Source organism: Sphaeramia orbicularis, chromosome 8 (assembly GCF_902148855.1).
Source record: "Sphaeramia orbicularis chromosome 8, fSphaOr1.1, whole genome shotgun sequence".
NCBI lineage: Eukaryota > Metazoa > Chordata > Actinopteri > Kurtiformes > Apogonidae > Sphaeramia > Sphaeramia orbicularis.
Window position 1 is genome coordinate 31,988,006 of NC_043964.1, and position 124,892 is coordinate 32,112,897.

The window sequence follows — 124,892 nt, forward strand, 5'->3', positions numbered from 1 at the left end:
GGCTGAGTGGACATTTTTGTAACATCTTAAAAATAAAATAAATAAATAAATAAATAAATAAAAACTTGTTTGCATTGTTTTTTTCATGCCTATAGAGGAATAAAAACACTCAGGAAAAATATCTTGGCCAAGGTTCTCATAATTCATGCATGAAAGGGTTAAATTGTCTTTCCTTAGATTTATTCCTTTCTTTTAGTATGAAAAACTATAAATGTATTTGACCTGTGGCTATAACGATTACAAATCTTTCAACTCTGTCAAACACATCAATCAGCCATAACATTCTAACCACTGACAGTAGAAATCATTGGTTCTGTCATGACATTAGCACCTTTCATTTGGTTGGACATATGAGGCAGCAAGTGAACATTTAGTCCTCAAAGCTGATGTTTTGGAAGCAGCAAAATGATCAACATTACGAACTGAGTGACTTTGACCAGGTCCATATTGTAACGGTGATGACTGGGTCAGAACATCTCCACAGCTGCAAGTCTTGTTGTTTGTTCCTGGTCTGCAGTGGTTAGTACAGACCAAAAATGGACTAAGGAAGGACATATACCATGGTCCAGATACCACAGCAGACCTTCAGAGGTCTGGTGGAGTCTAGGCCTCGGGTGGAAAAAGGGGAACCTACACCGTATTAAACAGGTGGTAATGATGTTCTACTCCAGGGGTGTCAAACTCATCTTAGTTAAGGGGCCACTTTCACCCCAATATGATCTCAAGTGGGCCGGACCAGTAAAATAATAACAGTGAAAAAAGTAAAATTACATTATTATAATGTTTACATCTACAATGTTTCCTTAAAAATCTGAATAACATGAACAACTTGAAATGTCTAAAGAAAAACAAGAACAATTTTAACAATATTCTGCCTCAGTTTATCAGTTTATCATTTATACATGTGCGTTACAACTTACATTACAATTACAAATACATAAAACATATAGTACCAGGTATAATACTGGAAAAAATTGCAATTACTTCTCTTAAGACATTTCAGGTTATTCACATTTTTTTGTAAAAGGATAGTTTGTTAATGTAAATGTTTTCATGTAATTTTACTTTTTTTCACTAAAACAAAGATAAAATCTGCAGTTGTCGTTATTTATGAGTTATTATGATATTTTACTGATCTGATCCAATTGAGATCTGTGTGTGGAACCTGAATTAAAATGATTTTTACACCATTGATTGTTAATATCTTCAGTGTACTTTTTGCATTTCATTAAGTCATCCTAAGGGCTGGATTGGACCCTCTGGCGGGCCAAATTTGGCCCCCGGGTCGCATATTTGACACCTGTGTTCTACTCCGATGGATGCTGAGTGGTTGAGATCTGGTTGTTGTTCTTTAGATATTTTTGATAGGTTTTAACCTCTTTACACTGAATGAACAACCAGATCTGGAGATGCTATGACCCAGTGATCTGACTCCATCACAATTTCTCTCTCGTAGTTACTCAGATCCCTACTCTTGCCCATTTCGCTGTTTTTAACACGTCCATTTTGAGGGCTAAATGTTCATTTGCTGCCTAATATATCCACCCACTATCAGGTCCCATTGTGATAAGATAATATCAATTAATACCATTTTGCCTGTCGGTTTAGGTAACTCATAGATTGACTAGAGTTTGGGGATTTTTTAAGAATTATGCATTTGGAAAGGTGACTTACAAAAAGAATATTGAGAGAAAAATGTGAGTCAGAGGTACATTATTACAATACATTTAATTGCATGAAGTGTTCATTATTATAGAAAAATATACCAAAAGTCTACATCCAGTTAAACAATTACATATTTTCAATCTTTTAACTGTCTAGTTCATAATATTTGTGTGATATGCAACAAAAAACTCCAACTATACCCAATCACGTCACCATACTCACTGTGAATCACTTCACCATGTCTCAGCTGTCTGACCTTTATGTAAATGGAAGCATATTGTTGACTTGATAACTCTTTGTAAGCTTCTTACTGTAAGTCTGAGACGGTCTAGAAGGCAGATCATCACTGCAGGATGGATTATGTAAAGCTGATTGTACATATAGTAGACCTTCATCGATTCAGGGCTTTTGTTTCACGCACTGTGTAAATAATAGGGAATAAGAGCAGTGGACATGATGACACAAAGAATTTATATCAGAGAAGGAAAGTGCATATGATGATGTTTACTGGTACTTTTAGGTAAACTGTCATACTGCATGAGTAACTACAGCCATAGACTTTTATCTATCTATCTATCTATCTATCTATCTATCTATCTATCTATCTATCTATCTATCTATCTATCTATCTATCTATCTATCTATCTATCTATCTATCTATCTATCTATCTATCTATCTATCTATCTATCTATCTATCTATCTATCTATCTATCTATCTATCTATCTATCTATCTATCTATCTATCTATTTATTTAACCTTTATTTAACGAGGTAGGTCAATAGAGAACCAGTTCTCACTTATAATGGCGACCTAACCAATAGGCAGCATAAAGGCAGATGAAACAGTAAAAACAAAACAAAGAATTAAGTTACAAATAAACGGTGCCAGGCACAACAAACCCCACCCCTCACACATATTGTAGCTTATTTTGGCATCGATCCAGCTGATGTCATCATGTCTATGCGTGTGCTGATGTCAGCATATCAATTGCTTCTATATATGTGCAAAGCTTTGAAGTAAATTGAAATAAAATTGTTGTTTTAATAGACGTTTGAAATTTCACCCATTATAAGTAAATGGGAGAGAAAAAAAAGATTTTAAAAAATTCATAAAAAATTTAAACTTTGACCTATTTTTCCCAAAATGTTACCAAATCTATTCTGTGTCACTGGCAAGCTATGAAACCAATTTGGTATGAATTCAACCAATAGTTTTGCTGCTACACACATTTGAAATTTTGCCCAATTTAAGTAAATGGGGGGAAAAAAAAAGTAAATTCATAAAAAATTTGAACTTTGACTTACTTCTCCCAAAATGTAATCAGATCTATTCTGGGTCACTGGCAATCTATAAACCCAAGTAAGCAGTAAGAATATAAAAACAGATACAGTTTTACAACATGTCATACCAGTGCTTAAAAGAAATTACAGGTGCAGTATTTATGGTGACATGTATTAAAAAACAAAATGACTAAAACCAAGTGTAATGATCTGGTAGTAATGGTTGTATAGAGTTTTTGGATGAGTAGAGTGGAATGAATGAGCTCAGCTTTAAGGTCTGCTGCAGATGACTGGAATCAACTGAAAAGAGGAGTGGCCGAAGGAGGCGCAGGCTCTGGGTATGAGGAGATTGATGAAGCTACTAGAACACAGACTACGACTTGTATTGTGAATATTAACCCTTTCATGCATAATGGTCACTACAGTAGACAGCTATTCTATAGGTGTCCTTTTGTATATTCTTGGATTTTGTTGTTACCTCTGCCAAGGAGGTTATGTTTTTGCCAGGGTTTGTTTGTTTGTTTGTCTGTCTGTCTGTTTGTCTGTCCGTTTGTGTGCAACATAACTCAAAAAGTTATGGACAGATTTTGATGAAATTTTCAGGGTTTGTTGGAAATGGGATAAGGAAGAAATGATTAAATTTTGGTGGTGATCGGGGGTGGGGGGGCCCACGGGGGGGGTGGGGGGGGGTGGGGGGGGCGCAGACCAGAAAAGTTCATCAAAATCTATCCATAACTTTTTGAGTTATGTTGCACACTAACGGACAGACAAACAGACAGACAGACAGACAGACAGACAGACAGACAGACAAACAAACAAACAAACCCTGGCAAAAACATAACCTCCTTGGCGTGGGGGGGCCCACGGGGGGGGCCACTGATCAGCCTTGGCGGAGGTCTGCGCTCTCCGAGTGCTTCTAGTTTTACTTGTATATCAGCCAACACAGTGGACACTTATTGGTCAAAACACAGTTATGTTCCGTCAGAGAGCGAACAAAAATTAATTTAAAAGTAAAACTTTTGGTCATTTAGCAACACTAATCTGTCAAATTGTCTCTAAAATTTCCCGTCAGAGAGATTTCAAATACTGTGCTTTGACCCTTATGCATCATCTCATACACTGTAATTCATAGCATTACTGTAACTTTCCTGTTCTTGATAAACCTGATCTGCAGTAACATATTTGAGTGTAAATGGACTGCTAATTGTTATTAGACTTTAATTAACATGGGTTTTTTTTTGTTTTGTTTTGTTTTTTAACAAAAAGTAGTTTTTTTGGTTGCATATTATCTGAGTGAGTAATAACTAGTATTATAGTATGTTAAAAATGTGAGGAAACATCACATTAACAGCATTAAAAAATGTATTCCATAGTTTCAGTCAGTAAATGCATGTTTCTTTACTTCAAAAACATGGTGTCCAGCTGAGTGGATATTTTTGTAACTCCATGAAAAATAGATTCATAAAAAATGTTCAATCACATTGTTTTTTTTAATGCCTACAGAGGAATAAAAACACACAGGAAAAAAATCTTGAATAAGGTTCTCATAATTCATGCATAAAAGGGTTAAGCAGTGACTGGAGATGTGATGGGGTTTTCCCAATTAGAGTTTTGCAAATAAAAATGAACCTGTGAGATGGAGGAATCATGAGTATGAAATGGAGTTCCAGTCACACAGGAGGACAGCAGCATGAGAAAGTGGAGGAGGGGTTTTCTTGTAGACCTGTAGATGATGTCAACGGCATCTAAAAGACTGACAGTGAACTCAGAGTTCAGTAAAACTGCTTTTTACCCCTCGACCAACTTTAGGCTGAAGGGGTATTGTACCTGTTTTATCGTCTGTCCGTCTGTCCTTTCAATGACATAATCGCATTATCTGAAGAATGCATTTAGATATCTGCACCAAATTTGTACTGTGGATGCATCTTGGCATGGAGCAGAAGCCCATTGAAAATAGGTCACCTTGACCTACTTTTTCAAGGTCCAGTGGCCTTGTGCAGTTACAATATCTGAGTACCTTCAAATATAAATATTTATGTAATAAGTTATACACAAAGACAGTCTAATCCAAATTATAGGGCAGTAGCTTTCAACAGAATCTTACACTATATTTGGCCGAGGGGGATTAAAAGTGCGCAGTACATTATGTTTCTAATTGTGCACCATGAATGAATTTCAAACCATCATTTCACTTGAAACACTTCATTCTCTAAATACCTTCAACCAGTGTTTTTCAACCTTGGGGTCGGGACCCCACATGGGGTCACCTGGAATTCAAATTGGGTCGCCTGAAATTTCTAGAAATTGATAAAAAAAAAAAAAAAAAAAAAAAAACTACAAAAACCCCCCCCCCAAAACTTATTAATGAAAAAACGTATGGTGAGTTGACAGAGCCAATCTCAATCCATAAAAGACATGACAAACTGTGAGTCTGAATTAGCACTGTGGTATTGTTTATCTTTCAAATGTTCATTGTGGACGGTTTCAGATGCTGCAGCTCTTCCATTATTCATAGTTTGAGTTCTTGTTTGTTCAGTATTAATTGTCAGCCTTGTAAATCACAGCTGGACTGACTGTACATATCCTGACCAAGGAAAATCCAATTCTCCCTTTGTGCAGTAATCTACACCTGGCTTTTCTGCCTCCGTCTACAATAATATACATTATATAGACTAAATGTCATCTAAAATTAATGTCTATTTGCAACACAGTATAGAAAACTAACACATGATATGATCAAAAACAAATTAATTTTTGTAAAAATAAAAATTCTCTGTTTTGACTGTCTGGGGTCACTAGAAATTTGTGATGTTAAAATAGGGTCACAAGCCAAAAAAGGTTGGAAACCACTGCCTTTAACCCTTTATAAGGCGCTCATAGAAATACTCTGAAATTCAAAATTTCAACCTTAGTGTATCGGAGGACATAACAAGACTTAATTACTTTTGTGAAATTTTTAAACATTTTTTAGAATGTAGAAAATCAAGGTCAATGAAGTGACAATATTTGGTTCCTTACTTTAGTGGCAAAAAATAAAATAAAAAATACAAGAAGTAAATATAAAAAAATTCAAGAAAAACAAGGTAAAAGGAACAAGTATTTTAGAGAATTAAAACATCACTTTTAGAACATTACAACCTAAGTGCTGATCCACACACCTGTCCACATTCACATTATCCCTTTGAACATCATTCCTTACATTAGTACCATTACTTCATGGTACCTAATAAAGCAGGTACACACACTGTTCATGCAGATGTGGACCTCACAGACCCTGTAGACCACATTGGACCTGAGATTGGTGCCTTACTGTCGTCATTGTAATTGTTGCTGTCACTGACTTGTAATATATGCAGAAATGACCAAAAATAGATACTTGCCCAATAAAGGGTTAAATGTATTTTATTGTTATGAAAAAAACTCTTGCTGCTTTCCATAAATCTCTGTATAGAAGTGTCAGCCATGGATATTAATGGTATGGTCTGTAAGACTTGTCTTTGGTTCTTCTATTACAAGTTTCCTTAAGTTAGTTTTTATATATTCAGTGTATTTTACATGTAACATCGTTTTCTGTGTGAAAATGTTACTGCTGTTTTGACTAGGACTTTGTGGAAGAAAAGACCTTGAATCTCAAAGGAACTTTCTGGATAAATAAAGAATAAATTAAAAGTAAAGACGTTCTCACACCACGTCAACCTTGTTCTTAACCATAATATTTTTGCGATACATTGTTTAATATGTCTGCATACCAGCCGCAAGTATGTCAAAGGCAAACAAAGACCCACGTTAAACTTTATGATAGTTGAGGTGGTTTTTGTTTTGTCTCCTGGGCTACACCGTGTCCTCCTCCAACTGCTCGTGAAGAGTGCCACAGCGGCGTGTTTCAGCCCTCATCTGACTGCCGTGAAAGGCATGCGGAGGTCACTCAAGAGCAGGAAAAGAACTTCCTGCCTTGGAGAAATGCCAGGATGTTAGAGTGGAGTCAATGAAGGCTTGTTTTCGGTTAGTGCCGTACCCACAGGGAAAGTCCAGGGCTTTTATTATACCTTAAGACAGAGTCGGCCTGGATTCCTTTTGCTTTACTGACTCTATCTCTGCTGTGAATTTAACCTACATATGATCATACAGAAGGTAAACAAAAGTGTAATTAACTCTTAAAAACTAAAACTTCAGCTTTATTTGGATGTTCAGAGACTCTTTAGTGATCATCATCTTATCTTCTTTAACACTGATTCACCAGTAAAACCCATGTAGTTTGAAAAATGACAGTGGTGGTAGACAGTTTTTGTGTTTAATTAATGATATTTTGCTGGAAAATCTACTTCAGTTTCTCTGTTCTGATATTATAACCTTTTGTTTTAACCAAACCATTTATAAACACCTAATGATCAGTAAAATATATACAGGAAAATACCTGATTTACTCTGAAAATACAAATTTCAGAGAATAATATTATAATTAACAGTAATAAATCATTTAGGAATGATTAGGAAAAATACAGTCGCAGAAAAATTATTAGACCATCAAAAGTCATCAGAAACAATGGTTATGCGATCAAGTACTAACTCCTGTGTGTATCATGTGACTAAAAAAACAGAAAAGAAAACATGGAATGCCTAAAAGCACTGTGTTTGTTAGTACAATGCCATAGATATTGATGTAAGAACTGAAGTGATTTTGGTTATTATCAAGAAAACATGGAAAATGGATAGATATCAACTCTGAAATGAAACTCTTATGAGCTATTTTTGTCATTATTATTATATTTGTCCAAACAATTGTACCTATAGTTGTACCGGGCATTAAAATGAACAAGAAATTGTAGAAAACAAGGGTGATCTAATCATTTTTCCCATGACTGTATTTTTCCTAATCATTCCTAAGTGATTTGTTACTGTTAATTATAATATTATTCTCTGAAAACTTTCAGTGTAAATCAGATATTTTCCTGTATATATTTTACTGATCATTAGATGTTCATAAATGGTTTGATTAAAATAAAAGGTTATAATATCAGAACAGAGAAACTGAAGTGGATTTTCCAGCAAAATATATCATTAATTAAACATACAAACTGTCTACCACCACTGTCATTTTTCAGACCACATGGGTTTTACTGGTGAATCAGTGTTAAAGAAGATAAGATGATGATCACTAAAGAGTCTCTGAATATCCAAATAAAGCTGAGAAACTGCATTTGACCAGAATTATGTCAGTGTATTCATAGGATTAATGCTTCAAAAGTTGTTAATTATTTCAGATCAGCAGATACTTTTGGTGTCTGGTTCTTTTTCGGTGTATGAGGAATGACAGGACTATACTTTGCTATTTGTGACGACCAAGAGCTAAATAGTAAAACTGCATCAGTCACAGACTTTCTTGTCGATCCCCCTGATCATCCTTCTAATCTTTTTACAAAGGCCAGAGATTACCATTTTCCTCCCCCCACAGCCATATGCCAAGTTATTTAACTCACATTTCTAATGAAGCAACCTGGCTTTTTGGCAACTTCAGTGTATTGACCCCGACATTAAACCATGTGTGCTCCAGATGAGGCCGTGTGGGTCCCGGGAGACCTCCGAAGAGGAAGAGGATATGTGAGCTTGAGAACGAATTAAGGAAATGAGATGAGTCATCCCCGAGTGACATAGCAAACAATCAGTTAATCAATATGCCTCTTCAGTCATTCTGCTCTGAGTCAGCAACAACTATAGGCATCCTAAAGGAGGAAAGTCCAAGGCAATAAGTCAGTAAATGAGCAGTACATGTGCTTTGAGTGTAAATCCCAAATAAATTCTGTCTCTGTTAAGGAAGAATAATGATATAAATCACCCTCCATTGTTCTATTATTGTCATCCTGTCCTCTCTGTGACCAGAGAGAAAATCTGTTGTATCAAAAACTGGATGGCTCTCCACTCACCAGCAGCCCTGAACAGGAAGCATTTATTGGCAAATGGACAGGGTTGTTTCCGTAGCGACAAAGGGAGCATAAAAGCCTTCCTTGCAGTCAGTGCCTGCTCCGGATCACATCGTACCTCCTTAACTGGATGAGACAGAGGGAAGGGATGATGGAGGGAAGGGTGATGGGATGGACGGGCACATGTTCAGCCGGTCCCACAGGGACACTGACGGAGAGAGCAGGGGGTGGGTGGATTTTTCTGAGATGACCTGTAAAGGTCTTTTTACTGATGCTATTGATGTGGTGACAGCATAATGGATTTGTTGAGGCCTTGTAATTAACATGTCTTTGTTATGAGCAACTGGCAGCTTTGTGGGTGTGGGTGAGTTATTTTAACAAAACTACTCAGATCATCGTCATATATTATAATTATCACATTGGAAAGCATCATCACCCACACATACATGACATTTTAGTTGGAGGCCAGTTTAATTTTGTGCTGATAATCTACACCTAGATACTTTTAGATGCTTGGTTGTTAGTCTAAAGCACAGGTGTCAAACATGTGGCCCAGGGGCCAAAACCGGCCCGCCATAGGTTCCATTCTGGCCCGCAGGATGAAAGTGCAAAAATTAACCTGAACAGTCCAGGTTGTCCAAATCATTTTGGTTCAGGTTCCACATACAGACCAATGTGATCTCCAGTAAAAGTAACAACACAATAACCCATAAATAATGACAACTACAAATTTTCTTTGTGAAAAATTATGTGGAAAAAATTTATGTGAAAAAAATAGCATTACACTGTGAAAATATTTACATTTACAAAACTATTCTTTCATAATAAAATGCAAATAAACACATAAATAAAAAGAAAGATGAACAACCTGAAATGTGCAATTTTAATAATTTTCTGCCTGTTACTAAATGTTTTGTGCATTTGTGGATCCACTGTGATCTGTAGTTGTGTTAATAATAAGAGATGTAATATTGTAGAAATTGTTCAAATTTTAGTTTCAAACTCCAAAATTTTAATAATATTCTACCTGTTACCAAATGTTTATGTATCATTGTGTGTAATGTACATGTACAAATTGTAAGTCAAGGCATAATATTGTTAAAATTGCACTAATTTTTCAAATGAAATTTCAGTTTTTTCAGGTTATTCCCATCTTTTTTGTACAATGTAAATATTTTCATAATTTAAATGGGGTTTTTTTGTACTAAAACATAAAGAAAAACTTGGATTTGTCATTAGTTATAGGTTATTAAGTCATTATTTTACTGGTCTGGTCCGCTCGAGATCAAATTGGGCTGAATATGGCCCTGAACCAAAATGAGTTTGACACCCCTGGTCTAAAGCAAGGGTGTCAAACTCGTTTTAGTTTAGTGGGCCGCATACAGCCCAATATGATCTCAAGTGGGAAAAACCAGCAAAATAATACCATAATAACCTATAAATAATGTCAACTGCAAACTTTTCTCAATGTTTTGCGTGAAAAAAAAATTAAATTACATGATAAAAATGTTTACATCAACAAACTGTACTTGAAAAATGTGAATAACATGAACAAACATGAACAACTTAAAAAAAAAAAAAGTGCAAATTTAACAATATTATGTCTAATTTTATCATTTACGTATGTGCATTAAAACTTTACAAATGCAGTGGATCTACAAATACACAAACATTTAGTAACAGGCAGAATATTGTTAAAATTGCACTTCTCTTAAGATGTTTCAGGTTGTTCATGTGTGTTCAGGTTGTTCACATTTTTGTGCAAGGATAGTTTGTAAATGTAAACATTTTCTTGTAGTTAAACCTTGTAGGATTTAAACAAACAGAAAAAATTTGGAGATGTCATAATTGATAGGTTATTATGATAGTATTTTACTGGTCTGGCTCACTTGAGATCAAATTAGGCTGTATGTGGCCTGTGAACTTAAATGATTTTGACATCCTTGACTGTTAATATCTTTAGCGTAATTTTTGCATTTCACAGATTCACCCAACAGGCTGGATCGAATCCTTTGGTACATATCTAAATATGTATCAATAAATAATAGCAGAAATAATTGGATGTACCTACAACGTACTTAACAACTGAATCTAACTGAGTTAATGAGGTCAAATAATTAGGACTGCTTTAACATTATGTCAAACACTCTTGCTCTTCAACTCTTGGTTCTATTCAGGTTCTTTTAATTTGTGTAGTTTGACATTCAGCCAAAGAGTGAATCCCTGGAAAAAACTCCTCAGGGTTAAATTTTTGCTTCATGCAAAGAATTGTGGATTATCCTCCCACATAAACCCAGCACAGGCCTGCAGGAATAGGTCCATGTATCCTGTCATGTCTGAGTGATGCTCCATATGTATCCGACTCTGTTTTTGTCTGTTTTTGTCTGTTTTTGTGTTCATTCTCCGGCCACTAGAGAGCGTTGTTCTTCTGTCTCCCAGCTTTTGCAAACAGTAAACTTTTGACCTACTTTCAATGTGGATAATACATTAACACACTGTTAACAATAGATCACAGGTGCAGAGATGTAACTTCTGAAAAACACACGTGCTAATGCCTTATCTAATGCATAAGGAAGAATGAATGTCGTTGTTGTTTTAAATCATTTGATAATTTTTCATCTATTTTTTGTTATGTTGATTGTATTTTTTAATGTTCTCAATCACATTTTAGAGCGGAAATGTATGTCAGACTCACAATCAGCTGTTTTCACATGCATGATTGTCACGTTTTGTTTGCTTTTTGGTATAGACTGCTGACCACTGTTTCGCAAAAGCCCACTTCCTGTAAGAAATGGGAAATATAGACTGCAACATATATTATTTTCAGTATCACCATGTCTGCTCTCTGGACACAGATATTTCTCAGTTTTCTCTTCTGTTCAGCCATTTGTGGCTTAGGTGAGTCAAAGTACTTGCATAATGCTTATTATTATTCTTCATGTTCTTCTTGTTAATGAATTCATTAAGCTGAGTAGAAATGTGGAAACTTCATGTCTTTAAATATGTTTATATAACTAAATAGTGTTATACAGAGAATGTATGATCTCTAGCAGAAGCTGATTACTAGTAAAGGATGTAATTTATTACATTTTCCCATTTGTTATATTTACAGTTTTTGGAATTGCTACATTAACTTATGCTCACATATAACTACGTCATTGTTTTTTTTTTTGTTTTTTTTGTTTTTTTTCATTATACTTGATTGCTGTTTGTTTCTTCATTATCTTCTTCTTCTACTTCTTCTTTTCCTTGTTCTTCTTCTTCTTTTTAGTTCAGTACTACTACTTTTTTTCTCTATTACACATTTTTGAGCTTTAGTCACTTTCAGATTACCGTTATCTATCCCCATACTGTCCTGAAAAAATATGTTGATTTTAATGTTTGTGATAAATTAGTAAACACATAAAAAACACTTTTCTTTTTAAAAAGTGCAAAGTGCTTTACAAAAATTCAAGTAATATGGAATTAATAAAAACAACATACAAAAAAATGAAACGCAAAACATATATACCCTAGTCTAATCAAAAACTTAACTATAGTTAAAATAAATAAATAAAAATAACTCTTAACAGGGTGCTTGCGCAGGTCTTGAAAGTCTTAAAAAGTATGGAGTTTTGAAACACTCTTTAACAGACCTTGAAAAATCTTGAATTTTCTGTGAAAGTCTTAATAAAGTATGGAATAAAAAACAAAACAAAACAAAAAAACCTTGTCTATAGAATAGAAATTGAAGGTTAAAAATTTTATTTGTTCCCAAGTAAGTAGAAACTCTTTAATTTTAGCATGATATCAAAAATCCATTTTCACAAAGCTACAAAACAAGAAAGTGCTGGTTCTCATAGTGCAGTACTGGTACTTTCATTTCAGAATGGGGATGTGAATACTTCTCTCTCACACGAATTTGGTCTTTTTGGCTTTTTCACATCCTCACTGTCCAGTCATTTTCACTGTACTTATTCTTCTGCCACTTGAAGGCGCTGTTGTTGTAAAACAGTGATATTGTTCCCTCTGCTGACGCTTCACTTTTGTACAGTCTGGATATGCACTAGTGCAAGTTGTTGTAACATATCAAGCAATGATAACATAATTTTTTCTGGCATGTAATAATTAACAACAGCATAACAATTTCCAGAATTAGTGGTTCAACCTCAAGAAATTACTTGTATTATTTGGTATGTATCACATTACAGTGTATCTGAGCTGTCTGCTGGCTCATTATGCTGTCACGTCTCAGCCACATCAAACACTTTAACCATGTCACGTGTTGCTGTTCGTAATCATACTGGATGATGTGGGTGAAAACACATGCACGCTTCAACTCTAGAGTTAGGTAGAACTCAGGTGAACATTGTCTAAGAGTCACTGAGCATGTCTGCAGTTTGGTTCCATCTCATAACCACCTTCTGTCTGTACAGCACAGGTCTGTGTCAATCAGGTAAGACTGACCACACACAGCCAAAGAATGGAAAAAAGTGGACTGAAATAATTTTTTAGTAGAATCAGGTTGTGTGAATGAGACGCATTTTGTGTTTGTCTTTGCAGAAAGCAGTGGAGTACAATGGAAAAATGTCGGAGAATCCATCACCATCCAGTGCAGGTCTTCAGAAGCAGACATGGATGCTGCAGGTTTAACAAAGGGTCTCAACAAGGACACCGAAATAGCCTTCAAATATAAAAACTCTCCCAAAATTACCATTGCTCCACCATTTAGGAACAGACTTCAGCTTGGTTCAGAGTTCCCCAACATGGACTTTCTCCTCTCAAACTTGACTTCTGCTGACACTGGGCCGTACTGGTGTGAGTACCAGAAGATTGACTCAAAGTCTCCCACTGGGCTCAAAAACGTGGCGGGGACGGGGTCTGTGCTCCTGGTGGTCACAGGTAAAGTCAACTGTTTATGCATGTTACCAGAGGAACCCTTAAGGCTCATATTTTTATTTTATAATTATTTCAGCATCATTTCAACAACAGTATACAATGGAAGAGACAAAGATGGCTTGTAAAATCATTAAAAGATTTAGATATTTATATTGTTTTTCTTTGTTACTGTATAACATTTTCTTACTTTATTAAATATTATATCAGTGCTTTCCAATTAAAACACTATTTTTCATCTCTCCTGCGTGACAAAACAGTTGATTGCTCAGTAAATGTACATGCTTCTGCTTCTGTGTATATTTTATTTTTTCTATATTTTTTATTTTTGCCCATAAAGTTGGAATATTTTCACTTTCAGACTCATTCTTCTTTTTATTTTTATTTATAGACATCATTAACCACCTTTGACCTGGTGCGATGATGTCCCAGTTACACTTTATCTAGCAAGAATAAATCGTATTATCACGATCATTTGACGAGAAGAATCAAAATATTTTATTGCGACTTTATGACCAACAGTGTGTTTTTTAAAGATAAATGAAATAAATGTGTTCTTCTGTTTGCAGACAATACGGTTCAAACGGGTAAAAGCGTCACACCTGGAGACTGTGAGCAACCCAATAACAGCCTGGTTGTGACGTCTGTTGTGATCTCTGCCGCCGTGCTGCTCGGTCTCATTTTGGTCATCGTAGCGTTTATCAAGGTAGATGTGCATATGACATAAAGTGTGTGTTTGTGGGTGTCTGTTTGCTGTTCTCAGCACTTATGTTTTGCTGTGACTCACAAGCGTTGGTGGAACCTCAGGGGCTGTTTTCATGTTCCTGTTATGATGGATATGAGTACTCATCCACATACAGAAGAAAAATGTGTTCCACTCTTACACTCAGTTGTCCTTTCCTTATCAAAAAATACATATGAGACATATTGGAAAGATTATAGAATTGTAAAAGACCCATCCCATGTCACTCTGAGTATGAGTAAGCAAATACAAGATGACAAATGCTCTTCTTTCCCACCTTTTGCAGCACTTCTAAATAAGACACCAGCTTAGTTTAACAGTGCTTCAGCCCCATTGTTATGGCACGTTTTATACAGTGATTTTTTTTTTTTTTTTTATGTATGTTTACATGCTGCTTTCATTACCTGTGTTTTTATTCTTAATGTATTTATTGATTGCATTTCTTCTCATTTTCATTCTCATTGCTTCTATCAGGGATTGATTAATGACACTTCTGATTTTATAACAATTTTTGTGCTTTTATTTGCTTTACTGCAACAACATACTGTGTGACTGTGTTTTTTCCTTGTATTGTCAACATGTAGCACCTTTGTCTATTCTATTCTATTCTATTCTATTCTATTCTATTCTATTCTATTCTATTCTATTCTATTCTATTCTATTCTATTCTGTCCTGTCCTGTCCTATTCTATTCTATTCTGTTTATTTATAGAGCACTTTTCACAGACAGAGTCACAAAGTGCTTTATCAATTCAAATCAGAATCAAATTAAGTTTACAGAGACCCAACAGAATCCTTAGATTCTATTCTATTCTATTCTATTCTATTCTATTCTATTCTATTCTATTCTATTCTATTCTGATGACAGTGTCTGTTGTTGGTAGACCAAGGCCCTGTGCTCCACGTCCAAACCAACTCCTGTCCCCCATAATGATGTTTATGAGGATATGCGTGGAACCATCAGACGCTGAAGAACACCACAGACTCTCAGCAGCACTGAACGACAAGTGATGCATGTGGATCACTGACCTACATCTACATCAACATCTACATCTTAGGTAGGCTCTGCATCAAGAGTGTTTGTCAGCAGGAAGTATTTTAAGACAGTAAGATGGATGAATCACAAAGTGGAGGACGGGAACAAATCCAGCACCATCATTTGTTTAAAAACTGTTGCATTCTCTGACCATTTAATATGGCTGCATTTGACAGAGTTGGAGAGAATGAACCCAGATCTGCAGTATTTGGTGCAATGTTTTTTTTTTTAATGTAAATATTAATTTCAGATTTTTGTAATGATTTATTGTGTTAATAAGTCAAGTGTAAATGGCAAGTACATCCACATGTACAGGGGAATGACGCTATATCTCTCAGGAGACATTAAATTAGTGTTTTAACCCATAAAGACCCAAACATCCACTGTGGACTAAAAGTATCTACTGGTGTAAAATGTTTAATACCTGTTGATCCACTAATCCTATCAATACATGTAAATAATAGGTGTTGAAAGCAGTTCGTCATCTTTTCATGGTCATCAGATATTCGGACGTTCAGAGGCTTCGTAGTGAACGTGGAAACACTGATTCACCAGTAAAAACTTGTAGTTTGATAAATGACAGTGGATGTAGACACTTGGTTTATGTTGAGTTAATGACAGATTTGCTTAAAAAGTCACTTTTTCTTCAGTTTTCTCTGTTTCTGATATAATAACCCTCAACTTTAACCCTTTCATGCATGAATTATGAGAACCTTAGTTGAGGTTTTTTTTTTCCTGAGTGTTTTTATCCCTCTTTAGGCAAGAAAAAAAACAATGCGATTGAAATTTTTTATGAACCTATTTTTCACGGAGTTACAAAAATGTCCACTCAGCTAGACACCAGTTTTTGAAGCAAGAAAACATGTATTCAAAACCCATCATCAGAAAGTGATAAACTGCATGAAAACTATGAAATAAAAACATTTTTCATGCAGCTAATCTGATGTTTTCTCACATTTTAACATACTCTAATACTAGTTATTACAAACTTCATGCAGACAATATGCAAAAAAAAAACCAAACCTTTTTGATTAAGAAAACTGTTGATTACAGTCTAATAACAATTAGCAACTGATTTAACACATATTACTGCAGATCAAGTTCATCAACCTGATCTGCAAAGTTACAGTAATGGTATGAATTACAATGTATTATAGGATGCTGCATAAGCGTCCACTGTGTCGGCTGATATGGAACTAAAACAACAAAACCCATGAATATATAAGAGAAGAGCTGGAGAATAACTGTCCACTGTAGTGACCAGTATGCATGAAAGGGTTAATCTGAGCTTTTATGAACATCTACATGATCAGTGAATTAAATATAGGAAAATACCTGATTTTCACTGAAAAAATGCAAAATAAAGAAGATAATATTATAATAATTGGTGATAAGACACTTAAAGGTTAAATATCAAGGAAACTGCCACAAAGGTAGCACTGGGTCTTTATGGGTTAATACTGTATACAATTCATTGTAACAGTAATCATTGTCCACATTCTATTCTATTCTATTCTATTCTATTCTATTCTATTCTATTCTATTCTATTCTATTCTATTCTATGTGGTCTGCGTATTGTATATTACAGTCATTCATCTCCAATAAATCTGTTTAATTTGTAGCCATGTGTAAATATTTCATTCATAGTGGTGAAATGTTGTGCGTTCCCTGATGAAGCACGGTGGCCAGTTGTGATCCCAGAGCTACAACTAAAAACAAAAAACAAATGTCTAAAAGCCTGTGCTCTTGCTTTCTACAGATGTAAAGCTACAGTGTGCCCTCTGTGCTCCTCACTGAGTATGAGGTGTTATGGTTTTACAAAATGAAACTTCCTCCCTCTGTGGATAGAAATGCCATGTTTATAAATAGACATCACAAGGCAGATTTTCTCATTTGGAAAAAATCCTACTTTTAACTCAGTCAACCACAGATTTTGACAATAGGCTTATGTGACGAACAGTAAACATGTACTGAACACATATGACCTCTTGTAAAGAGAGAAAACACAGCAACACAAATAAAACCACTGTTCTCAAAGTCTCACATATCATCAGCCAAATAAAGACTTCCCGATGTGGTTTTTGCTTCACAGCTGATTCAATGCTACATAGATTTAAAAATGTTCTTAACTCTTTTCCCACCAGAGTTTTACAGTGAGTTGCTAGCCAGCACCTGCCTTTTTGGTCATATTCACTAATCTTTAAAGGCCCACTGAAAGTAAAAACATACTACCTGGGTAGATGAACATTGGGGTTTTCTTTTTATTTTATTTTGGATTTTTTTGACACAGAGCTCTGAGATCATTTTTTATTTTATACATTTTTTTTGACAACTTTGATTTGATAACAAAGAGGACATTACAAACCAGAAAAAAAAGGGTTTATGCTGAATTTAATGTGGTGTTAAATAGATACCAACTGTTGAAGTGAAAGTTAAAGAATTGTTACTCTCATTTATCTACTCCTCCTTGAAAAGTTCCTTGAAAATAAGGGTGTTTTGTTACTTTAACATAACATACTGAGCGTCCTTCTTACACTACTTACATTTTTGACTCTGTCTTATTTACAAAAAGCAACACTATTCAAAATCACAAAATAAAATGATAACAATAACAAGTGGTGCCAGGCACAACAAACCCCGCCCCTTGCATGTGTTGTAGCTTATTTTGGCATCAGTCCAGCTGATGTCATCATGTCTATGCGTGTGCTGATGTCAGCATATGAATTGCCTCTATATATGTGCCAAGTTTGAAGTAAATTGAAATAAAATTGATGTTTTTATAGATGTGTGAAACCTAAATGGGATGGAAAAAAAGATGTAAAAAATTCATAAAAAATTTTAACTTTGACCTACATTTCCCAAAATGCAATCACATCTATTCTGGGTCACTGGCAATCTATAAAACCAATTTGGTATGAATTCAATCAGTAGTTTTGCTGCTACAGACGTTTGGAATATTGTCCATTGTAAGTAAATGAGGGGGGAAAAAAGATGATAAAAATTCATTAAAAATTCAAACATTGACCTATTTTTCCCAAAATGTGATGAAATTCATTCTGGTTCACTGGAAATCTATAAACCAAATTTGGCATGAATTCAACCAGTAGTTTTGCTGCTACAGGCATTTGAAATTCCACCCATTATGAGTAAATGGGGGGAAAAAAAACAATTTGAAAAATGTATTTAAAAAAAAATTAACTTTGACCTCCTGTTCCCAAAATGTAATGAGAGCTATTCGGGGTCAGTGGCAATATATGAACCAAATTTGGTATGAATTCAACCAATAGTTTTGCTGCTGCTGTGCAATCAAAGAAACAGAGAAACAAAAAATACCCCTTGCCTCTCCTTCAGGGGGCGGGGCCATGATAAACAGTTCTAAGATATCCCAACGTTCTCCAAAATGTTAGGGGACACCAAAGACTACACACCAAACTTTACACGAAACATCTCCTAAAGCACCAGATTTCCTGTAAACTTTACATATTTTAAGACATCAATTATTTGTCATTCACAAATCAGTTTAGTCTATTTTTGAAAACTGAGCACCGACACCAACAAACCTTTTTATCTGTTAAGAAATGTCACTCAGTCTTCAGTCAATCCTGCACCGTCCAAGAAGAAAAAGGAGTACAGTGATTTATTAGCAGCGCCAAAGTCGAGCCGGTGCATGTCTTCACTAATGCAAATACTACCTCTTTAGGCTGTGTAAATCAAGAGAAAACTCAAACAATAAGTCAAAACTTGTAACCTCAGAGCTGAAAGACACTGGATGAGTCAACATTTAAAATGTCAGAGTGCAGTTCCTTGTAGCACGATGCAAAACAGGCCGATGTTTATTTCTGTGGTGTGTGTGTGGTCATAACCTGCTACCTTATTTCCCTCAACAGGCAGCAAAAAGCTCAAGTGTGAAATGTATGTTTACGTGTGTATGTGGGTTAAGTGTCTCAGTAAAGCGAGGTGTGAAGACGACGTATATGCAGAGGAAACACTTAGAACAACTTATGACAGTCCAGCAAACAATCAAACCTGCGCTTTGTGGTCAGAAACGGAAACTGAGACCCCCAGCTTACTAGAAAAACATCTCTTGCAGATTTACAGCAAGAGGGGAGAAGCATTTACACCACAATACCTCAGCTATTGCTTCCTTTTTTTTTTTTTTTTTTTTTTTGTTGCTCTGATCAATTCAAAGTTTTGCACCAGGAAAGAAAACTTGTGCAACTGCTGCACTTGTCACAGCTTGATACGGAAATACCAACTGATAAGATGCACCACAGGTACAAAAATACAATGACATAGAAAGATATAAATCTGTTGCAGTTTTACAGAGGAGCTAATGTGACAGGTAGGAATGAAAACATATCATAAAGACCTCAATTCTAAGTAAAAAAAAACCCCAAAAAACTACACATGCAGGTGCTGTTAGCTGTATGTTTTTTAGCTGTTTTAGTGGAAACTGTGACATTCTCTACTGTTTTTTTTTTTTTTGAAGACTGAGTAGGTAGAAGATGAAAGAAAAGTGCTGAGGAAAGGAGTTTTAGACTTTTCCGACAGGTGTTTTCCACTGAATGTGCATGAAGCTAATGTTTAATTATTGATTATATACTATTTTCTCATTTTAATCCTCAAAGACGTAAACAGCCACTGGTGACTTAAAGTATCTACTGATCTAAAATGTTTAATAACTGTTGAACCACTAATTGTTTCAATACATGTAAATAATTCCGGTAAAATGCTGTTTCTCACCTTTTCAGAGGCATCAGATAAGACTCATTTGGATGTTCAAAAGCTCTGTGGTAAACATGGAAACATCCTCATCTTCCAGTTAAACCTATGTTTGACAACTGACAATACTCGTAGACATGTTAAGTTAATATATTTTAATGATATAAAAAGTCACTTTTTCTTCACTTTTCGCTGTTCTGATGTTATAACCTTCGAATTTACTCTGAGCTTTTATCAACTTCTACATGATCAGTGAATTAAATTCTGGAAAATACTTTATTTTCACAAAAATATGCATAATAAATGGCAATGAATCACTTAGGAAAGGTTGGCTGTAGAGAATCAGACTTGGATGTCACCACAAATGTAGTTCTAGATCTTTAAGGGTTAAATTGTAAAATGGTATAACTGTAAAATCTCATTCACATAATGTTTGTAAAGTTTTGATACAAGGTGGAAGAGAATCAAAGCATTTATTGAACATAAACTAAAAAATGTGGAGTTCAACAGAAAGGATGTGAGGGAACAGCAAAATATGGAAGATGAGGTATGAGGGTGCAAACTGGTAAGGAGGCAACAGGTGAGTATGGGATGAGAGATGAGAGGAAGACGATGGAAATTAAAGACGGATGACACAAAGACACAAGACAAGACACGCAAAGACAGGAAGTGAACACACACCAACACACAAGAAGGCAAGTTACAAAATAAAACAGCAACTAAACCACAGACCATGAGTTACTTCTGTGAATACTGTTGCATTGGCTTTTTGTCACATTCTCACCATAAAAAAATAAAATAAAAATAAAAAAAACGTACTCACCTCCTCCCTTTCTTGTGCTTAAATACATGACATGCTGTGTGCCATTCTTACGAACGTAAATTCATAATAATTCAAAGAATATCAAGATGGGACCATTTCTGTAGATGTTTGTGACTTAGTAAGACACATTTACAAATACACTGCATTGAAACACAAATATAAACCTTAAAGCAACTTACAAAGACATACTTTGACTTATTTTATTTTATTTTATTTTATTCTTGAGTCCCTGGACATATTAGAAAAAAAAAAATCAATCCTAAAATCTTCATTGTAACTATTAACATTTTAAAATCACAGAAAAGAAGTGAACAATGCAAAACATCAAGTGCATTGTTTTGTTCTTAACATCTGAACTAACTCACATATATATGGACTAACCCACATATTTAAAGATTAACCCACATACGTAAGGACTAAACCACATATATTTAAAAATTAACCCACATATTTAAAGACTAACCCACATATATAAGGACTAAACCACATATTATATTTAAAAACTAACCCACATATATAAGGACTAACCCACATAAATAAGGACTAAACCACATATATAAAGATTAACCCACATGTATAAGGACTAAACCACATATATAAGGACTAAACCACATATTATATTTAAAAACTAACCCACATTTATAAGGACTAACCCATATTTTTAAGGACTAACCCACATTTATAAGGACTAACCCATATGAATAAGGACTAAACCACATAGATAAAGATTAACCCACATGTATAAGGACTAAACCACATGTATAAGGACTAAACCACATATTTAAGGACTAAACCACATATTATATTTAAAAACTAACCCACATATATAAGGACTAACCCACATTTATAAGGACTAACCCACATTTATACGGACTAATACCTTTATTTAATTCACTATAGGAGTTGAAACCCCTCAGTGGAACACATGGCTTCTGATTAGTTTAGTGCCAGTTTTTTTTAGATCATGTCCCTTCATTTATTTGGTAATGACTTGACAAATGAGTTTAACAAGTTTGCACAACTAAAAGTGGTGATTATGGAAAAAGCATCTTCATAATTGCACAACACACACATATCTTATGTTCTGTGAATTGTAATGACTCACTTGGGGTTTTTGTGCCACTGAAAAACTTCACTTTCATGAGCTCTAAAGAAGTGTTTATCTCCTTTAATCGAATGACGGTAAAGTCTTTTCTATTTGCATCCCATCTGATCATACTGCAGCCTCATATCTTATTACTGCTATGTGATTCAATTTCCTGTTTACATGTTTTTCTGTGTCACCCAGTTTGCAGGTTCTCTCACAGATGTCAGCTGCTGAGGAAGTGTTTCTCTCGAATCTGTCACCATCTTCTAGGCCAATGGCAAAATAAAACTCATCATCATGTCTATTTTATGAAGCTACAGTAACACCAACCACTAGAGATGGGGGACTTGAGTCACATAACTTGACTTAAATTGGGCTTAAGTCACTTTTTTTTTTTAGCAGGATTTGAGGCTTAGTGGACTCACACCAATGAGCAAACTCAGTTTCAACTTGTGGAAAATGATTTGGCAGGAAATCGTGGTTAAAAACATGGTTGATTATTGAAAAATAATTGGGTGATTTCTAATGCAATATGTGTCAAATAGTGTCTGAATGACATAAGAAACAGCCAAGTATTAAAACACCACTTCCTATTCATTTGGGAGACTTGTAACTGATGGTCAAACCCTTTACCTGACAGATCATCTTAAGTTCATAGGACTAGTTGACCTGATATTTGACTTGATTTGCTTGGTTTTAACCCTTTCATGCATAGTGGGGGTACTGTCCTTGGGTCCCTTTGGCCCGGCTGGCTGGGGGTCCTCCCTTCGATGTGGGGGTCCACCTGTCTGTCGGAGTCGGGGGGCCTGGGTGCTGGTCCCCCCGATGGCACGGCCTGCGGCTCCTCCCAGTGTGGACGGCCCCAAAGGTGGCGTTTCCTTGATCCTCAGTGCCATGCCATGTCTCCCTGTTGTGTGCGTGTGTGTGCGTGTGTAAGTGTGTGGGCGTGTGTGTGTGTGTGTGTGTGTGTGTGTGTGTGTGTGTGCGTGTCTAGTATGGAGGGTGGGAGGGAGGGGTTTTCTTTGTAATTGTTTTTCTGTTTTTATTGTGTAATTGTTTTAATTCTGTAAAGCACTTTGTGTTGCATCTGTGCATGAAAAGCGTTCTATAAATAAAGGTTGATTGATTGATTGATTGATTGATTGATTGATTGATTGATTGATAGTGGTCACTACAGTGGACAGTTACTCTACAGCTGTTCTCTTGTATATTCATGGGTTTAGTTGTTTTAGTCTCATATCAGCCAACACAGTGGACACTTATGCATCATCCCATCCACTGCAATTCATACTTTTACTGTAATTTTGCTGTTCTTGATAAACCTGATCTGCAGTAGCATGCTTTAAATCAATTGCTAATTGTTATTAGACAGTAATTAACAGTTTTCTTAATCAATTTTTTATTTTTTTTGCATATTATCTCCATAAAGTTAGTAATAACTAGTATTAGACTATATTAAAATGTGAGAAAACATCAGATTAGTTGCATGAAAAACATTTTTGTTTCATAGTTTTTCTTTTTCCCACTCCAAATTTTTCTTCCTCCCACTTCTTTTCGAGTGTAGATGAATGATTTTGGAATTTTGAATTTGCATGTTTTCTGTAAATGCTCAAAATAAACAAAAAATGAATGAATGAATAGTTTTCACACCGTATATAGCTTTCTTATGATGGGCTTTAAATGCATGTTTCTTTGCTTTAAAAATTAAATGCATGGTGTCCAGCTGAGTGGACATTTTTGTAACTCCATGAAAAACCAGTTCATTAAAAAAAAAAAAAAAAAAAAATCCATTTGCTTTGTTTTTTTTATGCCTAAACAAGAATAAAAACACTCAGGAAACAAATCTCAACAAAGGTTCTCATAATTCATGCATGAAAGGGTTAAACAGACACTTTGGACTGGCTTCAGATGTAAAGGTTAAGACTCGAGACTTGCATGTTGTTTACTCGTGTGACTGACTCCGACCTCTGCCAAGCACAGAAAATTAAGTTTATTCTGATGTTGAATGTCACTTTTTGACTTTTTTTTAAGTTTACACTTTGAAGATGTAATGATGTTCCACCATTACAAAGCCTATTTCACATAATATTTCCTATAATTAGAAAGCACTTTATCCACAGAGAACAGTAACATTTATTTTATTTTATTTTATTTTATTTTATTTTAGCTTATCACCAAATACATAGTATGGGGCACAAACATTATGTCATAACAGAGATAATAATATACATTCAATAATAACAAAATTCATTGAAAAAGAGGTAAAACCCATTTCAAAAAGGCGCCTAATTTATGGATTGTTTTTGATTGTCTGGATTTAAGAAGCATTACAAGCTCATAAATTGATGGATGCTGTGAATAGTATTTTAGCAAAGACTTTTGCCTAAATTCAACAATCTGTTCATTAGTATATTCAAATAAAAGATGGAATTCGTCTATGGAATAGGAAGTAAAAATGCACAGTGTTTTACAATGTTTATTTAAGTTTAATTTGTTGGTTTTGATTTGTTTTTTCATTTTGTTTTACCTCAAACACATGGTTCACTGAGGGGACATGACATAGATTAGTGTCTCCTGGAAAAGAAACAGAAATCCATTGATCTTCATGTCATTTGCAGTTTGTCTATATCAGTTAACATAAAACTAAAGTGACAAAGTCATTGTGTCTTTGTTAAACTTACCACTTCTGCTTCCTGCTGCCAGGGGGTTCAAGCAAAATGGTTCCATGGAGGCTCCGACTCCTTTATATAGTTTTCAAGAGGGAAGGTCCAAGTAGAAAACGGGTCGAGGATATGTATTCTATTATGTAATGTATTTGTTGTAATTATTTATAGGGGTTTATTTATGACATATTTTAGGTGTGGATACATGTATTAAACTATTTTTACATTTTGGTTTTATGTGTAGCTCTATAATTATTGTACATTGTCATCGCGTGTTAAAGATCTGCTTATTAGGCAAAACATTCACCTACGGGTATAAAAGTCATTCTATGTTTGAAGTGTGTGGATAGTGGTTTAGGAACAAGGTAAATTTTATGGTGAAAATGATGCCAAAGTAAAAAAAAAAAAAAAAAAAAGAAAAAAGATGAGCAACAAGATCTTCATGTTTCTGTGTCTGTCATATGTTTTTACAGAAAATATTCACATTTCTTCTACTTTTTTTCCAGTGAAACAACTGACAGACTGATTGATACACATTAGCAATAAATAAAAATGCTAGTAAAATAACAACAGTGGGTATTTGTACAGAAACTAGCACAGTGGTTCCCAAACGTTTTTGGCTTGTGACCCCATTTTAATACCACAAATTTCTGGTGACCCCAGACATTCAAAACAGAGACAGGTTTTTTTGTTTTTTGTTTTTTTTTACTAAAATTAATTTGTTTTTGATCATGTAATAGTTTGCTATACTATGTTGTAAATAAATGTTAATTTTAGACACATTTAATCTATATAATGTATATTATTATGGACGAAGGCAGAAAAGCCAGGTGTAGATTACTGCACAAAGTGAGAATTTTATTTTCCTTGGTCAGTATATGTACAGTCAGTCCAGCTTGGATTTACAAGGCTGACAATTAATACTGAAAAAAACAATAACTCAAACTATGAATTATGAAAGCGCTGCAGCATCTGAAACTGACCACAATGAACATTTGAAAGATAAACAGTACCACAGTGCTTCAGTTTCAGCTTTTATGTATTGTGATTGTCTCTGTCAACTCACCATATAATTTTTATTAGTAATCTTTTTTTTTTTTTAAATCAATTATTAGAAATTTCAGGCAACCCCATTTGAATTCCAGGCGACCCCATGTGGGGTCCCAACCCCAAGTTTGAAAAACAGTGCACTCACAGAATAGAGATGAATGCCTGGCTCCTCCTGAGGTGTCACATATTATCACGCTTTCAGATATATTAGATCATTTTTGTCATTTATGGCAGAAATCACTCTGCATAAATACATTTTTGGGGGGTTAATACCTGCATACATGTGCAGACAAGTAGGATTTACTTTGTCAAAGATGTTGAGCTGAAGGAAATGAAACCTGACATCAGCCACAAGAGGGCTCTGCTGCTCAGAACCGCCGCTCTCTGTGGCAGGATGTGAGGCTGAACCAGAGCAGGTTGCCACAGTTTGACACACGGAATTTGAAAAGGTCAAAGGTCGTGGGCACAGCTGAATATGTCAATAGATGTGGGCTTACTCCATACTTACACAACACAGCTCCACGCAACCGAAACGTTTATATTCCAAACAAATTGTCCACACAAGCGCGCGCACACACGCAACTATACACACTATGTTGCCCATACAAACACGTGGTGGTGTGTGGTTGATCACAAAAATGAAGGATTTTGTGCTGGTGTTCTGTCTGATGATCTGTTGGATGTCAGTGCGGTTATCTCCCAGTGCGCGCATGCCCTCTTTACCTATTGCGCAACAGATTGAGCACTGTTGAATTTCAGGATTTTTTTTTTTTTTTTGGTGTGTGTGTGTGTGTGTTTTATTTTCTTAAAGTGGATTTCAAACCACAGGCACACAGCAAATATTATTCAATGATAGCTGCCCCCATTCAAAAGCCTTTCCTAAACTTTTTTTCTGATATGTGGAAAGTAAAGGCTCCAGTTCCAGTTAAACCACTCCCGCTCCTGGACTGGGCGTGCGTCAGGAGCGCAGGTGTGATTGTACCCATTGTCAGCAGACTGTCTTCCCAAGTGGTTCGCAGAGAAAAGACGGGAACATAGGAAATCCTACAAAGAAGTGGATTTAGGATAAGAAATCGTCCAGGAGTGGGAGTGAAGACAGAAAAGGAGAGATTAGAGCACACCAAAGGAACAACCTGGGAAAGTTACAGATGCAAACCACCCTCTGATACCCCACTGAGAAACCGGAGTCATAAGCCATTCAGGTTTTCATACTGAAATACAGCGACAAGCAGAGGGAACTTCTGGAATCATGAAGAAATCATACCCAGGTGAGCATATATAATGTTCATGTATGAGTATAAGTGGAATAGTTGCAGCATATTTAACCCTTTCATGCATAGTGGTCACTACAGTGGACCATTATTCTACAGCTGATCTCTTGTATATCAGTCATGGATTTTGTTTTAGTTTCATATCTGCCAACACATGCATCATCTCATACACTACAACTGATAACATTACTGTAACTTTGCTGTTCTTTATAAACTTGATCTAACATGTTTGAGTGTAAATCAATTGCTTGTTACCATTATTAGATTGTAATTAGCAACAAAAAGATGTGGGTTTTTTTTGCATATTATCTCCATGAAGTGAGTAATGACTCATGTTAGAGTTTGTTAAAATGTGAGAAAACATCAGATTAACAGCAATAAAATGTTTTTATTTCACAATTTTCGCACAGTATATCAGTAAATACTTGTTTCGTTGCTTCTCTGGTGTCCAGCTTAGTGGACATTTTTGCAACTCCATGAAAAACAGCTTCATGAAAAACTTTCACTGTTTTTTTAATCCCTAAAGAGCAATAAAAACACTGAGGAAAAAAATATTGATTAAGGTTCTCATAATTCATGCATGAAAGGGTTAAATAAAAATGCAAAAGTCTGGCAGTAAAATCTATATGATCGTAAATCATGAATAATTTACTTTTCAGTGCCCCTTAATATATGCATAGAATTATTCTTCTTATATGTCTTCTATTGAGTTTTCGCTTTGCAATAGTGCCCACGCATTGATCAGTGGGTGTGGTTATAAAACAGTTGGTGCAGGTTTGAACAGTGGCACAGACAGATGAGCTCAGTCTAAGTCCAGATGTTTTCTGTGTTGTGAAGATACGAGGTTTGTGCAGGATCTGTACACTTGGATAATGGGATATACACAGCCATATTGGTTTTATTGACTGACAGCTCCTCCCCCCCTGTAGAAGTATGAAGATTTCTGCATCTACGTCCATTCCAATCATACAAAATTTATAACAAAACAGCACTGATTTCACACCAAGCCTCACATGGATTGGCCTCACTATACCTAACAGCTCCTGAACCTTTCTTCTAGCTGATGTTCTCTCTGATCATCTGATAAAGGATGTGAATGTGGTTTTGCAGTCGTGGCTCCTTTTAGTCTGATCAGCTGGATGAGTTTTGTGTCTTCGACTGCTGCTAAACTCTTCACCTTTTTCTAACCTCTGATCACATGGCGCTTTTTTTTGTGTATATCTGGTTTCCTGCTTAAGTTTGTGTGTTCTTGGTTGTGTTTGTTTTTAAGACTGAAAGAACAAATGTGCAGAGATAATGTACTGTCCCTTTGGGGACACGCTGTAGAAATAAAAATATCATTATTATTGCGTCTTTACAGTTTAGGTTTAGTGTTTTCTGACAATGGTTGGATGTGAGTGTTGTTAATTCAACTTTTAGCAAAAAAAAAAAAAGACCTCTGAATGACTGGATTATGCCCACGAATGTAAACTGCTCAAAGACACCTTAATGCCTCCTTTTATTTTTTGCTCCTGTTGTTGAAGTCAAAAGAGACACCAACTTTTAAATCCTGGATAACAACAATGATGGATACCTTTCACTTAGAGAGGATTAGATAAAAATATCATTATTATTGCATCTGTACAGTTTAGGTTTAGTGTTTTCTGACAATGGTTGAATATGTGTGTTGTCAATGCAACTTTTAGCACATAAAAGACCTCTAAATGACTGGATTATGCCCACGAATGTAAACTGCTCAGAGACACCTTAATGCCTCCTTTTATTTTTTATGAATAGTTAACTACTGTTGTGGAAGTCAAAAGAGACACCAACTTTTAAAGCCTGGATAACAACAATGATGGATAACCTTTGCTTAGAGAGGATTAGATAAACACTTAACGACAAACTGGGAGAATTTGAAAAAAATTGGAAACCAGTGATGTCATAAATGGAAGGGTCAGACAGTTAAGATCCACTATATAAGCAGTAGTGGCTCTGGGGATGGGGAGGGGGGTTCGTGGGTTGGGTGAGATGTTAAATTGTGCGTGTGTATTTTTTTTTTTTAATCTATCAATGCTGTTTTCTTTTCTTTTTATTTCTGAATGTGCGTTTATGTTGATATCAAAAATGAAGCATAAAGTACCAGTCAGGGGATCTCAAATCTGTACTATGATCAGGCTTCCCTATAAAAATATCTGAAACACACAAACACACACTAATAGTTAAGACCACTTTGTCACCCTTTAATACTGTTTGCATCATGTCTTCTTTTCCTCAAACACTGCTTTCTATCACCTCCATGTTCTTCAGAGCCTCCTTGACCCCCATCCTCCCCTCCTCCAGTCCCTAAGCTCTGGCTCAGTCCAGTGTACACAACCCTATCCCGTGGAATGCCGGCTTTCCTGGCTCGTCTTTCCAGAGCCTTTGTGCGATGGAGCGTCCGACGGTTTTCCATCAGAGCAAAAGCGCATGTTGGGTCATGCCGCCTCACCTCCTCCTGTGCATGTCGGTGTGTGGTTGTGTGTGTTCTCCCTCTGCTGTGTGACATGTGTGGAGCTGTCACATTCTTTGTTGGAAGCTGCACACAGGGAATAGGTTAATAACACTGTTTATGCATTGTGTGAAATGTGTGTGTGTGTATGTGTGGTGTGTGTATATTGTCAAACACCCTCCCCACTAAGGCGGAGGGGTGTTTAGACAAGCACTAGAGATGTGGAGGGGGGTGACTTTCAGAGAGGAAGGTCGACTTACGTGTCAACATGCGTGAGTATGTTGTGTACACAAATACCCACACATGCAAATATGAGGACACACATGAAGTTGGAGTGTCGGGCCTTATAGCGTGCATATGTGTGGTTTTGGGGTGGTGGCATATGTGCATATACGTGCATCTATGTGTGTGCGCCTGTGTTCACTCATGCAACGGTTTGCAGCTGAAACTGAACCGGAGCTGATCCCTGCCTTGCACACCACTCCCTCAAAGTCGTGTGGATCAATGAGTAACCTGTATGGGCCCACTCCAACGCACACACACACACACACACACACACACACACACACACACACACACACATACACAGAGTCATTATTTTCCAAGTACACTCCTCCTGGTATGTGCTTTTATGTCTTACTCAAAACACACAAATACACACCTAATTCCATGACTTGTACCGGTGTGACAAATGCCTCACTCGCGCTGCATTATGGCTTTTAGCTTGTTTATACTGGAGAGGCTTTGATTCAGGGCCTAAAGCTATTGTTAGATGGCAACGTAAAGTCAAGCTATAAACTGTGTTGAGACATATTTGCCCTGTCATCTAGAAGAGCATGCCGAGGACAGTCAAACCCTCAATTTGGCTTCTAAGAAGACTGTGAATAATAGACTAATAAGGTATTAGAGGACGTGGACATGCACATACAGCACCCTGGTGATCTAAAACAGTAGCGTCATAAGCTACAGGTTTGAGTTTGGGACATTAAAACACCTGACATCTGACTGAAGTAGATGGGTTATAAATCATAAAGCTAACTGGTTCTCTGCAATGCTTTCATGCACTTACTTATCTACAACATCATGCAGGACAATACTCTTTAATGTTTATATCACATGACACACTGTACACTGTGGAAATCCCCTAAGTGCAGCAGACCTACAGAGTATTTTCTTGTCTCTGCTGTATTTGGTCCTCCCCTCTCAGCCTCGTGGAGCCTGCTCTGAAGTGTCCACTCTGCTCTGTGTTTATTATCTACAGCCAAGAATGTAGTTCTGTGATGCTCACTGCTGCTTCTGCTGCTGCTGCTGCTGGGGGTGTCAATTGATACAACAGACTGTCTGTACTGTAGGCCCGAGGCCAGGAGGGAGCCTGTAAAAAAGATAATGGCAGGCTCAGAGAGATTCTGAACATGGATATTAGCAGACACCAGCACACACCAGTCACATTAATGTCTAATATCTGTATTAATTACGCACAGTGATTTAAGAGAAAAGTCCTATATGGGCATTATATGTAATATTGAGAATTGAGGGGGAAGTCACAAACCAGGACACCACCATCAAGGTTCAAACTCATAGAGCTGGTCAGAGTAGCACTGTAGATTGTAATCTTCACATGCTGAGTCAGCTGACAGTTTATATTATAGCTTTTTTAGTGTAAGGCTCAGAAGTTATAATAATTTATGTTGAAGGAATGTAAAGTTTAACAATGGAATAAATTACAGGGAATAAGTTAATTCAGGTATTTGTTAACAAATATATTGACATTGTTTACTCAAATAACTATTTACATTTATGTTGTAGAATAATTATTTACACATGTACACATTTAATTATTTTTCATTTGTTGTATATAAGCAGCTAAAATAACCTGCTGAATGTGCCTTTTCTAAATCACTTACGTTTACCGATCTAGGTACTGTTAATTCCTGATTGGCTGGTTCAGTCATGTGAGATGATGTTTTTAGGAAGTGTTGCGGTAGCTGTTACGGAACATGAAAAGTAAAGCACTGTTGTAAGAAGAAATCCGTCTCCATCCTGCAGTCTCATTTTATAAAGAATGAACTATTAACCACCAACGAACCCTCACGTTACATTAGTTTAGCTCTTTTTAGATGGAAAACAACCAAAGAAATACCACAAATCACCTCCGTTGTCCGTAAGGTTTGTGTTCATACTACTACTACTACTACTAATAATAATAATAATAATGATAATAATAATAAATTTATTTATATAGAAGTTTTTGCAGAAAAGTTTCACCAAGTAGTTTACAATAAAATCCGAAGTAAAATACATAGACAGCAGAACACACAGATACATACATAGGTATAAAAAACATATAGCTACACAGACACAAGAATAAAAACATTAAAGCTAATGGTGATAACCCCCCCCCCCCCCCCCAACTAAAAGCCTGTCTAAAAAAAGAAGGTTTTCAGTTGCTTTTTAAAAGACTCAATCGAGTTGAAAGTGCATAGTGCCAGTGGCAGGGGATTCCAAAGTCAGTGTTGCCAATTTCCGCTCTTAAAATCTGTTTGGAATCGACCAAATAAGGTCAGAACTAATAAACAATAAATGTAGCAAAGAGGGTAACATCCTATAATAACTTCATACCTTCAAAAGCTTCATTGTCACCCTCACCCATGAAGAAGAAAAGCTACCACATCAGCATCCAACTCCATTTAGATTCATTCACTTAGAGCTGTGTCCAGTAGTGAAAACAGCAGGAGTGGTTCTAGCTTTTCTCACTTTGACTCTAAAAGTTGTTTCTTAATGGTGCTCACCTCATCCGGTCACTATTTGACGATTTGGCTGAAGGCCCTGTGGCTTTAATTTTTCTCACCAGGACTGGCAGAGTGACTCACTACTCCCTCTAGTGGTCACATAAATTGCTTAGACTGTTGGCGTAAATAGATTTAGTTCATATCTTTACATTCTAATACATTGGCATCTTGGCATAATTTCAGAACTATTCATTCTAAACACTGGTAACTTTACATCCTGTTGTTAAAAGAAATACAAATACTACATATAACTCCTTTTGAAGACATTTCAGTAAAGTTTCAATTAATTTTCTTGCTGTTTTCTGCAGGATGTAGGATCAGTGCCTGTATGAAATGTTAGCAGATCCACTGTTGCTGGGAACAGCCATGTCCTGTTGTGACATGAATAAACATTTTATTGCAGCAAACAATCATTTTAAGTGTCGGTGACTCATATGTGTTCATAAATCTCACTAAAGTGCGGGTAGCTCTCTTACATTACCAAGATAATGATCGTTAGTTGCATGTGTGCTTATGCCAGCAAACACATCCCCTAGTCACTTATAACATAGATACATCTGTAATCCCTGTACTTTTATAAATACCTGAGAGGTTAAAGGTTCACTTTCTGTAAATGCAGAATGTAGTCTTCAGTCAGTCAGTTTCAATTTGATTCCGTTTTTTTTTTTTATAAATGACACTTCACATACAGTTGCAAAAGTGATTCAGTATGAGCAATAAACATGTCGTTTAGATAATGATGCCATGCAGTATTTTATTACATTTAACACAGAGCTTTCATGTGCAGATGCATCTATAAAGCATGCTAACACTACTACGCTAAATGCATCAGCGTGGTTCTTCACTTTTTTTTCCTCTTTATTTTGACAGTCAAAACAAAGCATCTCCCACAGCTTTTGCAACAAAAGTGTGAAAAATAATCCAATTTATACATAATACATTTGCACAGGGAAAATATCTCTACTTCTGTTTCTCATACTTCTTATTAACTCACTCAGTTGTACACCTGTAACATACAGTAACTACATATTTCCCAGGGGAGGTTTCAGCCTATAAAGCTCTATGGACTATTAAACTGTCTCACAAGTAGGAAAACTGATCCTTATCTACCACACTGGTATTGTTTTATAGAATGCCTTGTAATCCTGTGTACCTCTGGCTTCTAACACTTTTATATTCTATGATTTGGCTTCATGTTGACTTTGTGACAGGTACAGAACGGACTGTGTTTGGCAAAGCGGTGCTGGATTTCAATGAGTGACGGCCTGATTTGCGTTGAAAGGCCAGAGGTAGGAAAAGGTGTTGCCAGTTTATTCCTTTGGCTCCAGAACGACGGCTATTCATCTGGGAGGAGTGCAGTTCAGGGTCACGGCCAATGTCTCTGCTTGACTACATGTGTGACCACATGTAAGCCCGTCGATGAGTGTGAGTGGGTTCTTTCTCATTAAGAATGCATCCAGGTAAAGACCTTATCTGGGTTGTAAAAACAAGCTTGAAGAATGGCTGTCTGGCCAGTCAATTTGTCTCGCTTTCTTTTTTGTTTTTCCTCCACTCATCCTCTTTCTCTCCGCCCATCCATCCGTCCTCAGCTCTTTCACAGGCAGAGTTGTGAAACGCTGTGTTTGCAGCATACCCTTAACATGTGTAATGAGGGCCATAAAAACACAGGGGAACAGATGGGCGAGCAGAGGCACAGAGCAGGAAGGGAATCAAGGTGATGACAATCATGTCCCTAAAAATACATCAAAAGTACATCATTTATAATTTATATAAGCATCTTTTTGCACAATGTGACTTACTCATATGCTCATTGTACTTAGTTGTGGATCAAAAATATTTTAATACTTATGAAAATGTTTTGATATAAACCAGTCTTTATAAGGCTCCAAACCTTTATTTAATTTAATTTAATTCAATTTAATTTAATTTAATTTTATTTTATTTTATTTTATTTTATTTTATTTTTTACATTTTTTGACAACTATTTCTTTTGTGCTACATTGACTGTCTTAGATAAATGGTATTTCAATACCTAAAATAGGGTCAAAACACAGTAATGTCCTATTAGAGAGTGAACTTTAATTGACTGCCATTCCAACATTTATTTCAATATAAAGTAGCTCCTTGTTTTGGGTAATCCCTTGTGGTCCAACTAAAGCAAAAATGAATTTAAAAGTGAAAATGTGGGTCATTTAGCAACACTAATCTGTCAAATTGTTTCTAAAATGTCCCGTCAGAGAGATTTCAAATACAGTATTTTGACCCATAGTGTTTTTCTTGTTTGTTTTTTTTTTTATTTCTAGAAAAATTAATGAAATGACCCAAAATTATTTCAGTTAATATCATCCAGTTTCACATAAAGATATGCAGAAGACACAGAGACTTAATCTAAATATTTGTTGAGAGAACTTAAAATCATTGAAATCATAAATCCACCTAATCATATTAAATGTCACTTTGTTGTGATAATTTTAGATGTTGCTATTACTATAGATTCACAGTATTTCAAACATCATACACAGAGCCCAGTCAAAGAAACAAAAAACAAAAAAAACCAACATTTCATTGGACTTCCTTAAGCTCATACACTGTAATAATAAGTAATAATAAAGAATCATAAATGCCACACACTTCTCTATCACATCCCAAATATTCTCAGTGGGGTCCAGGTCTGGACTCTGTGGTTTTAAAATGATGTCTCATGCTCCCTTAACCACTCTTTAACAATTTGACCCTGATGAATCATGATGATGTCATCATGGAATACGTTTGTGTCGTCAGTGAAGACAAAAACCCACTGATGTCCAAACCTGGTCATTCAGTATTTTCAGGGACGCACTGACCTCATAACATTCACATCACATTCCAGGAGCTACTGTAGACGTGACTAACTGAATCAACCCCAGATCATAACACTGCCCCCACAGGCCTGTACTGTAGGCACTAGGCATGATGGGTAATTACTTCTCACCCTGATGCGTTCATCACTTTAGAACTTGGTCAATCTGGACTCATCAGGCCACATGACCTTTTACCATTCCATCATCACTGCATCAGAGCTGAATAAGATTCTTACCTATTTATTTTATTTACATATTTAATTTTTTTTTTTTTTTTTTGCATAAAACACATGAACCATTAACCTTACTGTAGTGGACATGGATTGATACTAAAAGTGTGCTATATCGGTACATTATAGGTTTGACATGGTTTAAATCACATGGCCTTCAGGTTTTCACAGGTGGACGTGAAGGCTGGTGTCATTGCTTGCAGTATATTAAGTATATTGACCTAGATGAAGCATATGTTGAAAAATAAACATCATATCTTTAGCCGTTTTTTTTCCAAATGCCCTTTTTCCTCAAACTTTTTCAGTCTTTATATGAGTCTTTCTGTTGAAAGTACAGTTGTCTAAACTTGACAACTTGTTTTTGGAAAGTTATATGAAGGATAAATGTCATAACACTTCCCCCTCCCAACTATAAAGAAATAAAAAGAAAAGAACAGCTGGAAAAAGGAATTAAACAAAGAAGGAAGCTGAACATCCTGCACCTCCTTTGCCCTCCTGCTCAAATACGGAGATGGCCTCCTTTTGCAAACACAATCATGTCAGGTAGTTGTGCATTTCATGCAGTCTGAGTGTTCACCATTGTGTATGTTTTCTAAATCACTGTTTGCATGTCTCCCTTCGTGTGTGTGTGTGTGTGTGTGTGTGTGTGTGTGTGTGTGTGTGATTGCTCTTGTGTTTCAAGTATGTTAAAGTGCTGCACCCTCTCCCTCTGTTGATCTTCTTCAGTCATCTGAGACCAATAACTAATCACTTGACATGTTTGTCCAGGCACAGCCATGCACTTGACCTGTCATGTCATACACACATACACACACACAAACACACACACACACACACACACGCACATGCACTTGCACACACAAACACACATCTTCACAAAGCGCTGCAAATGGCATCAATCAGTCAAGGCCCATAGCTAATACATAGGAAACCATGCATTTCCTCCAGCCTATAATATGACCCGCAGCAATTCTTAAAGTAGTTTTTGTTCCATTAGTTAAAACACTGGTTTCATTCTTTCCTTGTATCATGAGTGTAACGACCTCTTTTGTACATAACAGTGTCATAAGGCAAATATGACCTCAGAGGAGTGCAAATCCCCTCGAAGGGAAAAAGGATCATAGACTTGAGAGAGTTTTTTTGAATCCTGTTCTAACAGTGATAGGTGCTGTGTGTGTGTGTGTGTGTGTGTGTGTGTGTGTGTGTGTGTGTGTGTGTGTGTGTGTGTGTGTGGGTTTTTTTGGCCTCGAACAAGACTGAGCAGGTGAGTACAGCAACAGACTCTGCACACTCATACACTAACACACACGCTACACAATACAGTCTAATTTTGCAGGTGTCACTCTCCCCTTCAGTTGGTTTCTGAACTCACTACGACTGGCTAATGCATATTTGCTTTAAGTCTGCCAGTTCTCTGCTCTTAAGTTAAACTGTGCAACTACAACCAGTGCTGAATTATAGCGCTTTAGTGCGAAATATCATCTTATCGGCACAGCTTTGTGGTGTTATGGCTTCTGTGTGTTACTGCTAAAGTTTGCACGGTGAGTTTGAAGCAGTCATGGGCTGTTAGGGTGTGGATCATGAATGTGTATACAGTCGCAGAAAAAATTATTAGACCATCAAAAGTCATCAAAACAGCGGTTATGCAATCAAATACTAACTTCTGTGTGTATCATGTGACTAAAACAGACAGAAAAGAAAACATGGAATGCCTAAAAGCACTATTTTTGTCAGTACAATGCCATAGATATTGATGTATGAAGTGAAGTGATTTTGGTTATTATCAAGAAAACATGGAAAATGGTTAGATATCAGCTCTGAAATTAAACTGTTATGAGCTGTTTTTGTTGTTATCATTATATTTGTCCAAACAAATGTACCTGTAGTTGTACCAGGCATTAAAATGAACAAGAAATTGAAGAAAACAAGGGGTGGTCTAATAATTTTTTCCGCCACTGTATGTGAACAGTATATGTGTGTGTATCCACCTCCCTTTCTTTTAGACTGATCTTCCCGCAGGAAGGCTAAATAGGTACAGACATGTTTTCTGGCTGCAAGGCTTGATTGACTTAGCTGTTTGTTATGACATTTTTCCATGGACCTAAAGATCTGAATCACACTCACATAAAAGGCTGGTGGTGTTATCTTATGACTCGTGGCAGATTTGATGCACTTAAATCAAGAAAATGGGCTCTGTGACACATTTGAAGTTTCAAGACTCGTTGATTTAAAGGCTCTGCAAAATAAGTCAAGATGTCCCTTTGGAATAAAATGGGGAAGCTCAATTTAGGCGTTTATATCAAGTTGAATTAATATTTAACAGTAGAACTGTTTCTGATGCTGATAGTAATTTTTGGATACAAGATATGGGAGACATTTGGAAGGGGTTACACAACTCAGTACTTTTTCTAAAAAGTCAGAGCTTATATTTAATAGTTTTCAAAAGGGAAACGTAGAGATGAACAGTCCGACACACGCCTTTTCTGTCAGATCTGTTATTTGCTGCACAACTGGTTGTAAACTGAGCTTAAGCCTTTTTATAGTTCAGAAACACACACACTTAAATACACGTTACAGAGGCTTTACTCATGTCTTCCAGTCATACAGTGGCACATTCACTCCCTTTCTCTCAAACCAGCTGGCTTTGTGTTGAACCCAGTGACAACACCAGCAGAAAAAACACCACGGACGTTGGCATTATAGGCACAACATGAATGTTATGTATCACACAGATTTGTGGTAGGAAGCATTTCTAAGAACTTAAGAACAGGACGGGGTAACTGACTCACTAGCCACCGGATGAACTTACTTCATCTGAACAGCACTGGGTGAGTCGATTCAATGCAGGAGACAGATGGGGGAAGTGGAAAAAAGAGCAAATTTTGTGGTTTATCTGAGAGAGTTTTGTCGGTGTTTTGTTATTGCACCATCACCTGTTTCAGGAACAGTTGCGTCATCAAGTCACTAAGCACGAAACGCTATCACTGATAAAGGAGATAATTACATGTCGAGGTTTGAGAAGACCTATATTCCAGCTTTGAAATATTACAGTTAACCAGACCATAACCACTGTTCATTTGGTGGGGGTGTTGTTTTGTAACTGAATTTTCTATCCATACAGAGGAGGCCTACTTTAAATATATTAAAACTCTAGGGAAGGGGTGTCAAACTCATTTTAGTTCAGGGGCCATATTCAGCTAAATTTAATCTGAAGTGGGGCGGACCAGAAAAATAATAACATAATAACCTATAAATAATGACAACTCCAAATTTTTATCTTTTTGTTAGTATAAAAAAACCATTAAATTATGAGAATACTTACTTTTATAAACTATCCAAAAAAACAAACAAACTGAAATTTAACTTAAAAAACGTAAGAAAATTTAGTGCAATTTTGACAATATTATTCCTCAACTTATCATTTCTACATGTGCATTATGGATCAGATGTACAAAGACACTAAACACTGAGGAAGAGGCAGAAAAATAGTTCAAATTGTGCTTAATTTTCTTTAGACATTTCAGGTTCTTCATATTTGTTCAGGTTATTTACATTTTATTGTTACAGGATAGTTTGTAAATGTAAATATTTTCATAATTTAATGTTATTTTTTGCACTAAAACAAAGAAAAAAAATTAAGTTGTTGAGTAGATTTTTTTTGGCTTAATTCAAGATTTTTTTTTACTTAACTGAAGATTTTTTTTGGCTTAATTCAAGATTTTTTTTTACTTAATTGAAGAATTTTTTTTGGCTTAATTCAAGATTTTTTTTTACTTAATTGAAGAATTTTTTTTTGGCTTAATTCAAGATTTTTTTTTACTTAATTGAAGATTTTTTTTGGCTTAATTGAAGATTTTTTTTTTACTTAATTGAAGTTTTTTTTTGTTTGATTTAAGATTTTTTCCTTAATCCAAGCTAAAAATTTTTTTGCTAAATTCAATTCAAGACTGTGGAATTTTTGCACTTTGCAAAAACATCCCAGGGGCTGAACTGGACCCTTTGGCAGACCGCATTTAGCCCCTGGGCCACATGTTTGACACCCCTGCTCAAGGGCATCTTTGAGTGAACCTCGAATATCATTTTAGTATCTCAAGGAGGAGTTCAGAATCCTCTTTTTGGAAATCAATGTATTGTCACCCTGATATAAGTGTAAGGAAACTGAGGTCAAACTTACTAAAAAATAGCAAATCTGTGTCCCTTTTATTCATGTTACCTCCAGTAGTCATTGTTTTATAACTGTAGATACCACTTGATCATGCCTGATGTGTTTTTTCAGCCTTTTTTGTCCCTCTTTCTTCTTTCGAAAATGTTGAATTACCTGAAATTTAATACATTAGATGCACATATACAGTGATGGACAAAATAATTAGAGAACACGCGACATATTTAAGAGGTTTCATCTGTGTTTTTTTTTTTCCACTGATCATTGAAATATCCATAAAATGAATGAAATATCTCCATTATGCTCTATAAACCATAGAATGGGGTCATCATAAGGAGATTTAGGTCATTTTCATTACAAAAAATAAGCTATTTCACTGTCAGTCCTTAACAGAAGAAGCCAAATTCCTTGTGTATTCATTGTCAGGTTAAAGTGATGGTGATGTAGAGTCTTAGGGCACAGCTGTGTGATTCTGTTAAATATACAAAGATTATCCACCTCATTACATCAATATGAACCCTTTCATGCATGGTGGTCACTACAGTGGACAGTTATTCTACAGCTGTTCTCTTGTATATTCACAGGTTTTGTTGTTTTAGTTCCATATCAGCCAACACAGTGGACGCTTATGCACCATCCCATACAGTGACATTCAGACCATTACTGTAACTTTCCTGTTCTTGATAAACCTGATCTGCACTATCATATTTGGGTGTAAATCAATTACTAATTGTTATTTGACTGTAATTAACACAGGTTTTTTTTTTTTTAAACAAAAAAGTTTTTTTCATATTATTTGAGTGAATAATAACTAGCATAAAATGTGAGAAAACATCGGATCAGCGGCATTAAAAATGTTTTTTATTTCATAGTTTTCACACAGTATATCAGTAAATACATGTTTCTTTGCTTCAAAAATTAAATTAATTAAATGGTGTCAAGCTAAGTAGACATTTTTGTAACTCCATGAAAAATAGGTTCATAAAAAAATTTCAATCACATTGTTTTGTTCATGCCTAAAGTTGACTAAAACACTCAGGGAAAAAAAAATCTTGATTAAGGTTCTCATAATTCATTACATGAAAGGGTTAAAGTTAAAAGTGGATAAAAACAGTAGAACTCACATCATCTGATATTTGTTGGGCTCATGCAGAGCAACCATCTGCATATTTTATGAACATCATGAAATTAAATTGTGTTTTTGAGGCAAAGAAAGGTCAATATATATTTTTTTAGATCTGTCAGGTTTTCTAATAATTTTGTCCACCCCTGTATCTTAACATAATGTACATATATCTACACAGATCTACGGTCTGGTACTGGAGAGAAAAGAATGTGGCTAATTTATGTGCAGATGATTCTGTTGGTTGCATCATGGTGTTTTCCAGTTTACAGGCAGGTGTGAAACAGGTGTGATGAGAATTAACACCTCAAAGGCTGGGGTTTTTAACTGGAATAGGGTGGAGTTCTCTAGGTTGGAGATGAGGTGCTGCCCCAAGTGGAGGACTTTGAGTATGTACATGAGCGAGGGAAGGATGGGAGATCAGCCTGATGTGGTGAAGAGGGAGCTGAGTCAAAAGGAGAAGCTCTCAATTTACCGAGTACAGTAGCAGAAATGGGTTTCCTGTACAGGTTGGCTGGGCTCTCCCTTACAGAGACAGTGAGGAGCTTGGTGATCTTCAACAGGAACCGGCTGATGTGGTTCAGGTATTTGGTGCCTGTTCATTCACAGGATGGTTCAGGTTCAGGCACTAAGAGTGAGGAGATTCTGGGCTAGATCCAGGAAACACTAGAGGAATTATTATAGTATAGAGGTCCAATCAAGTTGTAACACGTGGACAGATTTTGTGTTCAGCAGTCTCTGTCATGGAAGCAGAGTAACTTATATGTATGTATTATACATATTTGAGTAGATATTTATAAGCACTTTAACATTATGTATAACAAAATTTGCAGCCATGGCTCAGAAGGTGGAGCGGGTTGTCCAATAACAGAACGGCTGGTGGTTCTAATCCTGCTCTGTCCCAGTCATGTGCCGTTGTATCCATGGGCAAGACACTTCACCCACCTTACCTCCGGTGTCACTCACACTGGTGTATGAATGCGTATGAATGTTCGGTGGTGGTTGAAGGGGCCATGTGGCGTGAATTGGCAGCCATGCTCCCATCAGTCTGCCCCAGGGCAACTGTGGATACAAATGTAGTTTACCACCACCAGAGTGTGAATGTGTGAGTGAATGAATAACAGATCAATAATGTAAAGTGCTTGGAGTGCCTAGAAAAGTGCTATAGAAATCTAATCCATTATTATTATTTCTTATTTTTAGGTGAAAAATGTCAGATTACTGCTTCGTAACACGCGGACTTGAAATAGACGTCAATTTTTTAAGCTTCACGCAAACATTCAAAACATGCGATTCTTGACAGAAATTGATATCAAGTAGGACAAAACTTTTTAATGCTGAAGATAAATTTTGGAGTAAAATATTGAAAAGTCTCTGTTTTTTTGATATGAGAATGTGGTAACACGTGGACGACTCCTTACCATTGTATGCACCACCCAAAATGTTGTCTTATTTTTTAAAACAACAAGCCAGATATAAACACAATGCTTTATTTAATGTATTTAATACTAACACAGTGTTATTTATAACTTGTGGTGGTCCATACTGATGTAGGTAAATTACAAATAAAGACTAATTTCTCAGTAACAGTTCACAGATAATCTTTTTAAATTTGACCAGAATTCGCAAAAAAAGTAATAGATAGTTTTTTTCATGTCTTTTTGTTAATTTAATGCAGCTTAGCAGAAGGTTTGGAACTTCTCCTGTACTGTGTAAGTGGTATTTTAAAAAGGTTAACAGTTCCATAAAATAGAGATCTTCAGCTAAAAAATGAGCCCACTTGATAAATGATGTGAGCAAATGTACTTTTTCATGTTGATGTTGACTTTCACTTGAATGGACTCGTAGGTATGGCCATCTCAACCTAGGATTTGACCTCTGACCCTGATGAGACCTCAACCTGAAAATCTAACCAGAAAACACTATAAAGTATAATATAAAGAAGTACAGTTTTATGTCTGTGCTGCTTGTTCTTGACTGAATTTTACTTTCTCATCAGTGCTGAAAACTTCACACTGATACATACAACAACAATAATAATCCTGGGTCTGTTGATTTCAGAAAGATTTCTCCTAATTTCAGGTGATTTTACTCACTTGTCCTTACTTCATTGTCCCCATTTACAGTAAGATCATCCAGCGCTCGGGTGAGGAGGACAGAAAAAGAGGTATCTGGCATCACAAGCCCTAGTAAGTACAGTGCATCCTTCTTTTTTATCTGTTCTTACATCCATGCATGCACAACATTCATACTAGTATTATTAATATCTAGTTAAGGCTCTCCACTGACAGCTGGCTCCATGTCTCATACTGTCACCCATGTAGACAGAGACTGTTGATTGTTGAAGTCACACAGTACCTTTACCAGCTTTAATCCATAACATTCTTGTGTGGTATTACATAAGTCAGAGTCATTGACCTTCAGTAGAGGGATGTGTTAACGCTGAGGGTAGAGCAGGTACCATTCTCTGTCTAGATGACAGCAGATGGCAGGTAAACAGCAGAAACAGATGTAGTGATAAAGACAAAGAGATAGCTAAACGTCTCACGAGAGGATGTGTATCTGATGTTCGTGCTGATGTCTGATTGAGTTCGTCCATATCTGTGTATTGGGGTTTGTGGGTATGTCTGCACGAGCACAGCTGTGTGTTTGGATTTTTGCTTTACTTCCAAATACAGTTGACATTTTAACAAAGGTTGAAAAAGTCAGTTCAGTTTTATTTATAAAATCCATCAGAGCTTAGATTTATAATATGTACAACACACAACATTCCCCAAAAAACCTTCAACAAGGAAAAATAAAAGTAGAAACTTCAGGAGGAGCCACAGATGAGGGATATATCTTCTGGAATCGACAGACAAGTCAGAAAATGTACTTTTGTTCCCAGTTAATTAGAACATGGCTTCCCCCCTTCACACATTTACTTTGTTTGCCTTATTTGCCATTTATGTTGTAATAAATAGCTAGATATTTTCTATATCAACATTTCTTGGCTTTCTTATTTCAAGTGTTTTAAACATTTTTGCAGAAATGTTTAAATATGTAACCGTATAACAATATAATATAATGAAATATATGTAACAATATAACAGTGTTTTTCAACCTTGGGGTCGGTACCCCATGTGGGGTCACCTGGAATTCTAAAGGGGTCACCTGAAATTTCTAATAATTAATACAAATTAAAGTAAAAACTTATATAATAATATAATAAAATAAAAATATATAGTGAGTTGAGAGAGACAATCACAATACATAAAAGACATGACAAACTCTGAAGCTGAAACTGAAGCACTATGGTACTGTTTATCTTTTAAATGTTCATTGTGGTCAGTTTCAGATGCTGCAGCTCTTTCATAATTCATAGTTTGAGTTCTTGTTTGTTCAGTATTAATTGTCAGCCTTGTAAATCCAAGCTGGACTGACTGTACATATCCTGACCAAGGAAAATAAAATTTTCACTTTGTGCAGTAATCTACACCTGGCTTTTCTGCCTCCGTCCATAATAATATACGTTAAATAGACTAAATGTTGTCTAAAAGTAATGTTTATTTGCAACATAGTATAGCAAACTATTACATGATCAAAAACAAATTAATTTTAGCAAAAAAAAATTCTTCATTTTGAATGTCTGGGGTCACCAGAAATTTGTGATGTTAAAATGGGGTCACGAGCCAAGAAAGGTTGGGAACCACTGATGTAGAAAGGCATTCTTGTGGTATTTGTATATATGTGTGTCAAGTAAAGCTTGCCTATCTGTGCATTGATCTGAATACTAGAATGCATGCAGGCTGATTCCGTGGCTGAAGCTTAGCACTGAGGCATCTTCGTGCCTTTTGAAGCGCAATTGTCTTCTGCATCATCAGCACAAACACAGGAAATAGGATGGGACTGAAACAGACACTCAAACATATACAACCACCATCAACTTTGCACACAAATCATGGACTGTGTATGAAGGCACAAACAGGCTGTGTGTTTGTGTGTGTTCTGCAGGATGTGTGGTCAGTGAAGTTGACAAGCGCATGACGCTGTAGCAGTATGACTGAAGGTATATTTGGTTGTGTGCACCTTTTTGTGGAAGGTCATGAAAGCTAAAACATATCAGCAAGCACAAACAATGAACATGAGGCTATGAGTGTTTTAAGGTCATAAATGTTTTCAGGTTTCAGTGAATGCTAGTGCTGTCTTGGCTCAATATTTGTAAGTGAGAGAGAAACAAAGTCCTGTATGTTTGAAACACAAGTAGAACATCTTCCTGTCAGTCTTGTTAGTCTAGTCTAAAGAATCCTGTGAAATGCATTTGACCTTGACAGTTGAATTATAAGAACCTTTCTATTGGTGCTCAGAATCTGTCAAAACCCCCTTAGAGTTCCTAAACTCAGACACACACTGATCTGATTTAACTCTGTTGTCACTGGGCTTTCATATAACATTGTCTGCATTGACTGTGTGTAGTTCATGTAATTTTTTTCTGCCTGTCTTTTTCATGATGCACTCTTCAAGTGTTGCATGTTACTATCTGTGATCTTTGAGAGATAGAAACACACACACAATGGCATGCCGAGAGATAAAGACACACTTACAAGTGCAGATACATAAGTGCATACACACATGTTGAACTCTGGGAAGTGCTTAAGGCTGAGGATAAGGCTCTGCTTGTCAGCAGACCTCCCTGACGTTGATGCAGTCGCCACAGGGCATGAGTGTATGTGTGAGTCTGTGTGTGTGTAGGTGTGTGTATATGTGTGTGTGTGTGTGTGTGTGTGTGTGTGCGTGTATGTGTGTGTGTATGTGTGTGTATGTGTTGGCATTTAGAGGGAGATGCCCCATTCAAAACATCTGCCAACGGGGCAGATTTATGAGCCGGCAGTGGGTGTTTGGGAGGATGCTTTACAGTAACCTCAATTTGTACACACACACACACACACACACACACACACACACACACATATATATACATATACAACACAATACACATGGGTCTATCCAACACTGTCCCTATTGTTAATCTGAGCATGGCTAAATCCCATTCAGCAGTCAGCAGATCCTACTGTATTGGACACACACACACACATATTCCACATTAGTATAATATAATATATCTGAGTCCATCTATCCTATGTGGAATACAGTCGCAGAAAAAATTATTAGACCACCCTTGTTTTCTTCAGTGTCTTGTTCATTTTAATGCCTGGTACAACTAAAGGTACATTTGTTTGGACAAATATAATGATAACAACAAAAATAGCTTGTAACAGTTTAATTTCAGAGCTGATATCTATCCATTTTCCATGTTTTCTTGTTAATAACCAAAATCACTGCAGTTCTTACATCAATAGCTATGGCATTGTACTGCCAAAAACAGTGCTTTTAGGCATTCCATGTTTTCTTTTCTGTTTTAGTCACATGATACACACAGGAGTTAGTACTTGATTGCATAACCATTGTTTCTGATGACTTTTGATGGTCTAATAATTTTTTCCGCTACTGTATGTCTGCATGTCTACATCTACTAGGTGAGAAGAGACTTTACTTTTGAATTGTTTTTACGTCATTCCTTTGAATAATAATGACATTCAGTCGATGCTGCAACAAAGAATGACTTGGTAAACAGTCTTCATGCACAGTCCTCCGTCAACATGATTTCTAATTTAATCCTGTGTTTGATTCTTATTTGTATGTCGTTTAATTGTGTCTGTCAGCAACACATTCATTTTACTGAATCGTAAAAGGACCTGCCCACAGAAGGATGGCAGAATGATTGCTCCATACATTACAGCTCCCCACCTGACATGAAGCAGACCTCGTTTAGATTAGTCACTCTATAATGGCCTTGATTTTAAATGACTTAGTTTTTAGTTTTTAGTCAATATGTATATTTATTATAACTGATATATATTATGTTTTTTGTGCAGATCTGCCTGTCGGTCTGTATTGTTGTGACTTTGCTGTAGTATGTGTGTGGTCCTGCTGCAAACAAATTGCCCATTTGGGACAAAGAATAATGATTCTGATTCTGAATTACTCCTCCCTGACTAAATTTTTAATTTTAAGTTACTCATATGAGCCACTTGGAGCCACCAGCGTGTCATCTGTCTTTATTTTATCAGCTGATTAATAAAAAATTAACCCTTTCATGCGTAGTGGACACTACAGTGGACAGCTATTCTACAGCTGTTGTCTTGTTTATTCATGTGTTTTGTTGTCAGACAACATAGTGGAGCTTATGCATCATCCCAAACACTGCAGTTCATACAATTACTATAACTTTGCTGTTCATGATAAACCTGATCTGCAGTAACATGTTTTAGTGTAAATCAATTGCTAATTGTTATTAGACTGTAATTGACAGTTTTTTGGAACAAAAAGTTTTTTGTTTTTTTTTTTTGTTTTTTTTTTTTTGCATATCCACCATAAACCCAGCAATGCATTTTGTCCTCTGTAGGGGCAAAAGTTTGACAGTTTTACTTTAAAAATACTATGCATTGCAAAGGACATTCCATTAAAAAATCAATCAATAAATAAAAACAATTTTAAAAATCTATCTGAAAAAACTGTTGCATTATGCAGTTTCCAATCAAGACAATTTTTCAGTGTAAAACAGCTAAAACTATCAATTTCCTGGGTCTCAGGAGGATATTATCTCCATGAAATGAGTAATAACTAATATTAGAGTATGATAAAATGTGAGAAAGCACTAGCAATTTAGCAATTAGCGGCATTAAAAATGTTTTTATTTCATAGTTTTCACACAGTATATCACTTTCTGATGATGAGTTTTAAATACATGTTTTTTTGCTTCAAAAATTAAACACGTGGTGTCCAGCTGAGTGGACATTTTTGTAACTCCATGAAAAATAGGTTCATAAAAAAAAAAAAATAAAAAATTCAGTTGCATTGTTTTTTAATGTGTAAAGAGGAATAAAAACACTCAAGAAAAAAATATTGACTAAGGTTCTCATAATTCATGCATGAAAGGGTTAAAGATATATGATTAATGATATCATAGCAAACGGTGCATATACGGCAGCGAATAACACACACTCACACTAACATGAACACAAATAGCACACACAGGTCAACACAAAATTCATGAGGTGACTCAAGTTGTGTATGTTGCACAAAACCACACATCGACATGTCTGAGTGTGTTTGATCTCTCTATCAGAGCGCAGACGCTTGCCTTGTGACCCATGACCTCGTGCGCATTGTGAGCGACATGCCAAAGGTCAAAGGTCATCTGAGTTTCCTGAACATACCAAGCACATTTTAAAGCAAGGGCTGGGATTTCACTTATCTTCATAGCCCAAACACACACTGGTTGTCCTTCTCTGCTGTTGTCCAGTAACACATACATGTAAAAGCAGAGGTCGCCTTACATCTTTTGTCCCTTAAAACACATTTGGGAAGTGTGTTTTGATAAAGTTCCTCCCTTGCTTCCGTCCTGTATTGTTTTTGCACTTTAATATTTTTTCAACGGGGTGTAGGTCTTTCACACGTTCACAAAAGCAGAACAGTATCTGATTCATCATGAGGAAGTCTAGACATGGAAGGATTTCCAACCAGCTTGGTGAGATTTCTGTGTGTATGAAAATAAGCGCTCAGTACACTCGCATAAGGAACATCATAAGTGAGCTGACAGAAGGGTTTGCAAGTCCAGCAGGTTATTTTAGTCTGGAGGAGCCTGTCCGTGTCACATGGTGGAGCTAATGGTTTCTATTTTCAAGATACAATGCTTCTTCAGTCTTATGTTCTGATCGGAGGAAAGAGAAAGAGAGACCGAGTGGTGAATGTAACATATGATCAGCACATGGGGATGTCGTAATTCTGAATTCATTAACAAGACACACACTGAAGGAATCAAACTAGGGAGAGGGAGGGACAACACAGAGCCCTAAAGGAAAGAGAGAGTAGGGAGAAGAGGAAGAGGAGGGAGGGAAAGAGGGAGCAAGCGAGGAACGAGAGAAAGGGAAGTCCAAAAAAAAAAAAAAAAAAAGACAGTGAGAGAGAGAAAGTGGAGTCAAAGAGAGACTACATGTGGCTGTGGAGGGTGTGATCTGGTTATGGAGGGGGACAAATTCTCAGGTAAGACAAACTCCAGAAGCTCTCGCCCGCACCCAGATAAGTGCATGCTTGTCTTTTGATTGGAAAAAAAAGAAACTAGTTTAAGTCAGCTATTTTACTGTGATCGAGTGTCTTTTTTGTGAGAGCCTGCCTCTATTTTCTCCTCTATGGTATTTTCCACTCTCTCATTCTGTCCTGTTTGCTGACTGCATGTTTTCTTTGGGGTTTGGAGCTGGAGCTGGGAGCTCTGCGGGGTTTGTGTAGCAGCTTAGCAGACCTGTTTTGGTTTATCCATCTTTATCTGCTCTACTGTGCCTAGAATGTTTGCAAGCTTTTCTGTCTCTGCTTGTGCTATTTGTTGTTTGTTCGTCTTGAAATGTTTAATCTCAACAGGTTGATAATCCGGCACCCTCTTCTCTCTATTTCCATCTCTGTCTGCATGTGTTTTTTTTATTTTACGGTCAATGAATGGAAATTAAACACTCATTCAGAAGCTGTTTATGTGTTCATTGGACAAAGGAGAATCACTTTTTTGTAAAGGTTTCTCTCTTTTCCCCTCTGTTACTCCATGTGCAGTCTTTTATTCTTTTTTAGTGTGAAACAGGAAAGGGCTTTATTTGAACAGTACAACTGTTGTCCCTTGTGGCTCTGATCCCACTTCGGCCATCAGTCATTCACTCCTTTAGCTAACAGGACAGAGAATGCTCTGCTTTAGTCCACTACCCACAGAAAGTCGACTTTTTCCACTCTGTCCTTTTTGACTTCAGTTTCACTGTTGGATGCTGCTAAGGACATTCATTTATAGTGATGGAAATCTGGATTCATATGTGTGTTATACACCATGCTAAAGTCATCAAAGAGGCGATGCTGTCACCTTCATATTGCTGTTTTTATGAGTGTTTCAGAGTTGTTAAAAACCTCACTGGCATGAAAAAAAAACTGGAGCTGAAGCTGGAATTGAAATGGTTAAGTGGCTGCAGTAGCATGTGTATGTTAGTGTATATGTGTGTGACATAGCGTGGATTGTGACACTTTCACAGTGTGAGAAATGTGGATGAAGGTGAGATCATTGTCAAGTGCACATGTGTATTGGAAGTATTATACTCTCACTGTTTTTCTCAGTGGGTCTTCGGTCCAGGTGCTTCCTCTAGAGAGCTGTAACAGCTTCAGCAGGCCATGCTTTACATTTGTTTCTGTTTTGTGTAAATTTTTACTGGAGTATACATGTATTTATACCTTTTAGAGTGTAATGACTTCATGGTTTTGTGTACATCTGTGTCTTAAAGTTACTGTGACATTGCATCTGCAGGAGGTACAGCAAAAAGCGGAATCAACCTATTAATCACCATTGATTCATTGGATACTTATCACAACTAAAAATACTTTATATTGATAAGACTCTGCATAAGCCATTGCATTAATGGGACAGTTTACTTCTGAGCGGCCTTGGTCAAATCAATTCACTTCATTTCTCACTTAAGTTTTTCCACTCTGGACTTGATGCTCATTTCCAAAGCTGTCTTTGTTTCCTGTGTTTTCTTCCCACATGAATCAAGAGAGATGATGCTCACAGTGGAAAATTTCTTTGAACCGCAGGGATTGTGAATAGAGACTAAAGAGGCTGATGTGTCCTATTTATTCCAGTCACAGTGAGGTCAGCTGATGATGTTTAATGAACGACTGCATGACACAGCCCCAGTCAGCTTTGTTTGGAAGGTCACGACTGCCTCTTTTACTGACCAACATCAGTAAAAATGCAAGTCATATTTATGAAAGTCATGAATTGTTATAAACCTGGGCAGAGGGCTATGTACTTGATGTGTAATATATAGTTAAACCACTAGGTGGGGGTGCTGAGTTGAGCATTTCAGAATGCTGATTTGTTTTATTGCTCTGAGCTTTAAGGAAATGTCTCTCAGGTGTGAACACTTAGACAAGGCAGGACTGTTGTTTATATCTTTGCTGCTTTACTCTCTTTATAGGTTTTAATAATAAATTCATTTTTCTTCCTGGTGAGGGTGATAATGTTTTGGCAGGGTTGCCTTGACAACATACTGAGAGTCGGCATGTGCAGTTGTGTAGTGGGGGCAATGAGGATAGACTTAACAAAGCAAGCTTGTTGGCTTAGTAAACATTGTTATTACCCAGTGGAGAAACGAAGAGGAGGGCGGAGGTGGTTGGAAGACAGAGAAAAAGGGAAATCTATTAAGAGTCATCTCCTGAAAGAGGACAGCTGCTCTCTGTAGTTACCAGGCTATTCTATCCCTGTGTGAGGGAGCACACACACATAGGCACGAGCATATGTGCAGACAGACGATACACTTACTCATTCACACATACAGTACACAGGCGGCCCACTCTGCAAAGAAAACCACTGAGCAAACGCAATTCAGGGGGTCTGCCACTTTATGTATACGTGTGTGTGTGTGTGTGTGTGTGTGTACGGTGCAGTCCAGCCATGTTTCCAACAGGTGCTCTGTTTGATTAAAGTTAGCAGAGCCTGGCTGGTGCTGCTGTTTAACATTTGGTTTAAGGGCAGCTGCTGTCACTACAGCTGTGCATATAGTTCAGATGAAGCTACTCTACAATGTGGGCTCTGGGGCCACATGAGGGGGTTCACATGCTTGTGTGTGTCTGTAATACTGTGAAATAGGGCGACCCACTGCTCTAATTGTTTATCACGTCTAGAATTACATTAGGCTTGTGAGAGTAGTTATTTGTGTACACTGATCAGCTCAAGTGTGAATATATTTAACTATTTTGTACCCTAGTGCTTGTTAATCCTACATTTACCGAAAAGTGCTAATCAGTCACTACTGTTGTAGTATCACATTTTATTAAAACACGCACACACTTATTCATTATTAACCAGTTGCTCATTAACCTACATATCGTAACATCATGACCTTTAAAGTAGACAATATAAGGCACTTATTAACCCATAAAGACCCAAACAGCCACCGACAACCAAAACCATCTACTAATGTAAAATGTTTAATATCTGTTGATCCACTAGTCCTGTCAATCCATATAAATAATTGGTGTAAAATACAGATTTTCATCTTTTCATGGTCATCAGATATGACCCATTTGGATGTTCAGAGGCTCCATAGTGAACATGGAAACACCGTCATCTTCTACAACATTGATTCACCAGTAAAACCCATGGAGTTGGATCAGTGACAATAAATGGAGACACTTGTTTTATGTTCAGTTAGTGATATATTTTACAGAAAAAGTCACTTTTTCTTCAGTTTTCTCTGTTTTTGATAAAATAACCCTCAACTTTAATCTGAGCTTTTATGAACATCTACATGATCAGTCAATTAAATATAGAAAAATACATGATGTTCACTGGAAAAATGCAAAATACACAGGATAATGCCATAATAAATCGCTTAAGAAAAGTTAAACATAGAAAAAAAAAACATTTTGGAATGGCCATAAAAATAGCACTGGGCCTTTATGGGTTAAACCCTTATTCTCCAGGACTACATTCTACAACCATTAGAGCAATAAGTAATAATTTTATTGTTAACATATATTTCACTGCCTCTGAATTGCAGTAGTAATCAGTCCATCCATCCATCCATCCATCCAAAGTATGCCAAAGACATTATCATAGGAAATTTAGTTATGAATATTTAACAATGTGGAACATATTCTGAGACTTGGACATGATTGATGCTGACAGTTTTTTTTTGTTTTCTTACTTGAGAATACTTAAGTAATATTAATGACATGTAGCAACAAAAGTGCAGATCATAGTACACCCTTCACCTGACCTTACAGAAGTGCCAAAAACAAAAAAAGACCCTTGTTAGAGTCAGTATTTGGGGGATATTAGGACATAGTAATTCTTGCCCACATTTCAAATGTAGTAGATGGCAGTAATGTGCTTTTTCATGTAACTGGAGGCAACCTTCCCCCTAAAACAGACAAAAGGAGAAGTCAACCCAGAGCAACTGTAGAAATATGGTACTCCACATTTTCTGTTGACGCAGATCAATCTAAGCTAAAGACAACACATTTCATATTTACAGGTTATTATACAGCAATGAAAATATTTTTATGAATATTATACTCCATTGCTGCAATTTCTGCTACTAAAATCCTCTAAATCTTACACATGGGACTTTTTGCAGTGCATCAAAATCAGTATAAATTGTAATTCATATACAATTTCCTTTGGTAATAAGCAGTAAATATGAGGTTATTGATGGAAAACTGTGAATTGCCTAGAAATCACAGAATATGGCCATATACACTGTTGCCCATAAACTTGGAATAATATTGTTTTCAGACACATTCCTTTTTTAAATTCCTATTTGTACACATCAATAATCACATTTGACCAAGTATAATGATTACACACCTAGTCCCAGTTACACTTTATCTATCAAGAATAAATCACATTGTCACAATCATTTCATGAGAAGAGGTAAAAATATTTTATTCTAAGTTTATGAGCAATAGTTTATAATAAGTTGAATGGTTTAGAGTGACTAATAAAATGCCATTTTGCTGCTAATATGTACACCAGTAAACAAGTAGTTAATGGTGAAAATTCAACTTAACATGTTTTTTCCCCCCTCACATTCAGCATGGACTTATCTTCCTGTTCTTTAATTCACACTTAAACAAATGGGATCCATCTCACCTTATCCTCTCCTCCCCTTTTTCTCCATCTTTCACCCCCCCATAAAGGAATAGAGCTGATACACCTTTTCTCACCTTGCCCCTTCATTTATTCCCTGCCTTGTCCATCCATCTCTCCTCTTTCTCTCTCTCCTCTGTGCCAGGTAAAGCTACTTATTATGAGGGTTGCCATGTAAACAGAGCAGTGGTAACTAACTAGTCACATCCAGAATATACACACATATATAAATGAACACACGCGATCAATGCAAGCAATGCACGCACTCGCAATGCACAACTCACACCGTTTTTTACCACTTCCAGATGGCTTATTCGATATAGCCTGACTCATGTGTGAGTTGTCTGCATCTAGGCCAACAAAGCTTTTGTTGTTTTAGGATGAACTCAGCAGGAAGTTGGGGTTTCCTCTGTAGCTGGTGGTGTTAATGTTCAAAACCAACAATGACTGCTTAAGCCTACATGTCAAGTATATGTAATGTTTTGGACTATGTTTAAGTTCTTCACAAAAACAAATCTCAGCCTATGAGCAACCTGTGTCTTCTCATTATACTTTTAATTTAATCTATATATCTATGTATAAAATAGTTTCCATCCGTTAAGTAAACATTCATCAACACACAAAAAATGACCAGGATCTAGTGGTTAGTTTGAGTGTTGCATAATTATTTCAGTCCAGCTGCATCTGTATGAGGTTGTCGGTTACAAACCATTTGCAGTGAATGAAACCGTTTTGGTGTATTCTTACGTCTCACTGCCCACTGTGGGTTTGGTTACCACTGACACATTTCGTGAAGCTGCATCTCAGATTCCAGAATTTGTGAGATGTCTGTCCACTGGCATAGGCTGGGCCAAAGGGGAGGGGGCAGACTGGCGCCAAATTGTGTGTATGTATGTGTAGTATCACTTATTTTATAAAGACAAAATGTCCGGTCAGTTATGGGTGAAGACTTGTATAAAGGTCAGTGTAGGGTTAAGGGTAGGGTAAGAGTTATGTTTAGGCCTGTTATGGTTATGGTAAGGGTCTCCAGGAAATGACTGCAAGGCAATGCGATGTCCTTGAGCACACGGAAATATTAGATGTTAGTGTGTGTGTATGTGTGTGTGTAGAGACTGAGTGCTGACGTTCACAACCTGTTGTTGCTTTGGCATCGGCCTAACAACTGCCACACCAGCCTGGCATCTGTTTATCTGTTTATAGAAGTAATCTCTCCTCCCACTCTCCTCTCATTTTTCAACCCTCAGGGGGTAAGACCCGATAGTAGATTATAGTTCTCATCATGATTATTCATTACAGTTCAACAATAAAGGTTTTATGAGTATTAATGATTTTAAACCATAGAACTGAAACAGTGCCCATAATCCCTCATGATGTTTTTTAACTAATATGTCACTGTACCTTTAGCTGTGAGTAAGACAGCCATGATGTGGTAATTACCTGTAGGGGAATTCACACCATGAGAAGCTAAAGATATCCATACTGATATGGCATCCAGATTACCCCGTATAACCTTACACTGTCATACCCACACTCACGACATGACCCACTGTATCAGACATGTGCTTTACTAATTGCAGATTTAAACTGTTTTCCCAAAGCATCGCATTGCAGAGTGATTTATTAATATATCGTCAGTAGAATTCTTTTCTGATCAGAGCAAAAAACATTCTAGACTTCCTCCAGTGTGACAATTGTTACAGCAGATTGGATTAGCGCTGTCTGGGCTTGCTGGGGCTTGCAGGGATATGCAGTGGAAGGAAATTTGCTATTTGTATATGGGTGTGTGTGTGTTTCAGTGAAGAGGTTGGTATGATGGGCTGTTCCATTGCTAGCCCAAGTTTTCACACTTGTATATTTGCATGCATCCGTTGTACATATGGATATGTGTGTAGAGTGTGTGCACATTAAGATCAGTGTGTGTCTGTTGAGTAATCGAGTGTGTTCTGGGGGAGTGGAAGAATCTGGCACACTTGTGCTGGGCGGGCAGGACGCACTGTGTGGGTGGAGGGTGTGTCTAGTGCAAGATTCTCCCCATATCTCCATCTTTATCTATTTCTAGATCACATTTCTGTATGCTAGTGACACCTCTACTGCTGACAGGGTTACCCATAGCAACAGGTTTTATTTATAGGTGCAACACTGACACCTGCTGGAGACAGTACCATAATGTCAGATACTGTCATATATCATATATACTTTCATATGCTGTTATAATATAGTTTGTATATATCTTAAAGAGGCAATGGGGTGAGAAGGAATAGTGAGAATGATTTTAATGGGGTGGTGGATGTAAAGGATAAAAGCCATGTTCCCACAGCGAGTGACAAACTGCCATGCTTAAAATTACATTCACTATATCTGGCATCCCAGGGTGATTCTTGAAATGTTTTCTCCTGTCGTAGCATTTAAAAGTTCCTAGCACAGAGTAAATGTACTCACTGTTAGATTACATACTTCAGACCAATGACTGAGCCACATTAGAAAACAAGAAACCACTAATTGAACTAATGAAATTGAAACTCTGCTCACACAAGTGGTCTGGTACTTCTCCTTTCACTCTTATTGTGGCTTACACACTTTGCATTTCCTCAGGAAGTGTGGTGGTAATATTAATCTCAGATAGCAGGTTATGGGACGGTAAATCCTCATATTTGTTTTTAAATGGTGCGTTAGTGTGTGTTTATGCATCCGAGCACATCTGTGTTTATGAGCAGTAAACAGGCCTAAATCAACACAGAATACAAACTTAGATTCCAACATAAGCAACAAAATGGCGTTAAGCTTGCCAGACATGCAAGATTTCAGTTCCAAATGCTGTATTATAAATCACACATGGGAAAACAACTATTAGGGAGACTGTAGATTTTCAGTCACTGTATATCCTATGTAATGTATTACAGCTTTAATCCAAGTAACTTTCCATATCTCTCCAAGCATATATTTCATTCCATGTACAGTATATATCTCTGCAGTTTCCAATGTGCATACACTGAAACAGTTGAGCTGTTTCCAGATGATAAGAAATTGCTTGAAATTTGACAGTGCACGGCTGTTCTATATTCACTCATATTCTCTATCTGCCTTATCTGGTCTAAGGCCAAGCAGTAGTGTCAGTGTAATCTGGTCTTGAAAATATGGAACCAACAACAAATATGCACCATTATTTCTATGAAAAACTTGTAGAATTTATGCAGCTGCAGCAGATCCACCAGATTAGCTTTATGTTGTAAATCGTTAGCCTCATAGCATAATTGCTTTAGTCATATTTTTGACTAAATTGTGATATCTGTTTAAAATGACACAGCAGTGTGAGGTGAGTAAAGGTACACAGATATTACAATTTGGCCAAAAATATGACTTAGGCAATTATGCTATGAGACTAATGAAATGTAAAGATGCAAAGCTGACATCTATCACAGATGCCTTAAGTATGAGATCATTCAGGAATATTAAGTTGAGATGGTAGGTGTGTTTTTGTTGTTGTTGATTCTTTTGTTATAATGAGAATGCTTGATGATGTACACATTTAATTTAATGTAAGCAGTGTGTCAGGTGAAAAGGATAGGCAAAAAATAAGCTTTTGCTTCTAGCCTATTCCTTTTTTTGGTTTTTGTGTTTATTACCTCTGCCAGGAGGTATTGTGATCGCTTTGCTTTGTGTGCATGCGTGCGTGTGTGCGTGTTTGTTTGTTAGCAAGATAACTCAAAAAGTTATGGACGGATTTTCATTAAATTTTGAGGAAATGTTGATACTGGCACAAGGAAGAAATGATTACATTTTGGTGGTGATCGGGGGGGTGACACTGATCTGCCTTGGCGGAGGTCTGCGCTCTCCGAGTGCTTTCCTTGTTGTGGTTGTTGTGCTGTGTGCGGCGATTAATGTACAAAAACCAAAAATAAACCATTCATTCATTCATTCATAACCTCTCCCACCCCCTGCACCACACTGTAGAGGCCCTGAGCAGCTCCTTCAGCTCCAGACTTTTACATCCCCTGAGCAAGAAGGAGCGCTTCCGCAGATCATCCCTCCCCACAGCCATCAGACTTTATAACAGTTCCCAGTGACCCCACCCCCTATATCACACCATGTACATTTGCAGCCACGATGACAATGTAAATATGTAAATAATATTTAATTTCTAATTCAAATTCTTTATTTATATAAATATTTATATAAACACCAAATTTTAAAATTTTCTCTTTATATTTTTCATTTTCACTCATCTTATCTGATCTTGTCTTCTTTTCTCTTCTCTTCATTCATTCATTTTCGGAACCTGCTTTATCCTCACTAGGGTCACGGGGGTTGCTGGAGCCTATCCCAGCTACTTACACATCTATGGGCAATTTAGATTAACCATTTAATCTATCAGTGCATGTCTTTGGATGGTGGGAGGGAGCTGGAATACCCGGAGAGAAGCCACGCAGACACGGGGAGAACATGCAAACTCCACACAGAAAGGTCCCACCCCTTATCTTATCTTATCTTATCTTATCTTATCTTATCTTATCTTATCTTTTCTTGTCTTATTTTGTTAAATATCTCAGTCCACAGCTTTTTCTACAAGACACACAAAACTCACACAAAAACAGCTATCCTTGTTAATTCAATACTTCTGTTCTCCTTTTCTATATTTTAAAGGTGTCTTTTTGTGTCTTGCTGTACTCTGCACTTATAATTTACTCTATACTTTGTTTCTATGTTACTTTTTTTAGTTGTGCATCTTATAAACATCTTTCTAGGGACAGGTGTTAGAGATTTGCATTGCTATAAACACTATGATGCTTGCATTAGATGTAAGTTTTCACTTTATCCACGAATAAACAAATAATGCTATCACGCCACAACTGCAGCTCCTATCAGTACTGGCCTTAGGACAACTTTTCACTGTGGGAAGTCTGGTTTTCACAAACGGTGTGATCTGAAGATGACAGCAGTTTACTTTTTGGTCAAATTTGGTAGGGGAGCATGAACTGTTTGGGTATCATCAAGATTATCAGGACAATTTAGTACACAAGTTGTGGGTTGCACATTCTTCACATGCATTCATTGGACAACTACGCACAAACATCCCCCAAATACCACATCCTTCTTGCTTATTTTTCCCAAGAGCACGTACATAGACACATAGACACTGACCAACACCCCTTTCCACCCTTTCCCCTCCTCCGCCCCCACACACAGAGGCTCATTCACATGGTCATTAAGTCATTAGGCTACTTATTTATTGATGTCTGCCTCCAGTGGAACTGAACATGTTAGCCGCTCCACTAAGCTCCTTCAAGATCCTGTCCACACCATAATAGTCCATAATACAATTCTCTGGATTTATTTGTGTTTTTGTTCTGAGTTTTCATTCCAAGTGCTATTAAATAAGGCATGGGATTGAATGAAAGCAGTAAAATATGTGATTTTACTGTACAACTTCAGCTGTTAATGATACCACCACCACACAGAGCTTCTCTTAAAAGTTATAAAAAGTTGCCTAGAGTGTGCAGTCATGTGGTTTAGAGTACAGAAAGTGTGTTTTGAATGTTAACATGCAAATAATTTCACCATTCCGGTCCAAAATGAGAGCTTTCACAGAAAAGAAGCAGTCAGTGTGAGTAGGGCTGAGGAAGGGGAGGGAGGTATGGAGGGAAGGAGAAGGGGGGGAGGGAAGACAGTGAGGTAGAGAAAGAGAGAGAGGGAGGGTGGGGGGTTGTCATCGCTTTCTCATTCCAGGCTCTGGAAGTTGAGAAGGAGGAGAGGAGAAAAATAAGTTGCTGCTTTAAGAAAGAGAGGAAAGATAGAGAGAGCGAGAGAAGAGAGCTGTGGGTTTGGATCAGTGAGCTTCTCAACTCTTATGTTTTTTTTCCTTCCCCTCCTCTCTCTCTCTCTCTCTCTCTCTCTCTCTCTCTCTCTCTCCTGCACGGGCTCCTAATTTGGGATTTGTTTGAAAGCGGGACTGCGCCTCAGGAAGACTTTTCCTTGCTAGGGAAAGGGAACCCTGCTCCCTCTCTCTCGCATTATACACACACGCACACACTTGCTCCCCAAAATGTCTGATTCCACTGTCAACGCTCACTTGGAAGGGATCATATCAGACTTTGAAGGTTAGTTTTTTTCTCACTTGCAATCTGCTGCTCTGCTGGTTTTTCTTCTTCCTTCCTCGTCACTGTGTGGAGTGAGGCACTCTTTAACCCTGCCGTGAGGACACTATAGATAGTTTCCACATGTTTGATTGGAACCAAACGGACGTGGAAAAACGGAGAGTGTGAGGGGTTCGTTGACATCTGCAGTGAGCTGTGGCATTTTGAGGGGAAATCATGCTTACTGCTGTGTAACTTTTGTTGAGATGCATAAGTGTGTGTTTGTTGTGGATGTTCATGGGCGTATCCATGTTTTAGCTGTGGCTGCATGTGTCAAAGAAAGAAAAGTCTGCATTCACAAGCAACTACTTTAGTTCCTCTCCTGAATCGTAGAAAGTTATATTAGGGTGTGTACACATATTGAGCAATCACGAGATAGCAACTGACCACACGGCTGTGAGGGGAACACCTGGCACACCTCCCCCCTCTGCTTCTCCCTCTCTGGGGCTCTTTTTCTCCTTTTTCTTGTCATCTCTCTGCCCCTGGCCCACAGATTCCCTCTGTCATCCCTCTCCTCCCACCATACCTCCTCGTCTTCCTCTGGCTATGTTTCCCCTTTTCCTCTCTCAGCAGCTCGTCCATCCTCAGTCCTTCTTTTTCTGCCCTGACTGGTGGTGGATGCGAGGCTAGTGGGCGGGGCTTGGCCGTGACATGCCAACACCTCTCCCCCAACCTGTCTGTCTATCTGACTATCTGTCTCTCACAAACACATAGCCATTAGGAACACATCTGCACTTGTCCAGAGCTGCGCCTCTGTCAACACCAGTTTGCTTGTGGTATGTACGGTGAATCTCCAAGTCTTTCTCTCTTTCCTGTCTTGAGGCCTCTAAACTGCTGGCTTACACAGTGCAACAGAGCAGAAAGATAAGTGACATTCAGAAAAGACAAGCATCTGGGAGAACACTTGTGCTTTAACCATGTGGCTCTAGGTCATGCTTTTAGACATCCCTCACATATGTGTAACACTAACATAACCGGCTATTGTTTTGATTGTCAGTGGTGTGTATGTGTGTGGGATGTGGGTGTGGGTGTGGGTGTCACTCGTCGTGTGTGGTAGTATCTTTTTGTCACCACCATGCACCATGATGACAACCAAACAGCCATGAAGTAGCACAGTATGACACGGATACAGCACAGATGCCGTAGTGTTTGTTATCTTATTGTTTTACTGCTCACTGCTTCTTATGAGTAAAGGTTAATCCTGCTTCTGTTATAGTAATATTAAAGCACTGTTCAGTGTTAAACATATTCAGACCCTTTTTAACCAAGTTAAAATGAAGTCATTGCAACAGCATTTACTATTAATTATTATCTTATTGGAATCATGTTACTGCTGCAATAATGTATGTGTTGCATTTCCCTGCTGGAGATGTTTAAGGCTGAGCTCATTTGCACTACTTCATATACTGCTGACTAGTTTAATCTACACCACTGCATCATATTCTATTAGATCATAGTTTTGTAGCATTGCTGACCTGTGACAACCACAAATGATTTTTCATGAACTCATAAAAACACTTCTGTTTTTTAGCTCAGTTTTGTGACAGGGCAATTTCCAAGGACTAATCCAAGAGGTTTTTTAAAAGCGTTTACTTAAGAAGAAGAGAATTTTCTCAACCCATAAAAAAACGCTTAATCAGTTTATCACAAACATTCAAACTCAACAGTGTCATTCCTGTTGTTTTCATTGGACAGAAAGGGGATGAAAACTGTAGTCTGAAAAGTTAAGTTTCTAGACAAATACAATGGATAAAATGAATATTACAGCATATAACATGTTAATATATAACATACATCTGCTAAACCACATCCCAGAGGCAGTGTTTTCCTCTGAGATGAAAAAGTACCTCATCATTTATATATAAACACTGTAGCTGGGTAAAAAAAAGAAAGAAAGAAAGAAAGAAAGAAAGAAAGAAAGAAAGAAAAAGAAAGAAAGAAAGAAAGAAAGAAAGAAAGAAAGAAAGAAAGAAAGAAAGAAAGAAAGAAAGAAAGAAAGAAACACCACAGGCAACGTTAAGAGTGATAAATAATATGTATGCATTTATGGGAAAGGAATAGTTCATATATAAGACCAAAATCTATTGATTATGCAAAACAAAGCAAGATATCTGCATTTTCTTTGATGTCATTAATTAACATACAAGAAGATAGTGAAAGTATTTGCTTTGGAGTTAATGATTCATTATTAGAAATATACTTTCATTCATTTATTCTGCTTATGTCAAGTTCAAATTCAGTGACATGCCACTCTATTCTATATTTCATATTTGTGCATAGAAGTCAGATTCACTTGGTCCCATATGTTGAGTGTTGAGTTAGTATTGATTTACTTTGTCATGTCAGAAGCTGAGACAGAGAGACAGAAGACAGGACTTTCATGCCCATGAGGCTGATGACCTCAGCTGTAACCTCACTCACACAGATCATTGACCGGCCACAGACACTTCCGCTCAGCACGAGCAGCCACACACTATTTAGTTTACAGCCCATTGAAGTCTAGCCTCAGTTCACTTGCAAACAGGTTTTTGTGTTTAAATGCCAAATTAAGAATATATGTATTAACGAGGCACTACAGACATTAGAAAGTAGCCCATTATCCTTCTTATTTTAACTCTTATTTCATGTAGTGGCATAGGCAAGTTGTGCTGCTACCAGTCCATTTTCTCTCAGTTGATCTTTTTCCCCCTCATTTTCTCTATATCCATCTTAGCTGCATGTTAAGGGCATTCACTGGTCCAGTGAGAGGAAATTCCACAGGACTAGATTTCTGTGGTGGGCGCAAATGTCGGGGTAGGCAGTGGAACAGAGGATCTGTGCATAGCCGGGTCTGTTTTTACAGATCTGCATTTGGCTTGGCCCACATGGCATTCACAAACCCAATAACAAGTTACACATAACAAGTTTTAACAGTCAATGATAGGATAGAGTTGCACATTTAATCACACGTTTAGGCAGGGAACTGCTAATGCACGAATAAAAATAAAAGTATTTAAGATTATAAGGAGAGTAATTTGATGAGGCCAGTACACAGCTGCCAGTAGGTGCTTTCTACATGACTCAGTAGCAAAAGCATGCTGATATTTACTAAAAGCCACAAATTATTAATCCTTGTGCATTTTTAGACGTGTCGTTGTGAGATTCTATCAACACTGTTTGCTCTTTAATCAGATGCAGAGCAGTTTTAACAATCTCACTAAATTTGAGACAAACCTTGTTATATAGGTCAAAACTCCTTAATGATGACGGTGAGAAATTTGATGAGAGATCACGGAAGGAAGTGAAAAACACCATATGTTTCTATATGTAAACTGTTATTATAAACCAACTGCCACTTAGCTGTGGCTTTGGACTTTTTCAGGACCTCAGCTGATTTAAGTGAGTTGATTCTGTGTAGCCCATGAAACAGAACTATTAAGGTATTAAGAGTCTTTGCGAAACCATTGTCATAAATTTACACTTCTGTTGAGAAAGAACAGAAATGTGTTGTTTTTATGCTATAGATGTTAGTGTGTTATGTGACTAAACACTAGGTGGAATCTCTGTGACAAAGCTGTTGTGTAAGAGGGAGGAAGTTTCTACTGACAGAAGCTGATGATAGCTGTAGTTATCGGCATTATCCTGGTGCCCTGTTCTCACCGACTGTTACAGGTTTCCTGCTAATGATGCCAACTGCATCAGTGCTGCTGGGAAACACCCAGGTCACTCTGAGGTAGACTGATCACACAAGAGATCTTTGTTAGGTTTTAGAGCTACTACTTGCTCTTTTTCCCCCCACTGGACATGAGGAGTGAAACCTGCACCAGTGCCAGCCTCAAGGAACACCTCAGAGATACCCACAGGCTCCATGCAATGGCCTGAAATGGCTATGTCGAATTGATTTCTGTTTGCAGAGACTTCAAAGTGTTTTTGAGAATTGAAATAGGCTCCTCGAGGAAATAGTTTTAGCTTCAAATTATCTTATGTGGAGCTAGTTGTGAACTCCAAGACTTCAAGACATTGTATCTAATAATTTTCAATGTAAAAAGCACAAACAGCACAACATTTCAATTGATAATGTCTTTGTTGTATAACCACTGTAAGTGTGTTGTAGCTAAATCTGGCGCAGTTAGGAGGTGACATCATTTCTGCTTACATCGACGTGTATTCCATTATACCTCAAAAACTCAACACAAAAGGCAGTACTACGTTTTGTTGACCCCTTCATTTTTTTTCTTTTGTCATGCTCAGAGAGGCACAGAGAATGTCCATGTGGTACTCATCCAGTACATGCTACAATGGAGAACAGAAAAGCAACATCATGTGATTTTCTGGCAGTTTAACCATTTTTCAATGAGCTATTTGTAACACGGATTCAGCTTGTGTGTGTGACTGTAAGCTGAAAAATATCATGCTTGCCCGCATCGTATATTTACTTATCGGCTCGGTTCACTGGCAGATTTACAGTAAAACTCTTAGAATGGAGCCCTGAATTAACAGGGTTGAAAAATCTTCAAAGCAGGATCTATTTCAATTCCAAGTTAAATGAAAGGTAAATAAAGGGAGGGGAACTAACACAGAGAGTCAGCCAGAGAAAGGGAGACAGAACTATGGCTGTTAATAAAAGCAAAGCTGTGCTGACATTTGGTTCACATTGGTGCTCATTAGTATTATCTGACTTTGGCTGGAAGGTCTCTCATCACAGCCATTGCCTCAGCAGCAGCAGCTTGGAGCCATCAAACAGTCATGTCCTTGAAATCACACATGCACAGCTAGTACCCTAAAAAAAAAAAAACACACAACCTATATCACATAAGTAGTCGTGCAGATATTAAGGAAGAAGGGTTATATTATTTACATGAATCTAAATAGAGACAGACGTCACTGTGCAATTGCTCTTATAGTATCAGTCATACACATGCATACAAGTCCCATGATGCAGTGTGGTATGATGTCCACAAAAGGAAGGTTTGGTTCCAACTAGGGCAAACCACTAAAGAACCAAAAAAAAACAAAATCATTCAGGCGAGGGCTGTGTTAACTCTGTAGTCATCTGCACAAAGACAGAGCAAAACAGTTATGTGACAGCGTCTGTCTCCACTCTGTCTGTGACGACCTCTCTGTGTCGAGGCTTCTGTCACCACAGAGCAGGAACACACCATGTAGTTAACACAAATACAGGCAAATGGTTCATTGTGTCACAATCACTGTCAAAGATGGTTTTAAATGGTATGTGATGTGATTTCTACTTAGTTGAACAAAAAACAAGTAATGTACAAGGAAGACAAAGGATGTATACATCACATCAAATGCTTAATCTCCTGCCTCATTTCCTGTCCTTAGTGATGTTCCAAAGAAGCTCTTCTTTTCTCTGTTTTCAGATTCGTCAGGCCCTTCTGCATCCAATGAATTTTACATATAACAACACTTTCTTTCAGGAAATTTCAAGGCCAGTTTTCATGGCCATGAAATTACATTAGTCCATGTTAGCAACATAAAAATGTTGATGTCAGATCCAGAAGAGCTGTAGCGGTGGAAATACATAGCCTGTTATATGCAGAAATTGAATCTGGACCACAGTGTCTTCGTTATTGACTTCATCTCAACATTTGTCCCTGTCATTCTTAGAAAGTGCCAAAACGGCTGTACACACATGCTAACACACATGATTTAGATTTTGGCACTGTAGGTGGGTGGAGTATGACTAGCAGTACTGTGTCACCAACAGTTACTCATTCAAGACACAGGAAGTTAGGCTTTACAGAGATGAGTAAATTAGCAGTTTTGAAGAACTGCTGACTGGGAGTCAAATTGCTCATAGACCTCTGACTGACCTCATATTATCTGTTGCTGAAACCAAACTTTCACAAAGAAGCAGAAAAGATTAATATTATCTATTCAGTAAAGAGCCAAATCTCAATTCAAATTTTATGAACCATTAGATCAGACTCTGATATCAGGCATCAAAACCTGCTTAAACTTACAGAGGATGTGAAAACAGTAAGTTTCAGGAGGTCTGTTGTCTCCCATGCTGATGCCTGGTTCATCAACCATGAAACAGGCCAGATGCCTGCACAGGATTGGGTGTTTTTCTGGGACATGGGCCGCGCTGCTCCAAGGCTTGTAGTAGTTAGCTCCAGTCAGGGCCAAACTAAGGTGAGCCAGGTTCACCCTCACATCTAACATACGTAGACTGGTTTATCAGTCTACAGTTTGGGTAGAAATAATATTCATAACAATAGGGCCAAAGGGTAAAAATGAAAAATTGACTAATGATTTATTATTATTATTATTATTATTATTATTATTATTATTATTATTATTATTATTATTATCCTATAAAACTTGATCTGCAATATATTTACTGCAAAACAGTAAATGGCAGAATTAGAAAAGTATTCTCTAATTTAATAACGTATGCAAACTCAAATACAGATAAAGGAGATTTTTCTTTATTTCATGAAATATAGCAATGACGCGACTCAGTTACACCTCTCGCGAGATATCACGAGATAATCAACAACAGGTGCGCAAGATGTTAGCTAACTGAAGTACAAGTTTTCCTTGCTAATTTATAAAAATCTACGGCCAAAGAATTTTAAAGACACTTGTCCTCGCAGTGTTGAGTTATTTTGTTCCCTAGTGCCATCCCCGTGGTAAATGCGTATTCGTATCCGCAATAGTTATTGAAAACTACGGTGTGAATATAAAGGATATTATTCCTTTAGCTACAGTTATTATCGCTACAGATGGCGAACACCCGGCTGTCAGGTTATGTAAAGCGGGTCAAATCCGGTAAGACCATCACTCTTACTTCTCTTGAAGATTCGAAGAAACTACTGACTTGTCACTGCGCATAAAATGGTTAAGAGTGATTTCTCTTGTGTGTGTCTCTGCTTCGGCTTGCCTAATTCACATTTTTTTTACTGCTTCTCTTTCACATTGTGTGTCATGCCGGGTGTAACACTGACTCAAATTGTGAAATTTTTGGCCAGTGACTTTGCTGATGTTAGATTTGATATTCATGATTTTCTGTGTAATCTCCTCAAATAAAGATCGAACTGTGTGACGTCACCACAAAATAAAGCAGTAGGCCTAATTGGGACTTCGTTGAATAATGCTGGCTCTCCCTAAGCTGTGTGATTATCTGATTATGTCTTTTCCTAATTTGTTTATACTGGATGATAGACTTTAGGGGTGAAAAAAGTGAATGTTATACAGGTGTTCCCCAACAAATACCAGCATCTGTGTGGGATAAGAGAGTCCTCTGTTTCTGATCTAACCACAGGTGTTTTGTGTTTTCTAGCACTGAAACGGTCGTTTGAGGTGGAGGAGACAGATTCATCCACACACCCTTCGTCTCTGACTCGTAGGAGCACCAACCCTCTTCGCCCATCCTCCTCCTTCTCATCCAGCCAGCGGAGCTACGACCTGAGTTCCCGTAACTCTGACTACTCCTCCTCTTCCAGATCCTCCCCTTCAGAGTCTTCCAATCCACGTTCACCCAAGACCGGCATGAGGCGCATTGAGTTATCAGGGGGTCGCAATCCTGACACAGCCTCTTCCCGACGCACAGAAATCTCCATCGAGGTCTCCTCCAAGCAAATTGACAACTCACCCAGCGCTGGCATTGCCCGCTTTGGGCTTAAACGGCCTGAAGTCAGCCTGAGTAGTCGGATTAATCCTGTGGACAGCTCCTCCAATTCCATTTCTAGCTCTGCAAATAGGCGAGCAGAGCTCAGCATGACACGGCCCCATGAGCCCCCCACTCCTCCCAGGAGGATGGATGTCCAGCTGGCCTCTGCCCCTCCCTCAAGGATCCCTGAACCCCCACAGAGGAGAGCAGAGCCACAGTCCTCCATGCTAAGTCCAACTGAGGCAGGATCCAAGAGGCCAGAGATGCCTGTTTTGAGACAGGCTGATGGTTTGGTGTCCAGCAGTGCATTGGAGAACAACAACCACCCACCTCCTGCACCCAGCGCTCCCCTCCCCTCCCTCACAGAGCCCAGAGTGGAGAGGGTGCAGTCACCTGTCACGGACCTGCCCACAGCCCGACCCACAGACAGTAAGTATCTGCTCCTTGTTGCTTGTTTTTCAAGCAAATTGTTTGCTGAAGTAAACAGCCCACGTAAACGTTTGAATCATTTCACTCATGCAGTCTGTTATGTTTTTGCCACATGCCTGTCTTCACTTTAAATGATTTTGTTGTAAATGGTTTAAGCATGGGCTCAGTTTAGCAGAAACTATGCTACATTTTTGTAGAGTTGTTTTAGATGTTTTACAAGGTTTAATCATTTCAATTTGTTTCCAGATAAATTTAAGTGTTTATTCCCTTTCTAAAAGCCCATCTGAGGATAGTCTAATTCAGTTTATTTCCAGTTTCATCTGTAATATTGTATGATGCCCATTTGTAACTTTTTCTAAATTTGTTTAGTATGAATTTGAATTACTTTCCTTCCATTTGTTATAATGTCTAAATGCAGCTGTGAAGAAACTGTACTGACCAAAAAGACCACAAGCATGGTTTCATTTGAGCTTGTCAGTCTAGACTCAAGACTATCTGAATGTAGGTCAGGAGGTGTGATGAGAATCCCAGCGCTGCTTCCCAAACAGCCGCTAAAAAGTTCTCATACAGTCATGAAAAATTAGGTAACAACAAGTGCTTTTGAATTTGTTGTGTTTTGTCTGTTTTTTGTTTTTTGTTTTTTTCTCACATTTTTGCTATTTATTGTTTGCTGATGTTTGACTGTAGAGGTGATATTATACATATTATAAAGTAAATGAGTGTAAATTTATAGGGGTCTTTCCTTTCCCTTGGGGTAGTTTCCATCCACTACTGCTTTATTATCTTTCAGAGGTGAAGCAAAGATGATGCAAATCTGAAACTAAGAATCATATGTTTTTGCAGCACGCTTCATAAACTCATGTTTCTGAGGAGTTCTGCTGGGCTATGACAAGCACTGTTGAGGTAGAAAGAGGATTAAAAGGCTTTTGACTAGTTTAAGCCGAGTAATGCCAAGAAATAAGTCCTACCTAATTTGATATAACCCTGTATTTTGTACCTCAAGGTGTAATGACTGGGGTTGAGGTTAGGATTTGTTCTTGTTTGTGGTGACCTCATGGCCTTTGTTTTAGCACCACCCTCAGGACAAATTTAGCATTTTTCCAAATGGGTGGTAAAGTTTTATGAACACCTAAAGTGAGTATGTTTATTTCATCCACTATTTTGTTACCATGGGGGGAAATTAATTTTAACCTCTAGTGGGTACTAACAGGTCTAACTTTTATTCTTTTTATTATTGGTCACATCTAACTTTATGTGCGAGGCTGAGAGTTTTTTTAGAAAAGGTTTTATTACAGTCTCAATGGGCAGACTTTATGTTTTTATTGTTTTATTTCGGTGTCTGTAAATTTTTGACTTGAGACTGTTATGGTGGGAAAGTATGTGTGTGTACTAAAATAAGAGTGGCTGTTAAATCTGCTGCTTTTGCAGGTTATTTGTGCTGTTTGCTTTTCTCCCTGTGATCCTATTAGAAGAGTTCCTCTTTATGCTTGTACATGCCTGTCTGCATGTGAGTGTTTAGTACTTTTATCTGGACACAGCTGTGCTCGTGTGTTGCTTGCGCTGGTGGAGTAGAATCCAGGCGTAGGCGGCTGGGAGGTGATACATTCCAAATCTGGAGGTCATAAAACATTCAACATAAAAATAGAAAACCTCCAATTTCCACTTTATTGCAGAGTGTTGCCCATATCCACTGTGCATCTTACACAAACAAATGTACAGATTTAGTTCTGTCTCTTCCTTGAACTTTTTAAAATTTTTTTAATCTTTGTAGGTACCAGTGCTGTAGCGTCAGTAAATCAGTCTAATTAAAAGCCAAGTGAAGTGGCCTAATGTCAGTGATTGAGACTTGAGACAGGAAAACAGTGACATTAGGTCACTACTTCTGCCACCTTTGGCTCAGATTACCACTTTCCTGCTCAGATGTGCATTTTTTGCAAGGGGGAGCTTGTAACAAAAAGGAAGTGGAAGAGGTGAGAAGCAGAGGACTGTTCGTAGAGGGGAAATGAACTGAAGAAAGACCTAAAGCATACAAGGAAGCAAGTGAGGTTTCCTGCTAAGTTTATCGGCTGAAAGAAGAAAAAAGGAGGAAAGTCCACGTTTACGTCCAGTAATTGTGACATAAACTAAACAATCAGACCACACTGGTTTGACAGCTTGCCTAAAACTGCAGTTGAGTTTCCATTTCCTCAATAGCCACACAACACTGACTCAGAGCAAATTCTATTTTCACAGTTTTATTTTTATCTTTTTTTTTTTTTTTTTTTTTTTTTTTTTACATACTTGTGAGGACTGGGAATGTTTGTGTTTATTTCTTTGTTGATTCCGACTTCTTTGTTGCTGCTAGTTTATCCGGTGGACTGCTGACAGTTTGTGTGTCTGTGTGTATTGGGTTATTAGTTTATAGCTTGAGGCTGTGTGATTTGAAAGGGCCAACATGCCGGAGCATTTGCCTGTACTCAAGTGCTTATACATATCCAATGTGCACATGAGGCCTCACACAGATGACAGGGTAGAATGTCTCGCCCAGGGGAGAGTGACTGATGAACATGCTCATAAGCGATACGCTGGTTGTTTTTGTGGAGGCTGTCATAAAGTAAAAGGTGGTGTAATGACATACTCCGTTTTGGTTTAATTGTCAGCTATAATGATGAGCAGCTGTATCCGGTATTATGGTGCTTCTATGGGATGTGATCTCATCTTTATAGACACACACAGATTCATTCATTCTGTGCATATCTAATCTTTATTTCCTGTCCATGCCTTGGCTGTCACTCATTTTGTCTCAACAGTGTCAAAACAGTTTGCAGATCAGGTCAGTATGACTAAAAAAGGTACTTTATTTAATTTCAGATGATGATTGGGTTATGAAGCATATGTCTCAAACTGTGATTTTTATTTGTTTTTCTTTGTTTTGTTTTGTTTTGTTTGTTTGTTTTTTTTTTGATTATTCATAAGGAGTCAGTGCCCTTACAATAGGGAAATCTGTCTATTCTCATAACATTTTGGGTTGAATACAGTTTTTACTTAACATTTCTGTGTTTTTGTTGTTTCACAGAGTAGTTGAGTCATTGCAATTCGCCTACAGCTAACTTTAACTAAAAACCTCAATGTAAAAATCTTAATTGAATGACATTCCAGAGAATGTGAGCATACATTTTAACACATATTTTGGTCAAGTGCATGTCCCATAATGCTCACAAAGTCTACCAGAATGATGTGAAAAGAAAATGTTTAATTACTATAATAGATATTGTGATATGAGTTGTGATTTTAGTTTCAATGGTAATTTTTACATTTCATTTTCATAGATATTATATTTTGTGCTGGGACAGAGTGTAAACAAGCTTGTTTCCTTGCATCTGGGGAATGTAATTTGTAGGCACCGCCATCTCTGTTGCACCACATTTCACTCACAACAAATGTTCTAACATATTTTACCTTTATCAAAATGTTACTCCTATGGCAAGGTGAATATTGCATGAGACCATATACTGATTTCACTAATATTTCAAAGAATTCTTGAGCCCTACCCAATTAGAAGATAGACATTCTGCACAAACATGACAGTAATTAGCTACTCCTTTTTTAAAACATGAAAAGTGCCTCATTGTGTTTTCATTGTTTTCCTATATTGCACGGATAGGATTTGTAAGATCTGTTTTCTGGAGACTGTTAGTCTCAAACATATTGACCCGATAATAAAACATGTATAAACAACCTTTACTGTAAGATTGTGTGATTAGATTAGAAGTTGTTTTCACAGAACAGCAGTGCCAGTTTGTCATGAACAACTGGCTCTGTGGACTAAGATGATTAAGCATTTTCTTCCAGCTGAGTCTGCAACAGTTTTTAATGATGACTCATAATCTGATGATCTGTTGGGTCTTGTGCTGGCCTGCTGATTGCTATCTTAGTGTCACCACATTAAAACAGTATTCATCTCATTCTCACAACATAAAGGCCTTTTCATTGGCCTACCAGGGACTTGCCTAGAAACAAGGACTTGTGCAGGTCACAAGGGAAGGAAATAATCTCACTAAATTTTTGCATGTGTGTGGGTGTGTGTTTTGCATAAGGACTTACACAAAAGAGCAGAAAATGCAGCCACTCACCTGTGTTTGGGATTCAGTACATTTGAGTTGGACTCATCAATTTTCCTTTTGCTCAAAATAAAAAGACTGACTCTGAACTACGAAATGAAATATGGTTTAATTACACAATTTTCAACTCTACAACAAAACATTAAAACAGCTTTCATTTTGGACAGTGGACATTGACAGTGGAGATGGTCTTTAAAGTACATCCTCCTCTTCTCTTTGGGATACAAGATACAACAGCAGTGAGTCATTATTACATTAGACATGCTGGACCATGACCTTTTATGTACATTAAACCTTGAGTTTTATGGCAGTACCAGAGGACAGAACTATGATCTGCTATACAAAACATTCTGCTCGGTAAAAACAACAAAAGCATGATTTATTATTAAAAACTTTAAATACATTTTGCAAATAGAGCAATTAAGCCTCACATTTCCAGTTGTGTTTTCAGGCAAGGTTAAGGTTCACTTTTAACTATGACCTTGTTTTAATGTTTTTATTATAATATTAAAAGGCAACTAAAATCAATTTTAATTTTGTACAAAGTTATTTATAGTTATTTACAAATTGTTCAGTAGTGATCAGTGGCAGAGAGAAGTGCAGTCTACACCATCTTTAATAACAAGAGTGTCCGGTCTGATAAACAGTGCAGACTTAACACTGATAACCTGTTAACACTGTACTTTGAACTCAGGAATGGAAAAATGTATGTGTTCCCCACAGGAGGATGGGTGAGTAAAATAGTCTTGGAACATATTCTATCACTAATAAAGTGCAGTCCAGCACCACAGCTGTGCAGCCCAGCAGGGGCTTTTTATCATCTGTATTGAATAAAATGAGTAAAAATTAAATAACATGCAGTGCTGTAGTGACACATTAAATGGAATAGCTTGTAAATTCAGATTTTTTGATTTACTGTCAAGCCTTGGAGGTTTCTATTGTTCCTCAAATTACACTGAAACTGATGTCAACAATATTGTTTGTCCCTGTCTATCTTATAGTTTAGAATAGTTTTTAAACCTTACATTTACAGTGATTTGTTGCACAATTCTTGGCGTGGACATCTCTCATTTTTTATTGTATGTGGTCTTTCATCACAAGCAGCAGCATGTAAATCTCACTAACATAAAAAGCCATCAAAAATAAAGTTCAAATATCATTTGCATTAGAATATAAACATATAATACAAAGTTTTGTTAAGACAAAACCTGTAGGCAAACTTAATCAAGTTTGAGATTGTGTACATTTTTTGTTCAGTCTATCCAGTGGATCGAATGTCTTTATGAGCTCCAGCTTGGTGTGCATGCTTTTACTATAGAATCCCTGATTATGAATCGTGCTTGGACTCCAGGAGCAATAGCCATACCTGAGTGATACTCAAAGATATCATAAGAGGAGTTTCTGGAGTCAGTACATTGATTGAACTTCTTTGCCCACTGCCACCGCCAAAATTCATACTCATCTGTGCATTTATTTGCAGAGGAGTAAAACCCTACCCAAGACTTGTTAAATTCTGACTTCCAATTATTGAACGTCTTCTTCACATATAATCGAGCACAAGCTTTGCCATCCTTTACAAAAAGCTGCAGGCATGCATTGTAGCCTGTTATCATGACTTTGTCTGGACTGTGAAACTCTTTACCTCTGCATATTTCTTCACCCACTACTGTCCAGAAACAGAGTCTTTTCCTCGCTTTATGCAACCGGGCCTGAAAGCCTTCATTTAGGGGCACTGAGGTGTCGTATGTGCCCTCACTGTCTTCAATTACCTTGTACGTTTTGCTAGCTGTCTGGTCGTTGTTGTTCTTGAATAGCACTACCATAGCACCTTCTTGTAGACGGTGCCTGGAAATATTTCTCCAAACAATCCTAGCATTTCCATTTTTGCCAGTTGTCACATCAAGTAGTGCCTCATCTCTCTGAGACTGCCAATCGTCCTGTATGTGCACTATGAAATCATTTTGTGTTTCTCTCCTCACCACACGCTGAGGTCTGCTGCTTGGTCTCTCATTTGGTCTGTTGCTTGGTCTGTTGCTTGGTTGGTTGCTGGGTCTGTTAGAGTATTTTTCCTGGACTACAATAAACAGCATCAGTCCAAGGCAAGCAAGATCCCTCCATGTGTTTCTGAGGTCCCGTAACTCTGAATCATCAATGTTACTGCCAAAATGGTCTCTGAGCTCCGACAGTGAATTTCTGTTTTCTCCTACAGAAAACTGTCTTAGCTCTCTTAAGAGGTTTGTAGTTATCCTGTAGGTGTGACATGGATCATACCTCGTCCCCTGGCCTTCAGAAGGAGCATAATGTTGAGTGATGTACACTTGGTCTATCCTGTGCCAGGCTTGAGAAGCTGCGTGTTCCTCTCTGACTCTGAATATGACCCGGTCCCGGTTTGTTCCCATGTACTCAACTGGGGGATGAAGAACATAATCTGGAAGTTGTGTGGCTGTGCCTTGGTTGAGATTTCCAACTGTGAAGTATCTGTATCGTATGTTTCCCAGAGGTAACGGGTCCAGCAGCCTTTCGTAGTTGCCATAATGATGAGAGCCATAATCTCCTCTATCTGGTTCAAAGGTCAACCAAATGACATCATTATTGTCAGAGTAAACTGTGTTTGCAAACCAGTGGAGCAGCACAAGACTGTGCTTTGGTACAGACTGACCAAAGTCGATTTTCTTCAGATCTTTGATTGAGTTGAGTCTTTGATAAGCTGACTCGCATGTTAAGGCAAGGAACACACATAAACCGCATACCGTGACTCCTCTTGACATCTTCATCATCCTGCATAGATAGATAGATAATTGTTACCAACATATATACATACTTAAGATATGTATTTAATTAAAATTAATATCTGTTATAATTGTTTTCTTTGTAACATGTAATTAATACAAGTAATTTATTTAGTAAACTAATTTATTATACACAAATATGCAAGATAAACCCTAATCAGCAAGTAACACAACACTACACACAAAATTATTACACATTTAACATTTAAATTACATCAGGCAGGTGTTTCAGCACTGTTTTTACTGGAGAAAAAAAATGTATAATAAAGGCTTCTCGTAAAAATGAAACGTGTTAATTTTCACAATAGCTTTTTTTCATAGTTCACTTTTTCCACTTCATGTCTTTTCAGTTTCACTTTTGTTTCCTCAGTTGTTGTTTGGCCATAATGTCAGACTCCCTCAGGATGCATGTTAACCCTTTTAAGCGATGTGCAACAACTGAATAAATCAGACAGCTTTTTGAAATCTTGATATCAAAATTTAATATCTAACAAAAAAAGCCCACAAAGGGTTAATGTTACATATTATGTTTGATACTGGTAAGTAATGCTGTGTATTTGTAGTTCTGTTACATCATTTTTCCACTGCCAAAGTTTCCTTTTTCTTTTCAGGTTTTGTTGTCAATATGAATTTTATTTATCAAACATTTAAAGCCACTGTCCTGTCTCCATGCGAAGTATCACACACCATTAAAGAAACCAGTGAAAATGTAACTGAAATCATATGTAATCTAACAGTACATTATCTGTTGTATTTTGTCTCTTAATCATTTTAAAACAGAGAGAATGTCACTAAACTGTAGTTAAATTCTTCTGCAATAATCCATTAAAATCCAAATGTATTTACAAAGCACGTCAAAAAACAACCGAGCAATGTTTAACTAATCAGAAAATTGTAGCTCACCTGTATCCTTCCACTGCTGCGAGGGGTGTGATCTGCTGTGAGGGAGAAGGCTAGATGTGACTCTGTTTGCAGTTATGGTTTCTAGGTAAATGAAACTCATGAGACTGAGATGGTGTTGAGAAACAGGAAGTTATTGCTCTGAGTTTGAAAGCTAATACATTAACTGTGGAGGCAGTCCTTGGCAAACCACATTTCACTTACTGTTTAATTTATCCATTAGAGCACTTTACATCCTCTTCTTCTCCAAGAGACCTATGATGAATCAGCAGTATGTTGTCTCTATCAGTTTAGACATGCTGGTCCATGACATGCTGTTTGCCTCAAGCTTTTTCCACTTTACAAAAAGACATTTTTCTCCTGTTCTTCTCTGACCCGTGAAAAACTTTTTTTAGCAGCACACACAGTGAAGATTAATATTTCCAGCTGTGTTTTGGGTGCCTTCGAACTTCAGACCCCACGAACCATAACCACCCAGGAGTTTCTGTGTAAGTGCAACTTGGCAACAACAGTTGTGATGTCACAGGATGTTTGATAGTACAGCTGCTAAATGAAATGCCCCTCCATATTTGTAAAACAAAAAAAATATTCAATTTCCTTCTTTTTTTCTTTTTTTCTTTCTTTTGTATAACAAAGAATCAATCTCAGTTCTGTGGGAATATTATTATTATTAGATTATTGTGTGTGTATGCAGACACTAATTTTAGTACAAGTTGTCCTTTGGACTGTGGGGCAAAGTACTAAATGGTGACTAGCTTGACTTTTACAACAACAAAACAGTAGTACCTACATGTTTTATTCACTGTAGTTTTAGTGTGAAATCTGAACATTTAAATTAATATTAATTTATTTAGTAGTTTTTCCTCATCTATATTTTCATCACATTGTTTGTCTGTAAATTCTGGTGCAAGGTAGTTAAACGTTTTTCTTGATGAACGTTTTGGAAAGACAGTTTCCATTATAACTACATCACAAAATGCCATTTCCACACTGCAAAAAATTAAAGGGGTAAGACACAGTGAATAATGTGGTTCCCCAAAGCTGTAAATGTTCTGTGGTGAAGACTACAGCTATCGACTGTCTGAATGAGGAAGTTTGAGAGTTGATAAATTCAGTGTGCAATGGTCCTGTACTGCAACTCTACTAGTAACCAGCAGGAGATGCTGTCACACAGGTAGTTTTTCTCATACACCTGGACGGTATCAAGACCAGAGCTTTGAAAACCTTGTGTTAAGGCAGCATTTATGGATCAGCATTTGTGTACAGAAGTACAGATTATGATTGGGAAGTTGTTGTGAGGGAACAAAAACCCTTTTCTATATCACTATTTGCAATTATCTATAAATCCTCAAAAGGAAGTTCCACTTTTCTCAGAGAATTTGGCTCATGTGATGCCTCTGTAACCTCACATATGCATGAAAGCATTAGTATTCCCTTTTGGCAAGATTTAATTTTTTCTAAAAAAAATCACACAAAGGAAACATTTAGTTTGTTCTTTGTGGTTACCACCCACACCTTTCACATGGCTGATACAAGAGCATCATACAAGCAGTGCTGTGTAACTCCTCAGAAACCTCCGCATGCACTGATATTTTCTCAGGGAATTGTTAATTTAGAAAAGGGAACTTATTACAATGTCAGTGTCATGTCCGGTGCTTTCATGTCACAATGCATAACAGGCTCTACGCTCCTATTATACTTGCAAATCTTCACACATACTTCATAGCAAAGCACTTTTTCTAAAGGAAAAGAACCAGCTAGTGTTGTGTTTTAATATAAGGCACCCAGTGAGTCATGCTACAGCATTCCTATCCATCATGTATCTGTTATGAAAAACTTTAGACAGCTGTGAGGAACTCTGACAGAGGTCATGCAAGCAGTGTTCTACTCAGTTTGCCAATTCATGACACCATCTTGGCTGTGCACAGAGTAGAAACATCAGCCAACAAGGTCCTTTCTGTCACTGAGTAATCCTGCTCCTCAAAATGAAGATCTTTTCATTTCAGAAAGACATGTCCCCAGCAGGACAGCAGCACTGTAGTAAAGGAGGTTGCCAAGTTACGTCTGATCAAACAAATGATGGTTGGCTCACACTATGTGCATGCAGGGTTCACTTAGGAGTCAGCATGTTTAAGAAGAAACTTCGAAGGGGAGGCAATGGAAAGTGTTTTATCTTAAAAAAAAAAAGGCCTTTTAAAACTATTAATAACATCTGTAGCATTATGTGTCAACATCCATAGTTTCAGAGTTGACACAAACTGAGAATAATCCTGCAGTGAATTAAGTATGACAGGGTGGTGTAGTTTTACTTTGGGAAGAAAAGGTTAACTCAAAGGTCTGGTGTTGAAGAGAGAAAGAAAGGGCTGAGTTATAAGTGAAACCTTAAGTCACTATAATAGAACGGCTCCAGAGAGGCGCTGTTGTAGTAAAGAGGCACAAGGAATAGTTTGTGTTTAGTTCTCTGAGCTGGCAGTAGATAGTTTAAACAAAGCTCTTGAGCCAAAGTCCTTTAACATTTGTCTTTTTTGACAACAAAATACATACAACATGACACTCAGATATTTAGATGCGGCTCCTTTATGAAATTTGTTAAATGTGGTTATTTGTTTTTCTGCATTTAATTTCAAGAGGCCAAAGCTAGTATTTATTTGGTTCATTTATGACATGAGATGTAATTCATTTAGTACATGTTATTACCTTTTTTTTTGCTAATTTTTTAATGTAATGTGAAAACATGCAGCCTGTAAGTGTTTATAGTAAATACTGTAATGGTAATAGTCAGATTTTATGGGAAAATGCTCAGTTTTCTGTCCAAAACCTTCCAAACCCTGTACAATCCCCAGGTTAATACCATGTATTTTATCTCCTCATACACCAAGAGAAAAACGTGAGACTTTAGTTCTTTCCCTTTCAGTGTACCACACCATGGTTTCCTTAATCTTTTGCTTTAGGAAGATAGTGAAATGTGTTGTTGGTGTTACATGCTGCTTGTGTAATATTTTAAGTCATGTCTGTATAAACCATAGCTAGGTGAAGAAAAAAAGGAGGTGTGGTGATTTAGGAGTCATGACTGAGATGTTGTTATGAAATGTCTTTGAGGTGACTGAAACTTCAACATGCAGAGACCAGTACATCTGTTCTAATGGTCTCTGAAAGCACCAGTCAGTTTAATCTACATTTTATTAGCTCAAGTTCAACCATAGTTTTTTTTATTGAGGTGATAAAGTGGACTTTCAGAGAGACAGAGGGAGAGAGAGATGAAGAAAGAGAAGAGTGAAGGTTTTAAGACTGGTGGGCCCTTGGTTTGGGAAAAATGGTCTCCCACAATGTAAAACTAGGTCTACGTACAACTAGAGTTTATGTTAAGGCCATATTTGGGAAGACCTGGTTTTCATCCTACTTACAAAACCATCTGTGATTGTATATCTTTTTTTCATTTGTGTTTATGTATTGTATGTTAGTGTGGCCCAAAATGTTAAACAGCCATTTCTTATAGATTAGATTGACTTGGTATAAATTTTGCTCTGGGTGTAGCAGGTATTCAGCGCTGCAGTGCCAGCAAGCACTGGGAGAAGGGTTTATCTTGGCAGCTGGGTGTGCATAAATGAAATGAAACAAATCCATCTTTCCAGCCTGTGGTGCCTGTTTTTTCAGGAACATGACTCTTCATCTCGAGGAATGCAGGTGCTGCGCTGTGTGTCTGCTTCATGTGGCAGTAAGGTTGCACTCAAGCCAGTGCACTAGTATATAATTACACTTCCTGTGAGGCTGGAGACAGCTGTTTCCTCTCCTCTTTAATCACACAAATATACTTACTCCATAAGAATAGTAATCAGACAAAGTAATTGGTTTGGTCTCAGGGTTTAAAGGATAAATGAAAGCATAGCTGCATTTTTGACTCTTTCTTTTGTTTAAACCCCCTTTACACAGGGGTGATGATCACTGAGAGATCATTGAGCGGTGAAAAAATGTCCAGACCTCTCAGCGATCTTTCAATGAGCGTCCACCGATCACCAAGATCTCTCAATGATCTTCCAGTGATCGCTACAGTCTCCTCAAAGTTTTGACTCAGTCCAAAACAATCTCTCAACGATCGCCAAGGGAAGCAATCTCACAACGAACACTCAAGGAGCGCTCAAGGATCTCATTGATCTCCCAATAATCTCTCAGCAATCTTTCACCCGGAAGGTACAGATGGTTGGGAGATCAATTAGGGACTGCGTACAACTATCTCAATGACACCCCCCTCCCCCCCTTGCCTGATCTGACTGACCAGACAGTTTAAGGTAGGGGGCCAAAGGCACAACAAGCACAGAAGGATCTCCCAAACGTTTACACAGGAGATTGTTGAGAGATTTTTGATCACTCCTTTGGTCACCAAACATTCTCTGTGCTGTGTAAAGGGGCCCTTAATCTTATATTCTCCGCCTTGTTTTTCCCTTTTAAAACTTTTACTCTTACATAAACAAAGTTTACTTAAGAGTATCTTGAAATGTTCAATTCCTTTTTATATCTCTATAGTGATAAAAAAAAAAAAAATCATTTCACACCTTTTTTATGGGTTTGGTTGTTGGTATTGTGAGAGGTTTTTATCTCCAGGTCACTCACTATTGCCAGAACATTACTATGTTGTTGCTGCAAAATGTCATCACAGCTTTTTTTAATCATTTGATAAAGAACAAATGTCTCTGGATATTCTGCAGCACACAGATATGTGTGACATACATGTCTCTTTGAAAATATTTACTTCTGTAAAAATGTAATTTGCTAGTGCTATTAGTCCTTGCAGCTTAAGTAAAGCTAATAAGTGAAGCAGTAAGAAGTGTCAAAGGGATTCCCAGTACGTGGTGAGATGTTTCTCAGGTCCATGTGAGAGGAATGGGGAGGATGTGATGAATGCAGAGCCTCAGGAGCTGATGAGAGGGTCACGACGGGCAATTAAGGGTGTAAATTACCCCTTATGTGCAGAAAGGGGACATTTGAATGGCCCAAAAGCTGCTGTCACCTCAGATTCATGCATGCAGAGAGCCTATTTTCCCCTCTTTAATTCTTCCTTGTGTGACATGTTTAATCTGCTGCTGAAAAATATGCATGCAGGCTTTTGTTTTTTTAGTGCATAATGTTGGGGGGTTTTTCCTGGTTGAAGGAGGCGTGTATGAAGGACGTGGTCGTGTCTTGTTGCCTTGCATACTGGGTCACATGACATAAATGGGTGGGAGGGGCAGTCGGGGAGCTTCCAGAGCCACAGCAGAGTTCGGCCTCTCACTGGAGCGCTGCACTTCGGCAAGGGACGACTCACACACACATACACACACTTCACACACGGTGAGTTTTCTGCATACCAGGACAGTACGTGTGTGCGTGGGTGTGTAGGTGTGTGTAGAGAAGTTGGATGAAGAGGGAGTAAATATTTCTTTTGTTGTTGCTTTCTTTTTCTTCTGATATTACTCTGATTCCCTAGTAGGAGAAATTTGATCATCTGTTGTTTTCACATACTTTACTTGATGACTATCTCTGCTGTTTTCAACTCTGTCTTGACCCAGAAGTCCAGCTGTTTTATGTGTCTCACTGTTACAGTTGCTCTTAGCTGCAGTGAAACTTTCTTGACGTGGACTAGTTCTGATGAAATGTTGAATTTTACTGGGAAGCTTTTTAGGTTTAGGAAGTTTTCCAGCTTTTGTGTGTCTGGTGTGTACATAGCTACATGTGTGAAAATACCATTGTTAAGGTTTTATGTTCCCTCTGTCTTTCATCCATTGAATGGTAGGCTATATGTCTGCTCATTGGAAAGGTTTGTAATCAATCCGTTGTTGCGTAACATATACAGACATACGTATACACAGGGGTCTTCCATCATGTTTCAGCCCCTGGTCTGTTTAGTTTCGTTTTTATGTTTTTTCATCTGATATCATCCACACACTGAACATGTGCTGCTGTTAATGATAGTGATCCATTATCAGATCACATTGCAAGCACTCGGAAGAGAAGGTACAACAAAGTGAAAGGTTAGCTCCATATATGTAGTTAGTAGGTTTCAGTTTTTACATCGGAAACTGCATTAAGGAAACCTTCTTCACTAATGACAAACCTTGGAAAGAGGTCTTTATTCTGTTCCAGTTGGAAACAGCAGATCAAATTTTGACCAAAATCAAAGGGTACTCTCTTTGTGTTTGGTTTGAATCATTTTGCTGACCTTATTCAGCTTAGGTTTCTCTCTCAAGTTTGTTTTTTCATCTCCGCTTTTATGATTTGTAAGTGTTTAAAAAGAGGTTGCTTGAGCATGTTGCATGTGGTAGCGGTTTGACCAAATGTGGGCCTCAGCTTTGTTTTATTCAAGCTTTGTCATCTAGGATTGACCTAGAACATACAAGCCTTAGCCCTCTGAATATCAAACCAATGGAAAACAGCAGCCACCCTTCACCTTTTTTGAGAGTCACCCGCCTCTGGTTTGCCTCACAAGCATGCATTCACACTCTAGCACACACTGAGCTGTTGAAAGGAGCTCTGTTGTGGCCCCTGTGCATTGCCAGGCGAGAACAGACAGTGGCCTTTCACCAGCGTTTGATGGGATGCTGAAAAGGTCATCATTACCTTCTATATCTTGTGTGTCAGTGTATTTTGTGAGCCAATCCGGAAGTCTCTGCTGTAAGATTGTGCAACGCGGCATCATTACTTTGAAATGCAAAATATTTCGTGGATGTAATCTGAGACTGTAATTAAAAATTGATAAGGTTTCCTCTCAACAGCTTGACATACTGTACATTTTTAGAATAGTTAGAGTTTATATAAATTGTGCTGTGTTTCCTCTGTAATTTTGCAACAGATGAGGAGCTTAGGGCAGTAATTCTAATTTTGTCATATCTCAGTTGCTGTGTTGGTCTGGGCTCTGATTGAAATTGAGGTTTTTATGTATTATATAATTGTCACTAAAGCACACACACACTTGGTTATAAACGGTATTAATGCTAAATTACAATGTTTATCCATGTGTTAGTGGTAGTTTTTTATTTTCTGTGGTGGTCCATTACTGCTGAATAAATACAGAGGGGATGCTATTGTGTATATTTTGTGTTACTTTTTGTACTGACTCCAAACATCCAAGAAAAAAGCAAGGAAACACTATAATGATTAAGTATTTTAGGTGAAGAATCTGAGTTGTTGAGCTGTGTTGAGTCTTAGGCCACCATTAAGTTTTTTTTAGTTTAATATAGTTGCATTTTTCAGCCTCTATCAATATATGTGCAACTGGAAATACTTAGAAAATATGTAAACAGCATTAAAAACAAAAATAATTTGTGTAAATGTGAATATTATAGAAATTATTTGGGATCATATTGACCGAGTAAAGAATGAATAAAACTCCACCAGCATAAAGCTCTGGGACATTCTGAAGGAAGCTTGGCATAATATACAAGATTATTCGAAAAAAAAAAAAAAAAAACCCTCCAGTCTAGCCAGAAGACTTCAAGATGTACTAAATCCAAATGGAGGTCACACTGAATACGGATTTATTTGTGTGTTTTTAATACTGTGCACATATCTCCTAGAGACTGAGAAATAATCATGCATGCATATTACAGGCCTGTAAAAACAACAAAGCTAAAGTTAGCCTAAAACTACAGTACTGTAGAAGTGTATGCAAAGACTGTCTTTCTTTATCAAGATGTTTATGAGCTCATCCTTGATGTTCTCTGTTGTTAAGTACTGATTTCACAAAAACTAACCAACTCTGACCTATACTTGCTGTCAACCAGCCACTTTACCAATACACTTTGACCTGAAAACAAAGACAAAACCTACCTATATATTGTCAACATGTAAAAACCCTGGCTAATAATCATAATGGCTCCTGGCAGTGAGACTTTTTCAGAAAACAACTGGATAACCTAGTATTCAGTGTGTTTGCAAATGGACAACATCCTAATTCAGTTATGTCAACACACTCAGGTTAATATTTAGCAGTAGCTTTGGGCTATATTAATGTTTTGTACATCAGAGCAATAACACTTGAGCAAATAATGAAAAGTAGGAACTGAGTGGGATGGCATGGTTAATGTGTTTCCTTTAAGTCTACATTTAGGTAGGACGGCTTCACCTAAAGTTAAAATAAATGAGCCTTGGGATCTGTGAGGTTAAGGGCTCTTCTACTGTGTACTATACATTGATGATCAGATGCTTTTGATGATGTTTGATATATGGATGTAACTTTGCAAAAGGCAGTTTTTGAAGTATTTGAAGTTCTTGTGAGCTGCAGAATGTTAAAGAGCCTAGAAAGACAACAACTTTCTTGTGCTCCACCACAGTGTGGAGACCAAATACATTCCTCTGGCAGCCAAGAGGCAAACCTGTGGGTTTTGACTGTCATTACTGCAATTTACAAACATTTTTGAACTGACTGCAAAGCGACACTAGCGGCCGAAGCTTTAGTACTGTTATGAATACAATTTGTAGAATCGGAGCAAATCAAGCACCATTTGTAGCTATGGAGACGATATGCCAACAGACATGTGATTTACTGTAAAACACACATATAATGAAGATGAGAAAGCGACACGTCTCCAACACAAACAGACAGGGACACTCACGCACGGGGCCTAGTGCCAGGTGACACGATGAGCAAGTTGAACCCTGCAAAGGTCAAAGGGCACATTTCTCTAGAGAGCTGAATGATGAGGTCTCTGGGAACTGGGCCTTACTGCACAAACACAGTGACTTTAATAACACAACAGACCATGTTTGCACTGCCACCACTCCAATTTCCCTGTTTTATTAGGGGATTCACTGTCAGAGGGTGGGAAGAAGTGTTTGTGTGTGTGTATACATGTTAACGTACTTCCCGTGGGTCTGTCCTAAACCACCACGGATGGGGTTTTTAATTGATTCTGTGCTGGAGAGCTGTGGGAGCTACAGTTCAGTTATTTGATGGCCTCATGCACTGAACGTCATTGTTCTGCACAAATTTCTCAGTTGTGTTTGTATCATTGCTTCCTCATAGGGGAAACAAGCCATAAAAAGTAGTTTCATTGGAGCACCTTCTCTTTTGGATCTTTTGGATTTAATCACACTGGAAATGATTTGCAGCAGCCCACACACTTTTGAAGAAGCATCTGGATTGCCATCAAAACAAATGTAGCCGTGATAAGAAGAGACTATCTGGCAGACCTGCCTTCTCCTGTCTGGGAATGTAAATAAAGGACAAAAGAAACAGATGGTTTTAAAGTGGGTCCATAAAAAGATTTCAGACCATAGAAAAGAAGTAAACAATGCATTTAGAGGATTAGTCCACTAATGTGTATTTGACATGGAGTTCTAGACAAACAAAGGAACGAAGTGAAATGAAGTACACAAGTCCAGCCCCTTCCCAGAAATGAAGGAATTGTGTATTATGTTGCATCGGTGGAAAAGTCAAAGCCAGACAAATTTCACTTTCAAATATTTCTCTCACTTCATTTTTAAGAATACAGCACTATTGCAGTATGTAAATTGAATGAAACAAAAGCAAAGCATATTATGCCTCATTGCAGAAGTGAAAATTAACCTTTTTTTTTTGCATTGTGCATCACACAATCTTGCACAAAAACAAAGAGGAGGTTTAGTAGAATCAGAGCTCCAAGCATTCAATGAGTCATTCCTTAAGATATGAACTTCTCCTCTTCCAAGTTTCCAATCCTTTCTTTTTTAGATTCTTCTCTTGTGAGCCAAGTCAGTGTGCACAGAGGGTCAAACCACTGGTTTGTCATAAGGGGACTAACCTCAGTGCAGCTCTTTTCCAACCTAAACTGGGAACATGACCTCTGACCTACACACCACGTTGTCAAGATCAACACCCTGGACAGCTGGAGCACGGCTCAGTGGTTTGAGCCACATCTCTACTAAACATAGATGACACAGTCACAGTGCTCCTCATAGTTCATTGTAGTTTTAGTGACTTTGAAAAGATCAGACGATAGACAGGGACATGTTTGACTGTTTTTAATTATTTACATCCTTGTTTAGAGGCCTGTTCATAGTTATTGAGGAATGCCCCAAGCCCAAAAGTAGAATAAATCTCAAACTCTTTTCTCCCCATTGTTTTTTTTTTTCCTCTCTCCCCCTCCTTCTCTGTTGTTGTTTCTTCACCGTATCCTTTCTGCCTATTACTACATGGTGGTCTGCTCCTTATGCTTCTGCTTCTTCTTGGCTACTTTTTCATGACACTGTTCTTCTACAGTCTTTCCTCCATCCTGCTCTTGTTCTTTGTCGCCCCCCCCCCCCCCCCAACATGTCTCATCATGGAGACAACTACTGGCCATGTTTGGGGGGGTAAGCAATCTGATATGCTGAAAGGAAGAAAAAAAATGTGTGGCTGTAATTGAAAACAGAATTACAGCAAGTTCAATGAGTCATTCTTTTCTTTCCCATTTCTGAAGTTAATTTTTCTTTCTTACAGACTCATAGGAAACACATTATCCATGCCATCCCAGAACTGAACTTTCAGAAAGCAGAGCTGAACGAACACTCAAATCAATGTTTAGTACATGCTGTCGACATGTTAAAATGACACAGACACTGTGCTGTTTTAAGGTTCCTTGTGGTTGCTGTAGCTGGCTGATTAGATCAGTGTCATTTAACTAATTATTGCGTTGGAAAACCAAGACATGAATCACAAATGCTCACGTGACTCATTCCAAACACTGTAGGCATTTCAGCTTCATTTGAGAAATTGTTCAACATAATTTAAACATTGGACGCCTAATTGATATGCCACACAGGCTAATTCAGCACATTGCCAAAGCAATTACACCAAAACCACACGATTCACATTAGAACATGGACCAAACAAATCTAAAGCTTACAGTAGTTGGTGTGTTCTCTTCCCTTTTGACCTGACATGAACCTGTATGAACCTCCTTCAGTCAGCCCGGGGTTAGGCTGAGTTGTGCTGATGTCCACCAGCTGGTAGACAAGCAAGGCCAGACATTTTTCATGTGGAGGTCAAATGTCTTTTATGGGGTTATGCTCCCACTGGCTGTCTCCTGACAAATGTGTGCTCAGACTAAGAGCCGTGATAGGTTTTCAGCAACTTGGCACAACTTCATGGACGAGCTAAAGGTCCTGAATACCTCTGTCTGATAAATGGTCAGAGTATCCAGATGCGTTACAATAAGCGAAGTCCTTTGGCGATGTGGTTTTATTCAATCTATTTTTCAAGACTTAAATGCATTCACACAATGCACTTTTCTCGCAGCTTGGCAGTCCTATATCAACATCACTACATGTTGTGGTTGTGGTGGTTTTCTGTGACTGACACAAGGTTGAAACAGTTTACTACCTTTAATGAAAGAGATTTATTTTCACTTAAGGCTTGAGCTGCGTTTCCCACAGTACTGGTCCAGGACTTTGAAAGTGAGGCCTGTGTTCCTTTCACTGCTGTTTGTTTGCCAAGTAGTTTATAGTGTTTGACACAACTTTGACTTAGACAGATGGGTGGTGTGCATTCATGAAGGACAATACTTTGAAGATCCTTCCTGCTTCTGTCTGGGAAACCAGCTAGTTAAAATGCAGGATACAAGGACGAATCTGAAACTTTGCTGCTCTTTCTCAGCCTCCAATGCACTTTGTCTCTTGTATTTTTCCACTCGTGCTTCAGGTTTAGTCTTTATTTACTATTTACAAACAGGTTGTTAATACAGTAGATGTAGATAGCATTGTTTTCAGTAAACTGTACTCAAACAAGGAAATGAGGCCCTTCTTTCAAGACGGTATGCTTAATGCAAAAACTGCTTTTAACTTAATACATAATGTTCTCATATAGCCACTAATCATAACAAGCCCTATGAAAAAACTGAATTAATTGTGTATTTTATCACTATTTAATCTATCATCCTCTGTTTTTTAAGCTCATAATGATATCGATTATGGCAAATGGATGATAAAAATGAAGGTAATCAAATATTTATGGAAGTTTAACATGCAAAAGAAAGTGTAGTCAAACAGAAAAAGCTGAAATGACTAAGATATGTAGTATAGAATCTGTGAAGGGAAAGGGTGAGGTTGAGCAAAAAAAAAGAAAACACACAAGCAGAGGTAGGGGAATGTAGGTGGAGGGCAGTAAGTCACAGTAAGTTGCTGACTGTCTGCTGGAACAGGATGAGGAAGTGGTGAAGAAGGCCAGGAGAGCTGCTTCCATAGGTGGGTCGCTATGACACACGTGCACACATGTAAGACCTCAGACAGAACATGAACTGCTAATGAGTTTCCACAGGAGTGTTATTCTTCACTGAATATCGTACATTAATCAGTGCACTGTCCATCTGAAGTGCATAACCCTTCTGTCTGCAGCTTTGTCATTCCCTGCTGAGTTTATCCAACCAGTGACAGTTTCTTCTTGTGGAGGACCAAACGTGCAATAAAATTGAGTCCGTTCCTGAATCAGATAGGAAATTCCAAACGACAATGGCTAAATGTGTATCAGGTCACAGTATTTTGTGACCTGATACACAGGTACAGTATAGTAAAATCAAGCATAGTAGTCTGTATGTGTGTCTCTGGGTGTGAGCCAGCGGATCTGGGTGAGTGGATCAAGTTTCACACTCGTTTTTTTTCCACTCTTACATTAGCAAGATAGTTGCACTGTAATGTGGAGTGTAAGGGAAAGGGAGGCCTAGTGAGGGGAGGCAGCAACATGAGACACTGTACATACAGACTTACAAGCACTGCATACTCACTGTACATTCTTAACCTACATTTGTTTAATGCATTGTTATGCAAAGCTGGTTGTGCTAGTGTGTTGTAAGTACTGCTGTTAACTCTTGAGAAAAGTTGAATATTTGTCTTATGACGGCAAACACATCCTTAGGCATTCCATGGGAGGACGTTAAGCTAATCATTATCAAAACAAACTGCAGGGAAAGCCTCCTGCCAAGTGCAAAGTTCCGTATTACTATAGTGTATATTTTCAAATAGTTTTCTCAGGAGTCAAATCTGTGGTTGCATGAGACCTGCCATTCCTGCTGTTTGAGAGATGTTTTTAGAAGGTGTAAATGTTTGGTTAGAATGTGGGTTAATAAAATATTTGTAAGTCCGCTGGTTGCCCCACTGATGAGTTTGTTGTCAAAGATTTATTATCTGCATTTGATCAAGATGTGACCGAATTTTTTGTGCAGCTAGAGTTATTGTAAAGTTGTTCCTTTTTCAGTGTTTACATCTCTCATCCACTTCCTCATCTTAGTTCCAGCCACATTTTTTGCATTCTTGTCTGCTAATTGGCTGCTTATGTGTTCTTTCCCCCTTCATACTCCCAGTTCCTCTACATCACACCTCAATACGTTACCTATAACTATTTCTCTGTTCTCTCTTTGTCAAACCAGGGCCAGAGGTGATTCCCAGCTACAGCAGCAGCACCATGTCTGAGGCAGTGGTACCTGATGTGATGGTGCCCCCAGCAGTGGGTGGCCTGTACGGGGAGAAGGCTGGTGGTCCTGTGGTGGACTTCAGTTACGTGGGTATTGATGCAATTCTGGAGCAGATGAGGAGGAAGGCCATGAAGCAGGGTTTTGAGCTCAACATTATGGTTGTAGGTAAGTAGAGAATATCTAAATTTATGATACTGCAAACCGGAGATAAATTATTTCTCTGGCCTTGTTTGAGCCATGTCATCAGTGTTAATATATAGTATCAACACTTCAAAGTCATTTTAATAAGCAGCCACACACAGTAGGACTAGGGACTCTTTCCTTACAGTCCTCACTTCTGTGATCAGACACCTTTTAAGCAGAGGCTAATTACACACACAGTAGACAGGCCACCATAAAACCCACACCTCCTCCCTGCTGGATGTCTCCTGGATGATGTTGCACCCACCGGTTGGTCTGTGTTTCATCCTGAAGTAAATATGCTGCCTAAGAAGCAGCCTTAGGGCTGAGACTTGAGAGGTGTAAAGTTTTAGAAGAAATATTAAACTGTCTCCATGTGGTTTTTGCATTCAGGATAAATATCATTATACCACTTAGTAACAGGGATCAGCATGGGAAGGAAAAATGTGTTTAAATGCAAGATGATTGCGTGTGTGTCTTTACAGCCTACAGTGTTTCAGAGATTTAATATGGTGGCTGTGTGTAGTTTCATAATGAATAACAGGTTAATAAATGCACTGAAGTGTAAAGTCATATTTACACTGGGCAGAAATAGAGTGAACAAGGTGTGTTTTGCATTATGTTACTATTTTTTCCTCTTTTATTGCTGATATTATCAAAACATTGTTTACTGTTTTTTGCCAACTGTGTCTTCATCATGACAATTATAACTAATCACTTGTATCACTGTTTAAAACTGAATCTGTTCTATTTTCATAATTTTTGTTTGTCTTTTGCACCCATTTCTTGCCAATGTCATCTCTCAAACGATGTTAAAATAATCATCAGCTTTTAATGGTATTTTTCTTACTTGATTCTCAATATATGTTGAGCTTCTTGATTGTTTGAAAAAATTGGTTTGCTTTGGATCCACTCTTTGTGTTTGGGTTACACTCTTGCGTTTCTATGGTTTTTACTGGCAGGAGGTACCTCTGGCTTGTCACTACTCCATCCTAACAACTTACAACCTGAGTTTTTAACTGCCGTGGAAAATAATCAGTGGCTCTTGTTTGGGTTTTATTATCTGCCAAGGTAGTAGCATGTGGGCCGCTAGGCATCGACATGACAAGCAGCGACTGTAGAAGAACGTTTTTTCATCTGCATAAGGTGTTTCACTGTCTGTGTTTTTTTCTTACAGGACAGAGTGGTTTAGGAAAATCCACCTTGATGAACACACTGTTTAAGTCGAAAGTCAGCCGTAAGTCAGTGCTGGGTACAGGCCAGGAGAAGATTCCCAAAACCATTGAAATCAAGTCTATCAGCCACGGTAAGGCCCTAAAACCCCATGGTGTTTTCTGATGTGTCCAAATTTTATGGATTTATGTCTGAGTCATACGTCATTCATTTGCTGTACAGGGTATTTTATTATGTTGGTGACCTTGTGTGTGTTTGTTTGTGTGCAGACATTGAGGAAAAGGGAGTGAGAATGAAGCTGACAGTGATCGACACACCTGGTTTTGGAGACCAGATCAACAATGAAAACTGGTAATGTACTTGTAACTTGACATCGGTTCTTAATCACATGCCCCTCACCTTCTGCTCATTCACCTTGTTAACATATTTTTGTTGTTTCTGTCATTCTGTATCCTTATCATCTTTCCCTCTGTGCCCCTCCTTTTTCCTCCTCTTCTTATCCGACATCCTTTTCTACCTCTGTGTTGCCTCATCCCTTCCTTTGTTATCCATTATCTGTCCTCCTCTTTCCTCCCTCCCACCCTCTATTATTCCATCATTCCACCTGTGCCATTGTCTAGCTGGCAGCCCATCATGAAATTCATTAATGACCAGTATGAGGCGTACCTGCAGGAGGAGATCAACATCAACCGAAAGAAAAGGATCCCAGACTCGAGAGTTCACTGCTGCATATACTTCATTCCTCCTACCGGACACAGGTAAGGACACCTTCAATCCAAATCTAGCATATAGTATAGAGACCTATTGACACAATCGGATGCTGGGGGACTCTGAGGATTGTGAATGAAAGTAGAACAATAAAAATTCTGAACAAAGAGGGAAAATTAATATCAGATTAAGCTGGGACAAAATGGTGTCATGAGGTGTCAGTGGAATTTTTAACATTTAACTCACACCACTTCATATTGCTGTTGTTACCAGCCTGGTCTCAGTTTGAGATGTAACATTTCAGCATGCAGCAATTTATCATATTGTTTGCTAAGTGCTGTAGAGTGCTGGGCTGTGTGTATTAAGAACAAAACTCTGTTAATGGTGTATATCCCTCTTACACTTCTTACAAAAATACACCAATTAATGTGACTAGTTTGCTTTAAATTTGTTTAGTTTGAAATTCTGTTTAAATTATATTGCAGTTTGGGGGGAAAAATAATTCTCCAACTTGCCTGTATGTTTCATCTGTATACTGTAAGTTCTCTCATTTTAATGGGGCCAAGAAACCCTTACATGAATTAAAATCTACATCATGTACATGTTGGGTGGTGCAGTGTTAACACTGTAGCATGAAGGTCCTGGGTTCAAACCCTGCACTGGTTCAGTAGAATTTGTATGTCCTCCTCTGGTTTTCATGGGTTCTCTGTAAATTGTCCATAGGTGTGAATGTGAGAACGAATGGTTATCTCTGTGAGCCCTGAGATGAACTGGCTGCCTGTACATTATGTTCATGGTGAAATTATGTACATTTACCTCTGACAGCAGAATAATCCACAAACCTATTAAAGCTCCAATTCTGCAGGAGATATGTTTATGTATATATGATATGACACCCCAGCCCACTACTTCATTCTGATTGGTCAGTGATGACATTGTGCAGTCTGTTATTTCTGAATAATAAACTGTTACATAAACTGTCAAACTCTCAATCAGTGTTGAATCCTTAAAGTTGCTTTCAAATCAATATTTGTTGTCAGATGTTTCTTTCATCACCTTGTCTGTGTGTATTTAATAACAACTCATTTTTTTATCATCACATTTTTGTTTATTGTGGTCATTTAAGTGTGAAGTAGTGTTAAACATGCATTCATTTTCTAAACCGTTTAATCCTCCGGTGGGGTCTGGGTTGTGTTTGAGTCTTTCCCAGATATCAGCAGGTGGGGGGGGGGGTCATCATAGGGAGGACATATGACACGAACAATCATTTACACCTATAGGCATTTTAGACTGACTTATTTGCCTATTAAGTTCATGATTTTTGGATGGTGGGAAGCTGGAGTACCTAGAGAAAACTCACACAGACACAGGGAGAAGTTTTTTTTTTTCCATTCCATTTTTTATTTGGACACTCCTGTCCATATGTAATTCACCTCAGCACGTTACAACATGTCCCAGAACAGCAGTCGACATTGGAAGGAAGGACGGTCTCACCAAGCCACAATCAGCGCAGATTCCCAAGTTTTTCTCTCTGGGTCTCTTACAGACACACACATCTGTCTCTGATCGAACTGTATAAGCTGCTCCATTGGATCGGCCCCACACTATTCAGAGCTTCAGGGGGTTGGGTTATACTAGCAGGAGAAACTGGGGGAGGGTGTACACAGTCTCATGTGTCTATCAAGCGATAGATTAACCACGCATTTCATAGCTTTTGCTATTGCGTACCTCTGGCTGGTTGCTGCGGCTGGTCTTGGGAAAATGTTGAAAGCAGCTGTGGATTGTCAGCCTCGTCCCAGCACACACACAAAGATACACAGTTGATCTACGAGCACCATTCAAGCGCTGTACCTCTATTAATTTTTGTGTCATGCCTGTCTTTACTCAGGCAGGGGGCTGGTGCGAAATGCCCCCCTGTCCCTGTGCCCCATCCAGTAATGTTTCATGTTGATCCAACACTGCAGATGTCACATGGCCTGGCCAGCAGCTGCTCAGGGTTTGCCTTAAAAAGCCTAATGGGAGAGGGGCAGGAAGGACAAGAGAGACACAGAGTCTATGTGTGTCTGGGTGCGTGCAGTTTTGCACTTTGTCTTTCTGAGTGTTGTCTACAATGAACGCACAAGACTCATTGTTGACAATGGCCAGGCTTTGTCTGTGTTTTTACGTTGACGGCAAATTTCACTACTTGAACCACACTCAGATGCTTTTATTAATCTGCAGAAAAGGCCTGAACTCCTATTATTGATAGTAAGTTTTGCAGTAATAATAGTGTTTTGTATAATATAAACAAGTTGTAGGTTCAGTGTAAACAGTTGGAGCTGTAAATGTGTGAGCAGGATGGTAATACCCCCAAGTTGACAATAGTTGGGAACATGTGCCCTCTGCTGGACAAGTTTGGAATTACAAATCTCGTCATTTCTATCAATGTAACTGTATATTACATTCATATTTTACATATTTTTCTCCATCTGTCTCTTTGTTTCGCTCCATTTGCTTCTCAGTCTTCGGCCTCTTGATGTTGAATTCATGAGACGTCTCAGTAAGGTGGTCAACATTGTCCCTGTCATTGCCAAAGCAGACACACTAACCCTGGAGGAGAGGGACTTCTTCAAAAAGAAGGTAACATGCTTCAGGCTCAGGTTCTATCTGCTGTTTTTTTCCTTTGTCTTGATTAGATTTTATTGTAGGAACATTTTATTTCTTCCTTCCTCTCTATCTTTTCCCCCCATTTCTTCTCTTCTTTTAACGAGGCTTAACGCTTTTATTTATATTTTATTGGATTTCACATTTCACGGTCCAGGGTGTCAGGACTTTCCATCGTCATTATCTGTGAAGAGGTGGAACCCTTTTTGTTTTATGTGTTTCCACTCACATGTGGTGTATGTGCCCGACAGACTTAGTGTTTGCAGAAGTTTATACATAATAATCCAAGTTGTGAGCTGCTTTGTTTTGTTTTATACACATAGTGATCAATGACTAATCCCAAACTTTTAGAGTAGATTAGAAAGCAAATTGGCGTTAATGTCACCTTAATGTGTACACTGTGCAGATTTAGGTTCATCTGACTCATGTCTTACTACATCACACACACTGGTCTTATTACTCCTGCAATTAAAGGTCTTAGTTTGTATCCTTTAAGAGCTGTAGTGGGTTAATGGTTTGTTGTTGTGTTTCTCTGTCTGAATGTTTGCTCGTGTTCTCAACAGATCAGGGAAGAGCTTCGAGCCAATGGGATTGATGTCTATCCTCAGAAGGAATTTGACGAGGACTCTGAGGACAGAATGATCAACGAGAAGATCAGGGTGAGGGGATCATTTTAGGCACTGAAAACTGAGCATCAACGAAGATAGTTAAAAAAAACATCATTATAATTTTATTTACTGTAGATTCATTTTGTTTTCAGGTGGTACGAATGCATAAATACTTGGAGGAATTGACTAGTTTTAGTTAAGCATTTTTGTAGTAGTAGTTTGTCAGGCATTGTTATAATCTAATATCTGTAGAGCAGTGCTTTTTGAAGGGAAATCATAAAATATATAAAAGTATGAGAATTAAATAACGCATAAAAACAGTAAATTAATCATGTCAGGACATGCTCTCTGCTCGAAGAATGTTTTAAGAAAGAGTTAAAAGTATATGTAATTTTAAAGAAGATAGTCGGATGGAAGAGTGTACTGTAAAGATCCCACATTGTGCAAAACTGTATTTTCATACACCATTAATACTACTGTGGGGAAAACAAAAATAAAGCTTTTTGTTTTGTTTTTTTAACCTGCCGTTCTATATTGTTGGAGTTTGTGCTGCCTTAATCATTGTAATTTTTATTAGTTTTGTGAGGAGTTGTTTTTATTATGTCATTTTACATTTTCCTTTTTTTACTTCCAGTTTAACTCTATTAAGCCTGTTGTCCTAAAACTATACCAGATCATTTTTGATATATTGAGATAATTAATTTGTGCCATCATTGTTTACTAAGCAGGAGATGATCCCGTTTGCTGTGGTGGGCAGTGACCAGGAGTATCAGGTCAACGGCAGGAGGCTGTTGGGGAGGAAGACCAAGTGGGGAACAATTGAAGGTAGTTTTCTTTTTTTAAAAATATATTCCAGTGTATGGCGCTCTTCTGGATGTTTTTTGTTGAGAATAAAAGACAAAAGGAGGATGGGTATAGACCGTAGACAGTCAGTCAACACAACAATGCTGCCTTCAGTTGTCAGACTGTTGTCGTGGCTGCCTCACAGACACAGTATGTCTGATGAGGCCTGTATTGTTTACTTGGTCCTCTTACCCACAGATCCACTCTTGTATTACAGTGGATGTACTGTGGATGCTCTAGTCAGAAATAAAATATGGGTGAGAAGTGATTTTTGTACCCTTTTTTTTCTCTTTTCTCTACCTTTATCAGGTAGCATTATGCTCATTTGTTTCACTGTATTTCTTCCAGCAGGAATGGCCTCTCAATATTTAATTATGTTATCCACTCCAGACAGCAGGCACCTCCCCTCTAACAAGTGTCTCATAAAGGAAGTTTCATTTCCTGAAACCGTGCTTCTCACACACACATACACACACACGCACGGCAGGAATTTTTTTGCAGTTCGTCTTATCTCTTTAGAAATATTTTAAGTAGATGAAGCAAGCTTGAGATATCTGCAGTCGGCAAGGTCATGTAAGTGTTGACAATGTACACTGTGTCTGAGGATGTCACAGTGCCTCCACCTAGTGGACTGTGTGGGAAATTTAACACAAACCAACTGCAAAACACAACAATCAAATGTTTTATGGTGTTTGGTCATGTTTTTAGTATTAATGTTCCCTGTTGAAGCTCACCCTTACTTTACTGCTTTTGTTTTATTTGCTTTTTTTATTCTCTTATGGGTCATTTTTGATATTCTGCATTCTGATAACTGATTACTGAGTATTCTAATTATTGAGTATTCTGATTACTTCTCTTTTTTTCCATCAGTTGAGAACATTGCCCACTGTGAGTTTGCCTATTTACGAGATCTGCTCATCAGGTGAGTGAACTTTGTGTCCACGTTTGTATCTAGGTGTTATATTCAGTTTTGTTTCTGCTTAATTTTGCTGTTGGTAACTATATACTAGTAGCCTAAAGTTTTGGGAATGACAGATGGATTCTTTGCTTAAATGTGATTTATTTGTCATTAAATTTCTTTGAAAACTACATGTTTCCAACTTTTCTTCAGTGTACCTCAGAACAAAAACTTTAAGTCTTTAGTGTATAAAAGTAATTGTCACATTTCAGTTTTGTTTTTTTTTTTCTTTAATTTTCAGACAATGATAAATTTGAACAGCACCAACATACAATTGAGGCAAGATATAACAATATAAGTAATATATGAGTAACATTACTAACAGTAGAAAAAAATATTAGCTGTCCCACCTAGTTTAAAAAATGTGGTTTTACTCGATAACCCAATACTCATGACCATTCTGCTGTTTCAGGCCTGTCCTGTACAGAACGTACCTCTTAACACATGTGACAGTCTTTGAAATGGCAAAATGATCAAAACAAGTTTTTCATCCCACACTGAGGAAACAGGCAGCTCTTTGTCTGAGCGTTTTTAGAACATTGCACATGGTGTGCAGCATCCAAAGTGATTGCAGTACAATATGATGTGCATTTAGCGATACATCTGTCCAAATGTATTCTTAATCTCACTTTTGACTGACAGTCAAGACATGTCAGTGTTGGGGTATAACTATAGTTTATACATTTCTGATGTAAAGGGCAGCCTCTAGGGTGGTGTTTACTGTCTGTCCTCTTACGTGACTTTGATTTGTGTTTCTTTCAGGACCCATATGCAGAACATTAAGGACATCACCAGCAGCATCCACTATGAAATGTATCGCGTGAGGCGCCTCAATGAGAATAACACGGCGGTGGCTCATGCCAACGGAATCCCAGAGCATTACATCGCCGCCCACGAGATGTAGACGCCACCTGCCCCCACCGCAGTTGGCTTCACCTCGGTGTAATTCACTTGCTATGAGACTTTGTCCTTCTTTAACAGACTTCCCACCGCTGCAGTCCTCCACTCCATCCGCCATCTCACAGGTGGGATACAAGGTTAAAAGCCAGAGGGACTTTATTTTTACTGACGTTCGGCGGCTGAATGGACTGTTCACGTCGGTTTATTGCCTCGTTAACGAACACTATCCTCTCACCATCACTGACAAAGAGAGTGAAGAGAAGTTCAATTCAGTGTAAAGTGCAGCATCTTAAATATACCTGTTTCCTGATCTTCCTTTTAAACTCTGTGGTTTTACACGTGGTGCCAAAGATTTGGCATCTGCCAAACATAAGGACTGACACTCGGTACATTTGTGTCGGATTTGCCTTAATCAGTAACATGTTAATCCTATCCACTTTTACTTTTTCCAAGTTTGATGTGTTTTAGCAGCGCTTATATGAGTTTGTGCCTTTGCAGAAGCACAGTTTCCTGTTATGTACACACCTGGATCAATGTGTGGAAAGCAATATTCTCCATAATTGCACTTGATCACATACATAGTCATAGAAAACATGTTGGAAGGGGGCTGGGCGACACTTTGCCAACATGTGACACATACACAGTCATAGCAGCCTCTCTGTTCATCTGTGATGCAGCATCTGTCAGCTCTCGCTCCAAAAACCAATTACCAAAAATAGCACATCATACGTTTGAGTTGATCTTTTTGTCACAAATTGCTTTAACTGTTTGTTATATGTTAAATATGGATATCAGGTCCTGGACGTCTTTAATTCCCTGTAATTAATATCATTGTTTATTAATAGAAATATCTTAAGAGTGATTTAAGATGGAAAAGTATTTATGCACGATATAAAATGTGAACATTTGTCAATCCACTTACTCAGATCATTTATAATCGCATATTTTCGATGCTTTTGGGCCTGTCATAGTGCCTTATTTATTGGTGAGTGTTGGCTAACATGTTGACTGAAACTGGAAAGAGAGTAGGATTGTCTGTGCCAAGTTGACAATGTTTTTGAACACTTTCCCATTTTTTATCTAGGTGAAAAAAAAGTCTGTCTTCCATTGAACTGCCCCGTTAATCTCCTGTTTTCCATAATATATCAAGGATCTTTGTCTGACACATACATTATATAATTCCCTAAGCGTCACTGTTATGCTCTGTCTTGTATATTCTTCTGTGTTCTGATACTTTTTTTTGTACTTGTATTATTAATAACAAATTTCCTTTATCTTATTTTAAAGAAATAAAAATTAAAGTTGTACATATTCACTTTCTTTAATTCTTTAATCCAAAAATGTAATTGCAAAGCATCTCTATTTACTTCACAGTCACACATACTTGCATATGAGTTTAGAATGAACAACCAGAATGAGTAAATTTGCCGTTACAGAACACACTTTAATTTCCTCCTGCACTGGAGCCCCATGCAGGTGTAATTCACATACTGTAGCACTTTAATTGCCTTGTCATTAAGTCTTTCCTTGATTAGCCTCTGAAATCAATATGGCTGCCTGCTAGGTCAGTGCATGGCTGATTAGCACTAATTATTTGAATGCATGAGTGCCTTTTTTTCCCTCGCTAGGAAAGATGGGAGAAGATAAGTCATGAGCTCCAGACGAGACGTTAGATCACTCTGAGGATGTGCAGGCATCAGCAAACTGAGGTACTGAGGCAGAGCATAATTAATGGTTTAGCAGAGTGTAGACCGAGCTAACAAATGAATGTCAAGTCAAATCAGATTCACTTTTTGTTTATTTGTCAAGGACCATACTCTAAAACTAAGAAAGTGACAAAGATGAAACTACCCGCTAATTCCCATCTGCATTCACCAGACAGGTTGCAGGCTATATCTCAAATATTGTATCTTAAGTACTAAATATAACTAACAAGACTATTTTGTCAATATGTTGGTGTAAAACTGTGAAAAAAAAAAAAAAAAAAAAGCGATACAGTGGGTCAATACATAATTGAGGGACTTTTTTAGTTAGCTTTAACAGCATCTTCTGTAACATAGTTAACAGTTATATTTGACATTTTTGCTGTTTTCAGCCCTAAAATTAACATAACCATTACACCACATGGCATTTTTACTGCAAGATTCTTCTAAATATCATATATACAACTGAGTAAAACTGAAAGTTATTTATAAAGATATTGTAGTAACAGTGTTCACATAACGGTATTATAAATCCACACACTACTTTATATTCAATAACTATGAAAGAGGAGAAAGAACATACCTTGGAGTCCTGCCAGGGTTTTCTTCAGAAGGAAATGACATCATGTGGAGCAGGTCATGTGATTTGGAATTAACACACTTCCTTAGGAGGTGGTTTTGTAATGGGTAACTTAGTTGAAAGTGGTTTCTCAGACACAGATACAATTAGTTATTTTCCATATAAAATTTGATATATTGCCAAAAAAGAAATATCTGTGATGATTATGTCAATTTAATAAAAAAAAGCACAAAACGATTTTTGAATAAGCTCATTTTATTATTGTTTAGCTAATTAGAAGGTGGTTGTTATTAAATTTGGACTGTTATTTAGTTGGCATTTCAGTACATCTACTCATTTATTAATTGTTTAATAATAAGTGATTCTTTCCGTAATTAAATAATTATGGAATTCTTAAAGACATGATCATAACAAACATAATTTTTTTTTTTTTTTTTTACTTTTAATAAAGATACATGCAAGATATATCCCATGGACTTCAAAAGTCCCTCAGTTGTATATTTTTCCATGATGTCGACAACACTGGTTTGGTTAAATCCATTTTACAACTCCGGTTAACACATGTTCAGACTACCTTTGAGTTTATTTCATTATTTTATAGCTTTTAAGGCAGATTATGCAGAGGCTGATCTGTTTTTTAGCACTTTTTCATGTCTTCATTTTATTGAAAGTATCATGAAGTTGCCACATCTAAAATAGATGCTTTCCATTCTAATTAATGAACTTTTTAAGTACATTTAGCTTAAAATCTTTTGTAATATCTGCTTTGCATAGTTATTATTACTAAATATTTGTAGTGAAATCAACTTGGAATTTAATTAAAGTGTAATAACTATACAAAAGTTCATTAATCATTACTTAATTTTTTTAAGGAAACCACTTTTCTCAATTTTCTGGGGGGTAAACTCAACTTATCCGGGCTCGCAGTGAATGAGGTGTATTATTTAAGCCGATCATAACACATCCCTGATCTGAGGTCAGATTGATTACATATGTCGTTTGTGTAATTCCACTTAACACGATACCAACCAGCTGTAGACATATAAAGTTATTTATGTTTATGGTTGATACGTTTTAAAGGGGTCATATTTTTGCTAAACCCACTTTTCTTAGTCTTTTGTACATTTATTTGTGTATTTGGACCCTAATAGTTCCTAAAGTTTGAATTTGAACCCTCCAGGTGCTGCAAAGCTATCTTTATATTCATTTTGGCAAAAACCAAGTGGATTTCTACAACCCATTTCTATTCCTTCTTAATTTGTTACATCTATAACTAGTTACGTCATGACATTTGCACATATAAGGTCAAGACTTCTGGCGAACATTTCTCCGAGTACGACTTAATTGTTTATCAGCAGCAGCAGTTGTAGTCCATACTGTAAATATGTCCAAACTTAGAGCCGATTACCAAAAATGTTCAGTTGTTGGTTGAACGGGACAGAACAGCACAGTCAACAACCTGGAGGGGGTGGGGCCTGAAGTGGCTCATGTGCATTTAAAGGGCCAGCACTCAAAACAACCTTTCTGGTGTCATTAGGGTTGAAGATGGGCCTATGGAGTTTAATTAATGAAGAATTCAGACCCATGCATAGCATTTACAGTTTATGTAGACCACAGGGAAATGTTTTAAAATGCATAATTCCATTTAGAAAAGCAAAATATCACTCCTTTAAGTTAGTTTTTGTCACTGTCTATAATTTCACTCTGACCACTTCAAAATGGCAACTCGCCCTCGACGCTTCCAAAATGGCGTCGACCGTGTTAATCGTTCACTGTACTCAGAATGGCACATGCTGGCATCGCCTATGTCGACCCTCGATCAAATCCGCGCCCTGAACCCACAAGTCGAAAACCCCCCACATGTAGTAATGCTTTTCACTTGCCTCCCTCCAGCTCTCTGGGGAACAAACGGCAGAAAAGCAGCTGCATCTCTGCTCAAACTGACTGTGGCTCCCCACCCAGCAGTCGTCCTGTTGGCAGCCACCCAGCGCCTCACCGCCTGCCTTAATGACATTCATTAATGAGCTGCATTCTTTCTGGATACTAATGAAGAAAGGACCCGCATTAGCTCGTGTTGTGTTTGGGTGCAGCCTGTGTGTTTGCGAAAATGCATATATAGCTGCGCATTTCAGGTTTTTATGTTTTATCGTTAAATATCTGGATGTACAATATGCTTGGTAATTCACACTGAGCATGAAACGCATGTACATCATCTGTACCAGCTGTTTTAACACGAGCTGACATTATAACAGCTTTGCCGCTGTGTTGCCAGATTGCTTTGCAGATGCATGTGTGGCAACCACTTGCATACAATAATAACAGATGGACGGACGGACAGACGCTACCTATACTCTACCAGGCAGGATAGGATTGGCACTAATGCGTATGGTTCTGCTCAGTGGTCAGACCTGGCACACGGTGATGGATGGGGCCTGTCGGAGCAGAGCCTGCCCTCTGGGTGGGACGCATTTTGACAAATCCTCATCCTGGTTAATGTAGAACTGCATGAATATTCAGGAGCTGCTTACACTAATATATCAGTGTATTTGGATGGCTTTGAAGTCACTATAGTTATACAATATATCCAGGTTACGCCAAAATCTTCTATGTCAGAATATTTAATAATGGCCTATGAAACACAGTATACAGTGCATTAATTAAGAGGTGCTTTAAAATAGCTGCCGTAATTACCACATTTGATTATTTTCTTATTCATGTTCATTAACTTGTCACATTCACTTTCCTCCGTCTTTATTTGTGCTGCCTGAATTTTTTACACGTGGGAATAAGGCAAAGCACTCAAATGACATCAACTATTGTCATAAAGAGCATGATTAGTGACACATTGATCTAAACAATAGAGCCTAACATGAAACTATACATTTCTCAGGCATCACAATATATTATCATATCGTATTCATACAATTTAACTAGAGCCTACAAAATAATAATGAATGAATGGATCTTTATTTTTGGTTTGGTTTGTACATCAATCATTGCACTTAGTACAATAATTAGAATAAAGATAAAAACCGAAAAAGGAATAGGCTAGAAGCGAAAGCTGATTTTTTTGCCTATCCTTTTCACCTGATACACTGCTTTACATTAAATTAAATGTGTACAGCATCAAGCATTCATACTATAAATAGAAAAAAAATCACCAACACCAAAAACATATCTACCATCTCGATTCAACATTCCTAAATAATTTTAAACTTAAGGCACTTTTTTTAACTTCACCAAAGGAGTGAATAACTTAAATCTATCATCAGGTCCATTCCATAATTTCACACCCACAACCCCAGTCTATCTAGACTTCACATTTGTCCTCACTTTAGTCCATTCACAAATATAAAGATCTCTGAAATTATAATTACTTTCTCTTAATTTCAAGAAATCATGAATGGTATTTGGGACAATACTATTTGTTTGCCTCATCTGCCATATACCTATGAGGGTGACAATAATAATGAAAATGATAATGATAAATAATGACTTTATCTACCTAGTTGTAAAATGCTTCTGAGTTTGTTACTATTACTTTATTTTTACTCAATGCTGATACATATATATTTTTGTTACTCTATTTTTATTGTTGTTTTGGATTTTGTACACTACAAACATAAGGGACATTTGGGATACATTGACCATAAAAAAACCTTTGTGACTAACAACTGGTTTTAGTAATGTCACATTGAAATTAAATTGTCCATTTCTCCCATTTATCATGATACTGCTCTTCTTGAGTCCTCAATCTATGGGTCAAAATCTCCATCTCAAATATTCCATTCACAATTTGTAGCCAGTTGTTATTTGGAAATGGTTCTAATCTGCGTCATTTTTTGGTAATAGTAACTGCTAATAGTATTTTTTTTTTAACAAATATCTATCATTTTTAATTGCATTATTCCCAAAATATATCTGAAATACATCACCAGACATGTTTTAGGAATTGCATAACCCAATATCTTAAACGCTGATATTTTTAGTATCATTGCAGTTGCTTTAAATGTTCTACCTCTACATGTTCTGTCCATAAAGAATCATTTTAAACTGGAAGTAACTGTTATGTTTCTCTCAGTCGGGAAGAAAAATCAACCTTGAAACTTGATAATTTTACAATTATCATGATAATTAGTGACAACAACTGACATGAATGTTTTTATCATGATAATATTTCAGGTCAAAGGGAAATCCAATAAGCTTTAGATGCAACATTTCCCAATATTTTAGACCATATAGTGCAACTAGAAATTACTTTTCAACATGTTTGATGTTGACTTGCTTGTTTTTATTATTTATTCTAGTTCTAGTATTCTTAAAATAAGGAACACGCAAACATATAAATCCCTTAAAAACCGAAATACTATAAATACTAATAATAATAATATTAGTATAAAATACAAATAACTGTATAGCATTGCTGTAAATAAATAAATAAAATGAATAAGTACTTTAGAGCAGGGGTGTCAAACTCATTTTAGTTCAGAGGCCACATACAGCTCAGTTTGATATCAAGAGATGACCAGTAAAATAATAAGATATTAACCTATAAATAATGTAAACTCCAAACATTTCTCTATATGTGAGTGAAAAAAGTAAATTACATTATGCAAAAGTTTACATCTGCAAACTGTTGTTTAAGAAATGTGAATAACATGAACAATCAGACATTTGTTAAGAAAAATAAGTGCAATTTTAACAACGTCTCAGTTTATTATTTAACCTCTTGAGACCCAGCAATGCATTTTTGTCCTCTGTTGGGGACAAGAGTTTCACAGCTTTACTTAAAAAAACAAAATTGCTATCTACCTCAAAGGACATTCCATAAAAAGAAATAAAAACATGTGTCTTCATTATGCTGTTAATGGCATTTATTTATTGTAAAAAAAAAAAAAAAAAAAAAAAAAAAGTAAAACTTCTACTTTCCTGGGTCTTAGCAGGTTAAAACTCACAGATTACAGTGTATCTACTAACACAAAATATTAACAGGCATAATAGTGTTAAAATTGCTCTTAATTCTTGTAAGGCATTTCATGTTCATATTTGTTCTGGTTATTCACATTTTTTGTGAAATAATAGTTTATACATGTAAGCATTTTATGTAGTTTAACTTTTTTACACTAAAACAAAGAGAAAATCATGGAGTTGACATTATTTATAGGTTATTAAGATAGTATTTTACTGGTCTGGTCCACTGAGTTTGACACCTTTGACTGTTAACGTCTCAGTGTAATTCTTGCATTTCACAAATTAATCTCACCGGCCGGATTGGACCCCTCGCCGGGCCGGTCTTGGGCCACGGGCCTTAGGTTTGACACACTTTGTCTAGACCAGGGGTGTCAAATTGTCAGGGGCCACATTCAGCAAAATTTCATCTGAAATGGGCCGAACCAGTAAAATAATAACATAATAATATATAAATAATGTCAACCCCAAACTTTTCTCTGTTTTAGAGCGAAAAAAGTTAATTTACATTATGAAAAGATTCACATCTATAAACTATCCTTTCAAAAGATGTGAATAACATGAACAAACTGAAAAAATAAGTGTAATTTTAACAATATTCTGCCTCAGTTTATCATTTACACATGTACATTATAACTTATAGATCACAGTGGATCTACAAACACACAAAACATTTAGTAACAGGCAGAATATTGTTAAAATTGTACTTACTTCTCTTAAAATGTTTCAGGTTGTTTATATTTGTTCAGGTTATTCACATTTTTTGTGAATTTATACTTTGTTTTAGTGTAAACACGTGAAAATATTTACATTTACAAAGAGAAAAATTTGGAGTTGTCATTATTTATATGTTATTATGATAGTATTTTACCGATTTAACCCACTTGAGATTGAATTGGTCTGAATGTGGAACCTGAACTAAAAGGATTGTTTATATCTTCGTGGAATTTTGGCATTTCACAAAGTAATCCCACCGGCCGGATTGGACCCTTTGGTGGTCCGGTCTTGGGCCGCGGGCCTTTTGTTTGACACCCCTGGTCTAGACCAATGAGGCAAGTTTGCACATGTGAAAACCAGTCAGTATAACCAGTAATAATACGCGTAGTGACAAAAACAGGCTCAAACGAAACCCTGATACATGAAACAAGATCGACAACAGATGAGGAATTTAAAGTGTGAGTCAAACCTATGAAAGGCCCCATGTCTCTTGTGTATTCTTTGTTTTTTTTTTCTCATATTTTATCCAGTGCCAGACGTTAATACTTGTGCATGTACTCCATATGAATTACTGCATTCCTCTACAAAAGGCCGCCATTGTAATTGGAATTCACCTCAGCTCCGCACAGCTTATCTGCATAGAGCTAATGTAACACCAATTAACACCTGTTTGTAAGACGAGTACCTGTAACTATTTGGCATGCATTGTTTTCTTTTTCGCTTGATTTTTTAATTAGCTAACTTGATTGCAAAATCTTGGGGTAGAGGAGTGGGGGGGTAGTCATGCCAGTTTGATGCAGAATGTGTGGCATGTGGCTGGTGGTGTGTGTGCATGTATGTAAATGTTTTAAGTGCATGTCTACCTACCTCATGGGTCGACGTCTGCTCTCATTTGCCCCCCACCACCACCTCCACCCAGCCTGATCTGTCGTCTCTTTTCTTTGTTGGCAGACGCTTCACCTTCTCCTCCTCTTTTCCTCCATTCCTCCTCCTTTATTTCTCCTCTCCGATGCCAGTTTTCCACCCCTGGCTCTTGGCTGTGTGCCAGGCGCTCAGACACATCGAGGGAGGGGCCGCAGACCATATGCAAATTTCCCCGACTCCATGCAAATCAGCCCTGCTGTTAATTAAAAGTCAGCTGCAAATTCAATTAACTGTCTGAATACAGAGGGAAGAAGTGGGTTCGGAAAAAAATATAAAACAGTGTGTGGGTGTCGATTCTGGAAAAACAATGAAATCAAGAGTGGGGGGGGGGGGTTAATAGAAAGGGTGGATCCTGGGTTTAAAGGGTCGACTTATAATAGTAATAAGAATAAACCCTTCAAGCCTTTTACATGATGGTAGTAGCTGTTTGTAATGTAAGAATGCAGGGTTGTGTGTTGTTCATGCTGGATCTCACACACAATGGCAGAAAACACTGGAGTTGGAGAGCACAAAAGATCCAGACGGAAGACGACAGAGGTGTAACAGACAGAATGAGGGCCATCAGTGGTCGCTCCTGGCTCTGAATAATGACTGTGAATAATTAAAGTGGGTCTACGACTGTTCTGTTGTGGTGAAAATGAAAGCAGAGGAGGGATACTTGTACCTGTGCATGCTTATGTTTCATATTTGCCCGTCTGACAGAGCACTCTGTACATTTTCTGTCACTTCTGCTGGTTTTGTCCTTGACCTGACAGTTGATGGACACCTTAATCCAAAGCAGTGTGTATTATAAGAGTCACTTTACCGTCTCTAGGTCAGTGGTTCTCAAACTTTTTACAGTGGAGTACCCCCTCTTGAAATATATATTTCTTGCCAAGTACTCCCAACTCTCAAAAAAATGAGGCAAAATTTGTTCCTGCACTAAAAACTTTGTAAACAAACAACATATTTATATTTAACTTTAATATAATAAAAATAACAAATCTTTATAAGCAAATTTTGTGTGCAAAATAGAAACTGAAAAGTGCCGTCTTTCATTGATAATAAAAATTATTTACATGGTCATTAATAACTATATGAACTTTTCATCAACAAAAAATAATTACTCTAACAAACTCATCTTGAATAATATAAAATAGAAATGTTCTTAAAATGTTCCCAAAGCTTAAACAAGATGACAGACAATAATAATATTTAAAAAAGATGGAATATTGAAATGAAATAAGGTCAAGAGTGTTAATTTTATTTCATGAATGTATTTATTGTTTTTTATATTTCAGCATTAATTCTTATTATTTTATTTTGTATCCAGTACATGATGACTTATTTAATGTATTTAAAAAAAAAAAGTCAAGTACCCCCTGGGCTTCTTTCCAAGTACCCCTGGAGGTTAGGGGGGTTACCCCCATTTGAGAAAGACTAGACTACGTCATAGGTGTCAAACATGTGGCCTATGGGCCAAAACCAGCCCTCCAACGGTTCTAATCCGGCCCACGGCATGATTTTGTGCCAAGTGTAAAAATTAAACTGAAGATATTAACAGTCAAAGGTGTTGAAATCATTTTAGCAAAGGGGCCACATTCAGACCAATGTGAGCTCAAGTAAAATAATAGCATAATAACCCTTTAACAATAAAATATAAACAACTGAAAACTAAGAGCAATTTTAACAGTATTCTGCCTGTTACCAAATGTTTGTGTAACATTGTGTGTGGTGCATTTGTACAAATGAGGCATAATATTGTTAAAATTGCACTAAAATTGCAAGAATTTTTTTTTTCAGGTTTTTCACATCTTTTTTGTAAAAGGACAGTTTGTCAGTGGAAATATTTTATAATTTAATGTTTTTATTGCACTAAAACAAAGACAAAAACCTTGGAGTCGTCATTATTTATCGGTTATTATGCTATTAATTTAATGGTTTGGCCCATTTGAGATTAAATTGTGCTGATTGTGACCCCTGAACTAAAATGAGTTTGACACCCCTGGTCTAGGTCATGTGTTATGGCCAACAAAACGACACAAATGAAATACATGTGGAAGAGCTGCAATCCTCTGCAAATTCACAGCTATTGTGAGGTGTATTGTTGTCATGAAGGCCACCGATGTAGATTATGCAGAAGAGAGGGAAGCAAAGGGTTGAGGAGAGAAACCGCGTCATAAGTGACAAATGAAGAAAGAAAAGCAGAAGGTGTGTAGAGTACTGGGGAGTTTCCTTTCTGTTAACAAAAGAAGAAAAAGTCCCTGAAATGAAGTGACGAACTTAGTACTTCCCTTTATTGTGCTGAAAACTGGCCGGTTCCCAAAAGGACTCCTAATCAATATGTTGTGTGAAACCTGCTGTCTTCATTGGGTTGTGTGTTTTCACTCTCCGTCTTTTGGCCACATGCGTCATTTTACTCCACAGGATGTAACATGTCAGGTATTAACTGTATGATCATGTCCTTTACAAAGACACGAAAAATGTTAAACAATTTTAGTTGTAAATACAGTGATCTAATACATTTTTAGCTCAAGAAAGAAGGAGTTTGGTGTCTCCCCAGAGCCCAAAGTCACAGATTTTTATGCAATATCTTAATATCTACATTTCTTATTGAGCTGTGAGCCCTCAAAACAGTGTTTAAAGTCCAGGTTTGCAGAAAAACAAAAAAGAAAAGTACACAACATCTGAGCTGAACAGACCAGTGCAGCTATATTCAGAATGTGTGTTTTTTTTTTTTTTTTTTTGTCATAGTGCTTTGTCTGGTTTTGTCTCACCCTTTCCTCTGTCCCTGGTTTTAGGCATCGGTGGTGAAATGGTCAGCACCATCCGACTGGGGGGCTTTCGGTGTAGAGCAGTGGTTCCCAACCTTTTTTGGCTCATGACCCCATTTTAACATCACAAATTTCAGGCGACCCCAGACATTCAAAACAGACATTTTTTTGACTAAAATTCATTTGTTTTTTAAAAGTGTAATAGTTTGCCATAATATGTTGCAAATAAACGTTCATTTTAGACAACATTTAGACTATATAATGTAAATTTTTATTAGTAAGTTTAACTTTTTTTTTTTTTTTTAATAAATTATTAGAAATTTCAGGCGACCCCAGACATTCAAAATGGAGACATTTTATTTGGCTAAAATTCATTTGTTTTTGATCATGTAATGGTTTGCTATACTATGTTGCAAATAAACGTCAATTTTAGGCAACATTTAGGCTATATAATGTAAATTTTTATTAGTAAGTTTCAATTTATTTATTTATTTTTTTATACATTATTAGAAATTTCAGGCGACCCCAGACATTCAAAACAGACATTTTTTTGACTAAAATTCATTTGTTTTTGATTGTGTAATAGTTTACTATAATATGTTGCAAATAAACATTAATTTTAGGAAACATTTAGGCTATATAATGTAAATTTTTATTAGCAAGTTTTAATTTTTTTATCAATTACTAGAAATTTCAGGCGAACCCACTTGAATTCCAGGTGACCCCACGTGGGGTCCCGACCCCAAGGTTGAAAAACATTGGTGTAGAGTTTGCATGTTCTCCCTTTATCTGTGGGTTCTCCCTGGGTTCTTCAGCTTCCTCCCACCAACCAAAGACATGCACCTCAATAGGTTAATCTGCCATTTTAAATCAGCAGGTGTGAATATGATAGTGGATGATGTTGTCTCTGTACGTCAGTGAACCAGTGACATGTCCAGGAGGTACCACAACAGCTGGACAGGTCCACCCAGGGATTCAGCAGTTACAGAAAATGAATATCTGCACCATATTTGTCACAAGTAAATAGATGGAATTCATAATAAAGGAAAAATAACAATAACAATAATAATAAAACAGGCCAGTGACGTGAAAAACTTTCTATTCTTCCACAAAATTAAGTAATTTCTGACTTGAAACATGCATACACTACAAAAAATGATTTCTAAGAAAATGAAAAAAGCCTCATTTCTAGAACCTTTGTCTTATTTTTCATCTAAATAGGGAAAAAGCTTGGCAAGAAATTTTTACATAAGAAAAATATTCTTATTTTTTCAAAAATATATCTAACTTTTTTTAATTAAGATTTTCCAGCAAATATCAAGGTGATTATATTTCTTGTACTAAGCACTTTTTGCTAAAATTCTAGCATTTGGTCTAGTTTAAAGGCACATTATGTTTTTTTTAGATGATAGACCTTTTTACTTCTTTTAAGAATTCTAGCCAAGAAAGTTTTTTTCTTACCCCATTGGCAGAATTTTTTGCTCAATATAAGCCAATTTGACCAGATTTAGGAATATAAGCCTTATTTCTAGCAAGGCATTTTCTTGCAGTGTAGTCAATAGGTTGTTCAGTCAAAGAGGTTAACATAGCCAGCAACTTTTTTTTTTTTTTTTTTTTTGCAGTGGGTGGACATTTATGTGTGTTCAAAATGACATCATGATTATTCAACTTAAATTACTCTAGTCCTGACTCTAAAGCATATTTATAATTGCAACAACCACAATTCAACCATTTTTAAGGCAGATAAAACTGCAAAGCACTCTTTTATTTACTTTTCTATAGTCTACTCCTAACAGTCTCATTTACACAAAGACGTATTAAAAGTAGGTGTTGGTTTATCAAGGTATGAGGTGTTGATGTTGTAAAGTGATGCTGTATTTAACCCATAAAGACCCAGACAGCCACCGGTGACACAAACATCTACTGATCTAAACTGTTTAATCCCTGTTGATACCTGTTGTAAATAATTGGTGTAAAATATAATTATTAATCTTTTCATGGTCATCAGATATGACACATTTAGGCTTTCAAAGGCTCCATAGTTACCGTGGAAACCCCGTCATCTTCAGCAACATTGATTCACCAATAAAATCCCATGGACGTAGATCAATGACAGTGGATGGATACATTCAGTTAGCAATATCTTTGCTGAAAAAGTCCCTTTTCCCTGTTTTGACATAATTAACTTTGAATTTACCCTGAGTTTTCATGAACATCTGCATGATCTGTGAATTGGATATAGGAAAATACATGATTTACGCCAAAAAATGCCAAATAAAGAGGTTAATATATAATAAAAAAATAATAATAATAATAATAATAATAATCAGTTAATAAGGGTAGAAAAGAGACAAAATCATTTGGGAACTGACTCAAAAGTAGCAGTGGGTCTTTATGGGTTAATGTCATCTTAAAAGACAAATCAGTGTTTGAAAAAAAAAAAGACAAAAAGATGAGTTCAGTGCAAACCTAGTGCATTAAAAGCATCTGTCGAATAAAATCAAGGTTGTTAATGGACCACAGCGGGGGAATAAAGTACATTTAAGAAGACTTTGGTAAGTACTTGATTGTCAGAAGTGACTGATTAAAATAAATGATCCCACGTTTGGCAATGTTCAGGACTGAATGCTGTAGGAGGTGGCAGCATCTGCTTCTGGTGACTTCATCTGTCTGTGCATGTGTGTGTGTGTGTGTGTGTGTGTGTGTGTGTGTGTGTGGGTGTGTGTGTGTGTGTAAGAATATTTGTGTGTATCATCTGCATGCACTTAGCGTTCACCGAAAGATCCAATCAGCGTGTATGTGCCTGGGGAAAATCCTAAATGTGCTCCTTTAGAAAGGACATGGTTGCCAGGCTGGTGTTTGACTTTCCTGCTCCAGTCTCCTGACAGCCTACAAATTCCATCAGAGATACGACGAATAAATTCAGCCACTATCTGGAAAGAGGGGTTTAAAGGCGGTTTGATATATGCAGCCAGGTGAGACGGCAGGTGAATAGTAATGGAGGTTAAGGATAGAAATGATTAAAGTCGGGGCAGAAGGTTGTTTATAAATGGAGTGAGAGTGTGAGTTGTTTGTATGTGTAGATGTTAGAAGACACTGACAGGTATATAGAGGTAGGAACCAGGCTGGAGAGGGTGGGTCAAGTAATAAGAAATTAATTTTCCCCATGGTTGCACATCAGCTTCTGTGGCGAAACAGAGGAGGGAGGTATGGATACTTGAATGGACACACATACAGTACACACCCTCCGCCTCCTCCTCCTCCTCCTCCTCCTCCTCCTCCAGGGCTGATAATTGGAAAAAAAACGTAGATCAGCATCTAAATGAAGAATGCAGGAGATGAATAGATGCAAGGAGGAAGCCTGATCGCAAACTGCACTGAAACCACTGTGTAGAGTGAGAATCTGATCCAGCAGGAGAAAGAAGACGCTGTGGAAAATAGATGAAAGTGTGAGCGGAGAAGCACCTTCATTTAATCTGAGCTGACCTCAGACATGACGGCTGTCCAGGTGCTGCCCTGGAGGTTACACATCAAATCTCTGTCAGCGGCCTGTCTGTCCTCTTGTCACCGGGTTATGAAACTGCAAATGTGCTCCTACAGACACACTACACTGTACAGTTTACAGAACACACACCGTTTAATGTAATGTGTAACTCATTTCATTGGGTTACTCAATACTCTCACAGTGTTCTCTGTTCAGAACCAACATCACACCATTATACACTGCTCAACTGTGGTCAAACTATAAGAAAATGAGTTTGCAGAGGCTCAAGGTAGCTTATAATGATGCAATGAGGTTGCTGCTTCATGTCCCTCGGTGGCATAGTGCCAGTCAACTGTTTGTGACCACAGGAGTGCCAACTTGTGAGGCAATATTAAGAAAGTTGATGTTTAGTTTTATGTGTCGCCTGGATACATCAGAGGACCACATTATAGAAGCTCTAGTTAGCCCCCTAAAAAGCTGCTATCGTTTCACGTCTAAACTGAGACGGCCTTGGTGCAATAGTTTGTATATTTTATAATGTGCTTAATTTTTGTATCTCCTTTTTAATAATAATAATAATAATAATAATAATAATAATGATAATAATAATAATAATAATAATAATAATATATTTTATTTATAGGTGCCTTTCTTGGCACTCAAGGACACCGTACAGTAAAACAGGAGAGTTTAAAATAAGCAATAAAGCAGAGTACAAATAAAAGGCAGGTTAAAAATTTGGACAATGCAATTGCGTTCACAAAGAGAAAGAGGTCCTAAACAGATGGGTTTTGAGTCTGGATTTGAAGAGGGGAAGTGAAGTGGTGTTTCTGAGATCCAGTGGCAGGGAGTTCCAGAGCTGGGGAGCAGAGCAGCTGAGTGCTCTACTCCCCATGGTGGTGAGACGGGCAGAGGGAACAGTGAGGTGGATGGAGGAGGAAGATCTGAGGGTACGAGAGGGAGTGGCAACATTAAGGAGGTCAGACAGATATGGAGGGGTGAGGTTATGGATGGCCTTGAATGTCATTAGAAGGTTTTTATTCTTTTTTATCCTTTTTATTCTATTTATTCTGTATGTTGTGTGCTTGTGGTTTATGGACCTGTGTCTGCAATAAAGTTTATTATATACATTGTTTTGTCACAATGAGAATGAAACTATGACCTGAAGAAGGCAGCTGTGGCTTAGAAAGTTAGAGAAGGTTTGATTCCTCAAAATTGTTGGTGGAAGTGCCCTTGAGCAAGGCACTTAACTGCCCAATTTGCTCCCTAGGTGCTTGACATGGTAACCCACTACTCCTAGTCTGCACTGTTTGTTCAGCAAGTTATGGGTTAAAAACAGAGGGTCAATTTCAGTGTGTGTTGCATGTCCACATATAAAATATACAGACTAATAATACTAATAATAATAATACTAATAATAATAATAATAATAATAATAATAATATAACCTACTATAATGCACGTTCTTTGTCCGGTGTCCAATCGATGTTGCAGCACAGGAGGGCGTTTGTACAGGTTTTCCTCAGTCTTCACAGGACTGATCGCCGCCAAACTCGCCAAATGAATAGAAACATCACCTGACTGTCTACTAGGCACAATTTTATGTCCGTATTCAAATGTTGTGAGGTATGCTGGGTGATTTTAAAAGGGTCCCAGCTCACCTCAGACCGAGTCCCAACTCACCTCGGACCGGGTCCAAGCTCACCTTGGACCAAGTCCGAGCTCACCACAGACCTTCACAAGCCCGATCGCCGCCAAACTCACCAAATGAATAGAGACATTACCTGACTATCTACTAGGCACAATTTTATGTCCTTATTCAAATGTTGTGAGGTATGCTGGCCAATTTTAGCCTCTCATGCTATCGTACAATGGCACCACAGGTACAATGCCGCTAGTAATAATAATGATAAATATTTCACACTGCATATTAACATATTGCACATATTAAGATTTGTTTTTTCAAGCAAGAAGCAAAATAAAAGTAGTGAAACTTTACCAAATTTGTGTCACTTTTAAAGAAAAAATAGGTGAATAATAATAATACATGACATGACCTGTTCTTTCTCATCTAATTTCTGTTCATTTCTACCCATTTACCCAGTTCCAAAGCATTTAACTTAAGAACCAAAGGACTACAAGGCCAAAATTTATCAATGACAATGAAAGGTAATAACATGTACTTTTAGAAAATGTCTTTTATAGTATGTGGCTAAAGTGAAACCTGAAGTACAACAGGTTAAATTTAGAAGAAACCTTTTTTCTTTTTTACCCATTTTTATATAGGAGTATAATTCATCTTGGAATGAACGAGTAATGTGACTTCGTGACTAACAAACAGGTCGGAAGGCACAGTAGCTTCAGGAATAGTGTTAAATAAACTTGGCAACTCAACTGAGGAGAATCTAAGCTTTTTAACATGGTATAGCGTTGACAAAACTTTATTATAGAAACTTTAATACACAATTTTGAGTGGATCGCCAGGGATCCAGTGGGAATGGAGAGGTTTAAAGTAGATTTAGAGGTTTTGCGGAACTTTTCTTAGAAATATTAACATATTTACAGGAATTGCTATGTACAGTTCTCCTGTGTCATGTTAGACAACCCTCTCACCAGCCCATGTATAATTTTCTAGGTCCTCCCCTGCATGTGTTAGCGATTCACAGAAGTGTATGTGTGTGGGAAAACAGGAGATAAAGTTGGTACAGTGTGTTATATGCTTTTTATTTCCCTGCTGGTTGTCGATCTAAGTTGACTGGCATTGTAAACCCATTGTAAATCCTCAGATTGCTCCATAATTAGACAAATCTCACACCACTAAGTCACCTGGGGGAATTAAAGGAGCATCGCTTAAGCCTATACCTTAAACTAAGCCAGTTTCTCCTCTTTGGGCGTTATTACATCAGAGACGCTGCGATATTAATAGAAAAAGTCAACTTCTTTATTGTCATATGCACATTGGTCCACAGAGCTTTGGCTCCCTGTCCGTCAGCTCTTGTCTGTCTCATCTGTCCTGTTTGTATGGATGGTTTGATATTGTGAGGGTTTAATATTGTGTGAACATGACCACCCACTTCACACACACATACCCACACACATATACACATACACACACTCCCTCTGTGGCTGCAGCTGTCAGTCAGACATGAACCAATAAAGCAGGCCTTTCTAAGCCTGCAGTGAGAAGCAGAGGGAGAACAGGCTCTTTATTAGAGAAGAAATGTTGGCACCAAGTCCCTCTGTAAATTCACTCTGAGCTGCTCCACTGATCCCCCGCCTTCACTTCCTGTTCACAGAGTCTCAGAGTCTCAACTGTGTTCCTGTCTCTGATGGGTTCAATATCAGCATATCTGGTGTTTGACATGGAGGTTGTTTTTTTTTTTTTTTTCAGTTTCCATATGCAGGTATGAGGCTTTCCACCCACTGTAGCAGACAACAAAAGCATTTCTGAGTTGTTTGCATTCCCCTGTGAGACGTGGGAGGAGATCTTACTATTGATCGATGATATATTTCAACACAGGATGATCTGATAAGACAAGTGGAAAGAGAAGATTTGTAGTCTGCACCAGTGACAGATTTACCACCGACAACTATAAAACTACATTGTGTGTCATTATTATTATTATTATTCCTTGAAAATTTCCAGCAGTATTACACAAAAACTCCCACAGCGATTATCATGAAACTTGAGGGAAGGATAATCAATAAGCCAAGGATGAACCACTGAAATTTGGGAACGGATCCATAAAAGCTCTTTTTGTTCAAACATTTCTTTATTGATCGTCAGAAATCAATTATTTTTCTGAACATCCCACAGCACACATTCATCTGCCTAGTCACACACATACATCCACAGCTCACACAGGGTGATATAAATTAAATAAGGGATAGATAGCCTGAGAGTACAATTAAACATCTCTGTTGTACCATAATAACAATGACACAAATTCATCACAGAAATAATAAAAGCAGACAAAGTAGCGGTGAAATAAAGAATATAATGAAACTAGTATGAACTGAATGCATCTGAGATTATTGTAATGGGTTTCATGTGGGGTGCCATGCTTTGCAAAATTTGCTCTTCTGTTCCATGAATTTGTCAAGTATTATATCTCTTTTCCACTGTGAGTAGGAAGGAGGAACAGAATGCCTCCACGTCAACTATTTATCACCTTCTTTAACGCTGGGATGTCCAACGCAGACTGTCAGTTATAGTAACCATTGGTACCAGCTGACAAAACCAACGAAAGCATAGGTGATAAATTGTGGTTTAACCCTTTCATGCATAGTGGTCACTACAGTGGACCGCTATTCAAAGCTGTTCTCTTGTATATTCATAGGTTTTGTTGTTTTAGTTCCATATCAGCCAACACAGTGGACGCTCATGCATCATCCCATACACTGCAATTGATACCATTACTGTAACTTTACTGTTCTTGATAAACCTGATCTGCAGTAACATGTTTGAGTGTAAAGTAATTGCTTATTATTTTTGTTAGACTGTAATTAACGACAAAAAGGTTTGTTTTTTTCATATTATCTCCATGAAGTGAGTAATGACTAGTATTAGGGTATGTTAAAATGTGACAAAACATCAAATTAGTAGCATGAAAAATGTTTTTATTTCACAGTTTTCACACAGCATATCAGTAAATACATGTTTCTTTGCTTCAAAAATTGAACACATGGTGTCCAGCTGAGTGGACTTTTTTGTAACTCCATGAAAAATAGATTCATAAAAAGAAAAAAATTCAAACACATTGTTTGTTTTTTAATCCAATCCAATCCAACTTTATTTGTAAAGCACAGTGGTACTGTACAGAAAAATAAATAAAAACCAAAATAGCCAAGTAAAATACAAGAATAGATTAAAAGACATAGAACAACTGTAAAAAAAAAAAAAAAAAATAATAATAATAAAATAAAATAGATAAAAATACAGAAGAATAGATAAAACCTAAATAAAAGAATGAAATACAAGAATAGATTAAAAACATTAAAAAGCTGTATAATTAATGCCAAATTTAAGAGGAATAAAAACACTCAGTAAAAAAAATTATGATTAAGGTTCTCATAATTCATGCATGAAAGGGTTAATAATATTCTGTTGTGTTGTACAGTCCTTTCTTGCTAACCCATAAAGACCCAAACATCCACTGTCCATCAAAACCATCTACTGATCTTAACTGTTTAATACCTGTTGGTCCACTAACTCTATGAATACATGTAAATAATTGGAGTAAAATACAGTTTGTGGTCATTTCATGGTCATCAGTTATGACCCATTTGGACGTTCAGAGGCTCTGTAGTGAACATGGAAACACTGTCATCTTCTACAATATTGATTCACCAGTAAAACTCATGGAGTTGGATTAATGACAGTGGATAAAATGAACAAAATGGAATTTAAAAAACTACAAAGTAATAAATAATGTGAAAGCAAAAAGAATAAAATAAGCAACAAAACAAACCAAAACAGCCAACTTAATGAATAAAGTGAACAAAAACAAATAATAAATCAACAAAATAATAAGTAACATGAACAAAATAAGCCACAAACTGAACAAAAATGAAGAAAAAATAATAAACCCATGGAGTTGGATTAATGACAGTGGATGGAGGCACTGGGTTTATGTTCAGTTAACCCATAAAGACCCAAACAGCTACTGGTGACCAAAACCATCTACTGATCTAAACTGATGAATACCTGCTGATCCACTAAACCTATTAATACATATAAATAAATGGTGTAAAATACTGTTTATCATCTTTTCAGGGTTCAGACCAAGATAATTTTTACTTGTTCTATTGACAGATTTTTTGCTTGAATTAAGCAAAAAAAAAAAAAAAAAAATCTGCCAATGGAACAAGTTTTGCTTTTTTTTTTTTTTTTTTTTTTTTTAAATTAAGCAAAAAAAAAAAATCTTGAATTAAGCAAAAAATTCTGCCAATGGAACAAGTGAAAATTATCTTGGTAAGATTTTCTGAAATAATATTTTCAAGATCTATTGTCTAAAAATAAGTTCTTATATCTCACTGAAAAGTTACTCTTTAGGTGATTATGTCTTTTTTTTTTTTTGAACATTCTTTTTATTGAACATTTTCAAAATTATACAGTCCAGCGCAGTACATACAGGTTGTATGAAATGTAAAGCAGATCCAAATATGTCCACAGCAATGATCTCGAAAGTCCGTTTTAAGTCTATTTCAGGTACTTGCAGTCTGAGTTCCCAGATATTCCAACACTTTTCCAAACTTTGCTGTAACGATTTCCTTCTGATTATTAATATAAAATCTTAGTCTTTCCAGAGAAATATAGTCTGATATCAAAGACTTCCACAGATGTATTGAAGGAGGTTCTTCTCCGACCCATTTGGTCATAACAGCCTTTTGGCCCAACATAAACAAAAACTGAACAGTATACTTATGTGTGATTATGTCTTATTTTAAGGGTGATGAGATATTTTGACTAGAAATGAGAAAAATACATTTGGTAAGATTTAGATTTTTGCAGTGAAACAACTAAAGAAGGTGGCAACAGATCCTGGATGTACATTTGTGCCTCTGAATATTCTGTCTGTATGTAAATCTGCTGTAGATCTCAGTCCATCACTTGTCCACAGTGACTCCATGGTTAACACTACACCGGTCTTTCCACTGGATAAATCTTTTACTGACAGGTATCATGCATGGAGCCTTGAGGATTATGCTCCATGCTGATTAAATTGGGCTGTCTGTGCATGAACTCATCCTCTTTCTGCTTCATCCCTGTTCCTTTTTTCACATTTTATCTCTGGCTGCTGTGTCTCTTTCTTTTGTCATTGTTTGTGTGAAGTCTGCTTCCCTTAGATGTTCAAGGTCTCGCCTTAAAACTACATCATTTATTGAGCCTGTTGTATAAGAAGGCATTGCCCAGAAGTCAGTGTGTGTGTGTGTATATGTGTGTGTGTATATGTGTGTGTTGGTGTCTGCACTACACTTGCAGCTTTTCCATTAGCCTGGTACTAATCTATATAGTGCAGAAACAAGTGGATTAGAGTCTGCCAGCCTCAGCAGCCAATAGAGTTTAACTGATAGAGTTCTTCACATAAACGCATTCACACATGCACACATAAACACATTTACACTAACGCATAACAATCTGGTTTTTGCACTGTAATAATGATATTATACAGTATAGGACATGGCTGCAGTACCAGCTTTATGTGTGTGTTGATGCGTCTCGTATCTCAAAATCAAAAGCTTTTCATTTCTTTATCATTTTCCATCTCACTAAGGCTTTTACAGGGACACTAATGACATAAAAGACAGCGAGAAGGGAAACGCTGCCCCCGTGATCCCTGTAAAAGTCCAAATGAAACCGTTTTATTAAGGAAGTACAGTACGGAGGTTTATAATTTTGACTAGTTATAGCACTTCCTGACCAGGCTGGATTCATTACAAATAACCCCTGTAAGGTTTCTGTCATTAGATACAGTAGGACAGCCGGGTTCAGAGATACACAAGAGGAGGCTGCATTATGCTTCAACATCGGAACTAATGCAGAAATACTGTGATATTAGAGGAGGAGGTTAATGTCCTGTCTATTCCTTGTGACTAAAAGCCTTCTGCTCAAATGGTTTTTATTTTTTATTTTATTTTATTTTGTGCTTTGCCTATGCAGCATCCACATACAGTATTTTCTCCTCCTTTTCATTACAACCACTATACTGAGTAGGTTTTCAGGGGTTCGCGAAAGGTCACATGGGAAAACTAATGCTGTTCAGATTATTTCCATTTATTAGGAACAAAAGAATTTCAGTCGTGCCTTTATTAACCCTTAAAGACCCAGATGGCCACTGGTGATCCAAACCATCTACTGATCTAAACTGTTTAATACCTGTTGATCCACTAATCCTATCGATACATATAAATAATTGGTGTAAAATGCAGTTTGTCATCTTATCATGGTCATCAGATATGACCCATTTGGACGTTCAGAGGCTTTGTAGTTACCGTGGAAACACCATCATCTTCCACAACATTGATTCACCAGTAAAACCCATGGAGTTGGATCAATGACAGTGGATGGACACACTGGATTTATGTTTAGTTAATGAGTTAATGATAGATTTTGCTGAGAAAGTCACTTTTTCTTCAGTTTTCTCTGTTTCTGATATAATAACCCTCAACTTTAATCTGAACTTCTTTTTTTTTAAACTAATTTTATTGGTCATCAAGGTCAAACACTGATCACATATAATCATGAACACTCCTTGACAACAAAGCTCATTTAACAATGTTAGTTACTGTACCAGTTAGATTTCAAGTAGGAACGGAAGAAAATAAATTGCACAAGTCAAAGTTAAAAAGGGGAAGAAAGAACACAAAACGAAACTAAACTTTAAAAAAAAGAAAGAAAACAAAAAACAACAAAACAAAAAACTTATAGACAACCCCCCGCCAAAAAAAAAAATCCTACCTAGATATTCTGCTGTTTCAACAGATATCGTGATCAGGGCCACCTTAACCTAATGGAAGGCCCCGGGGCTGAGGGAGGTGTTGTAGGCCCCCCAGTCCCATCCTTCAAAATTACTGAGCCTCATTATAAAATATAATATCTTAGTAATCTACAACAGCGAGTAGATTGTAACCAAGATGGATGGAAGTTTGACTTCATGATAAAAATGATAAAAAAAATATTATCAACAACCATCAACTGTAGGGAAAAACATTTATTTAACAGCAGCAACAGAAACTATAAAGCCTGAGAACCCATGCACCTGCACATCGGCGTAAACTCAACCGCATGCTCTTTAATAATTCTGACTCCCGATCATGCTTTTCTCGTGCCAGTTTTCTTTTGTGGGCATCGCTCTCAAATTTCTTCTTCCCCGACATTTTGTAATTGAACGTGGCCTCTTGACACATGGGGGCTGGGCTGGGCTTACCGATTGGGATCAATAAGTAGCTTCAGACGTGCGTACAGTACGTATAAAAAGATTGACAGGAAAACTGACAAATTACAAATCGATGTTAGTTTATATGCTTATCGAGTCCGTAAAATGATAGGCCCCTTAAGTCAGTAGGCCCCTGGGCTTCAGCCCCGGTTAGCCCGTGCATTAAGGTGGCCTTGATCGTGATATAGACATCACCCTGTGCATAAAATATCCTTTTTCAATTGTAACTGTGCTGTCATTTCTTCCATTCTGTACATTTGTCTCAGTCTTTCAGTACTTTGTTGTACTGAGGTGGGTTGATTCTTCTTCCAAGAAACAGTTATCATTTTCTTTGCAATTAACATTAATACTCTTAAAATATGCAGACTATCTCCATACAACATGTCTTTTGGTATGCATTCCAACATATAATACAGTGGATTCAGGGGTAAATCAATATGTAGAATGAACTTTAATCTGAACTTTAATGAACATCTACATGATCAGTGAATTAAATATAGGAAAATACATGATTTCCAAATACAGAGGATAATATAATAATAAATGGTGATAATTCACTTTCGAAAGGTTAAATCTAGAGAAAAATTCATTTGGGAACTGGCACAAAAGTAGCTCTGGGTCTTTATGGGTTAATTATACAACTTATAGTATGTGTTTAATCATCATATTTAGAAGAAACTTAATGTTTGAGTGAAATTTGACTATATGGCTTTAGCTGTGATCTCATTCATAGGACATTTTATAGAAAAAAATAAAATAGGGTTAAGGCAGCTGACTGTAGTCGAGAAGTTTTGTGGCATGTTGGTGTCTTTAGGCCTGGATTCATTTTCAGTGGCCAGAACAATGTATGGACAAAAATGATGTATTCAATCTGGGTTTAGGGTATAACCCCTGGAGGATTTTTCATACATTTAGATCTGACATGTGTGCGCACTAATTTTGGTGCTTCTAGGTGAAACCTGGTGTGAGGGCTTCATTACAGCCATTGAGACATTTATGGTAAAACCTTTTGCTACCGTTTGTTCAGAATTTATAATTTTTTTTACACTGGTCTTTCGGTACCACTGACGATATTTTAAGGTGATTGAATTTAACATGTAGGACTTCATTAACCCATAAAGACCAGAAAATCCATCACTGACCAAAACCATCTACTGATCTAAACTGTTTAATACTTGTTGATCGATTAATCCTATCAATATATGTAAATAATTTGTTTAAAATACAGTTTGTCATCTTTTCATGGTCATCAGATACGACCCATTTGGATGTTCAGAGGCTCCGTAGTTACCGTGGAAACACTGTCATCTTCAACAACATTGATTCACCAATAAAATCCATGGATTCGAATCAGTGACAGTAGATGGAAACAGTGGCGGCACCAGGAGTTTAAAAGTGGGGGGGGGGCAACTGGAGGGCAAAGAAAATTTTGGGGGGTCAAACAAAAAAATTTTGCACATAGCGTGAAATTAACGCTTTGTGCTTCAGCGGCTGCAATATACATATATATATATATATATATATATATATATATATATATATATACATATATATACATATATATATATATACTTAATGTATCCAAGGTATTTGTTAAAAACTACAGCATGAACAACTCAGACTTTCTGTCATGATTATGGTATATGAAGACACAGTATAAGCCTGGTAATTGTAAGCTGTCACCACACAACTGATAAGCGGCACCCACATGCAGGCAGCAGTGGGGCTTTGGACAGTGACCAGCTGGCCTTTGAGAGAACCCTCTATAGATCCATGAATGGGGGGGGGGGACTGTCTGCCTGGTTGTATTATAAGTGTATCAAAATGTGTTATGTATGCTTTCATTGATGTATTTTTCATATTTCTTCGTTGCCAGAATTTTCCCAAAGAGTTGCCCAAATCTGGGTGGGGGGGCAACTGGGGGAGCAAAGGTTGTGACTGGGGGGACATTTGCCCCCCCATGCCCCCCCTTGGTGCCACCACTGGATGGAAATGCTTGGATTATGTTCAGTTAATTATATATTTTACTGGAAAAACTCACTTTTTCAGCAGTTTTCTCTGTTTTTGATATAATAACCTTCATCTTTAATCTGAGGTTTTGTGTACATCTTCATGATTAGTAAATTAAATATAGGAAAATACATGATTTACACTAATAAAATAGAAAATACAGAGTGTAAATAGACAGAGCTGTAAATAAATGGTGATAAATCACTGAAGAAAGGTTAAATATTGAGAAAATTTCATTTGGGAACTGACATAAAAGTAGCACTGGGTCATTAAGGGTTAAAAACCAAGGGGCAAAGTCCTCAGCCCCAAAATGAAGACCAAGAAAAAGTGTCTGAAAGTTATAATACCACTGATGGTCGCTGGGGTTGACTCCAGAAAGCCATGAATCCCATTGACTTATGTTATGTTTATGTTTATTTTGCTTAATTAGATGAACAGTGCTCACTGATCAATAAAAACACAAAAAATACAAGTTAACCAACGTTGGTCACTAATTCTTGTCCCATTTGTGATTTTTGCAAACCCTAGTCCATCATACATCATCGTTCCATTAATCAGGTCTCAGGTCAGACACACACTGATGTCTGTGGTGTTGGGCTTTGATTGACAGGTCTGTATGACAGCCCCACTTGCATGCTGAGTCTAATTTTTGAGTTTCTTTTAATTTGTTAAAACACATTTTTCTTTAAAACACTGTAAAATGGCTTTGTCATGTAATATTTGATGAGGTTTACAATTTTACAGAGTCGATAAGTTAGCTCTTAGAATTAGCTCACCCATGACTATGTAGCTCCACCATATGTGTACCAAATACATATATTTGAGGGTGGATGTCCAGATATAGTCACTTCTAGCTCCACAGCACTAATAGAGTGACAGACAAACTACTGGTTTCTACCAATAGGCGATCCATGGTTCTTCTATCCATTAATTAGAAACAGTCTATGTTTCAAATATAGTGCATTAAAATCACTAAAAATGAGACACAAGGGCAGATTCTAATCTTAATTTTTCATGCAATATTTTCTTACATTTAAATTAATGTCTACATGGAAAATATGCGTGGTCTGTCTGGATAACCATCACTTATTTTCTGCTTAAAAGTATTGTTATTATATCAGCCTTTCAAATCAGCTATACTGAACCTGAAGTTAAATATTCCAGACAAAACTATCCCATAGTAAATGAATTATTTGATCAGATTTAAAGCATAATTTTCGCAGCCATGTAGTGCAGCATGTGACCAATAGGATGACATGAAAGTAGTCAATTCTAAGAGCTTTGAAGGAAACAAATCTCCTCAAAAGCTTCAGAGAGAGGTTCACAGAGTACTAATGTCTTGCTGTGGATTTATCTAGGATTTGGAAATCTTGTAATGGAAAAGAAAGGATTTTGTAGATGAGATTACCAGAATCAGAAAAGAAAAATGAAGAAAAGTTCTATTACCTGTCCTGTCTTTCATTATTCTTTCATGGCTTTCTTCCAATTATTTTTCATTCTCTTTTTCAGCATTTACACACACTGACACACAGTAATTGCAGAAAAAAAAACACATTAAAATCATCTCTTCTCACATTCGTAGGTGAGTGTAAGGCAATGACGCTTGTTTTGAATTGCATTTATCCATGGTTCAAAAGTGTCATTAAGTATGTGTGTGGGTGTGTTTGTATGTCAAGGGCAGTCATCCTAAAAGACATAATATGGCTAAATGGGTGCTGATGGTTGAACAGTGTGTGTGAGCTGAGCTGTCTGGGGAGCAGCCTGAGGCCTGAGGGAGTTGTTTATCCTGTTAAGGAGCTGACAAAATACAGGCTTTCTTTCAGATTTAATGGCCACCTTGCACAATGCCGTGGGGGTAGCTGCATATAAACCCTAATACACCAAATTAATACACTGGCACAGACACACAAGGCAAGACTTAAAGCTGCAGCAGCTGAAATCAAGGAAAAAACAGAATCTGAAAAATGAATAGAA

The 124,892-nt window shown here is 37.3% G+C and overlaps 3 protein-coding genes across 8 annotated transcripts; 2 read left to right on the top strand and 1 right to left on the bottom strand.

The window, feature by feature from the left end:
* The first annotated feature begins 11,684 nt into the window (after positions 1-11,684).
* On the top strand, positions 11,685-15,654 carry LOC115424450 (uncharacterized). Of its 3 annotated transcripts, none has more exons than XM_030141721.1 (4): positions 11,685-11,762; positions 13,407-13,745; positions 14,309-14,445; positions 15,366-15,654. In XM_030141721.1, exons 1-4 carry the CDS (start codon positions 11,699-11,701, stop codon positions 15,450-15,452), a joined length of 627 nt encoding a protein of 208 aa, XP_029997581.1. In that variant the 5' UTR covers positions 11,685-11,698; the 3' UTR covers positions 15,453-15,654. The 3 variants fall into 3 exon arrangements, with proteins under 3 accessions (XP_029997581.1, XP_029997580.1, XP_029997582.1); XM_030141720.1 differs by lacking the exon at positions 11,685-11,762 and adding an exon at positions 13,031-13,299; XM_030141722.1 differs by lacking the exon at positions 11,685-11,762 and adding an exon at positions 13,178-13,284.
* Positions 15,655-26,856: 11,202 nt separating this feature from the next.
* septin9a (septin 9a) lies at positions 26,857-98,155 on the top strand. Of its 4 annotated transcripts, XM_030141780.1 has the most exons (12): positions 26,857-27,131; positions 42,875-42,937; positions 66,886-67,644; positions 88,783-88,992; positions 90,185-90,313; positions 90,450-90,531; positions 90,801-90,938; positions 93,390-93,507; positions 94,095-94,190; positions 94,868-94,964; positions 95,853-95,904; positions 96,703-98,155. In XM_030141780.1, the coding sequence occupies exons 1-12, from the start codon at positions 27,113-27,115 to the stop codon at positions 96,842-96,844; spliced, it is 1,905 nt and encodes a 634-aa protein (XP_029997640.1). In that variant the 5' UTR covers positions 26,857-27,112; the 3' UTR covers positions 96,845-98,155. The 4 variants fall into 4 exon arrangements, with proteins under 4 accessions (XP_029997640.1, XP_029997642.1, XP_029997641.1 ...); XM_030141782.1 differs by lacking the exons at positions 26,857-27,131; positions 42,875-42,937 and adding an exon at positions 48,681-48,833; XM_030141781.1 differs by lacking the exons at positions 26,857-27,131; positions 42,875-42,937 and adding an exon at positions 59,303-59,564.
* On the bottom strand, positions 71,852-75,877 carry LOC115424487 (uncharacterized). Its single transcript, XM_030141785.1, has 3 exons — positions 75,638-75,877; positions 75,437-75,471; positions 71,852-74,522 (listed from the first exon to the last, which is right to left on the bottom strand). The coding sequence occupies exon 3, from the start codon at positions 74,519-74,521 to the stop codon at positions 73,025-73,027; it is 1,497 nt and encodes a 498-aa protein (XP_029997645.1). The 5' UTR covers position 74,522; positions 75,437-75,471; positions 75,638-75,877; the 3' UTR covers positions 71,852-73,024.
* Positions 98,156-124,892: the final 26,737 nt, after the last annotated feature.

Excerpts from the sequence above, each read along its gene's own strand:
- LOC115424450 (XM_030141720.1), top strand. The coding sequence starts at position 13,233 with ATGTCTGCAGTTTGGTTCCATCTCATAACCACCTTCTGTCTGTACAGC. Across the intron at positions 13,300-13,406 it reads CACAGGTCTGTGTCAATCAG|AAAGCAGTGGAGTACAATGG; the intron begins GTAAGACTGACC and ends TTGTCTTTGCAG. Across the intron at positions 14,446-15,365 it reads TCATCGTAGCGTTTATCAAG|ACCAAGGCCCTGTGCTCCAC; the intron begins GTAGATGTGCAT and ends TGTTGTTGGTAG.
- septin9a (XM_030141780.1), top strand. Across the intron at positions 90,532-90,800 it reads CAGATCAACAATGAAAACTG|CTGGCAGCCCATCATGAAAT; the intron begins GTAATGTACTTG and ends GCCATTGTCTAG. Across the intron at positions 94,965-95,852 it reads CAAGTGGGGAACAATTGAAG|TTGAGAACATTGCCCACTGT; the intron begins GTAGTTTTCTTT and ends TTTTTCCATCAG.
- LOC115424487 (XM_030141785.1), bottom strand. The coding sequence starts at position 74,521 with ATGATGAAGATGTCAAGAGGAGTCACGGTATGCGGTTTATGTGTGTTC.